Genomic DNA, 130,756 nt, shown 5'->3' with positions numbered 1-130,756 from the left:
CCCTGCCAGCATGCATAGGATTGCATTAGATAACGCAACCCTAGGCAGACGGCCGTGATTTGTACGCGGAAAACAAACGGCGGCATGTTCTATTTCTCTGCAGGTCTCAGAGAAATTTCAGTGGTGACGAGCCGGCTCCTCTCTGCGCATGTGCCGGCTGGCCGGCAGCTGGCGAATATCAGAGAATAAAGACGACGGGAGCGGGTAAGCCGCAGGCCTCTGCGGGCACAGGACTGCATCCCGCTGCGAGAATTCTCGAAGCAAGATCTGACCCGGCCGTCTGCAGGCGGCCTTAGGGCTCCTTCAGACTGGCAAGAAAATCGCACGATGTGAGAGTGAGTAAAAACGCAGAAATATGGAACCAAAAATTTTCTATTAAAATTTTTTAAAATAAAAAGAATTAACTTTTGGCTTTCAATTTTCCTAGCCTGGGTTGAGCTGGTTTTTTCTACAATTTACATAACTTTCATGCTTTGTCTCAGCAAGGACGTGGTCTACATTTGAATGCCTGTAATTGGTTGGTGAGCTGAATATTTCTTTATATACTGATCATTCTTGATACACGGTCACTGGCGTACCACCAGGGGTCACAATTGTGACCCGGCCCCTTAGCAAACGGGGGCTGATGGGCCCCTGTCAGATACTAACTCACCGCTGACAGTCTGACAGATTGGCTCACCGCGAAGAATCGCGGCTAATTGCAGCATGCTGCGATTTAAAACTTATGAGCGGAGAATCGCCATGATTCTCGACTCGTGGACAGCAGGGCTGCGCTTTCCATAGTAGTCTATGGAAAGCGTTCACTGCATTTCCCGCGGCAGGATTACCACCAAGGGAAATGCAGCAAAGAATTTCCCATGGACAAGCAGCCTTACGCTGTTGGCGGGGAGCGGCTCCTCTGTCTCTGAGTCTGGGGTCCAGCCGGTGGAGGTAAGCATGCTGGACCAAATACTGGCCCCCAAAGAGGCTAGGGATGAGGGACTGTCAGGATCCCTGACTCTTACCTCCTCAGTTCGCTCAGGGGACAGCATTCTTTCTTGGCGGTAACCCAGAAATTGTTGCATAATAGTTCGTCGGGAAATCGTTCAACGTCCTTTCCCTCCTTCAGCAACATAGGCGGTCCCATCAATGGAGGACACAATTTTCTCCACGGGTGGAGCCGTTTACGGGAGTGGAAGTAGACTTTCACCCCAGGATCCTCAAAGTTACTGAGTTTCTAAGCTCTTGCTCCCACCCCTTCCCATTGCTGGCAGCCGACAAGGGAAGAAGAGGGGGTGGGAGCTTAGCACACTAGCTTCCACCCCGTCCCGCCACCTTCCCTTGCTGAGAGCCGGCGAGGGAGCGGAAATGGGGAAAGCAGTTTAGCAGAGCTGAACTGTCTTCCTCCGCCCTATGGTGTATATATGCTGGACCCAGGCCGTCTGAAATGGGCGCACAAATGCTAGATTTTACGTCACCGGTGGGCGCACATAAAAATGTTATGCTCGTGTGAATAAGCCTTAACCGTGAGTCAAATGGCTTAAACAGCAACAACAAAGGAGAAAACACTTCTTTATTCCAAAAAATGAATAAACTAACAAATGGTAGGTACCGTGTAACACCATGTCTACTCTCAAACGCCTTTCGAAAGGCACGTCTTTCTTGATTACAAGCAGGTATAAGAGCGCAGTATGTGATACTCAAACTGCATTAGGTTCCCAATGGCTCTCCATAGAAAATTGTAGAGCCATCATAGAAGCAATGGAATCGTGGTCACTGTATATTGTTGGTTTTATACTTCATCATTAGTTATTGATTAGGTGATCAAGGCAACTTGTGTTTACAAGATGCAAGTGAACAGATATAAGGGGTATATTTTATAAGTAATTGGTTTATTTTAATCTTTTTTAAAAGCATACTTTTTCCCAACATCGCCCGGCCGATATACGCTTTCTCTCTCTGCGGGGGGATGAGGTGGGCCCTCTCCGCCCTTTCTCCCTCCCCTGTCTTTTGCAGGTGTGAGTATTTTACGCCTCTAAAAAACGGACATGTGAACACTTCATAGCAAACCAATGGTTCTAATAGATGTGTTTTTTTCTTCTTTTTATTGCACACATAGGCTCGCAAAAAAAAAATCTCTTGTCTGACCGAGCCCCCAGTTAGTCTCCATGTCACGCAGATTAATGAACCATTGGCTCTAAACCCAAGAAGAAAAAGCACATGTAAATGTTATAATAGCAAAATAGAATATGTGTTTTGGCAGGGACTTCAATTGGTGATGAATATTCTTATGCTTTATGTCCAGGAGCAGCACTAAAGCAGTAGGTTATAACTTAGTCCTAGGTTATAACCATATGCACTGGCTATTTATGCAGCCTAACCACTGATCTGGATAGTATACTAGTAACACATTTTGAGCAGCAAATGTTTGCAAATTCCAGATTTCTTGTTTCTACACATTGTATCTTATTTAATAGTGCCGGCGACCTTCACTGACAGTTGGATGTGGCTCACAAGGTACAAAATAAATACTGTTTATCTGAATTGTCCCTTAGGTTCTATTTGTGATCACTGTCACTTCTACACCAGATAGTTCAGTCTATATTATATACAGAATAGCTGCGCAGGCAATTCCCTTTTGTTAAAGAATATTGCCCGTTGAGATATAAAGAGATATGGCCTCTCACTCTCCCAGTGAATCAGAATCAGTGCCATCCCATTACAAAAGGGAATTTCTTTATTGGAGAACACCAACCCCTGCCTTTCAGGCACAATGAAAAATTAGTGCTTGTACTGCATATAAGCGAGTTGGATTCTGCATGCAGGATCCCGCAGTTGAATCTGGCTGTGACCCTGACCGGTGACTCTGTGTACCTGTAAAATCTGTAATGCAGTAACCGCAGAGGTTCGCAGACGGTCATGGGCGGCACAGATTTTTTTTTCTTCAATAGTTGTATTTCCCGTGCCATCGCTAGGCGATGACGTACATACCCACAACCCATCTATAATGTTAGTTGCGTATTGGCTGCGGGTCAAACGGCCTCCATTGACTTCAATGGAGGCCGTCTGTGCGGAGCCCGCACAGAGCATGCTGCAATCTTTCCTCCACTCGCAGAATATGCAATTCGTATCTGCAAGTGTGAAGGAAAAGGCAAAAGTACATGCCTTTAGATGTGTGTGCTTTGCTGCAGATTCTCTGCACTGATGCCAATTACGGATTCCACAATAGGAATCCGGTTGTGAGATCCCAGCCTTAGGGCTTATTCTGACATGCGTATATCAGCGGGGTTTTCATGCCCGGCCGATATATGCTGTCCCTCTCTGCAGGGGAGGAGGCGGGCAGGGCTGGGAACAGTGCACTGAGCTCCCGCCCACTCTCCTTCCCTCGCCACTGTTTGCAATGGGAGGGGAGGAGCTAAGTTCCACCCCCTTCAGGATACTCTGAACCTCTCTTCAGAGTCAGACCCCCAGAGATCAGCCCGTTACCCCCTATACTGTGGGTAGGTGATAACTTGTTTTCTTGGGACAACCCCTTTAAATAGCACATTTAAGCTAGGGCTACATGGTTACTTTGCCTATGACACACAACACGTAACCAAAGATCATTGTTTTGCCACGTAGCATCACAGCCTACTGTAAGTGAATACGGTCTCATTATGACTCATCAGTGGCTCTGAGCTGACGATCACAAGAAATCTAGCAAATGTGGCTTCTGCTTCCTAGGGTCCATGCAGCATTTCCAACCAATATCTGCTTCTCCTACTGCTTTAGTGCTGCTCCTCGACATAAAGCAGCATGTGTTTTGTCATTTAGGAATATTCATCACCTATTGAAGTCCCTGCCAAAACACATAAAGATCTGACCTGCACACCTGATTTTTTTTTCATTTTCTATTTAAAAAAAAAAAACTATTTAAACCTAAGTGCCCATTGAAATCAAGTGGAGCATGCTTGTGTGTTTTTTGCATGCACGAATACGCTGGGCATGCGTGCGCAGAAAATACAGTAAGATAAGCACACACGCATGCAGAAACATAACACCCATAGTACAAATGTGCACGTGAAGCCGTCCTTAGGGTACCTTTACACGGGACAACTGTCAGCTCCTGTAAAAGTGCCCTTAATCTCTGGCAGGAGTCCAAGGCAGAGCCTCGGAGTTGTGCTGCAGATCCACATGACAGTCAGTGGGGTAAATCTGGGTGCGCTGGCCTGATCCTGTTTCTGTGCTGAAACTGCGTCAAGAGTTTACAGGTCATTTTTTTGTTTCTGTGATGCGGAATACAAAATCTGTGCTGTTTGAAGTACTGAGCAGATTTCCATAGTATTTAATATAATGGTGCAGATTTTAATACTGATTTGAGTGCACGGTCCACAGTTGGAATCTGCTGCAAAATTACTCCATGTGAATGGAGCCTATGTGTGAATTCACACAAAGCAGATTTTTTTGTGTCGGTTATCTGTCACTGCTTTTTTAATTAATTTCACAAATGTTTCACCAATACATATTTGTAAAAAAAACTACTTTATTTCTCCAAAACGTAAATATTTATAACATTATTCAGGTGGTATAAACACGGCAATGGTATCGAATGGTATGTATTAACCAGAAATTTTTCTTCAAACTCGTTTTATAGAAGAATACTTGTATGCGCTAAAGAATACAATAAAATGTTACAACAAGAACAAAAATCTACTGTCTGCTGTCATTATCTTAAGCAAGTTCGTTAGTGTACATTGTGCATGCATGGATATTACAACAGTACAATACAAAACACCCAAGTCAAAAAATAATCTGATACAATCAGTTCCATTCATCTAAATTGCGCTGCTTTCGAAGCAAGAACATGAATTTCTGCAATCCCCATTCAGATGAATGGGACAATCACAGAAAGTTCTGTAAGAAATCCAGCATGTGTGAACTCGCCCTAATTCATCGCACTGAACATATTATTACTCTAGTGAACAGGAGGATGAGAAAGTGAAGTTTCATATTTTGTAAAGCCTGAAAATGCTGAGTAGCTCTTTTAGCACATAGTTGAATTTCTCTTTCTGCCATAGTAAATCCTGTTAACAGTGTTATGGCTGTCACTAAGAAGCATACTGTTCTGTCGCTCGCCAGCCTTTGGAGTGAGATTATGAAGCCTGCTGTATTATGTTTGGCTCTTGGAAAGTCTGCTGAATGTAGGTTTTGCACTGCCTTAACATAACATTATATTCATGTCATTAAAAAACATATTTCTCTGCGATCAATACTTTGAGAGGATGGAATGCAAATATGACTGTCGTGGATATTTGACAATATCTGTAGGGAAGGTTTGAAGATTTGAAAGAGACAGACGGTGACATCGGCAAGTCATTACTGCAGGACCACTGCAGATGTAGATCAAGATATCTGCCCCAGTCATGATTTTCTATTCAAAGCCATATATGACAAGGATCTTTTCATGTCATTTTTCTGCTTTATTACATGGGTTGCCCTGTGAATAAAGTTAAAGGGAAAGTCTGGGCACTAACATGGATCTTAATTCTAAACTAATAATGCCAAAAACACAGCTTCAAAACAAATTTCTTATTCCTATCAGACAAGTCGGGTATTGTTACTCCTTAAGGAGAGTACCTAGAAGGTGTGAGGGGACTAAAGGCCCATTTAGACACAATGATTATCGCTCAAAATCCACTCAAAAGCCGTCTTTTGAGCAATAATCATTATGTCTAAATGAGCCCATCCTTCACTGTTTGGCCGAACTATGGTTTTCGGTTCTACTTGAAAACCATGGTTCAGCAGAAAAGCTGATAAGCAGGACCGCACCCTGTGCCTGCTGTCCACAGTGCTGGATTCTCCATGGGGAGTCTGTGACTGAACAATAGAGCTAATTACAGAGCTCAGACCTCCTGCTGAGTTCCGTAACAGGTCCCAGATGCTCATTTGCATCCAAATTAAGCAAATAAAGTACTAATAGCAATTAGTGCCTATTAGTTCTTTATGCAAAACGATCACTCATCTTTCAATCGTTTGAAAGATATCTGTGTGTGTAAATGGGCCTTTATAAGACCATCCATGCACCTCTGGGAAATATGTAAATCGGAAGATAGAACAATACCTCTATATCACCATCCATTGGAAGGCAGCATGGCTGACCTTATAAATCTCCTCACACCTTCCAGGTGCCTTTCACTAGCCAAGCCTGAAACCTACTACATAATGATGAGGGGCAATCACCCTGTAACAGCTGTCTGCACATGGTTTTCTTTTTTCTTTCTGGAAAAGATTCTGGCTTTGACTTCTAGTTCTTAGTCATTGTTATAAGGCTTGTTAAAAGGTCTAACTTTGACTTGCAGGAATGCTGCCTTTCAATAGGTGGTGCTGTACGGGTATTGTTCTTTCTTTCTATTTGCATATTAGAGAAGTAATACAGCCTTGGATAGCAGTGCCACGCCACATGACCTGGGGCTGAGAAAACAGCAGCGACTGTCCACTGCTGTCCATTGAAGAAGGTGTACAGGCATATTGGTGCCAGCAATAATTTCTACGTTGTTGTAGCATTGATACATAACTAAGTTATTTGTGCCCCCCAAAAATTCTAAATTCTGTTAGATTGTAATGAATACATTACATTTAAAAAGGGTTATCCAGGTTTTAAATATTAATGGCCTATCTGCATAGGCAATTTAAAGGGTTTGTCCCAAAAAATTAACTTATGCACAATCCACAGGATAGGGAATAAGTATTTGGGTTCAACTCCAGGGGCCCTCAACAATCACAAGAATTTGGGTCCTGAGTGCCCTGAATTAATGGAGCGACGGTCACATGTGTATGTTATTGCACCATTCATTTTAATGGGACCATAAGAGATATCTGGGTACAAGTGCTCAGCTATCAACAGCAGATTCATTGACACGAATGAACTCATAATGTGCATGCATCAGTCCATTTATCTGGGGACACCCCATTCTGGTGATCGCTGGGAGTCCCAAAAGCTGGGCTTCCACCAATTAGATACTTATCCCCTGTCCTGTGGATGGTGGGTAAATTTGTTTCATGGGCCAAAAAACTGGGTTACACAGTAGTATGATGAACTTACTGCAACAAGTTATCTTTAGAAAAGTAATTAAAAAGCTATTAAAAGGGCAAACTGTGGCACCAAACTTTTTCTTAATGTCATGTTAAACTTTGTTACATCTGTAAGAGATTAATATAATATACTGGTGAAACATAACATTAAACTGTAACAGTGGCGAAGAAAATAAGCATAGACAGATTTTGTCCTTCAAGCCATTAGTAGTAGGAAACCATTAAATTAAACCAGGGAATCCTACTGCTTGGAGACTTGATAGAGCTATCTAAAGCCACAGTGTTCATTGTTGATAGGCTTAAAAATTGGCATCACTCTCTCAAACCACAGAACTTGTGAAATCATATGATTCAAATGTAGCCGTGCAAGGGATTTGTGGATGTGTCAAGAGGAAGAAAACCTGAAGAAATATACTCTTAATGAAACCAAATATGAGATTAATGTAACCAAATGTAACTGATTAGTAGTGATCATATACCTTGTGGAGTAGCATGATGGGGATAGGGAATGTGACCTGCTGGATGAAAGTGAGAAGGATGTTGGGGAAAGTGCAACTGGGCAATGACAGTCATTGTGGTGAGAAGGACCCCTGCACCTCTCTGGCTTAGGCCACTCTCACACAATCCATTTTTTACAGTGCTTAGCTTGGCACCTGAAACGCCGCAGTAAAACAGCGCAATTGATTTCAATGGGGCTTCTCAGACGAGTATTCAAGCGCAGCGTTTCTAACGCCATCATTTTTGAACGCTGTCTGCCCTAGGTTAGTGCGTTTTGGTGATTTTTTCTGCACCTCAACACCCATTGCAATGATGGGGTGCATTAATAGATGCTGTCGAACTCATTTCAAAACACAGTTAAATTACGCATTCGGAATCCGACCTGCCAGTGTGCATGCGGCCTTACAGGGTTAACTCCACTGATGTTTAACCTGCCTTGCTCCATTTAACTAAGGCTGAAATATTTTACCTACTAGACTTTAACATTTGCCTACTTCATCTTTGAATACTCTACTTGATACTACTGGACTGCGATTACCTAAGCTGTTAAATACTGCTGAACTCTTGTACCTCAGGTTGCCACTATCTTGTGACATGTCACTAAGTTTTGTTAGTAAGTGTTCTTGCAACATTTTACTGAGGTACGTCATAGGAAAGGAAACTAACAAAAAAGATAGCAGACCCGATAGAAATGGAACTTCGTGGTCTTTTTCTACAATTATACCATATGTTTTCAGCACATACACCCTTAATACGTACAATGGAATATTGTTGGCTGGTCCGTTCTTTCAATGTGGGAAATATGTGGGTACACCGGCAAGAGGCTTTATAAACAAGCTCATTGTGTGTAAGAAGAGCTATAACAATGCTTTTGTATAGGATAGGCTACTATAATGTCTCCACATGTTTTACTGTTGAACGGTTGACAGGTCAGGCATGGGAGTCCAATTCACGAATTGTCCAAAAAAAGCTCTGTAGATAAACCTGATTTGACTCCAGATATTTAACACCCAGTCAGTCCAGGGCTTCCTCCGGGTCATAAGTGAGCATCTAAGGAGTTGAGCTTATAACAATAGAATTCTTTCAGAAGATTCGAGAACATTCTAATGCCTATGACAAGGTCAAAATATTCCAAACCTGACTGATGACACTGAGCGATTTCCAGTAGGATCAGTGATAAATGTACAATAGGACTAAGCAGAACTGACCCAGGTTTTCCTTGAATTCATAATTTGAAATATTTCATATTCACACACAATAGCATGTTACCAAGTATGAGGATGACAGATACAACAGGCGAGAACTACATTCCACCTCTGTTCAGGAATGAAGATGTTGTCCTCTACTGGGTCACAGCTGAAGCCTTAGCTGACCAAGACAATGAAGCAATGCTGAGATGGGAACTGTCACAGGGGATAAAAGCCACTTGATGCTACAGTGTAGAAAATATGTAGTGATGGGCCTCAGTAATCAAAAGTGTCTAATTAAAATTGGCCTTGTTGCCTATAGCAACCAACAATTCATTTCTTAAACTGCTTTAGAAAAAATTAGAAGTGGAGCTCTGACTGGTTGCTATGGGCATTAAGAACAAATCATTAGGCAGTTTTGATAAATGACTCAACTCGTTGGACTGTTTTATATAGCTGAGTCTCCCACCTGCAAGAACTAAGAAGGGAGATACTGCCAGTCCTTGTGGTTTAACCCCTTAGATCCTGTGGTAAATGCTGACCACAGCATCTAAATAGAGGGAGGGGTAGCCCTATGCCACTGCTCTTCCCCACTCCTCGAGATGTAATCATCGGGTACCTAGCAGTTGTCATGGCAGCCAGAGGCCTAGGAAAAGCCTAAATACCTGCTATCCTAGTATGCTTACTATACCCTGCTATACCCTTGTGTTTTTGAAAAAGTTTTTTTTTTTTGTTAAAGGAACTGAATGAGGGCTTGTTTTTTTGTTTTTGGGAGGGGGTGGAATAACAAAAAGCAGCAATTCTAGATTTTTTTTTCTTTTTATGCTGTTTGTTTTGTAGCTTAACTAACACAGTAAATTTCCTTTTTGAGGTGTTAGGATTATGTGGCAATACTACATTTATATAGTTTTTTCTTATATTTTACTACTTTTGCTCAATAAAAACACTTTTTAAAACCTAATTTGTTTTTGCATTTATTCCATTAACAGAATTGTATGAGGATGTGTTTTCTGTGTGACAAGTTGTGTTTCATAGTTTTTTTGGTAGGGGGGGGGGGGGGGGGAATGAGCATTTGATCACTAGTTATTACATTTTTTGTGAGGTGGATGAACAGAAAACCTACAATTCTGAATTGCTTTTTTACTTTTCGATAGTGTACACAGTGCGTTTAAAATAACTTGATGACTTTATAGTTCAAGTTGTTAGGGATATGACAACACCAACAATGTGCAGTTTTTCTTCCTTAAGAAAAAAATGTTTTTTGTTTTTTTTGGGGGGGGGGGGGGGGGTAAGAGGAGGGGTGTTTATTTGTCTTTTTCTTATTCTCTTCTTTTATGGAGAGTCACATGTATGATTACCTGTTTGAATTAAGTGAACCTCATCAGTATCTAAAATGCTCATTATTTATATTGAGTCTCACATCAAAAGGTCTTTGAATATTTCAGGTACAATTAAAGGGGTTGTCTCACGCCGAAACGGGTTTTTTTTTTATTCAATAGGCCCCCCGTTCGGCGCGAGACAAACCCAAAGGATGGGTTAAAAAAAAAAAAAGTTTATTACTTACCCGAATCCCCGCGCTGCGGCGACTTCTTTCTTCCTTTACCAAGATGGCCGCCGGGATCTTCACCTACGATGCACCGCGGGTCTTCTCCCATGGTGCACCGTGGGCTCTGTGCGGTCCATTGCCGATTCCAGCCTCCTGATTGGCTGGAATCGGCACACGTGACGGGGCGGAGCTACGAGGACCAGCTCTCCGGCACGAGCGGCCCCATTCACCAAGGAGAAGACCGGACTGCGCAAGCGCGTCTAAAAACGCCGGAAGACAGCGAATTTAGACGGATCCATGGCGCGGGGACGCTAGCAACGGAGCAGGTAAGTGAATAACTTCTGTATGGCTCATAATTAATGCACGATGTATATTACAAAGTGCATTAATATGGCCATACAGAAGTGCTGAACCCCACTTGATTTCACGAGACAACCCCTTTAAGTAGGAGTGTGAACAACTGCTAACTGCCCTGCAAATGTAATATGTAAATAACATCATGTTTACTTGAGGTTGCTATACAAAATGCTAAAACTGCCTAATAAGGTGGTGACACCGTCATTATCATCCTTTGCATGTTACAAGGGGGCGAAGCCCAATCTGATGATCAAAAGTTTCTCTGATCAGGAAAGGGAGGAAGAGTGTCTCCAAACAGAGACAGAACAGACAGATGTACATCACTGGCCAAATTAATAGTATAAGTGCATTCTTGCAATATTTTTTTTAAACTATCCAGAAGAAATGATTTTAAAAAATAGTTTAGCAAAATATTGTATGCAAACAACTTTAAACTGCAGAGTTTAATACTTTGTGTGCCCCTCTTGGGATTTAATAGTGGTTTCACCCCATCCAGCATTTCTCAAATGAATTATGTGATCATGTCCTTTATTTTGGGATTGTGGAACCAGTCTTTCAATAGACTCTCAAATAGTTTAACTCTGTTGGTTACAGGCATATCTGCATTATTTTGTTTTTAAGGCTGCACCAAACTTTCGTTATTGGGTTCTAGTCCAGGCTATTGCCTGGCCATCGGAGCACCTCAAATACTGGAACTGATCTATCATACCTTTCAGTGTATACACATGATCTGGACCCTTTACCAAGAAGACACCCAGACCATTAATTTGTTCTGATGTTTAGTGATGAAGTGTTTACCTGTTAGTTCTATTCAGGAACATTGGTTGTAAATTGTATGGGTATATGCTTAATATCTGGATAACCACACTTAATCTTTCTTCACTCTTGAATTCCCTCTATTGTCATCTTTACAAATGGTCATTGACTTTGAACTTCTGATTGAGGTCCACTTAAGCACATTAGTCAGAGCAGACATTCTCATTGTGGTGTATTGCTGTGTGAAAATAAATGAAGTCCCTCCAATATCTTATCTTAATGGGAAAAGGCAATACAGCTAAAGAATTTCCTTCCATTGTGTACTCCAATCTCTCCATTGTCTCCTTTTCCAGATTTCAAGTTAATGTAGGCAATTCATCTTATGTTTCTTGAGAATCACTGTAATGATTTGGAGAGTTTTTCCCCAACACACTACATGTTTTTTGGGGTTAAGTTTCATCCTTAACAAATATGTTTTGTGAATTCTTTAATTGAGGTGAATCTGTCATTCGGTTTATGTTGCAATATCTAACAGCACCCTAAGCCGTCCCAAACACTAGTCTAAATATGGAAAAGCGGAGTAACCACCCCAAAAAGGCAGGTAACAATAGGTGCTGTTTATAAAACAAGGGAATTTGCTAACTGTTGCACAAAAGGAGTAATTTATGTGTGCATGTCCTTGCCCCTTACATATACATTCATGATATAAGTTTGTATCCTTGGAAGTGCTATGTGATGACATTCTCATGTTCTTTCTGTATGTTTGAATTCCATACTTGTTTTTGACATAATTAATCTACTGTTAACTGGGACATCTAAAATACTGCATGGTATAGCCTGTAGGAGTATACTTCGTTTACATATCTGCTTGCCATCACAATATGGAACATTTTTGTTACTTAGGGTACTACGGTAACAGATTATAAAAATTTACATTAGTGGTGAAGCAGGTATGATATCTAAAAATTGGAGCCCTTAGCATTTGAGATTTGATCCATATTTGGGAATAGAGAGGATTTGATAATCATGGACAGCAATAATATTCATAAAACTCAACAGTGACACAAGTTGTTGATTTTGTGGTCTCTGATGAGCCCCTTTAATCTAGGGATGAAATGCGTAGGTGAAGAAGTAAATTTATCAGTCCTATAAGTTGGTGTTATGGGTATCACTTTCAAAAGTTCTATCTTTGAATGATATTTTAGTCATTAAATGGACAAGTTGCATAACAACTGAATTTAATATAATTTTTGTTTAGGTCTATTACCTATTACTTGGATCAGATCTCGTTTTTCCTGACCCTTAATGTTGGACACCTCCCCTCATTTTATTAAGGGAACGGTAGTGGAGGTAGGGTGAGGTCTTGGGTGAGGTTGCCCTTTCCAGAGCAGTTACTCTGCTTTTCCATCTTTCGACTAGTTTTGGACAACTAGGCAATTAGGCGTTTTTTATCCTCTGCTTTATCATTTACTTTCACTGTATTCACCTCCTGCATAAGGTAACGCATCATTGTAAATAACTGTCCATAGGCACATTCTCACAGAGGGCTGGCCCTGTAACACAATGGGCCTCATTTATCAGAGCTGCCTAAGGCTAGTGTCACACGAGAGTATTGGGGACACATTTATGTGCCAGCATACAGACAAGTGTCCCAGCCCAACCATGGGTCTGCCAAGTCAAACTCTGTATTATAGATTCCTATGATGCTCTGGAGCTCAGGTGGGTAGAACGCAGGTCAAGCCAGAACATTCATCTTCATTATGGGCACATAAATGTACCTTTAATGTGCTTGTATGAAATGGTCATCCATCAGACCTCAGCTTTCATTTAATTTCCTATTTTCTACATGGAACATGGTATGAGGCACTAAAAGTACACCCTGCTTACAATAAAGCATGGCAGTGGTTCAGTGATGTTCTGAGGCTGCTTTGCATCCTCTGAAACTGGAAACCTGCAGTGTGTGGAGGACAAGATGAATTCAATAAAGTATTAAGAAATCCTCGGAGATTGTCATGCCATTTGTGAAAAAGCTGAAGCTTAGGCATCATTTGATCTTCCAACAGAGCAATGTTCAGAAGCATTCCTCAAAGTCCACCAACACTTGGTTTCAAAGTCCTGAAAGATACTGGAGTGGCCCTCACAGTCCCTTCACTTGAATCACATAGAAAATCCTTGCTGGGATTTGAAGAAGATGGTTGGAGATCCAGTGAGTATGTAGAGTTTACGCCCGTGGAAATAACCCATTGAAATCAATGGGAGCCAAGTCTGCAGTTACAAGTGCTGGCCACTTCACAGAGGTCGGAGCAGAGACTTCCGCTTCTTCCACTCCGACCTCTGTGTATTTGCCGCGCTGTCAGTGGGCGCACAATCAGCTGATCAAGCGGGGTCCGAAGGGACAGCCCCGAGCCAATCAACTATTAATGACATATCCTAAGGATAGGTCATCAATAATGTTCTCTGTGGAAACCCCATACAGTCTGGATTGCCGTTGACCAAGCCAAGCTTACTGCATAGATACATAACAGAACTGAGCTTACTCCATAAATATGTTACCAGAACCAAGCTTCCTACACCAAAACTGAATTTTCTATGTAAGTATAAAATATACACATATATACACACACATGCATGCATAAATACATATATACATACACACGTATATAAGCATACCAGAACAAAGATTACTATACAGATAAAATACTGGAACCAGGTTTACTACACAGATGCGGTACCTAAACCAGGCTTATGTTTGCCTCTGTCAGAAAAGAAATACAATAAGTAATAATCAACTACCAGTGTAAAAAAAATAACCAAAAGGAAAATAAAACCACAAATCCATCAAAAACAGCATATAGTTAACATACAGTTGAGATCCTTTTTTTTTTGTAGTATACCTTGAAAATTCGATCTGCCCATGTCAATAAGAACTGATTGACAACAAGCATGCTGGTCATTGTTAATAATATTTACACAGGCAGATAATCTGCAGGAAGGAGACATCATTAGTCGTCTGGACATCTCCCTGTTTACATGGCGAGATGTGCAGCAAGCAGTGCGCATTTAAAGGAGTATTCCCATTTTGCTAAGTAGTAAAGATGCCTGTACTGAAGGGGTTGGATAATTCTGAGACTGCAGCTGTCATTAAAAGGTTGCATTTTGCATGAAATTTGGAGAAACCTGTTATATTTGTAGTATTGAACAATTTAGGCCCAATGTCCATGTGTGTCTCCCACGCGGGAGATCTGCAGCTTCAGAAGCCCATAGGGATGCATTAGCGTCCGCAGGGCAAATGCATGCGGATGTGATTTTTTTTTCCTGATGTGTGGGTTGCATGAGTGGGAAGAAATCCCAGCATGCTCCATTTTCCCTGCAAATCTCCCGCATGGACGGCTCCCATTGAAGTCAATGGAAGCCTTCCGGACCCGTGGCAGCTGTTTTTGTGCTGTGCCACGGATGCGCGGGAGAGTAGGAGGTGGAGAAAAATAAATTGGGCACAGCCCTTGCGCCCGGCACACTGCCGGCGTGCTGAGCACATCTGCCGTGCTGAAGAAAGAATATCTGGCCGTGATGTAGGGAAGACCCGCAGCGTCCGGAAAGGTGAGTATGCTGTTATTTTTGGCCTCACGGCTTCGGGACAGTTTGAAACCGCTGCAGGATTCCATCATGCATGCCCGTGGACACGAGGCCTTAAAGTGTCCTTGTTTGATTCGTTTTCCTCTGTTTTTGGCTTCCAGTTACAAGAGCTTATATGATTCTGCCAAGACCCTTCAATTTTTGCTAACGGCATTACTGCAAACACTTAATATCTGAATTTAAAATTGTTGTTCTATTTACTAACCACAGAATAATGTGGGGTTCTTGGTGCAGCTGCCACGGCAGCCTCATGTAGAAGTGACCCTACAATGACAAACTCGCTTCTCTTTAGGCCTAAGACTTTAAATGTATTTAAGGAAAGTTAGATCCATATGTATAATATAGTTAAAGGCCTTTGCACAGATGCATAGACAGGGTGCATGACCGTTATGGAGGCAGCCAAAGAATGTATCTAAAACACATCATAAATATGGTGCAAAGCAGGTAAGATAGTTTGTGCCAGAAAAAAGGCGATTTTTTTTAACAGTAAGGGCTAATGCCCACGCCTGGACTTCCACCACGTTTAACGCAGCGGAAATCTGCGGTGTTGCCCGCAGCTATTAGGTTGAACCTATTGAACCTAATAGCTCAATGTTCACGCTGCGGAATTCTGTTCTAAATGCCACGGGAATACGCATAGTCAATGGAAGCCGGCCGTCACGCTATACTTCCGCTGTAGTACAGCAGAAGTATCACGTGAAAACACGGCCCCACCTACTGCCAGCCGTCTCATCTGACACTGCCGGCGCATCATGGGTTGTACTGCGCATGCGCGCTGGCCCTCAATGCGGGACGTGTACTGCGAATCTGGAGTGGTAAGTATGGGGGTTTTGGGGGGCGACGTGGCGGACTCCGCTCCGATATTCTGCTGGAGTCTGTCACGGCCGTGGGCATGAGCCCTAAATCTGCTACTGTGTTCTGACAAACATGATAGGTATTCGATAACATATAATCTTGCAGATTGTATATGTTGCATGTTAGAATGCAATGTGGGCAGGCGGGGATTGGGAACCCAAAGTGGCCTTAGAAAAAAATTACAAAGTGGCCTCTTGTTGTAGGTGGGCCAAAAGGGGCAGTAAGTGAAGCAAACACAAGTAGGCAGGGGTCCAAAAACTGTCAGCCGCAGGAAGGGAGAATGCTATGCGATGTGCATAGCTCACTGTAGCAAGTTTTCTACGAAGCACAGAAAAAACTGGAGGTATTGTCATACATTAGGGTGCCGTCTTGTTTTCAGCATGTTAAGCCTCCATGATGTAAATGACCATCATACACTGGCTTATCTTAAGCCTCTATGATGGATATTTATATCATGGGTCCCGCGCCCATATGATCACAGCAAGAGCTCTGTGCTGATTAACAGCTGGGCAGAGAAAACTAAAATCCCCGGTTATTATAAGGTGTATTCTGGTTATAGGACGTGTATTCACAATCCACTGAATGGTGGATTGTATCCTCAGGATAGGTCATCAATACTTGATTGGCTGGGGTTTGCCGCTAGGACCCCTGCTGATCAGCTGATCGGACACCCACTGACAGCACCACAAATACACAGAGGTCAGAGCAGAAGCCACTGCTCTGACCCCTGTGTCGTGGTTGGTGCTTATGGTTGCAGGCTGGGGTCTCACTGAAATCAGAGCTGTGCTTTCAGTTACAAGCACCGGACACCATACGGGGGTTGGAGCAGCGGCTTCCGCTCTGATCACTCTGTACTTGTGACACCGCTCACAATTGTCCAATCAGCTGATCGGAGCCAATCAACTATTGCTGACCTATCCTGAGGACATGTCATCAATAGTATTTTCCCTGGAAAAGCCTTTAAGTAAAAATGCCCTTCATACCCTAAATTAAATAATAATCCCCCTTGTATTCTAAATTAAATTATAAATGCCCCTTGTGCAACTACACTTGCCACTACGGAGTATAGTTGCACACGATCCGAGTTTTTTTTTCTGGACCATTCAAACTCCACTCTAGTGCGTGCGAGAATATAGGACTTGCCCTATCTTTCTTGCATGTAGTTAAGGGGGGACCTATCTGTTCTCGAGTGAAGCAATAACGCCTGAGAACACCACTAGTGAAAACTAAACCATTGACATCAATGGTTTCGTTTCGTCCCATTATGCGGCTGTGACTGGAGAGATGCCTTGGAGGCACGCCAACTGCAGCAATGATGTTTATGGGGCTCCTCCCCTTCCTCAGCAACTAATTTTCTCATCGATTGTAAGCTCTTTCGACCAGGGTCCTTATGCCCATTGTTCAAATTTGATCAGTTTACTGTTTACTGTTCCTAATTTTTATTTTGTCTACCCATGTTCCATCCGATTTGTAACGTGCTGTGGAATATGTCGTCGTTACACAAAAATTATTATTCCTAATTGGAAAACTTTGGGCAAAGTTTCAAAGTGTAAAACTGAAATAAATAAAGCTTAGGGCTAATGCCCACTGACGGATTATTGCTGCATAATTCATGGCCAGACGCCGGACGCAAATTCCTCAGCAATGTCCGTCCATAGACATGCTGTGGCAAAAGATTCTCCCCTACCCACGAGCGGAAATCAACTGCGATTTGTTGCTTACGGTGAGAATTGCAGCATGTTCTAATTTATGCAGAAGTATCGCAGGAAATCATCGACCAGCACGGGCGTGTCATGCGCTGCACTGCGCATGCGCTCTGGCTTACTGGCCGAGACGCTTGCAGCGGATCCGGAGAGGTGAGTATAGGGTCTCTGGGGGGCGCCGGGTCTGATTCTGGTGCGATATTTCGCAATCGGAATCCGACCCGGCCATGGGCATGAGGCCTTACTCATCTTGAACATGCGTGGGCTATCTTGTATTACACAGCTATGCTATAGGATTATCTGCCTCACCTTTTATACATGACCCCAATGTGTCACTGAAAAGCTGTTCAGCTGTTTAACAGCTAGTCTAGTCACAGTGTCATATTGTACAGTTCCATTCATAACTCAACAGATTATCATTCGGGACACTCATTGTTCAAGCTAAATTTTAGACTGAGGCTGCAAATCTCTACACTAATTCCAGTAATGTGACTCCACTCGCTGTGCTATTTCCAGACCTCAGCTGATCAGTAAAAGCAAAGACTACTGAAAGTTACTTTCCGGGATTTTTTGAAATAAAAGTAACAGGAAATGCGTGTCATTACATCTGCTGAGACCCAGATTACCAAATGACAAATCTTTCTGGTTATATAACGTCACATGACCCATATCTACTTTTCTACACGTCACACAGCTGGATGACTTCAGAATATATTACGCTTACAAGTATTTGTTCTTGGATACTATTAATGCTTATATAGGATAGTTATGAGTGAAAGAATATTTGTAAAATGGTTGCTACAAACATTTTGGACCAATCACTGTAGAATCCCTAAAACTTAACCTTTAATATTAAATTTAAAAGACAAGCTGATATGTCAAATTAGCAAATGTTACTAATGTATACAACTTCCCCTTCAAAATATCCCAGAGCTTCGAATCAATTGTTCTTGGGCCATTTGAAAGTAATCAAATGTATACTAAGGCTGGGTTCCCACGGGAAATTCCACACAGAATTTCTGTGGCAAATCCATCCCGTGTGAAGCAAGCCCTATACGGGTAATATGTCAGGGACCATGGTAGAATTGGTTCCAATGTAACACAACTACACCTCAGATATATCCCCTCATTCAGAAGATCAGATAAAACTCTTCCTACTATAAGGGTATGTTCCTGATCCAATCCGGTTTATTGGAGTAAGTACATGTATCATATTGGTAGGAAGATATATATCACTAATAAATCATTAAATTTCACCACCAGTTAAGGCCCTTTTACACAGGCCAACAGTGGACGACTGCATGAGCGTTGGTGTCACCGCTAAGGTCGTCAGCGGTCGTGCAGAACATTCAAACAGAAAGACTTGCCGACTGCTCGCTGGCTTCTCGTATCCTTCTCGCTCATAGGATGTGAAGCGCTGAGCGGGGAGCATTTACATAGAATGACAAGCCAGCGAGCTAATAAGGTTTTTAATCTGACTGAAAGGTCAGTTTAAACAACAGCGAACAACAAGTCCCAGACAATAAAGCCCAGAAATACGTCCAGAGAAGTTCCCATTTCGTAAGTACAGCAACAGGTAGGGAATATGCTAAATAGGGGTTTTATTAAATTACATTTTGGGAATGACAATTATCTGACCACATGTAGCATGTAGATTGCGTAATGAACATACAGCCTTATCTGTACATATAAGAGATTTTCATAATACTGATCCTACCTTGTTGCGTTTTCAGGGAACTGAACTCATTACATCTAAGGGCTTAATAAACCGGATGTCCCTTTGGATGAGCAGGCTGTTATATATCCACCACCAGCAGGGCTGGGGCGGTTTGTTCTTTTGTCTTTATTTTGTGAATAGTCCAGACGGCTCTTGATAATTCTTGATTAGCCACCAACTAGGGCTATTGAAATTGATATTGCCTGTTGAGATTGATAAGGAGACAGACAGTGATTTGAGAGTGATACAGATCTAATGAGATTATCAGGGAGAGCTTTACATGGAGACAGTCAGCAATGTTGTTATAGGGCTTTTTTGCATATCAGTGCCTTGTAAAGCCCTATTTTGTGGGTAATCTGTAGAAGCCATCTTTGTATATCCCTTCATCGATGGCTCCAGTTTGGGAGATTAATCGTATATGCCTCTTGGAACTATTAATGATCCTATATATCTAACTGGTGGTGAGATTTAATGATTTATCACTGATATATATCCTCCAACCAATGTGATAATTGTACTTTATTCAATATATTGGGTTGGATGAGGCACATAGAATATTACCATTATAGTAGGAAGAGTTTTATCTGATCTTCTAAATAAGGGGATATAACTGGGCATAGGTGTTGTACATTGCAACCAATTCTACCAAGGTCCCTGCTGTATTAGTGGAACACTGTGCCCCTTATCTATCCCTCCTGTATATATATTTGTTTGCCCTTAGATTGCCCAGGAACCATTGGTTTAGGGGTCTGGGATACATTAGTAACATTTACTAGTTTCATATCCCCTCGTCTTTTAAATTTAATATTAAAGTTTAAGTTTTAGGGATTCTACAATGATTTGTCTGGAATGCAGGTGATCCCCGCTGCTACACAATGATTTTTATAAACATTTTGCAATTGAATAAAACAAAATTACTACAAATACCTTTGTCCATAAGAAACATAACCAATAGAGATGAGCAAAAGTACTCGTCCAAGCTTGATACTCGTTCGAGTATTAGCGTGTTCGAGATGCTCGTTACTAGAGGCGAGTACCACGCGATGTTCGAGTTACTTTCACTTTAATCTCTGAGATGTTAGCGCGCTTTTCTGGCCAATAGAAAGACAGGGAAGGCATTACAACTTCCCCCTGCGACGTTCAAGCCCTATACCACCCCCCTGCAGTGAGTGGCTGGCGAGATCAGGTGTCACCCGAGTATATAAATCGGCCCCTCCCGCGGCTCGCCACAGATGCATTCTGACAGAGATCAGGGAAAGTGCTGTTGGTGCCGGAGCTGCTATAGGGAGAGCGTTAGGAGTTATTTTAGGCTTCAAGAACCCCAACGGTCCTTCTTAGGGCCACATCTGACCGTGTGCAGTACTGTTGAGGTTGCTTTTAGCAGTGTTGCACAATTTTTTTTTTTTGTATATCGGCCATGCAGAGCATTGCGTCCGCAGTCTGCAGTCATTGTACAGAGTATAGGGCCAGTACTGGTGAGGCAGGGAAAGAGATATTCAGGCTATATAGGCAGTGGGCTTTTTCCAAAAAATTGGGGAAAAATACTATATTTGGGCTGCCTGTGACCGTCTTCAGTTTACTGCGTGTCTGCTGGGGGTACTAGTCCTAATTAATACGCAGCTAAGCGTTACAGCAGGCTTGCGCAAAATTCTTTCCTGGATCTGCTGTCTCTGTTACATCAGCGCTGTCATCCCGCCAGAGGGAAACAGTATACATAATATTATACGCTGCCTACAGTATCTATCTGCTGGGGGTAGTAGTCCTAATTAATACGCAGCTAAGCGTTACAGCAGGCTTGCGCAAAATTGTTTCCTGGATCTGCTGTCTCTGTTACATGATCGCCGTCATCCCGCCAGAGGGAAAGAGTATACATAATATTATACGCTGCCTACAGTATCAATCTGCTGGGGGTAGTAGTCCTAATTAATACGCAGCTAAGCGTTACAGCAGGCTTGCGCAAAATTGTTTCCTGGATCTGCTGTCTCTGTTACATGATCGCCGTCATCCCGCCAGAGGGAAACAGTATACATAATATTATATGCTGCCTACAGTATCTATCTGCTGGGGGTAGTAGTCGTAATTAATACGCAGCTAAGCGTTACAGCAGGCTTGCGCAAAATTGTTTCCTGGATCTGCTGTCTCTGTTACATGATCGCCGTCATCCCGCCAGAGGGAAACAGTATACATAATATTATACGCTGCCTACAGTATCTATCTGCTGGGGGTAGTAGTCCTAATTAATACGCAGCTAAGCGTTACAGCAGGCTTGCGCAAAATTGTTTTCTGGATCTGCTGTCTCTGTTACATGATCGCCGTCATCCTGCCAGAGGGAAAGAGTATACATAATATTATACGCTGCCTACAGTATCAATCTGCTGGGGGTAGTAGTCCTAATTAATACGCAGCTAAGCGTTACAGCAGGCTTGCGCAAAATTGTTTCCTGGATCTGCTGTCTCTGTTACATCAGCGCTGTCATCCCGCCAGAGGGAAACAGTATACATAATATTATACGCTGTCTACAGTATCTGTCTGCTGTATCAGCTCAGCATTTTAAAAAAATAGAAGCAAAATACTTAAGGCCTACTACTGGCCTTTGGCCATTTGACTGCTTCTGCGCTGTGAATTCCACTAGCTCAGTCATACGCACCTACGTCTCACTACAGGTGTGCGCAAAATTGTTTCCTGGCTCTGCTGTGCGTTCCGTAAGGGAAGTCAGCCTCCAACCACAAGCCAATAAGCGGCACATTTAATAACAGCGTTCTGTTTCTGCACTACTGGTAATACACCATGCTGAGGGGTAGGGGTAGGCCTAGAGGACATGGACGCGGGCGAGAACGCGGAGGCCCAAGTCAGGGTGTGGGCACAGGCCGAGCTCCTGATCCAGGTGTATCGCAGCCGACTGCTGCGGGATTAGGAGAGAGGCATGTTTCTGACGTCCCCACATTCATCTCACAATTAATGGGTCCACGCGGTAGACCTTTATTAGAAAATGAGCAGTGTGAGCAGGTCCTGTCGTGGATGGCAGAAAGTGCATCCAGCAATCTATCGACCACCCAGAATTCTGTGCCGTCCACTGCTGCAACTCTGAATCCTCTGGCTGCTGCTCCTCCTTCCTCCCAGCCTCCTCACTCCATTACAATGACACATTCTGAGGAGCAGGCAGACTCCCAGGAACTGTTCTCGGGCCCCTGCCCAGAATGGGCAGCAATGGTTCCGAATCCTCTCCCACTGGAGGAGTTTGTCGCGACCGATGCCCAACCTTTGGAAAGTTCCCGGGGTCCGGGTGATGAGGCTGGGGACTTCTGGCAACTGTCTCAAAAGCTTTCAGTGGGTGAGGAGGACGATGACGATGAGGCACAGTTGTCTATCACTCAGGTAGTAGTAATTGGAGTAAGTATGAGGGAGGAGCGCACAGAGGATTCGGAGGAAGAGCAGCAGGAAATGAGGTGACTGACCCCACCTGGTTTGCTACGCCTACTGAGGACAGGTCTTCAGAGGGGGAGGCAAGTGCAGCAGCAGGGCAGGTTGGAAGAGGCAGTGCGGTGGCCAAGGGTAGAGGCAGGGCCAGACCGAATAATCCACCAACTGTTTCCCAAAGCGCCCCCTCGCGCCATGCCACCCTGCAGAGGCCGAGGTGCTCAAAGGTCTGGCAGTTTTTCACTGAGAGTGCAGACGACAGACGAACAGTGGTGTGCAACCTTTGTCGCGCCAAGATCAGCCGGGGAGCCACCACCACCAGCCTCACCACCACCAGCATGCGCAGACATATGATGGCCAAGCACCCCACAAGGTGGGACGAAGGCCGTTCACCGCCTCCGGTTTGCACCGCTGCCTCTCCCCCTGTGCCCCAACCTGCCACTGAGATCCAACCCCCCTCTCAGGACACAGGCACTACCGTCTCCTGGCCTGCACCCACACCCTCACCTCCGCTGTGCTCGGCCCCATCCACCAATGTCTCTCAGCGCACCGTCCAGCCGTCGCTAGCGCAAGTGTTGGAGCGCAAGTGCAAGTACGCCGCCATGCACCCGCACGCTCAAGCGTTAAACGTGCACATAGCCAAATTTATCAGCCTGGAGATGCTACCGTATAGGGTTGTGGAAACGGAGGCTTTCAAAGGTATGATGGCGGCGGCGGCCCCGCGCTACTCAGTTCCCAGTCGCCACTACTTTTCCCGATGTGCCGTCCCAGCCCTGCACGACCACGTCTCCCGCAACATTGTACGTGCCCTCACCAACGCGGTTACTGCCAAGGTCCACTTAACAACGGACACGTGGACAAGCACAGGCGGGCAGGGCCACTATATCTCCCTGACGGCCCATTGGGTGAATTTAGTGGAGGCTGGGACAGAGTCAGAGCCTGGGACCGCTCACATCCTACCCACCCCCAGAATTGCGGGCCCCAGCTCGGTGGTGGTATCTGCGGCGGTGTATGCTCCCTCCACTCAACCACCCTCCTCCTCCTATGCAACCTCTGTCTCGCAATCAAGATGTGTCAGCAGCAGCACGTCGCCAGCAGTCGGTGTCGTGCGTCGTGGCAGCACAGCGGTGGGCAAGCGTCAGCAGGCTGTGCTGAAACTACTCAGCTTAGGAGAGAAGAGGCACACGGCCCACGAACTGCTGCAGTGTCTGACAGAGCAGACCGACCGCTGGCTTGCGCCGCTGAGCCTCCAACCGGGCATGGTCGTGTGTGACAACGGCCGTAACCTGGTGGCGGCTCTGGAGCTCGGCAGCCTCACGCACGTGCCATGCCTGGCCCACGTCTTTAATTTGGTGGTTCAGCGCTTTCTGAAAAGCTACCCACGCTTGTCAGACCTGCTCGGAAAGGTACGCCGGCTCTGCGCACATTTTCGCAAGTCCCACACGGACGCTGCCACCCTGCGCACCCTGCAACATCGGTTTCATCTGCCAGTGCACCGACTGCTGTGCGACGTGCCCACATGGTGGAACTCTAGGCTCCACATGTTGGCCAGGCTCTATGAGCAGCGTAGAGCTACAGTGGAATACCAACTCCAACATGGGCGGCACAGTGGGAGTCAGCCTCCTCAATTCTTTACAGAAGAGTGGGCCTGGTTGGCAGACATCTGCCAGGTCCTTGGAAACTTTGAGGAGTCTACCCAGATGGTGAGCGGCGATGCTGCAATCATTAGCGTCACCATTCCTCTGCTATGCCTCTTGAGAAGTTCCCTGCAAAGCATAAAGGCAGACGCTTTGCGCTCGGAAACAGAGGCGGGGGAAGACAGTATGTCGTTGGATAGTCAGAGCACCCTCCTGTCTATATCTCAGCGCGTTGAGGAGGAGGAGGAGCATGAGGAGGATGAGGAGGAGGGGGAAGAGACAGCTTGAGGAGGATGAGGAGGAGGAGGATCCTGAAAGTGATCTTCCTAGTGAGGACAGCCATGTGTTGCGTACAGGTACCCTGGCACACATGGCTGACTTCATGTTAGGATGCCTTTCTCCTGACCTTCGCGTTACACGCATTCTGGCCACTACGGATTACTGGGTGTACACACTGCTCGACCCACGGTATAAGGAGAACCTTTCCACTCTCATACCCGAAGAGGAAAGGGGTTCAAGAGTGATGCTATACCACAGGACCCTGGCGGACAAACTGATGGTAAAATTCCCATCCGACAGCGCTAGTGGCCGAAGGCGCAGTTCCGAGGGCCAGGTAGCAGGGGAGGCACAGAGATCAGGCAGCATGTACAGCACAGGCAGGGGAACACTCTCTAAGGCCTTTGACAGCTTTCTGGCTCCCCAGCAAGACTGTGTCACCGCTCCCCAGTCAAGGCTGAGTCGGCGGGAGCACTGTAAAAGGATGGTGAGGGAGTACGTAGCCGATCGCACGACCGTCCTCGGTGACGCCTCTGCCCCCTACAACTACTGGGTGTCGAAGCTTGACACGTGGCCTGAACTCGCGCTGTATGCCCTGGAGGTGCTTGCTTGTCCTGCGGCTAGCGTCTTGTCAGAGAGGGTGTTTAGTGCGGCTGGGGGAATCATCACAGATAAGCGTACTCGCCTGTCAACCGACAGTGCCGACAGGCTTACACTCATCAAGATGAACAAAGCCTGGATTTCCCCAGACTTCTCTTCTCCACCAGCAGACAGCAGCGATACCTAAACAATACGTAGGCTGCACCCGCGGATGGAAGCATTGTTCTCTATCACCATCAAAAACGTGGCCCTTTTAGCTTCATCAATCTGTGTATAATATTCATCCTCCTCCTCCTGCTCCTCCTCCTGAAACCTGACGTAATCACGCCGAACGGGCAATTTTTCTTAGGCCCACAAGGCTTAGTCATATAATTTTTGTAAACTATTTTTATACGTTTCAATGCTCATTAAAGCGTTGAAACTTTCACCTGAACCAATTTTTATTTTAACTGGGCCGCCTCCAGGCCTACTTACAAATTAAGCCACATTAACCAAAGCGATTAATGGGTTTCACCTGCCCTCTTGGTTGGGCATGGGCAATTTTTCTGACGTACATTAGTACTGTTGGTACACCAATTTTTTGGGGCCCTCGCCTACAGTGTAATCCAATTAATTTTTTGCCCACCTGCATTACAGCTGACGTTACATCAGCTGTGCTGGGCACTGCAATGGGATATATTTATGTACCGCCGGTGGGTTCCAGGGAGCCACCCATGCTGTGGGTCCACAGGGAGTTGTAACTGCATGTGTCCACTTCTAAAGAACCCCAGTCTGACTGGGGCATGCAGTGTGGGCCGAAGCCCACCTGCATTAAACATGACATTACCTCAGCTGTGATGGGCAATGCAATGGGATATATTTATGTACCGCCGGTGGCTTCCTGGCACCCACCCATGCTGTGGGTCCACACGGACTTCACAATAGGGAGTTGTACCTGCCTGTGTCTATGAATTAAAAACCCCGGTCAGGTTGGGGCATGCTGTGTGGGCCGAAGCCCACCTGCATTTAATCGGACGTTACCTCAGCTGTGATGGGCACTGCAATGGGATACATTAATGTACAGCCGGTGGGTTCCAGGGAGCCACCCATGCTGTGGGTGTACACGGAATTCCCATTGCGGAGTTGTACCTGCCTGTGACTATTTATAAAAAACCACGGTCTGACTGGGGCATGCAGACACCTTGACAGAATGAATAGTGTGTGGCACATAGGTTCCCCATTGCTATGCCCACGTGTGCAGCTCCTGATGGCGGTGGCACAGGATTATATTTCTCATTGCTTCTGTACAGCATTATGGGCTATCGCCCCACCCCTTTTAAAGAGGGTCGCTGCCTAGCCGTGCCAACCCTCTGCAGTGTGTGCCTGCAGTTCCTCCTCATGGCAGACGCACTTATAAATAGACATGAGGGTGGTGTGGCATGAGGGCAGCTGAAGGCTGCGCAGGGACACTTTGGTGTGCGCTGTGGACACTGCGTCGTGCGGGGGGTGGGGGGGCAGCATGTAACCCAGGAGAAGTGGCAGCGGAGTGTCATGCAGGCAGTGATTGTGCTTTGTTGGAGGTAGTGTGGTGCTTAGCTAAGGTATGCATTGCTAATGAGGGCTTTTCAGAAGTAAAAGTTGTTGGGAGGGGGGGGGCCCACTCTTGCCGCTATTGTGGCTTAATAGTGGGACCTGGGAACTTGAGATGCAGCCCAACATGTAGCCCCTCGCCTGCCCTATCCGTTGCTGTGTCGTTCCCATCACTTTCTTGAATTGCCCAGATTTTCACAAATGGAAACCTTAGCGAGCATCGGCGATATACAAAAATGCTCGAGTCGCCCATTGACTTCAATGGGGTTCGTTACTCGAAACGAACCCTCGAGCATCGCGATAATTTCGTCCCGAGTAACGAGCACCCGAGCATTTTGGTGCTCGCTCATCACTAATAACCAATCAAACCTACAGAATTCTATAGCTTATGTATCTGAAAAGCATTTGTCTACTAGTTACAGTTAATAACAATGTACAATAGGGTTAGCAACAGAATGCATGAGCACAATGGCCTCAGCATAAGAGCACCATCATTTATCAAACTGGCCATCTATGGCATTGAGCCATAATAGAATACAATCATTACTTGTCACTACAGATGTCTGTAAGAAATAGAGTAAAGTAGGCAGAAAGTATGATAGTGAAGCAAATGGCCTTGGATGCATGTTGGTAAATAATTTGCCACTTTTACGAGCTGCATTTGAGAAGATGGACATGAGCCAGCTGATAAAGAATGTGGTAGATCATTGGCAGAGAGGTTCTTGGTAAGCATGTTATAAACAGGCCAGTAATATAGCAGTGATCAGCGCATACTTTGATGAAAACATTCTTAGGTCAGGTTGTACAGAGGTCACCAAAATCCTTGGGATTGGCTAAGAACAGATACCTAAAATACTCTATTCCCTGAAGGCATTGGGTCACTAATGGCCCATTTAGACACAATGAGAATCACTCAAAAATCGCTCAAAGCTGTCTTTTGAGCAATTCTTGTTCTGTCTAAATACAGGGACGTCATGCAGTTTTCGTGCACAAGTCGTTAATCGCTGAATTCTAGTTTGCTAAAATTGAGCAATCAGCTGTTCTCTCTGCTAGTTTCTCTTTGTAAATTCACAGTGGGGACACTGGCAGTTAGAGCGGAGAAGAATACAGCTATCTGCTTATGCAAAACAGCTGTAATGTTCTATTAGCGGCCGCAACGGTGTTCCGCTGCACTTGCATATTCAATAGTAGCTACTTAGCAACTATAGAGTATGGAAAGATGATCACTCAAAACTGTCACTCAAACTATTGTTGGAGCGAGTTTTGAGCTATTATCTTTCTTTACTTGTAAATGGGGTCTAACAGGAGAGAGTACAAGTAAGCCCGGGTTCTTCATTTTCTGCTAAAGAACTTTCTTTTAAGCAGAATAAAATATAAAATTATATTTGTACTACTACTCCATAGTTATGCTTATCTGATATTTTCTTTTATGATGTCTGCTCCATTAGTGAATGCTATATGACTGTAACACTTCTTTTTTGCAGTCTAAAGGTGGATATAGATAGGACAAATGTCGGGCAAACAATGCTTAACACTCGTCCCTGTGTGTCCTTGCTCCCGTGCTTTTGCACGGGAGCTAGTATCGCTGGCTCGCTCACAAAGCGGTCATCAGGGGGGCGGGGAAGCTGAAGGAGATTTCACTCCTCGCTCTCCCCTGCCCCTCTCCATTGACTTAACATAACGGCCGTTCAGTACTGAACAGCTGCTATTTACATTAAACGATGATCATTAAAGGGGTGGTCTCGCGAAACCAAGTGGGGGTATACACTTCCGTATGGCCATATTAATGCACTTTGTAATATACATCGTGCATTAAATATGAGCCATACAGAAGTTATTCACTTACCTGCTCCGTTGCTGGCGTCCTCGTCTCCATGGTTCCGTCTAAATTCGCTGGCAGCTTGCTTTTTTAGACGCGCTTGCGCAGTCCGGTCTTCTCCTTTCAGCACGAGCCGCTTCAGTGTGCTCCCCGCTACAGCTCTTCTGCGCATGCGCAGACGAGCTGTCACTGCTCGGGAGCGCGCTGGAGCGGCCATTCTGTACCTTCCTCTGTTAGAGGAAGGTGCAGAAACTGGAGCTGCCGTCCGGAGAAGCCGCCCAGCTGTCCTGCCGTCCAGCTGTCCTGCCGTCCAGGTAAGTGATGGGCCGGGGGGGGGGGGCTGTCGTCGCTGTGATGCGCCGGGGGGGGGGGCTGCCGCTGCGATGGGGGGGCTGTCGCTGCGATGGGGGGTCTGTTGCTAGGCCGGGAGGGCTGTCGCTGCGATGGGGGGTCTGTCGCTAGGCCGGGGGGGGGGGCTGTCGCTGCGATGGGGGGGCTGTCGCTAGGCCGGGGGGGCTGTCGCTGCGATGGGGGGGCTGTCGCTAGGCCGGGGGGAAACTAGCGCTGGGCCAGGGGGGTAAGTGATGGGTCGGGGGTGATGTTCACTGACAGGTGAAGGCCCCGGAGCCCAGCGCTGGGCTCCGGGGCCTTCACCTGGGCTGAGGGTCTAGCGCTGGGGAGCCGGGAGCGTAGCGCTGGGGAGCCGGGGGCTAGTGCCGGTTACCTGCTGCCTGGCGGTGGGTGACTGGTCGGCGGCTGCGGGGCGTCTGGTCGGCGGCTGCGCGGCGTCTGGTCGGCGGCTGCAGGGCTTCCGGTTGCCATGGAGACACAGCTGGCAGCGTCTCGGGAGCGCGCACGTCGGGCTGCAGCGAGCGACGGGGAAAGAGCCGGCGGCCATCTTGGGGAAACTTTTATAAGTTGCTGAAACGCTGGAACGGTAAGTACAAACCAGCTAGAAAAGTCATTTACAGGGGTAATTAGTAATGTATGTTTAATTAGGGGGATTGGGCAAAAAAAAAAAATCACTGCTTCCTCGAGACATCTCCTTTAAGCTCATCATCCATGCAGCATAAATGATGGACGATGAACTGATCGCTCAGTGTAAATAGCAGCCGCTATGTTAGGTCAATGAAGAGGGCCTGGAGAGTGTGGGGAGAGAAAACTCCTGCAGCCTCCATGCTGTGAGCCAGCGATACTAGCTTCTATGCAGCAGCACGAGAGCGCGTATGTGCGGGGATGAGTGTCAGGCATCGTTTGCCTGACATTCATCCCATCTAAATGGGCCTTAAGTCATGAAGGAAGCTTGAGGTATTGGTGAGCGTAGTTGTGTCTACGGCCATCTGCAAGCACCCTAAAAAGTTTTCACACTAGTTGCTACAGATGATGGGTATTAGTGTATGTTGACGCCACCAGGAAGTCCTGGTGGAGTCAAGAGTGATAGCTGGGTGAAGCCCCCTGTACCTGATTGGCTTTGCAGATTGTTCCCCCTGCAGGTCCTGCCAGGCCACTTTCATTCACATGTTGGCCCTCTACTCCCAGCTCCCAGCCCTGAATCAAAGTCCTCACTCCTGCCGTCACTCCCAGATGTGCAATTCCCGATCCCTGCTCCCATGCTCATCAGCCTCCCTTCTGCTGCTGCTGGAGCTTATTTCTCCGCCGGCTGTGCCATCCCACCTCCGCTCCTTGAATGTGACCCGCTGTCGGTGGTGGGGTTCCTCAAGCGAGGCAGCACAGACAGCCGGCGTTCAGCACATCTATGCGCTGCTAGCATTCCAGCGGCTCCTGAAACACAGTGAGAGAAGCGTGATGGTGAGCGGAGCTGGCCTGCATGGTGGAGGACATAGGAAGCAGTGGTGGGCTGCATTGTGGGGAGAACATGGTCAGCAGTGGTGGCCTGCATTGGGGGATGACATGGTGGGCAGAGCTGGGGTGGCTGAAGCTGTGCTGTCGAAGGCACCGGCGGTCCATTGGAGCGATGCTCACTGGCACTGGGGAGAGCCATTCCAGCCGCCACACGCAGAGTTGGAGTAGGAGAACAACAGCAGGGAGCCCTTACAGCGCAAGGGGAGACAGTCACTCGTGGCCTCAGGGAGGCCACAGAGGCAGGAGACAGTCAGTGACAGCCAACGGCAGCGGCGGTGGTTGACAATGCATCCTAGGACCTTCCAGCTCTGTTGCACTTGTTTACCCTACTAAAAAAGTTACCTCAATAACTTATGTTGCTGGTCATTGTCAAATGACCTCTAGTTCTAGTTTCCTACACCTGCACGCTGGATGGGGCGAAAATCGCAAGGAAATCTCAGCGGGACCACACAGAAATTCTGCAAGATTCCTGCGGGTTTTGGAAGCGGTTTATTCCTCTGCGGCCATCTCTCCCCAGAGGAGAGAAGAGAGCCCACAGAGGAAACAGCGATACAATTGACATGCCTGGGCTTTGAATTCTGCGTGGCATGTCAGTTTCAGTGCAACTTGGCCGCAATGGACTGTCCACAGCGTGTGGATGAGATTTTTGAAAAGCTCGTCTATTTTTATGCTTAGTCTCAGGCTTAGGGTGACTACCCACCACAGTTCTTTTTCACTGCAAAATTTGCAGCGTTTTTTTCCTCTAGGGGTCGATGGGACTTGTTAATGTTAAAATTGCAATTGCACAAAATCGCAATTTACTGCGATTTTAACATTAACAAGTCCCATAGACCCCTGGAGAAAAAAACGCTGCAAATTTCGCAGTGAAAAAGAACTATAGTGGGTAGTCACCTTTATGATTGCCAGCGGAATTTCTGTGCAGAAAGTCCGCATGGAAATTCCCCGGCAATTCCGCCCAATGTGAACCCAGCCTAGCACTTCCTATTTACTGATATTTTAGCACAGTTTGCAAAGTAATAGTAAATTTTAAAAAGTGTGTGTGGGAGAGGAAGACAACATGACTATATAATGGTGTATAAAAATGTAGTTATTAAAAGTCCAGTTTTGACTTTAAAACATCAACATTAAAATACAAAGGTCATGGAAAAATTATTGGCAACAACCCGCTATATCTGCAGTATAATAAAGTCAAAGAAAATGTGTTATATAATATAAAAATATTATTCACATGCAGCGCAGCTTTTAACCCTTTCCAATCCAAATTGCATCCTGGTTTTCCTAGGGGGCTTACTCTTTTTCTGCTGTTATACAACGCCGCTATCTGCTGGCTAAAGTCAGTACTGCATGAGGTGACACGTTGGATAGGCTCCGACAGCAGAAAGGCTGGCAATATACAGCAAGAGAACCCCGATGGATGTCTTCCAAAAACAGACCTGTACAGCCTTAAATCATAATGTCTTCCGACGTCAGACAGTGGATTGGAAAGGGTTAACCGCCAGGGAAGCCCAGGGTGGCAGTACCAATGTGGTTCACGTTTTGAAGTGCAGGGCAGCCCGCCGAACTATTATTGCATCATTAATAGGTTGCTTGTCTGCATGGTGTACCACATGTATCAGGATGGTCTTACACTTTGTATCTACTCTGTGTGGGAGTATACACCAAGCAGCCACCCCATCTATATAGGAGGTTGTGTGAGTGGCTGTCTCATTGGCTTCCTCATTTGGCATTTGGCTGTCTGCATGCTGAGGTTGTGCACACAATTGCCCTCCTGTATCAGTAAGTATATGGTGTAATGCTTTTAACTGCCATCAGAGTATCTGTCATGTTGTAGTCAGCAGTGCCGCTTGCTTGCACAGCTCTGTAGCCACAGCCGACAGACTTAATTGATAGTTAGTTGGTGGGATCGCCTACTGGACAGATCCACACCAAATACACTAAATGTAAATGCATCCCAACTATGAGGCATGAAAGTCCATTTAGTCTCTCACCGAATGACTAGATGACAAAAGGCAGAAAATCAAAACAGACGCTGTGATGGGGAGAGGGAGTGAGAAGCTGCCTGCACATACAGCTCTTTCTCTCAAGCAAGAGTTTTTAGGAAAAAAGATGCAGCCTGCAGAATGGGAAACTGCATCATACTAGTCAGAAATCCTGTCCTTATTCAAATACAAACTTAGACTTAGGCCGCCTGCACACGGACGGATTGGAATTGCGGAATCCAGAGCGGGCGACTGTCCCCAGATTCTGCTGAAAATACTGCCCATAGCATGCAATGCAAAAGTGATTCCGCACGGACGGCTTTCATTGAAGTTGATGGAAGCTGTCCGACCCGCAGCCAGTCAATTGCGGATTCCACAGGAAATGCAGGAGTTTAAAGAAAAACGTCTGTACTGCGCATGTCTGACAGCAAGCCGTGCGGACCATCTGCAGTACAGAAAAGACGAAGAAAATACAGGTATGCGTGGATGCCGGCTGGGCACAGGGTCGGATTCCGCTGAGGGCTTCCGCATGCAGAATCCGATTCGCCCATGTGCCTCCTGATCAAGGGTGTATATTTGCTGCAGAATCCGCAGCGGATGTCCGCACCACAAATTCGCAGCAAATAACGCCCATAGCATGCTATGGTAAATTGATTCTTCTTATACACTTGCAGAAACCATTTGCAGTTTCCGCAAGCGGAGGAAACATTGCAGCATGCTCCATTTTTGAAAGGATTCCACGTGAACGGCTTCCATTGAAGTCAATAGAAGCTGTCCGATTCACAGCCCTTCCGCAATTGAATTGCGGAAAGGACATGGATTTCACATCATCTCTTTTTGAATGTACAAAACATCGAGCCAAAATTCACATTTTGACAACTTCTGATAATTCTCCTGCTGTAGGCACCAGCTAACAAGGCACATTGAGGCACCGCAGCTGCTGCTGATGAATAGCATTAGGTACTATGTAATGCTGTCCAAAATGGGCCACAAAAAGCAAGTTTTTCTTAATTAGGTTACCCACTTCCCAACAAGTTGTGTTCTGTGTAGTAAGTCTACACAATTATTGTACAGGTGAATGATTGACTGAGGGAATGGGGTCAAAACATCTCTTTCTGATCCAAAGTCAACAATTTTTTTTCACTGCTGTTCTGTTTTCCTTGGGTCTGTTGGATTGTTATTCTTCTATCTGCTAGTGGTCTTAAGACTTTTAAAGGGTGGACAGATAGAGGAAGGGGATTGTTAATGACTGATATTGATGGCTTTCAAAACAGAGCTGTCATTTGGTTGGATACTTGGAGAATGACAGTCCTTATTCCAATTCTCATCTAAATCTTGAAAATCCCACTAAAATAAAGAAGTAAAACTAAAATAATAAATGGAATGGATGGACTACAATATCCAGAGAGGTTATCAAAATTGGGATTATTTAGTTTAGAAAAAAAGATGTCTGAAGGGCGACCTAATAACTATGTATGGATATATGAGGGGACATTACAGAGATCTCTCCCATCATCTATTTATACCCAGAACTGTGACTGTAACAAGGGGGGACCCTCTATGTCTAGAGGAAAGAAGGTTTCTACACCAACATAGAAGGAGGTTCTTTACTGTAAGAGCAGTGAGACTGTGGAACTCTCTGCCTGAGGATGTGATGATGACAAATTCCATAAAAGAGTTCAGAAAAGCCTGGACGTCTTTCTTAAGTGATACAATATTATATGTTATAATCATTAATTACTTCAGAAGGGTTGGTGATCCAGGGATTATTCTGATTGTCAGATTGGAATCAGGAAGGAATTTTGTTCCGCTAAATGAGGATAATTGGTTTCTACCTCATTGGGTTGTATTTATTTGCCTTCCTTTGGATCAACATTTGGGGGGTAACAGGCTGAAATCCTCTGGATCAACATTTGGGGGGTAACAGGCTGAAATAGGTGGACATGTCTTTTTTCATCTTTACATACTATGTTACACTTGAGATTTTAGTAACAAGGACATATCTCATATTGTCCTCGATCTACCTTATCAAATGTTCAAACATTTCTATTAGCAATGCAACTACAATGTGGACATAGTTTCTTCTAAAACTTCGCAATTGGTAGAGGCTTGTTCAAATAGAATTTGAAAAAAAAAAAGCAAAAACAAACACAAAAAAACACCCAGAATTCTTAGTCCCCCATGTGAGTACGTCCATTGTTGTATCGCATAGAAGACAAAGTACATTGCAAATATACTTGCTGTTCACTAATTGGTGACTTTACCATCACATACGACCAGGGGCGTAACTATAGAGGGTGCAGGGGATGCGGTTGCACCCGGGCCCAGGAGCCTTAGGGGGCCCATAAGGTCTTTCTTCTCCATATAGGGAGCCCAGTACTATGAATAAAGCATTATAGTTGGGGGCCCTGTTGCAAGTTTTGCATTGGGGCCCAGAAGCTTCAAGTTATGTCTCTTTGCAGCATGGTTTAGGTATGGGTACGGGTACAGAAACAGATAGAGGGGGGCCCCAGCTCACATTTTGCATCAGGGCCCCTGAGCCTTTAGTTACGCCCCTGCATACGACTACTTCTGCTGGTCTTTTTTGTCACAGCAACCTGGGGAAGGTGTAACATTATGATGTCAAGTCACGTGATTGTGGTGGTCATCCACAGCTAAACGCCATGACTGGCTGCGCAGTTACACGATGCGTCACAGTACAGTATTGAAAACACCAGTGCATCTTCCTTTTACATGAACATATTTTTCTAAAACTGAGAATAGAGAAATCTTTGATTTGTTATTTTCCTCTCTCTTTAGTAGGCAATTCTAACTATGTCTAAAGAAAATAAACTCTTAAAAACTGCCCCGCAACCTGCAAGAACCCTTGTCCAATGAGAGAGCTGGCATCTTCCCATACAACTTGAAGATACACATGATGCTAAAATATACTTAAAAATAATCTTGTTTCTGTTGATGGGGCATGTGCTTGGGAGCAGTTAATGTTGTCCTTTGATGACATATCACAAGATTTTTCATAAGGACATCAAAATGTTTTGATATATTTATTTTTATACAATTAACCCTGTATGTGCCATTGTGCCAGTTTCATTCAAGTGGCAGAAAAAGTCTTGGTAACAACTTCACAGATACTCCAAACTAAGAAATAATTTCAGCAAGAGCCACAGCTTTCTATTTAAAGGGCCAGCATAAAAACATTTCTCTAAGGCTGCCTGTCCACGGGTGAGGTGTCATTGCGAGACAAATCGCCCACGGAGCTCGCATGACATGCTAGGAGAACTATGGAGAGGGCAGCCCGATGTCTGCGAGCGGAGAATCATAGAGATTGTCCGCTTGCGTGATTCAAATCGCGTTTGCTGCGATTCTCCGCAGTGAGCCTATCATTTAGATAGGCTCATCGCAGAGACCTTCAAGTGCTCCGACCTCGCTAGCGATATTCTGTCCCGGATGTGGGCAGGCAGTGTAAGAAAATACAACACCCCACCATAGATACTCTGACGACCGAGACCACTGCAATGGTGTGTAGAGTGTACCAAGAATGATGTAATCAAGTAAAACCATCGATGAAAGGAGATCATGTGGCTTTAGATAACCTGTGGACAAAAGGGATCAGAGGAGGATGTAAAGAATCTTTCTGACAAACAGGCAGTTTACAGTTACACAAACTGCTTCCAAATACAATGCTAGTGTTCCAACTACCACGTCTGAACACACAACTCATCGTTCCTGAGCAGAGATGAGCTATAAAAGCAAAATGACCAGATGAACGTCATTACTGCACAAAAACTGGAGCATTGGGCAGTGAAAAAACATCACCTGCTTGGGCTAATACAAATTTTGCACAAGCAGCATGAATCAATGAACCCTTCCTGTTAGATGTAAAAAAAAAGTTCAGGTTGGTGGATTACTGATGAAGTGCTGCGGTTCTGAAGGCCAAAGGACGTTCAACATGCTACTACACAAGTGTGTAATAAAGTGGCCATTCGGTGTATATGTGTTTTACTGTATGTAGGCATGATAAATTATATTTTTATTTTTTTACATTGCTACATTCAATCCTGTGCACTCAGTCTTTCCCACCAATATTCATATATTCACCTCAAGGCAAGGTCTACAAGTTCAAAGTTGCAAACGGTACCTGTTCATGTAGTTCTCTGCATGCAATCAGCTATTTTGTGACTGCTTGCAAAAATAATATTACACATGCATAGATCAGTTGAATTCATTAGTTCTTGGAAATGTAAAAAATATATTTTAAAAATTTGTTGGTGAGATTAGGGAGACCATAACACGAAAACCTCAGAGACACAGGGAAATGTTACCAGAAAGTCTACTATGGACAATATCAAATACAGTGTTGATGTAAAATACAGGAATGCTTAGATATACTTACTGAAGCTACAAATACATAGTAACTTCCTTTCCCCTAACCTATGAGACGTTCTAGAAACAAGAAAAAAAGGATACAGTGACCTCTAGTGTGTGTACTGCAGTAATTGTGAAGAAGAAATCTATCTATTCAGCTCATGCTACCATTTCGACTCTCTCAATTGACTCTCTATGAAGCAAAACCAGTACCAGTTAAAAGGACCATTACTTTGATTTTTTTCTAATTCCTATTTCTGATGTTTCCCCACATTGCTATTTTCCAATGTGGCTGCCGCATCCCTGCTGACATGCAGCTTAAAACTACATTTACCATAATCCTCTGATCTGTATGTCTTTCTTTTGCACATATCCACTAAGCACTGCCCTGCAATGGATCAGCATTCTGGTCCAGAGAGCTGAAGAGAAAAAAAAGCCATCACTGATCATTCCTACTGAGCATGCCCGACCTGCAGTGCTGGAATACCTACAGGTCGTATCCAGAATAACCTGTGAACAAACCCTTCTGAAGTGCCATGAGAGAGTGATGGGTTATAGAGCCACATACACAAAACCCAAAGCAGAACCACAGTGCAAACTTTAAGAACTTTTGATTACCCTTCATTTGCCAGCAACTTTGTGTAAACTGAATACCCCATTAGACTTGACCACCCTGGAGAAGTATTACAAAGTCAATAGAGTACCATGGAGGTACAAGAACCCATTTATGGCCAAATTGTTCACAATACTGAATTGTGTGCAAAAATACTCCACACATATTATGCTACTGAATATGGACTTCTTGCAAAGGAAACTGAAGGACTTGAAATCTACACTGGGTGTTATAAACAACTCCTCAAAAACTGTTGTAATATATCAAAAAAGCTTGACTATATATTTAAATAAGTTTAAGTTAAACACTGGCAAATTATACGTGATTCCTTTCTTTTATTGAAATTAAAAACCAACCTTTTAAGCCTTCTAGAGAACAGAGGAATTTCCGGGATCACCACAAGAAAGCTGTGCAAGGTTATTTAGCCCCCTCAACACAGGTAGCCATAACCTGCCTTAGTTCTGCAGATTGTAGGTGTATTCTAAAAGATAGAATGTTTCATCACGCAAGAAAGTGCAAGGAATATGTGATTGAATATTTTCCTACATATACTTCAGATCTTATAGTTTATATGGTACAATGTCCATAGAAGTTGACTTATGTTGTTGAAACTTCCCCAGACTGCAAGACTCCTATTAAAAATCATAGTTACACCACCCGTAGTAAGTCAAAACACTTCATAGAAGGTCATGCCGAAAACCAACTATGCTTTTATTACAGCAAATAATCCTTTCACTGCTCTGTCCAGGATCCGTTGGCTGAGGAGGAAGAGAAGAGGAACTACAGGCAGCAGCAGAAAGCACAGTAAAAAATAGTTTTGTCTCAGATGGGGCCCTGTCTCACATAGTAACCTGTTTCTCCCCCCCCCCTTCCTCCTTGTTGATCCAGAGGAAGACGAAACCCCCCCAACGAGACAGATGCCAATTTGGCTCATTTGGAGGAAAAAAAATTCCTTCCCGACTCCATAATGGCAATCAGAATAATCCCTGGATCAAAGTTTGAGTTGGTACCTGACTCCAAGACCCGGAGCAACAACCCCGCTGGTTATTTAATGTCTATATCCTATAATATCGTAGCACTCTTAAAATTCTCTATTAATTTTGCCATCACCACGTCCTCAGGCAGAGAGTTCCACAGTCTCAATGCTCTTACAGTAAAGAACCCCCTTCTGTGTTGGTGATGGAACCTGCTTTTTTCTAGACGTAGAGGATGCCCTCTAGTTATCATCGCAGTCCTGCGTATAAAGAGATCATGGGAGAGATCCTTGTATTGTGCCCTAATGGATTTATACATAGTTATTTGGTCACCCCTTAATCATCTTTTTTCCAGGGTGAATAATCCCAATTTTGATAGCCTCTCCGGGTATTCTAGTCCTCTCATTCCTTTTATTAGTTTAGTTGCCCTTCTTTTGACCCCCTCAAGCGCTGCAACATCCTTCCTGAGCACCGGTGACCAGAACTGTACGCAGTATTCAATGTGAGGCCTGACAAGTGCCTTATATAGTGCAAGGATAATGTTAATGCTTAATGCTCCAATTAAATCTACAATCCACTAGTACCCCCAGGTCTTTTTCCATCTCACTTTTCCCTAGCTGTACTCCATTTAGTCTACATTGGTGACATCCATTTCTCCTGCCCATGTGCATAACCTTACATTTGTCAATGTTGAACTTCATTTGCCATTTTGCAACTCAAGCCCCCAGCTTATCTAGGTCCATTTGTAGTCTCATATTGTCCCCCTTTGTATGAATTATCTTGTACAATTTTGTATTGTCTGAAAACAGGGGCGTAACTATAGAGGATGCAGGGGATACAGTTGCACCTGGGCCCAAGAGCCTTAGGGGGCCCATTAAGCCTCTGCTCTCTATAGGGAGCCCAGTACTATGGATAAAGCATTATAGGCCCTGTTACAGACTTTGCATTGGGGCCCAGAGGGTCTAAGTTACGCCTCTGTCTGTAAATATTGATATTTTACTGTGTAGTGCTTCTATCAGGTCATTAATAAATATATTGAACAAAATGGGGCCTAGTACTGAACCCTGTAGCACCCCAATAGCAATGGTGGTCCAATCAGAGTACGAACCATTTATTACCACCCTCTGCTTTCTATCTCTGAGCCAGTTCTTTACCCAGATACACACGTTTTCACCCAGTCCAAGCCGTCTCATTTTATATATCAGCCTATTATGTGGCATGGTGTGAAATGCTTTAGAAAAATCCAGATATGCAAGATCAATAGACTCTCCCAGGTCAAGCCTAGGACTTACCTCATTGTAGAAACTGATCAAATTGGTCTGGCATGATCGATCTTTCATGAACCCATGCTGATGAGGAGTTATACTGTTGTTTTACTTGAGGTATTCTAGGATGGCATCTTTCAGAAACCCCTCGAATATTTTTCCAATTATTGAAGTGAGACTTACCTGCCTGTAGTTACCAGGCTCCCTTTAAGACCCCTTTATGTATATTGGGACCCCGATCTCAATGGTGTCCCTAAATATAAGATATAATGGTCTATATATCACTTTACTTAGCTCCCTTAAAACCCTTGGGTAAATTCCTTCTGGGCCCGGCAATTTATTAATTTTAATCCCTCTTAACCGGCTCTGCACTTCCTCCTGTGTTAGGCATGCAATACTTAGTGGGAGGTTTGTTTTATTCTCCTGCATCTCGTGTGACATTTCTTTTACATTCGTGAGTACACTTGAGAAAAATCTATTCAATAGATTTGCCTTCTCCCCCATCATCTTCTATGGTTTCTCCTGCATTATTTGTTAAGGGGCCAGTGCTCTCAGTGCAAATCTTTTTACTGTTTATATAATTGAAGAATAGTTTAGGGTTATTTTTGCTCTCTTTGGCAATCAGTCTCTCTGCCTCCTCCTTGGCAGTTTTGATCTTTTCCTTACATAATTAGTTTTTTTTCCCTGTATGATTTTAGCCCTTCTTCGTTGCCTTCTTGTTTTAGTAGTTTAATTGCTTTCTTTTTCCGCTTATTGCCCCCCTTACAGTCTTGTCGAGCCACATTGGTTTCCTTCTACTTGTAGTTCTTTTATTTTTAAAGGGTATGAACTGCTCACATGAGGTAATTAGGATGTTTTTAAATGTCTCCCGTTTGTCGCTTGTGCTTTTATTTTTAGGATGTTGTCCCAATTAATGTTCTTAAGAGTAATTCTGGGCTGATTAAATTTTGCTTTACTGAAGTTTAGTGTTTTTATTGCTCCCTGATAAGGCTTCCTATTGAAAGACAACTGGAAATTAATTATATTGTGGTCACTGTTCCCCAAGTGTCCCTATACCTGCACCCCCATTATTCAGTCCGGTTTTGTTAGTTAATACTAAGTCCAGAGAGGCCCTCCCTCTAGTTGGCTTCTGCACAAGTTGGGTAAGGTAGTTATCTTTAATTGTTCTCAAGAACTTATCACCCTTGTGAGATTTGCAGGTTTCGTTTTCCCATGTTATATCCGGATAATTAAAGTCCCCCATAATAATTACTTTATTGTGGTTTGACTCCTCTTCTATTTGTCTTAATAATAAGTTTTCAGTTTCTTCTGTTGCTTTTGGTGGTCTATAGAAAACCCCTATCAGGATTTAGTTATTCTTTGCTCCCTGTATTTCTACCCACAGAGATTCCATGTGTTCATCTCCTACACCTATATCTTCTCGTAGCTTCAGCATTAAAGGGGTTGTCCCGCGCCGAAACGGTTTTTTTTTTTTTCAACCCCCCCCCCCGTTCGGCGCGAGACAACCCCGATGCAGGGACGTACAGAAAGCTCACCGGAGCGCTTACCTTAATCCCCGCGCTCCGGTGACTTCTATACTTACCTGTGAAGATGGCCGCCGGGATCCTCTGCCTCCGTGGACCGCAGCTCTTCTGTGCGGTCCACTGCCGATTCCAGCCTCCTGATTGGCTGGAATCGGCACGTGACGGGGCGGAGCTACACGGAGCTACACGGAGCCCCATAGAGAACAGGAGAAGACCTGGACTGCGCAAGCGCGGCTAATTTGGCCATCGGAGGGCGAAAATTAGTCGGCACCATGGAGACGAGGACGCCAGCAACGGAGCAGGTAAGTATAAAACTTTTTATAACTTCTGTATGGCTCATAATTAATGCACAATGTATATTACAAAGTGCATTAATATGGCCATACAGAAGTGTATAGACCCACTTGCTGCCGCGGGACAACCCCTTTAAGTACGATTTAATGTACAGACACATGCCTACCCCTTACTGGTAGCCACGGTCTCTTCTGAAGAGATTGTAAATTCACCGCCCAATCGCACTTCTCATCAAGCCATGTTTCCATTATTCCCACTATATCATAATTTTCTTCAGACATTCTCGCTTTGCGCTCACCCACTTTAACGATCAGAATATTTGCATTGGTTGCCATACAATTTATATGGTGGTTGTTATTCTTTATTTTCATTATTCTACCTCTGGACCTATTAGCTGTTCTGCCACTTCTAACTGTACTAACCCCACACCCTGCTTGATCCCCACTCCCATTACTTGTTCCAAGATAGGGGCGTCTAATACTATCTACCCCCCTTGGGGAAGGGGGGGGGGTCTAAACTATCTAATAGGGGGGTCTATACTATCTACCCCCCTATTCTCTTGGTGCCCTCCCCCCCAGTCCCTAGTTTAAACACTCCTCCAGCCTTCTAGCCATCTTCTCCCCAAGCACAGCTGCACCCTCCCCATTGAGATGCGGCCCATTCCTACAATACAGCCTGTAGCCAACAGCAAAGTCACATCACTCACAAGAGCCAAGTTCTAGCAGCCAGAACTTGTAATCAAAAGCAGCTCAGAGTACTGTCCATCGGCAGCCAGTCTTTCCTGCCTCCAACTATTCAACTTCAAGAACTGACTGATTATATATTTTCTCACTTTAAAAGGAGTTATCCGGAACTTAAGTATTGATGACTTATCCTCCACTAAAAATATAATGAACAGAGAAAAGTGACCACATACCTCCAGGTCAGTAGTATAAGACAATGCATCAGGAGATGTGGAAGAGGCATTTGTGGAGTGTGTGATACAAGGGGCAGCATACACAGGCAGGCCAAGGTAACCCAGTGGTTCCTTATGGTTCATTTGCCCAGGGTTAGCCTGTCCATCACCAGGTAGTCTTAGTAATATTCTGAATTTAGAAGAAAATGTGTTTTTCAGAATTAGATCAGGTAACATTAATTCACACTACAGGCAAATTTACCCTATAAACAGAACAGCCAATAGCAAATGGTTATCTTCCTCAATGAACACCAACTTAGGTTGCCTGTCCATGGGTGTTTTTGAATTGCGTTCCCCGCGGCGATAACGGCCCGGGAAACACAATGCACGCTTTCCATAGTGCTGCTATGAAAAGCGCAGGCCCCCTGTCCATGAGCGGAGAATCATAGTGATTCTCCACTAGCAGGTGGCAAATCGCTGCTGTGGCGAATTGCTGCGATTCTCCAAGGTCAGCCTATCTGTCAGATAGGCTGACCGCGGAGATCTGTCTGCAGGCTCCTGCTCTCGGGTGGCGGAGATCCGCCGCGGGATATTGCAATGCCCATGGACAGGCAGCCTAAGTCTTCCAAATTGCCCTCTGGAAGCCTTTGCCCATGCAGTAATAATGTGGTTGTGCTGTGCGGCAATGCACTTCCTATCTTTAAATTAAATGGTCATTAACTTTTCAAGCAACATATCCTTATTTGATAGCTAGTGAAGTAACTAGCAAAAGTGCAATGTATGTACCTAAAATTATGTATGTTCTTGTGATGAAAAATCACTCTACACTGTTGGCCACTAGGGCACTCCCTTGCTTCTAAAAGTCCATTTACACAGGACGAATGTTGGGCAAACGATGCCCGACACTCATCGCCGCCTATACTCGCTCCCGTGCTGCTGCACAGGACCGAGTATCGCTGGCTCACTCAGCAGGGGGGGCAGGACAGCTAGAGAAGATTTCACTCCTCGCTCTCCCTCGCCCCTCTCCATTTACTTAACACAGCGGCCGTTCAGTACTGAACGGCTGCTGTTTACACTGAACGATCATCGCTCAACTCATCTTTCATCATTTAGGCTGCATAAAATCTTGAATGATGATCGTTCAATGTAAACAGTAGCCGTTCAGTACTAAACAGTCGCTGTCTTAAGTGAATGGAGAGGGGCGGGGGAGAGCAAGGAGGGAAATCTTGTTTGTCTGACATTTGTCCCGTGTATATGGGCCTTAACTTGCAGTCCACTGCCTGTTGTGAAGTGATGTTATGTCTTTTACTTGAGTTGGCATGCAGGTAGAACTGGAAGTATAGGAAGATGATAAGTCATCCGGGTCATATTAGTCTATGAAAGCAGATGGGAGAGGGTAGGTGGAGAAAAGTAAAGCCTTATCAAATATGCTGTTACAGCTAATGGGGAGTTATTTAGTGCTATTCACATCTACACAGGTCGGTAGTGCTGTCAACAGTCCTACATGATGCTATGTCTCTGGGTGTGTAACAGGCAGAACAAAATCTACAGTTTTCTCTGTACACAGTGTATAGAAGACATAACAGGAGACTCTGCTCACTAGTTCAGAAATAACTTAAAGGGGTTGTCCCGCGATAGCAAGTGGGGTTATACACTTCTGTATGGCCATATTAATGCACTTTGTAATATACATCGTGCATTAAATATGAGCCATACAGAAGTTATACACTTACCCCTCCGGTGCTGGCGTCCCCGTCTCCATGGCGCCGACCAAAGCCGCCTTCTCCCTGGATTAGACGCGCTTGTGCTGAAGGGGCCGCTCCGGCGTGCTCGCACCGCACAGGTCTTCTGTGCATGCGCAGAAGACCTCTGCAGCGCGAGCACGCCGGAGCCGGACAGAAGAGGGCAGACAGCGCAAGCGCGTCTAATCGGGGGAGAAGAAGAATTCGGTCGGCGCCATGGAGACGGGGACGCCAGCACCGGAGGGGGTAAGTGTATAACTTCTGTATGGCCAATATTTAATGCACGATGTATATTACAAAGTGCATTAATATGGCCATACAGAAGTGCTTAACCCCACTTGCTATCGCGGGACAACCCCTTTAAGATCAGAGATACAGCTTATAGAGGGGAACATGCTGATAAATGTAGGATACAAGTCCCACAATGGCTACATAGTGTTATTTAACATGTACACACACAACAGCTTATTCTGAAGTTATCTGAAAAGTCAGATATGCTCTAATTATTATTACTGTTATTTCCCATTGATACGTTTCTCAAATAAATAGTTCGGAAAAAATAAATATGTAACTTAGTAATTATAGATGAGCGAGCATACTCGCTAAGGCACATTACTCGAGCGAGTAGTGCCTTATTCGAGTACCTGCCCGCTCGTCTCTAAAGATTCGGCTGCCGGCGCGGGTGACAGGTGAGTTGTGGCAGTGAGCAGGGGGGAGAGAGGGAGATAGAGATCTCCCCTCTCCCCCGCCGCTCCCCGTCCCCCGCCGGCAGCCGAAACTTTAGAGACGAGTGGTACTCAAATAAGGCACTACTCGCTCGAGTAGTTTGCCTTAGCGAGTATGCTCGCTCATCTATAATTACTAAGTTACATATTTATTTTTTCCGAACTATTTATTTGAGAAACGTATCAATGGGAAATAACAGTAATAATAATTAGAGCATATCTGACTTTTCAGATAACTTCAGAATAAGCTGTTGTGTGTGTACATGTTAAATAACACTATGTAGCCATTGTGGGACTTGTTTGCCTTAGTGAGTATGCTCGCTCATCTCTATTAGTAATCTTACGAAGAAAACAAAAAGGGTTACTTCTTGCACTTGTTCAACACTGAGCCTCACATAACGTCTAAGTGATACCTTGCTGCTGAAACACCTATTAGGAACCATATTCAGAAATTTTTTTTATGGAATTGACCCTTAGGTCACCTGCAGACGGCCGGGTCGGATCCGGCTGCGAAAATTCTCGCAGCGCGACATGACCCGAGCCCCTGCAGAGAGCAACGTGTACTCACCTGCTCCCGCGGCCCTGGCTGTTTGATGTGCCGGCTGCCGGGCAGCCGGCGCATGCACAGACCGGAGTCGGCGACCGAGGAGTGAGAAATAGAGCATGCCGCGATTTGTTTGCCGCGCGAGATTTTGCGCGGACAAATCGTGGCCGTCTGCCTAGGATTGCGTTTTTTAACGCAATCCTATGGCAGCTTCCACGGGCAGAAATTCGCATATGGAATTTCCGCCCGTCTGCAGGCGGCCTTAATGTATACAGTGGATATAAAAAGTATATACACATCTCTGCTAAAATCCCATGTTTTCCTTATGTTAAAAATCAGACAAAGATAAATCTTTTCAGATTTATTTCCACCTTAAGGCTAGGTTCACATGGGGCGGATTTGCCGCGGTTTTTCTGTTGCGGATCAAAGGTTCTTTTTGGCTTGCGGATTTTCTTGCGTGTTTTGGACGCTTTTTTGGCTTGGAAAATCCACAAGCGTTTTTTTCCACAGCGCTTTTTTACTTTTGCAGCGCATTTAAGTGCAGATTTTGCTGTGTCCATGGAGGCTATGGGCGAAAAAGCGCTGTGAAAAATCTAAAAGAATTGACATGCTGCATATTCTATAACCGTGCCGCAGCTGCATTTCCGCACTGCGGCATTCCAGAAAAATTCTGCCCTGTGAGAACAGCTTTTTGGCCAAACACATTTGCACTGCATTACACTGCACATGCAGCGGGTTTGCTGCAGTGTGGATATGCAACGGCAAACCGCAGCAAATCGGCACCATGTGAACCTAGCCTTAATGTGACCCGTTATCAGTACAATTCCATTGAAAAACAAACTGAAATCTTAGGATGGAAAAATAACAAAACTGAAATAATGTGAACACCCTCTTATATTTGGGGATGTAGTTGTGTTCAGAATCAGCCAATCACATTTACACCCATGTTAATAGTAGTCAGCACTCCGTGCCATTATTTACAGTGACTCTGATTTACCCCATATAGGGTTCAGCTTCACTAGTAGGATTTTCCTGACATTAGCCATTAGGATCTTACAGCACATCTAAGGGATCTGATTGTTGGAAGGTATCAGACGGAGAAGGGGGCCAAAACTTTCCAAGGCATTACATATACCATGGAATACAGTGAAGACGGACATTGAGAAGTGTAGGACATTTGGTACAACGGTGACATTACCAAGAACTGGATGGTCCTCAAAAATTGATGAAAAGACAAGAAAGGTCTTGTAGGCTGTCAAGAGGCCTACAGCAACATTAAAGGAGCTGCAGGAACTTCTGGCAAGCATTGGCTGAGTAGTGCATGTGACAACCATCTCCTGTATTCTTCATATGTCTGGGTTGTGTGGTAAGGTACAATACAGAAGCTTCTTATAAAAAAAAGAAAAACATCCAAGCCCGGCTATGTTTTGCAATAACCTACATCATATCTGCCAAAAGTAATGACGTCAAATGAGAGACGACGCTCTGCCTATTTAACCTCAGCTCTGAGGAGGATTACCGAAGCTAACATTTCATATATGTGCCGTTATAAGCAGTCTGGTTGCTAACTCACCGTAATAGACATGTGGTTAGTCAGGGACTCTATTAAAAGGATTAGGAAGCTGTGAGGGACTTTACAAGCAGTGGTAGGAAGAGATTTGTAGGAGACAGAGGGGAGATTAGAAAGGTGAATACAATGAAACTATCTGGAAGGCTATATGTATCTAACAGAGTCTGATAAGTAACAATAGTGAGGGGAGTTTGTAGTCCGGCAGGATGTCAGCATTGTTCTATTAATTACAATTGTTTTTAATCAATCTTGTTATATTAATTTGAATATGCATGCTGTTATGCAGTGTATCAGTATGTCATTGTTTCAATTTAGTGTTAATTTTGTGGCTCCTATCGTCCCATCCCACTTCTTAATAACAACATTAAAATCCTGGCAAAAATACTGGCGACACGCATAAACTCAGTTCTTAAAGAGATTATACATGCTGACCAGTCTGGCTTTATGCCTGGCAAAAGATGGCTTTTCAACCATATGACATATGAACACTAACTATGGGAAGCGCACCTTGGAATTTATAGACTAGGCAAAGGCCTTCGACTCAGTAGAGTGGAAGTACTTGTGGGCAGTGAGCAACGATTTGGATTTGGGCTAACCTTTATTAAGTGTGTAAAGATCCTAGATGACTCTCCAGTAGCCAGTATTAAAACCAAATGTCCATGTTTCTGGCCAGTTCCCACTGAGTAGGGGCACACGACAAGGCTACCTCGCATCCCCTGCCCTATTTGCTCTCGCTATAGAGCCCCTTGTGATCCAGGTCTGGACCTCAACAGTAATAAAGGGATTTAAACTGCACAATTATGAGGAGCGCATAGCACTATATGGTGATGACACTGCACTCGCCATTTTTGACACATTTGGCCTACATTCTGGCATTAGGGTGCGGGCAGACGAGCGCATAAACGGCGCGCTTTTGCGACCAAACGTATATACGTGACCATCTGAGGCAATGGTTTCGAATGTATTCGTTCACATGGGCGATTTTACGGCGCGTAAAAACGGCAATTCGAAAAAAAACGGAACATATGCGACCGAAATACGCGCCAACGAATATTCGATCGCCGAAAAGACCGTTTGCAAAGTAGGAACAAACGAAAATACGCTTTCTAGCTCTGGTCGTGATCGGTGAAAAACGATCGCTCGGGCGATTATACGTTGCGCTCGTGCGAACGTAAATACGCCTACGCTCGTCTGCCCGCACCCTTAGGGTCAACTAGGACCAAACGTACCTAATCCTGATAAACTCAGTTGTGGCTGAGCTCCATTTGCCCGCCCCACTGAGCTGGACAGCTCAGACAACTTACATAAAAGACAACTGGGTATAAGGGTGTCAGTGAAGGTCTCTACCTTCTACAACCTTAATTTAGCCCCCCTCCTGAACTGGGCTGAGGAAATGGCGACGCGCTGGGCCTCTCTCCTACTCTGTTTGGCAGAATCAATTTGTTAAAAATGAAACTGCTACCAAAATTTCTGTACATCCTGCATAATTCTCCTGTCCTGCTTCCAAGCAGATTCTTTACCACGCTTCGTGGGATTGTTTTACATATCCTATGGAGAGGCTCCCCCTCTCAGGATTAAATTGGGGACCCTGTGCCTCCCAGTGAGTTGGGGAGGCTTAGCCTTACCTCACTTTTACTATTATCATCTGGACAGCCAGTTGATGTATGCTGGGTGGTGGCTGTCCTCGTCAGATTACAACCCCGTGGTGGGCTTGGAGCGCAGGGTGGCGGAGCCCCGCCCAAAGCTGAGGGATCTGCTGATGCGTGGCCCCTCCTCTTCTACTGCCCCCTTACCTGCTCCAATGCTGGTAGCACCCAAGATATAGCACAGGGCCTCGCAGGTGACCCCTGCAGAGAAGATCACATGGTCTCCGCATACTTCCTTATGAAATAATCCACACTCGACAAACCTATGGCGCTTTACAGAGTCTGCTTTCTGGAGAACCTATTGTGTTAACGTCCTCTCTGACATAGTCAGTGAGGGCATCTTCTGCACTTTCCTACAGCTGCAGATAATCCATGACCTGCCTGAGCATTTGTATTTTAGATATTACCAACTATGACATGTGATCAGGGCTCAGTTTAAGGGTTTGTCCATATCGCTATCCCTGACTTGGTTGGAAGGCTTGGCACAGATGTGTAACCTGGTAAAGCCACTGTCCAATTTCTATGCCCACTTTGTGCAATGTCTTGCCCCACTGGGAAAGAGGGCTGGACAGAAGTGGGTCACTGATATTCCTGATCTGTTAATGAGCAAAAATGGAGACATACTAGCGAGCTCCATCTTTGATAAGTGGTAGGGACAGGCTTATCCAAGTCAAGTTCCTGCACTGTATATACAGTACACTATCCCATCCTGCCCACAATACTCAATTGCTGATGGGCCCATATGTTCTGGGACTGCGGGGTCCTGCGAGACTATTGGAGGAAAGTCTTCATATTTATAGAATCTCACCTGGGGGCCCCAAGGATCATGCACCCTAGGGCGTGCCTCTTTGGGCTTGTTGGAGACTTACCAGTGGCTGCGGCAACCCACACCTTAGGTGAGTTACTGTTTTTCTATGCCAAACAAGTAATGTTGTTGAATTGGAAACACCCTGGCAAGCGGACCAGAAGTGCATGGATCCAGGTGGCGATTTCTACACTTCCAACTGCTTGTATGGCCAGGGGATGCCCGAAGAAATTTCACACAATTTGGGGAGGTTGGGTAAACTGTCCTGCAATGGAGATACCCGTCTAGGTACTACGAAGGGATATGTAAAGGGATATCTGCTTGAACTGATCTACCATTTAGGCTAATCTTTCTTTTCTGTTTAATAGTCGCGTTGGATTGTTTTTTTGGGGGGGGGGGGGGGGGAGATTGGGGGTCTGGTGTTTTGTCTTTTTTCTTCCTGCTGTTCCTGGACTCCAAGACTAGGAGCCCTCTTGGGTTTGCTCTATTATGGGCAATTGATAAAGCAAAAAAAAAAAACGAACAGCCATATATTATGTTTTATGAGAAATGTACTCAAGCATGCAAAAAATGTATGTTTTTCTCTTTTGTTTTTATTTTCTGTTCGGTTCTCATGTACTATGATGTACTAGCAAATCTGCTGTTTTTGTTCATTTGTCTATTTTGGCTAAAAAAACTTTCCTTTAAAATTTTTTTTTTATGGCTGCTAACTTGTGCGTATGCACTCTAGCCCTGACAAGCGTGATCCCCAGCTTCATTTTGTGGACTGCGCATATGAAGGGCATACTTCCAGACAATGTGCGAGATGTCACATGAAGGTTGTGGGGCGACACAGACATCTTGCCGGAATGCAGAGCACATGTGCCATTAATGAGTAAGCGCCATCTTTGTTATGGCAGTTCTATTACTATGAGGGCATGTGTAACGCAATAGAAGTGGGAAACAGACTGGCAGCAAGTATTCCCTGAGAAAGATACGCGAAAAGCACATTGGGGGTGATACAGCACTTAGCCTTATGGGTAAGTTTAGGGATTTATGTTAATTTCATATCATTTTGTGCATTGTAGTTCTTTGAGTATTATATTGTTACTATGGTTATTTAAATCCCTCTCCTATTTGGCTCATGCATATGTAATCTCTATTATCCTCCTTATTTGGCTGCCAACCAATCACAGCCATTCAGTGATGTCATCCACTGAATGGCTGTAAATAACGGAGCACGGCATCTGATTGGCTGGAGCTCGATCCAATCAGATCGCTTACCTACACAGCGCTGACGGCGGGGGAATTCAAAGCTGAGCAGGGAGATGACAGCACCGCCGGGGACACAGACGCAGGCTGGGAGGTGAGTATTGCGGGGTTTTTTGTTGTTGTTTTTTTTTTTTAGCTCACTCGAGTATAAGCCGAGGGGGGCTTTTTCAGCATAAAAAAAGGTGCTGAAAAACTAGGCTTATACTTGGGTATATACGGTAATTAATACTCTTAATAAATAGATATTTATTGCTTCTGTAATTTAGTACAACATAAGAGACATCAATCTATTGTGCCACTCTTAATACAGATGAAATAGATCCATACATTGTCAGTCCGCTCAGATTATTATTTTTATTATACAAGTGGTGCCAGTAGCTCACAGCTTTTTTCATCCAGTAGAAGCCCCATATGTTGTACCAGTTTATGTTTCAGTATACAAGATAGAAACATTAACTGCAAATATTGCAATGTCAAGGTTTCCCCAAGATTTCACACTGCAGTGAGATTTCATCAACAGGAAGAGACAGTGAATGTTCTCATTTTCAGTTCCCAGACATCTACCCTGTCAGTTAAAGCTTTCACGGGACTCCTAAGGTATCTGGGATGTTGTTACTTCTAAAGGCTGGTGAGTAGAGATGAGCGAGCACGCTCGGATAAAGCAGTTACTCGAGCATCGCTCTTCTCGAGTAACTGCTTACTGGTCCGAGCAGGCTCATGCCTGCTCGGACCAGTAAGCAGTTACTCGAGAAGAACGATGCTCGCTCGAGTAACTGCTTTATCCGAGCGTGCTCGCTCATCTCTACTGGTGAGCATCAACCTTTTAATGCCCGGGTAAGAGTTAAATAAGAAAATCCTGACTACCTACAGTCACCACTAGAGGGAGTATAAGCGTTTACTGCATACTGTTATATAATTCAGTCAAAAAGGCTTCAGCCCTTTTTCACATGCAGATTGGACAGCACACTAATGGGAGTCTGTGTTGTCTGATGCTATTTGTGCCCGAGATTTTCAGGCACAACCTCACAATACGAAAAAGTGAATAACGGCCTGAAGGTGGTTTCACACGGGCGAGAAAAATCACGCAATTTTGCCTGATGCTATAGTCAGTAAAAAAGCAGATTAGGTAACCAATGATTTTCAATAGTTTCCTTCCCATTAGCAATGTTTTCACTGATGCGATGTTGAAGGAACAAAAAAAATCTTTCTGCGATGAGCGATTTTTTTTTATCTCCCATGTTTCGCTATAAAGCTTTCTTTCTATCGCATCGCAGCACACAAAACATGCATTGCGATGTGATTTTAACATCAGAAAGTCTTATTGACTTTTTCGATAAAAACATCACGCGATGCGAGATTGTTCCCCAGAAAATGCATCACTGATGCTCAAAAAGCGCGGGAACAAAGAAAATCTCGATCGCCCATGTAAAACTAGCATAATAAATATATTTGCGTGGGGTTTTTCAGGTACAAAATTTGCGCACACAATCCACAGTGAGTAGAGTCCATTAATTTCAATTGGTTGGTTCACATGAACAGATTTCGTGTGTATTTTGGTTGCGCAAAATAAAACACAGCTTACTCTATTTTACTGTGCATTTGTGCAGGCAAAGAGCGCATATTGATCTAATTGCCCATTTCAAGGAATCAGAGCACGGTTGTGTATTTTTTGCTTGTGCAAAAAATACAGTAAAATATGCAAACACGTGCGCAAATATGCAAATACTCAGCACAATCACAGATTGGCTATGGATATTAAAGCAGATCTGCAGCCGGTATCAGCCCTTCAATTCGAATTCAATTGAAAGGGTGAAATCTGCTGCAGATCTGCATAAAAACCAAAGCAAATCAGCAACGTGTGAATGTACACTTACAGAGTTTTTACGGATCTTTACTATTCCCGGCTCGTCCTTCACATAAGCCATCAATATCTGATAAGTGGGAATCTAAAGGCGCTTTTAGATGAAACAATTATAGTTAAAAATACAAAAACGTCCAAAGAGCAAAAGTGAATGATAATTATCATTCAGTCTAATCATAAGGCAATGATGAATGATAGCAGGCACAAAAATAATTTTGACTTGTTCACCTATTGTTCGGTTTAAACAGCGCTCGTTCAGTCCTTCTCATTCACTTATACAGCCAATATGAAAGACTGAACGATTCAGAATGATTTCTTGTTTGAAGGAGCCAATGATGTATCGTCCTGTCTAAACAGGCTGCACGAGAGCCAATGAGCTGGTCTAACAGCCACGGGGCACGAGCGATATTCCGCCGCGGGGACGAGGGGGGAGCGCAGACAGTCTCACCGCAGAGAACTGCGGCCAATCGTGGCATGCCGTGATTTAGATCCTGCTTGTGGAGAATCGCTATGATTCTCTGCTTGTGGATGCCGAAGCTGCACTTTCCATAACGCTATGAAAAAAAAAAGCTTCACACAGTGATATAAGGAACCAAGGGATTGCTTTGACAAAATATTCTGGCTGGCGATGATGAGATATGATGGAAGCTGCGTACGTCATACGGGCCAAGGCAGAAAGCAGCCCATACTTGTATGACTGGGAACACCAGCCCCTCGCACTGCAAGCACAATGTGCTTTAAATGAAAATACAGAATTTGTCTTCTTCGCTATGATAAAAAGTGGTTGACATTATATTTGTAAACCCCGGTATAATGCACTTTACAACGCCTTGGGGTAAAATAAAAGGTGCGGCTCAAAGTTTGACTTTTTTTTAAAGGCAAAAATGAACATAGGAGTCCTTCACCTCTCATCCACGTTAGGTTCTGATTGCCTTAGCGAGTACGCTCACTCATCTCTAAACTCGAGCGAGTACTGCCTTATGCGAGTACCTGCCCGCTTGTCTCAAAAGATTCGGGTGCCGGCGGGGGAGAGTGGGGAGGACGCTCGCTCATCTCTAGTTCTGATACTTTCAGCACAGCGAGAACCAGACTTATTATCTAAACACTTATGATTTATGGCTTTTGGCAACGGATTCACAAGCAGTGGGTAGACACACAGTAATATCCATGCACAGCCTACGGCAGAAGGGGTTTACATACTGGAGCCTTTATCTTGCAACATCAGCTAAACCTACCGTAAAAGAAGCAAGGAGGGGATGTGGTGTCTGCGTTATGCACACAGCATGTGATGGTGAATACACAAGTACCTGTTGTCTGGGATTCGATACAGTGATAAATATAGCATAGAATCGGGTCCAGCCGCCTGCTCAGTGCAGGATCACTAAATCATCCCAGACAGATGTCTGTCCAGCCTCTGTATGAACACTTCCATTGAAGTAGAACTCACCACCTCCCGTGGTAACCTGTTCCACTCATTGATCTATATGCGATAGTTCTCCATTATCGCATATCTACGTGCAGCCCATACTCAACAACATTGTGTATGAACTGCGGGTATACGAGTCATCACTAAGTGACTTTGTGGGATAAACCACACACACACAAAAAAAAAAAAAAAAAACTGTACAAATTCGCCACCATGCGCTGCCGTACGGAGGGTCATGGCCAGGTTCACAGTGGTAAAAATGCTGTAAAACACAGCAGGAGCCCTGCAGGATTTTACTCCTATGGCCGTACGACCTGTATTGTCACAGCCATGGGTAATGGTGCTTTACAGGGGATGACCTGTCAACAGGGCGTCCCCGTGATGAGTCGCACTCCGGTGCTTGTACACAAAATCGAGCATCACTGGTGAATGGAGGTGGAGCAGCAGGGGATCGTTCCAACCGCCCTCCTTCATGCGCAGTAAACAGGCAGTCATTCATAGATGAACATCTGCCTGTTTCCATGGCCCGATCCATCAGTCAGTTTTTAGAAGGAGCGATAACTGATAACGGTTCAGCTTATTGTAGGAATCTGAAGGGTTTCGCAGCCCGTGTAAAAGGGACCTTACATGAAGCGGTACATTGGAAGGGCTTCGTTTTTTGTTGAATTTCTGGAGCAAAGACTGCTTCCACTCCATCCCCTCCATCTGTCCCAAGCCTTTCATCCCTTTGACTACCCGACATTTTTTTTTCTTTCCCTGCATTCCAAAAATTATACATTTTTTATTTTCCCATCAATATAGCTGTCTGAAGGCTTGTGTTTTGTGACGAGAGATGTAATTTGTTTTCTAATGACACCATTTAATGTATTGGAAAACTTTGGGGTGAAATAGCAAATGTGCCATTTTAAGGGAGGGGTTGGGGTTGCTTTTGCAGCGTACATGGTGCATAAAAAGGCCGTTACCGTCATTCTATGGGTCAGTAGCAATAAATTGGTACCAGGTTTATAGGTTTTATTCCAATCTTTTGCTAATTAAAAAAAAAAAAATGCTTTTTCATCATATTCAGAGCCCCATAACACTAATTTTCCCTAAATGGCAGCATGCGAGGGCTCATGTTTTTTTGGGTTTTTTGGCAGGGCAGGTTTTTTTTTGCTACCATTGGTGATAACACACAACGTTTTGATCATTTTTAGGTCAATTTTTATTGGAAGATAAGGAGACCAAACAACTCCCACAATTCTGGCATTATATATATATATTATTTTCCTAAGGGCACATTCCCAAACACACATTTTCACCACGTCATACGCGGTGAATAGCGTAAATCAAAGCATATTGATCCAATCACTTTTGTGCATATACATTGCATATAATACGCATGTGAAAAAGAACGAAGAATGTTCTATTTTACCATGAATTACGGGCATACAGCCCTATTCTTTAAGGATTGCGTATTAAACATGGTCAATCTGCAATACACTGCGTATGCGCGGCATCGCATACGCATAATACATGCAGTGTTTTATACATACGGCCGTGGTAAGCCTTTACAGCGTTCACCATGTGAGATTAAGGCGATTTTCAGGCTTTTTCGGACACAGCGACACCAGTCATGTTTATTTTGTAATTGCTTAGATTTAAATAACATTTTTAAGCATAAAAAATATTAAACATTTAAACTGTACATTTTTTGCACTGGTGATTCATTGCTCCTAGAATATAGTGCAGTACTTCAGTAATGCAGTATATTGTAATTTTAATGATCGCTTATTAATCCACAGGCGGGGTGTAATATGAGCCTTCACTAGACTCAGGGCTACCATGGCAACCATTGAGATGCCACAATCACATCACGGAGGAGCCAATAAGATTGATTCAGAGGATGGGGAAAACCACCTCTCTGGCTGACAGTTTACATGCCACGATAAGGATTGACCATGCATGTAAGATGTCCAACAGCTGCAAGCACAGATAATTCCAGTTACACCCATGTGAATGTAGTCGGTTCGGCTTCAGAGCCCCCTTTATACTCATTCTGCACCTTTGTGAGGAGCATGTATGCCACAGAGGGAGGGCTCTTTCACACGGGCGTATGCGTTTTTATGATCGCCCGCCGCGACGTAAACACACATGAACGGGCACACAAATCTAACATTTGTGCGCTTATTTAGAAGGCATGGGCCCAATGCATATTAGCTGTCTGCTAAGCTGTCTCCCTTTTCCCTGCCTGGCTCTCAGCAAGGGGAGGAGGCAGGATGGGGCGAGAGCTAGTGTGCTAAGCTCTCGCTCCCTCTCTGCAGTCAGCAATGCGAGGAGCCAGAGCTTACCAACTAACTCTGCCCCCTCCCATTGCAAACAGCCAGCAAGGGGCGGAGAGCAGGAGAGAAGAGGGAGGGAGTTTAGCACTCATGCTGCTAAACTTCCTCTATTCTCCGGCCGCTGTCATTGGCTCCCATAGGAGTGTATGGCAGCGACTGTATTCCATCCGGGAAAGGTAATTCCAGGACTATATCTTTCCTGCCTGGCACTATTTTGGCCGGGTGCTTTTATGCCACGGGAATATACCTGTGTGATCTGATGCATTGGAATCCAATGAATCAGGTGGTAGCGTATATCGGCCGGCCGTGAAAACCCTCATGTGAAAGAGCCCAGAGGGTCTGTTAATAAGACCATATAGCCTGGTATCCTACATTCCCCAATGGAAGACCCAGTGAGGGGGCTTTACTTAACTTTCATTAAAGGGGTTGTCCAAGTTAAGAACAGTTATGCTTTTTTCTTATATTATAAAACTTACCTGTTAATTCAACCTCTGGGTCTTTGTTTTCCAGCACTGCAGCAATGAACTGACCGGCCACATGACCGCTGAAGCCAACGACTGGCCGCAGTAATCACGTGTTACAGTAATCAAGCCGGTTACATCATTGCTGCAGCTAGACCGCCACTCCTGTGTAGTCATATCCAGTTACCCATGTGACCTTAATAGGCCAATGATTAGTGGACAGTCTTATTACCCCGCTGCAGTGCCAGAAACAAACACCGATGGGAAGCACCGGAGCTGGAACAGCAGCAGAACAAATTGGTGAGCTATGCTTCTTTTCATATTTTAGCATGATCTCTGGCTTTCACTAAATTTCTGGCAGCCTTAGAAAGCCCTTTTAAAGGAAGTGACGCGATTAGCAGGTATAGGCGACACAGTCACGTTTTATTAAAACAGTTATTATAATGCGGCTCACTGCGCCGTCTCAAGTTTTCTGCTTCCTAGATGTTAGGTTTGCAGGAAAACGTGAGCCCATTAGTTTTGCTGAACAGCAAAGAGTTCTCAAAAAAATGTGGCAAGCCATTTAGCACCCGGTTTATGGGCAGATTTAGTCCCTGGAATGATGGCGTTCACTGCACACAGCAATTATTGGCACAACAGGATTGGATATCTGCAATTACGCAGAGAATCCCCCTTGTGTTACTACAACAACATGTACAGCACTGTTCTAGGCCTCGGCAGTCCTCCAGTTCACATTCATGCATCCAAGTGCTTGTTAAGTCTGCGGATTTTCTCTTTCTTATTTTTGTTTCCGTGCTTTTTCCAAGGCTTACTGGAAAGCGTCTCTGTGCTGGTTGTAGTTACTGGTATAGGGCCACTGCCCGGCTTGTATCCCATCACAGACTGCACACCTTTGGTCAGAGCTCGGACATTTTCCTGCAAAAATGAAGTTATGGAAATATAAAATTAAAGTATTTAACGTGCGTTTCTGCAGATCTGAAAATATTAACCTTAATTCGCTCAAGTGCTGCAAGTTTCAAGTTTTTCCTCCCCCCCTTATTAAAAAAAAAAAATCGTGACTCCTTTATCCATTGACGTCGCTGTATGAGGTCTTGTTTTTTTGCGGGATGAGTTGTAGTTTTCAATGGTGCTATTTAATGTACTATATAATGTACTGAAAAACGTAAAAAAAATTTAAGTGGAGTGTAACGGAAAAAAAAATAAATTCCACCATCTTTGAGTGCGCCTTGTTTCTATGGCGTGCTGACTGCTACAAAAGGACATAACTTTATTCTATGGGTCATTACAATTAGTACAATATCAAATTTATGCAGTTGTTTTTTTTGCTGTACTACTTTTATTTTTTTTTCAAAGAGATTTTATTTTTTTAATCACTTTATTACATTTTTTCTTGGAGACAAAGTGACCAAAAAAGCGCAACTCTGACGAAGTTCACCATGCGGGGTAAATAATGCATTACTTTGATAGATCGGACTTTATTATAAATATGGCAAAAAGTTTTGTTTTTTTTAATAAACTTTTATTACTTTTTAATTTTTTGAATAATTAGTAAAACTTAAAATTTTTTTTTTTTACTATTTCTTTTAGTCCTAATAGGAGACAAGAACTTGCGACGATATGATCGTTCCTGCAGTATGATGTAACGCCACAGCATTACATTACACCACGGTCTGACAGGCAATCTATCAAGCCACCCCACAGGCATGGCTTGATAGGCAATTTGCAATGACAGTCCTGGGGCCCTTCAGAAGGCCCCCGGCTGCCATGACAAGATGCGATCTAAGAATTGGTGATGGCATTTAAAGAGTTAACAGTGCAGATGAGTGGCGTCGCTTACCGGAGCTGTTGTGTGGCAGGTGCCGGCTGTAAGTAACAGCCAGCACCCACATTGTGTGGAGTAAGATAGCCCTGCGATTTCCCTTCATACATACCCCGTACCTGCAGGATGTAACAGTATGTCCTGTAATATTAAGAGGTTAAACCATCTCCAGCTTGTATATTAACCTGATCTTTTCTTGTACTTCATCATTACATTTCTAAAAGAACTGCTCTTTCTGTACTCCTAGATTTAAGGGGGTTGCCCTGCCCTAGAAAAGCAGGGCAGCTTTCTTCCAGAGATGCTGCTATATCTGTCCACGGGTTGTGTGCACTGCTGCAGATCAGCCCCATTGAAATAAAGAGGGGTTAGAGCACACATACCACCCACGGACAGGTGTAGTGCTCTAACAAAGCAGCTGGGTTCCTCTAATCCTGGACAAACCCTATAATACATTTGACCTTCATTCCTCTTAGTACACCAAAACGAATTGCAGAACTTCAAAGACAAATTGCTACAAATAACACATACATAATCAAGCATCCAAGTTTATGGCTCAGTCTAGACATCACACATTGTGATCTGCAGACCCACAGCAATTTACAGTAAAGTATAGGCAGATGGGGTTTCACCTCACATGGTAGCACCTGGATTGTAAATGAGATTTCCTAATTTAACTAAATGCAGGGTAATACTGCAACAAAAGTTATAAGTTTATCACCTGTCCAAAATAAGACACACGAGAGGCTAAACACTACGGCTTAGTATCCAATGGAGATTCAAAGCTGTACCTGATGAAAAAAGGTTTTGTCCACCACATTCTCAATATGTCTGACTTTCTTCCTGCCGTGACCTTTTGCTTCTTCCATGTCATTTAATACATTCTTTTCCCCTAACAGAGAATGTTGAGGCTGGAATTCTGAAGAATCCGTACCAGGAGGCGGATGACAATATAGTAGTTTACCCTAAAATATAAAGATCATTTTACTGCATATTCTGCTAAATCCAAAATCATGTTTGGAAACAAATATGCAATAAAAATAAAAAAACAGGCAGAAAACCAATCCCTGTGACTCACATTGACAAAGTCCTTCAATATGTACCGCGCAGACCTTGGCTGATCGGGCTGCCCATGTGCGGTCATGAAACCTCGCATATCTGCAAGCACAAAAACAGTGTTGTACAAGACAGCTATGACAAGTTAATGACTTAATGGCAACGTGAACATAACTTACACCCGTATGCAGATAACAGTTCTTCTGAAGTGGGTGCGCGATCCTGATCCTCATCTTCCCGTGGTCGAATAATGTTTATACCATAAATGGTTTCAAGGACATATCGTGGAATTCGCTGTGCGATGTGAGTACATTAAGGAAATATACAAGCACTAAATACATCACTGAATTACTTATTTGAGGACCCACCAGCTCTCCTGTAAAGGGGACATATCCGCTTTAGTGTATATGTGTGTGTGTGTGTATATATATATATATATATATATATATATATATATATATATATATGATAAGAATTCTCAAGCATCTTTTCTTAGAAATCTGTATTGGCTTGTGGCTCTATAACTCTTCCTGGGAACGTACCAATAAATTGTCAATCAACCCTTGTTAATAGAAGGAGTCCAGTAGGTGCATGAGCTGTAGGGGCGCAATCATTTACAAGGGGAGTTGTTATATCCAGTTGTTTCAGGAAATGCATGAATCGACTGACAACTGGATTACCAGTTCCAACACATGCTGGCATTGATTAGACAGACTCTACTCACAAGTGTTAATTTATTAACATATTTCCAGGAGGAACAGAGGAACCGCACAATGGACAGTTTAAGAAAAACTGCTACAACATTGTTATATAAGAAATACAGCCATTTCTTTAATAAACGCACCAGGAGAGCTGGACCCAAAGTAATTATCCTTTGTGACAGATTTCGAACTATTGACAGCTTTCCCTGGAAGGATATGAGAGAGATTGGTGGGATGTGGTCTCTCATCTGATCAATTGGTAGGATGCCGCAGCATATCATCTCTGCCTTGGTGGAAATAAATGAAGGCATTACGAGGCCAGGGCAATCACAAAGGCACAGTCCGGTCTCCACGTACAGTGTCTGCAGGGTTGGAGAGAATATGCTGTTGAGGTTATACAAAGTACTATGCCTACTATGGGATTTCTTAGTAGAACACAACAGACATTTGCATCAAAACATGTAGAGATATGGAAGGATGGAAGCCCTAGTCTACCTTGAACTGGCTACCTAAACCATGCAGGGATTGAACCTGGAACCTTCAGGTCGTGAGTGAGAGCTTAACACTCTGCACAAGAGTCAAACCTTACAGACTTGTGTGACCAATTGTTGCCACATTATAAAAAAGGTATGTGTCATGAATGAGACATTTGTAACAATAGTGTTATATACTAACCACAGTTAGCTTGGAAAGGGTTACTATGCATGTAATAAACTGCTGTGATCCCCTACCTTTAGGTTGCTTAATTAAAATGGAGGATCTGGAAGAAGTAACTCCTTCCAGATCTTCCTGTGGTTACAATCTATTGGAGGGCTAGAAAAGAGTTGAAGACCAGCAATTGATACAAAGCTGAAACCGATTAGCTTGGTGCCAGTAGGACGGGTATAGCTGGTAGTGTCCACATCCTAATAGCAGTAGCTATACCCAGTCTTCAGCTGTTTCCCCAATGATACGGATGAGAAATGAAGATTGCAAAAATAAAACAAAAACACAACAAAATTTAGGCCTCATGTCCACTAGCAAAATTGAATAGTGGATTCCGCTGCAGAATCTGCATTCAATTTTGCCCATAGGGAATCATTGGCCATCCGCGGTCAATTAAATTGAATTTTGCACCCGCGGATGGCATTTTAATAGATTTGCATTTTTCACGTGCGGGAGAAAATACGCGGCATGCTCCATTTTACCGTGGATTCTGCACGGATCGGCAACATTGCTAGCAATAGGTGCGGATATCCGCATTAAAAAAAATACCATTTAAAGCAAATCCGCGCGGAATCTGCTGCGGAAATCTGCAGCAGATTCTGTGTGGATTGTATTTTTCTAGTGGACATGAGGCCTTATAATATAAAAAAGGTCCAGGTACTATATAACCAAACCAAAATACAAGTGTGAAACTGAACCTTAACTTTAAATTACCTGAAAATGCTTTGTGTGACCTGGAGTAGCTGAAACAGAAACTTTCTTGTTTCCCAGAATAGTGTTGATTGTTGAACTCTTACCAACATTGGGATAACCAACCTGATGCAGACAGAAGACAAATAAAAACAAGGCGCTACAACTGAAACAATTTATTGAACAGAAAATTCTTCATGAATGAACATGACTGGTTTATAACCCTCTGGATAGAGGGCTATAAAGGGTTAAAATACAAAAACTGCTTCTAAAAAAATTAATAAATAAAAAAATAGGACTCATATATACAGCTGCCATACAGACTTGTGTGGAAAACATATTAAAGGAAAAAGATAGTATGTTAAGCAGAAAAAAAAAGACATGCCCCCCCCCCCCCAAATAGAAAAATTCCTCCCTCACTCCCCTCTGCCAATTAGAATAGTCCCTGAATCACCGAATCCTTCTGAATTAGTGATTACAACATGTAATATTGTATCGCTCAAGAAAGAGGTCCAGGCCTCTCAAACTCTTTAATTGAATTTGCCATTACCACGTCCTCAGGCAGAGTGTTCCACAGTATCATTGCTCTTACAGTAAAGAACCCCCTTCTATGTTGGTGTAGAAACCTTCTTTCCTCTAGATGTAGAGGATGCCCCCTTGTTACACTCACAGTCCTGAGTATAGATGATGGGAGAGATCTCTGTAGTTTACCCTGATATATTATACATAGTTATTAGGTCGCCCCTTAGCTGTCTTTTCCTAAAAAAAACCCGATTTTGATAACCTCTCTGGGTATTGCAGTCTGCCCATTCCATTTATTACTGTAGTTGCCCGCCTTTGTACCCGCTCAAGCTCTGATTTGTCCTTCTTGAGTACCGGTGCCCAAAACTGTCCACAATATTCCATGTATGGTCTGACCAGTGATTTGTAAAGAGGAAGAACAATAGTCTCGTCATGTGCCCCTAGACCTCTTTTGATGCACCCCAAAATCCTATTTGCCTTGGCAGCAGCTGCCTGACACTGGTTGCTCCAGTTAAACTTACAGTTAACTAAAACCCCCAAGTCCTTTTTCATGTTAGTGTTCCCAGTGGTTTCCCATTTAGTGTGTGATGGTGACATGCATTTCCTCTACTCATGTGCATAACCTTACATCTGTCAGTGTTAAACCTCATTTGCCAACTTATTCAGATCCATTTGCAACCACGTTGTGTCCTTTCTTGTGTTAATTTCTTTACATAGTTTTGTATCTTCTATAAATATTGATATTTAACTGTACAATCCTTTTACCAGGTCATTAATATATTGAGGATAGGGTCCAATACTGAGCATTAATAACCACCCTCTGCTTTCTATCACTGACCAGTTACTTACCCACTTACACACATTCTCACCCAGACCAAGCATTCTCATTTTATATATCAACCATTTATGTGACTCAGTATCAAAGGCTTTGGAAAAGTCCAGATACACCAGATCTAATGACTCTCCCCAGTCCAGTCTAGATCTTACCTCCTGGTAGAAGCTAATCAGATTGGTTTGACAGGAGCGATCTCTCATAAACCCATGCTAATATGGAGTTATACAGCTATTGTCCTTGAGGTATCCCAGGATAGCATCTCTTAGAAACCCTTCAAACATTTTACCCACAATAGTAGTAAAGACTTACAGGCCTGTAGTTTCCGGGTTCAGTTTTAGAGCAGCGGCACCACATTGGCTATGCAGCAAGTTTCATGTTACAGAAAGAGTGAAGCTTGCTGTAGTACATAGTTTACGTAACTCCTAACATGATCATGTGTAGCACAGCTCAGCTATTTCCGTCCTTCTGACTCCCCCTCACCCATATTCAGGGTGGCTGGGGGCCCTAACTCAAGCATGTCCCAGAGGTGGAAACTACACTTACCAGACTTTTATGGCACAGTCTGTGGATGGTCTAATAAAATACAAAGGTAAAGACTGCAGATGATGGGAGATTTGGATTAGCGGTATTGGAGGTTTGAATTTGTTTTTATTGTTTTAGAAATGTGATGTGGCCGCTAGTAAAGCTGTGGTAAAGTGCACACCTACATGCCATAGATGAAGCAATTGGGCAAAACCCTGGATTGGGGTAGCATCGACATAGAACCATGTCTGTATGTCCAGTGGACGTCTATATACAGCAGTAGATTTGAGAAAATATAAAGCAAGAAGGTACCAACTCACCAGCCCTACGGTGATTTGTTCCTCTTTAACCCTCTTCCCTGTATGCATCGATTTGAAAATTTCCAGGAGTTCATCTCTTTGCACTAAGTGGCTTTCATTATGGACAACTTTTCGCTCAGTCCTTTCAGAATCCTGCTGTGGTATAACTCTTTCCTCCTCAGGCTCGGCCTCTTCAGAACACGTCTGCCAGCCTTCATCATCCTCACAATCTTCATACTCATCACTTGTATCGCTGGCCTCACGGTCCCTGGCAGGAGCAGAGTCTGTCTCACTTAGATCTCCATCATCCTCGCTGTCTTCTTCTTCTGAAGTCATACTTTCAATCGGATCAGCAGCCTCCCCATCATCGCTTTGCTATTCAAACAAACAGAAAAAAGGATACCAGGTCATTGAGTCTCCAAATACAAAAGTCAGAGATGAGAAGGCATATTAAAATAAATAAGATACAAATTATGACTAAATCAGTCTTCTATAGGATGCAGCCTGTTGCTGTGATCACAGGACATACTAGCTAGCAGCCTGTTCCCATTCCAATACCAATTTCTAACCCTCATTACCACCACCGCAGGGTGGTAATGTTTCCGCTTGTGGGGAATCCTTAGACAGGTTGTACCAGGATCATAAGTTACCCCATATACAGAGGATAAGACAAGACCCTCACTAGCGAATTGGTAAGGGTCTCACCACAGAGAACTCCAATGATCCCAATGACAGGGGTGCCCACCATCCTTCTCACTGCATGCTTACTGCACCCCCTGAAGTGAGGAGGAGACTGAACGGAGCACTGGTTGTGCAAGCGCACTGACATTTCATTCCCTTTCTGTGGGACTGTGGAAAGCCGAGAAGCAAGCACTTGGGTATTTCTGACAGCCCCATTAAAATGGAGTGCAAACCACACATGCTTAGCCAGCAGTCCATTCATTCTGATGTTACTGCAGGGGAAGAAAAGACACCGTAGTGACATGCAGAAGGGAGTATGGTAACCCCATTTTTGGGCGAGGGTCTCAAAAGGAGAAACTACCACAGATCAGCAAGTTATAGGGGATAACTTGTGATTGTGGTACAACCCCCTTTAATGTCATTTCTGCCTCAAAGAAATTAGGAACAAGTAAAGCCTTCTACATTTTTGTCCAGTGCTAGAATTTGACTCATTTACCAACTTCTTACAATATCTTCCAGCAGGCTGAAATCACTTTACCTTCCCTAGTGTAAAAAGAGACAGGTCTTGTTTTTGCCTTGTTATGCCGAACCATTGATTAGGGCTGGAAGCCTTGATTGGGAAACACGGCTTTATAGACATACTTGCAACTTTTAATTCCCTGTTTAGGAAAGATTTTGAAGCTATATAAAGCTGCATTTAAGGCTGGGCAATTTTGCCAAAAATTAAAATCTTGATTTTTTTTCAAACTTATGGACAATTCTTGATTTTAAAATCAGCATTTTTTTTGCCATATGAATTTATAAAATAGCCATTTGAGGCCTATATTTTGCAGGACCAATTGTCCTTTGTAATGGTGCCATCTTGGAATACAGATAATAAATTGTATAACTTTTGAAATTTGCTTTCAAGGAGAAGAAACTACTTTTCCAGAACAAAAACAATGCTTAAAAAGAATTGCATTTGCATTGCTACATTCCACAACCCATAGGATTTCTGCCACAGAGATACACAAGATTTAGCAAGTGATTAGCTTAGATCCCTGCATGAACTGCTAGTAGGTATAGGGCTCCTATACCCCTGATGACGCCAGCGTTCTGGTAAAACATGTTGGAAGAGCTGATCTTTTAGCACAGAGTCTCATGTAGTCCATCCTGTTGGTACTGTTGTATCTTGTCTCCATCACAAGAATGGGTGGAGACAAGATGTACACCCCCAACCAACGCCAACAACTTTTTGGCTGGGGCGGAGATTGAGTGGCCATTATATCCCCTGCCACCTGGTGTCCGCCGCTCTCGCTTGTTCCCTTACCGCCTTCTGCACTGTCATTTTCCTTGCTCGCTTCACTTATTACAAGCATATTATGCGAGGCCGGCAATGAGAATGGCAGTGGGTGACCGACTGCGCCGCAGCAGGGACGGGAGAAGGCAGAGTGGTACTGTTGTGTCTTGCATAATCAGCAGGGCAGGATAATATCCCAGGATGTTTTAATACAATATTCATGATCTAACACGTAAAGGTTTCTACAGAGAGAAAAAGGATCAGCTCCCCCGTAAACGTGATGTCCTCCTACTGGCTAGATCAGGTAATGCATCTTAAATGCTGAACGGTTATCTTTCAGTTTATTGCCTAATTTTGTGGAACTGAACGATAACCATTCAGTGTAAACACTGCCAGCAACAACGAACAATAATTTGTTCACCCATCGTTCAGTTTATGCAAGTATACAAATCAAACGACGATCAGGCCGAGTAAGCAGGCAGTCATTCATCTAGGAAGTACTGCTAGTTTACGGTCAATGGAGACGGATGGCCAGAGAAGGTATTCAGCGCACTCCACCTCCATTTAGTGAATGATTATCACTCCTGTGCTTTCACAAAGGAGCAATAATAATCGTCAGGACAACTGTTGGGCGCCGCTTAAATACCCGGCACTCACCCTGTATAAAAGGACGACTGTCGGCATAACAATTGCATGTGCAGGAGACGTCACCGCTAGTTGCTACTAAACAATTGCATGAGTGGGAGAAATCACCGCTAAAGTATCGCTCACTTCTCACTCAGCACTTCACTTTCTATATGAAACGGTAAGTGGAAAGAGTTTAGACACAGCAAGAAGCCAGCGATAATTTTTATGCTGGTTGAAAGTGAGCAACGAACAAAAAGTAAATGGATAACTAACGATGGCTTTGCATTTAGGTGTAATGATTATCGCACATTTTTTGTTCATTTGAACAAATTTTGCATGATAATGTTGCACACGTTAAAAACGAAAAAAAATATATGTTTATCAAATTGGGGGGGGGGGGGGGGATATCCAAATAGGAATACAATGCGGTCTGCAGAAACTGTAGGGCAAGGGTCACAAAAGCTAAAGCTAATAATGAATTGAGGCTTGCAACAGAGGCCAAAAGCAATTAAAAAAGGATTTTGGGGGTATGCCAAAAGCAAAAGAAAAGTCAAAGATGCTATTGGATGCTTACAAGATGGAAATGGTGAATTGGTTAAGAATCATGTTGAGAAGGCCGAACTTTTAAATTCCTATTTTGTATCTGTTTTCTCTCAGAAAGTAGATGGAACATCAACTGATCTTCCCTGTGCTATTGGGGGAATAAAAGAATGCAGGCTATTTATAAAAACAAAGATGGTGAAAGAACACATAGCTAACAAATGAATTCAAGTCTTAAGGCCCAGATGAATTACATCCTAGGATACTAAAGGAAGCAGCGGAGGTAATTGCTGAACCACTTGCCATAATCTTTGAAATATCCTGGAAAACAATAGAAGTCCCAGAAGATTGGAAAAGGGCAAATGTTGTCCCCATCTTCAAAAAAGGGAAGAAGGTGAATCCAGATGCTAGGAGGAATAGCTAACACTAAGGAAGTGAGAGAGTATTCAAAATGATCTAGAAAAGCTTGAACAGTGGGCGGCGACTAATAGAATGGTATTTAACAAGGAGAAATGCAAAGTTCTATATCTGGGCAAGAAAAATAAAAAAAGCACATACAGAATGGGAGGAATTGGGCTAAGCAGCAGCACATGTGAAAAAGACTTGGGTATACTAATAGACCATAAACTGAACACGAGTGCACAATGTGATGCAGCAGCCAAAAAGGCAAACACAATTCTGGGATGTATTAAGAGAAGCATAGAGTCTAGATCACGTGAGAGCATTATCCCCCCTCTACTCCTCCTTGGTCAGACCTCATCTGGAATACTGTGTCCAGTTCTGGACACCCCACTTTAAAAAAGACATAGACAAACTGGAGCAAGTTCAGAGAAGAGTTACTAAGATGGTAAGCGGTCTACAAATCATGTCCTATGAGGAATGGCTAAAGGATCTGGGAATGTTTAGCTTGCAAAACAGAAGGCTGAGAGGAGACTTAATAGCTGTCTACAAATATCTGAAGGGCTGTCACAGTGCAGAGGGATCAGCCCTATTCTTATTTGTACAAGGAAAGACTAGAAGCAATTGGATGAAACTGAAAGGGAAGAGACAAATTAGATATTAGAAAAAAAAAAAATTCTGACGGTGAGGGTGATCAATGAGTGGAACAGGTTACCACGGTAGGTGGCGAGTTCTCCTTCAATGGAAGTGTTCAAACAAAGGCTGGAAAAATATCTGTCTGGGATGATTTAGTGAATCCTGCACTAAACAGGGGGTTGGACGCGATGATCCTGGAGGTCCTTTCCAACACTACCATTCTATGATACTATGATAATTGTCCTGTGTAAATGGCCCTTTACTGTATGCAACTATTGTTAATCAAATCAATTTGAGGCAAAAAAAATAATAAATAAATATAAAAAAAATATCACACTTCTCTTTTATACCACACCAAATGCATCATTAAACCTCAAAGTTTCACTAAAAAAAAAAACACAGAAAGTGCTGCTTTAGAAAAGATAATTAAGAGAAACATACCCTGGCATCTTCAGAAAGTCTCTGTGCCTCAGTCAGAGCTGACCAGAACACAACTTTAATATCTCCTTTCTCAAAGTAGGCTGCCCAGGCCTGCCGCTGGCCTTCAGTCAGCAAGTCCGCCTTGTTTATTAGGATTATATTTTCTTTTTGTGGATTTACTTCTTTGACATATCGTTCCTTTGGGGAAAAAACAAAACAAAACATGAAATAAATAAATATAGGAGAAAAAAAAACCTACTACTAATAATTTTGGTCATTAGCCAATTTACTTTCATGAATGTATTTTGTATGTTACATTAAAGGGCTAATTTTCACAGCCGTGTATAAAACGCTGCATGCATCACGGGGCGTTTTACCGCCGTGTGTGACAGCTATCACTTCGTATGGCAGCGGCTGTGCACTGCGCATGACATCATATCTCACCCACTCTGTCTCATAGCAGCAATGCGTATTAAATGTGGCACATATGCGATGTATTCTGTACGTACAGCGTTTAATGCACAATCCATAGAGAACAATAGGGCTGTATGCGCGCAATACGCCTTAAAACAGAATATGCGTTCTTTTTTTTTTGTGTCCGCATTACACGCAATGAGTATACACAAATGTGAATGGATAAATGAAAATTAATGTACTTTGACCAACTCCATTTACCGCACAATACACCGTTAAAAATACATTTGCGGGAACGAGACCCAAATCGGATAAATCATAGAAAAAGTGCAACAGCATGAATCTTGGTGATAAAGCAGTAAGTTTAAATGGCAGCAGTGGAGCTACAATGTAAAAGAGCCCTGTATTGGGCCCATTTAAAATATATTGCTAACTATAATTAACCCCTTCCTGCTGCAGCCCCTTTTTTGTTTTAAAAAAATCATAGCCCTTTTATTTTTCCAACGACATAGCTACAGTAGGGCTTCCTTTTTGTCCTTCACTCCCATGGTACTATTCTTGAGATTGGCGGGGGTCTCACCGATCAGCAAGTTATCTCCTATTCATAGAATAGGGATTAACTGGTTATTCTAGTAAAACCCCTTTAAGGTGTTAAGGATGTCTTCTGAAGATCCAGTCGCAGGCTTGACAACCGTTTGACAGACACTTCTCGGGTGTATGGCCACCTTATTCTCGAGATCCGTTTAGCTTTTGCATGCAGGATTTTTGTTATAAAAATGCAAGCGCTATATCCTGTATCACAGGAAGAATTATGCTGCTTAAACCTATAATAAGTACTTATTCAACGGTTCAGCAAATACAATATAAACTCCAGATCTAAACATTGTCTGCTTTGTAAATGTTAATAGCAAAACACAAACTGTGAATCTCTGAGAAATCATTCTTCAGGTCTTTAAACTTTAGTAACGAAATGGAAACTTACCAAATCCTGACATCTGAACAAGAGTGGATTTCTGGCATCCACAATCTGCACCACTATATCACTGTGAAGAAATAAGAAGAATGCATATGTACAAGCCACCAACAGGAGATTGTATAGAACCTAATACTTAAAGGGGTTGTCCATGATAGAAAATAAGTGTATACTTACATTTCCTGGCTCTCCGCATCTCTAATGACGACAGCCTCGGGTCTCTCCTGTTATGTAATTTTAAGCAGGCTGCAGCAGACTGTATACAGGATGCCATTGGCTGCAGCAGCCTGTCACATCTTGAATGCAAACTGACTAAATACAGACCCGGTGCTGAGGATGGAGCTGCAGCACAGGAGATGAAGAGAGTATACACTTGATTATTTTTTAATTATGTTTGTCAATCCCCTTAAGTGACAACTGTTTGTTGTTTATGTATAAAAAAAGAAAAGGTATCTGATTATCATCTAGTTATTTGGTCAACATTATAAGGTGGCCAAAGCGGAAAAAAAAGACAAAGTAAGTAGCATAACTCAGGTTCCTAAACAAATGTCCTGGGAGTGAAAGGTGATTTTGAAAGTGCCATTTAATACTTACCTCCTTTCTATGACTCTCCAGAGCTGACGCCAGAAATCTAGATTACGTTCAAATGGTGTAAGAATCAGTTTCTTTTCTTCTTCAAGTCTGGTAAAACGAAAAATAGATTCTTATTATCCAAAATCCATTACACCATTGCCCAAAAATGTCATTGCATTATGTAAGAGCTTACTTCGCGAGCTGGCGCCTCCACTCTAAAAAGTTGTCTCTCTCAGACTGCTTGAGAACTTCAGCGCTGGTACTTTTATCCCAGTGCGGTCTACAGGCAAAGAGCAAACTCAAATTACATGGATAGTGTCCAAGACAGAAAAGATCATGAGGAAGCATTCTACATAAGAAAATATAGTAACAAAAAATGGAATTAAATAATCAGCTTGTTCTTACCTTCTTGGGATACACAAAAACTGCTCATTTTCTTCATGAAGTTTATGAATTCTTCTGGATTCCTCTGATGTTAGCAATCCTGTCCTGGCTTCAGCTGGGACAAACTTAATATTCAGTTTCTCTACCAAAAAAAATAATCAAGACAGAAAGCTTATATAAATAGTTGAAAATGAACGATTTCCTTTCACAGTTATCAGACATAATCCCAGAAAGTGATCTAAAAACTTGGTTTGAATGGCCCGCAAGTCTTCTTTCTCTAGGGTATCTTTCTTGATGTCAGAAGAAAAACAATAAGGCTGGAATAACACGGGGCGGAACAGAAATTCCGCATGCATTCTAAATCCTGAGACCAAGCAGCAAAGTGGACGAGACTTGTAAAAATCTTGCCCACACGCTGCGGACAAGACACGCGAAAAACTGACATGCCGCACAGAATTCAAATCTGCGACATGTCAACTGTATCGCTGTTTAAGCTGCGGACTCTCTTCTCTCTATGGGGAGAGATTCCTGCAGCAGAATACAGGTGGAAAAGCTGCTTCAAACCCCCGCCGAGCGGGACTGCCGAGATGCCCGAGCGGCACTAGCTCAAGTATTTCTGTAAGCCCAATTGAAATTAATGGAGCGCGGATTGCGCATGTGTGGCCAGCATTCTATTCACCGTGTCATCACTGCAGGGGCAGAAGCGAGGCCACAGTGACAAGAAAGTGGGGCATGGAATTCCTGTTCTCGAGAACGTCGGGGGTCTTAGTGGTGAGATCCCCACCGATCAACAGGTTATCCCCTATCCTGTAGATAGGACAGAACAGGAAATTCTAGAAGAACCCTTTTAATGGTGCTTTTAAACAAGTTAGGCCCCCTGTCCATGGCCATGACGGAATATTGCTAGTGATATTCCACCACAGGATAGCAGGGGGGAGAACTGACAGGTCTCAGCGATGAGTCCATCTGGCAGGCTCATAGCGGAGAACTGTGACAAAACGTGCATGCCATGATTTGAATCCTGCGACTGGAGAACAGCAGCGATTCTCCGCTCGTGGACGTCGCTTTCCATAGTTAATTCTATGGGAAGCGTTCACTGCGTTACCCGCAGCGGGATTATCACTGCGGATAACGCAGTGACATATCGCCCGTGGACAGGAGGCCTAATCGTAATACTATGCTGAGTTCTCGATTTTATCAGGTTTGCAATATTAGGATCCAACCCAGTCTAAAGCAACTATACTACTATGATAGTCGTCATGCGGGTGCATGACATACTGTACTTATCAGAACTCTGCTTATATATACAGCATATATTCACCGAGATGCAATAATTATCTCGTTACCTGCAACAAACTCCGTTCCCGCCAACTCTGCTGTGGCAAGAAAGTCATCAATGGAGCTCTGCTCCGTCACGGACTGGAGGTTCAGCCGGCCCCAGTCATAGCCATCGTTTAGTTCGCTTGTGTGGAGCTGTATGGGACAGAAATTAAAAGGTTAGAACTACTAGTATTTCCTGGGGATGGCAAGGTAAGCCAGACTGCCACGGCCGGGGGCCACTACTTACTACTAAATGCTTTATGCTCTCTAAAACCTATTCAATCTAAAGCAAAAAGCTTCTGACAAAACCAATTAGTATGTGTGGGATGAAAGGAGTCTGATGGAGCTACAAGTAATATGCGGAGTGCAGGAAGAAGCTTTTAATTAGTTTTTTTTTTAATAAAACCAGTTACCTCACAACAAAAGGGGCATATAATCAGGCAAAGCCGCCAAACCTGAGGCATGATTGCTTCATGTGAATTGCAGCACGAGCATTAAGCAGAATGTGTAAGCTAATGCGGTATATTATAATACACTACAATACTTGTGTATTGCAGTATGTTTGTCAAAGCATGGCAGTCCTAAGCCACCCGTCAGCCACCTGCGATAACATTGTGGGGTGATGATGAGGTGATAGAGGGTGTCCCTTCTTTCAGTCTAGCCACTTGGATGACAGAATTGCTATTGACTATGGGTTAAAGGGCTGTATAATTACTTGTGCTGCACATGTGCTTTATTTTACAGGAACTGCATGGATCCCGTAAATGTACAGCATGGAGTGGGAAGGGGTATAAACAACAGGTTAAATGGATAAGAGCTTCTGCCTAGTGTGCGGCTGGAGGGGCGCTGCGTGATGCGTCCTCTTCCTTTAACTGTAAGGTGGGATTGGAATTTATATAGGTGCCAATCAGCGAGGTGACGAAGTCTCATTTTTGAACTTGGTATAAAATAAACAAGTTGGCACTGCCAGCATGTATCGAAGGGCCATGTAATGAATCCCTATAATAACGCTTCTTATATTTGGCATGTACGTGGCGATCTCAGGCACTACAGGTGGGAAAGACGACTTTACTTACATTTGCCTAAACCTGTGCCGGCAGTCTATGGTGTATGACACCTGAAACATGCTAGTCTCCTATGCTCCAATCCCTTCTGTCCCTGGGGCGAGTTGTAACAGCGTTGTCTGCCCGTCATTTATCTCACTCCCCATGTAATATGATGCGCTTATCGGCCACAGTGATACCTGCTGGCGAAGTGATAAGTGGAGGAATATGCATTATGTACCTGACACAATACAGATGTACGGGGGTATTCACACTGGTGGTTTTCCCACATGACTTCTGTGTGTTGCAAGACACATGTTAACAGAATCCATTATTTTAAGTGTGTAAACGGCTGAAAGTGGCATTAAAAAAAAAGACGTGGGCACAAAAATGGGCATTAATGCAGACACAGAAAACTGTGATTCAAAGGTCAAATAGGTGTGGGCCACCAACACAGCCAACACACAGAGGATAATGCCCCACATCAAATATAGTTGAGTCCAGCCTGGCCCAAAGTGGTTCTGGGCACAAAAGCTGGCATCAAAGTGGGCTACCTTTTAACTATTTGAATAAGTAATTGGAGGGTTAAAAGGGTTTGAGGCACTGATCTAACACTACCAGCATACAAAGGGTGAAGCTGCGCATCAAATACAATTCAGTCTAGCCTGGCATTAAATAGTTCTGGGCATGAAAAAGTGTGAACCCAGGCATGAGATGGCAAGAGATGGAAATAGTTAAATGAGACTGTGCCACTGACCTAGCACTATCTGTGTGATGTATGATGATGCCCCTCATCAAATCAAAGTCAGCATGGCCCAAAGTGGTTCTGGGCATGAAAGCTGGCATCAAAACGGGCAGACACTTTTTACTGATCTGAATAACTAATGTTTTCAAAGGGTGTGAGCCATTATTCTAGGACTGCCAACACACAGGGGGTGATGCCACATATCAAATACATTTGAGTCCACCCTGGCCCAAAGTAGTTCTGGGTATGAAAACTGGCAAAGTGGGCAGAGCCACTTTGATGCCAGCTTTCATACCGAGAACCACTTTGGTCCAAGGTGGACTCAACTATATTAGATGCAGGGCATTATTCTCTGTGTGCTGACCGTGCTAGTTCAGTGGTCCAGAGTCATTTCACAGTGGTCCTACATCCGTGTCGGGGTCTCTGGTCGTAGGTTCCATCACAGACGCGGCCGAAGAAGCGCTGCACGCTATCTAAGGGGTTAAAGGCTGTATAATCACCAGCACAAAGATGCAAGGCTATTTCTTCTGTCCAAGCGTTGGCCAGCTGGGCAGAAGGCAGACGGACCCTGTTATAGTCAATGGGGTCCGCCCGGCGCTTTTCTGCTCCGTCCACAGGCAGAGGCGTTTGGCCGCAGGGATTCCCCGTACAGAGCAGGAAAGCGGAATCCCCAACGCAGATGTCATACCACCCTGCCCCTATCAGCCACAATTTTCTGTGCCCACGTTAATGCCCATTTTTATGCCCCGTTCAGCCGTGCCCCCTCCGCTATATATTACATTCTCCTCATTAATAGACACAGGGAAAGAATAATTGTGAATAAGAAACTGCTCTGTAAGAACCGACGCCAGCATCCTGCAGGGGGCGCCTGTGGGCACAAGTGACATTCACTACAACGTCACCTGTTACCCCCGTGGGGGCAGCAGCCCTGTGTCGTCAATGACGTCCTTCTGGGAACAAGGGGTTAATGTGCCCACCAGTGCCAGGCCTCGCTCACCCAGGAGTCCCTGACACGCAGCCCCCGCTGGCTCTGGGCTCGCTCCTTCACCAGCGCTCTCCCCAGCCCGCTGCTCGCCTTCTTCTTCCCCATTACTTCCACATGCGACCTCCGCAGGAAGTTACGGCAGCAAACAGGAAGCACATGTGGTGCCTCACCAAAACACCTCCCCTACTGCTGTACGAAGGTTCCGCGCAGCGCTTGGCGGCGCTCTCACCGCCGCGAGGTGGAGCCGAGAGGCTTGCTGGCTGCTATAATCAGCGGCCTCCATGCTGATAGATGTCTGTACCCGCCCCATACAAGCGGCAATCACAGCCGTCCTCCTCCATGACATGCGGATCCGGTCCTCTGCACACACTAGTATCAGGGCTGCTCACAGCTAGTGTCCGTGAGGAGGAGAGGGACATGGCAGGGCAGCACGAAGGGACTAGTACTGAGGGTGCCCTGTGTATTAGGACAAGTACTGAGCGTGCCCTGTGTAGCCATGTCTGGTCCCCTATATATTAGGACAAGTACTGAGCGTGCCCTGTGTAGCCATGTCTGGGTCTCCTGTATATTAGGACAAGTACTGAGCATGCCCTGTGTAGCCATATCTGGTCCCCTATGTATTAGGACAAGTACTGAGGGTGCCCTGTGTAGCCATGTCTGGTCCCCTATATATTAGGACAAGTACTGAGCGTGCCCTGTGTAGCCATGTCCGGTCCCCTATGTATTAGGACAGGTACTGAGCGTGCCCTGTGTAGCCATATCTGGTCCCCTGTGTATTAGGACAAGTACTGAGCGTGCCCTGTGTAGCCATGTCTGGTCCCCTATGTATTAGGACAAGTACTAAGCGTGCCCTGTGTAGCCATGTCCGGTCCCCTATGTATTAGGACAAGTACTGAGCGTGCCCTGTGTAGCCATGTCTGGTCCCCTGTGTATTAGGACAAGTACTGAGCGTGCCCTGTGTAGCCATGTCTGGTCCCCTATGTATTAGGACAAGTACTGAGCGTGCCCTGTGTAGCCATGTCCGGTCCCCTATGTATTAGGACAAGTACTGAGCGTGCCCTGTGTAGCCATGTCTGGTCCCCTATGTATTAGGACAAGTACTGAGCGTGCCCTGTGTATTAGGACAAGTACTGAGCGTGCCCTGTGTAGCCATGTCTGATCCCCTATGTATTAGGACAAGTACTGAGCGTGCCCTGTGTAGCCATGTCTGGTCCCCTATGTATAAGGACAAGTACTGAGCGTGCCCTGTGTAGCCATGTGTGGTCCCCTTTGTATTAGGACAAGTACTGAGCGTGCCCTGTGTAGCCATATCTGGTCCCCTGTGTATTAGGACAAGTACTGAGCGTGCCCTGTGTAGCCATGTCTGGGTCTCCTGTATATTAGGACAAGTACTGAGCGTGCCCTGTGTAGCCATGTCTGGTCCTCTATGTATTAGGACAAGTACTGAGCGTGCCCTGTGTAGCCATGTCTGGTCCTCTGTGTTTTAGGACAAGTACTGAGCGTGCCCTGTGTAGCCATGTCTGGTCCCCTATGTATTAGGACAAGTACTGAGCGTGCCCTGTGTAGCCATGTCTGGTCCCCTATATATTAGGACAAGTACTGAGCGTGCCCTGTGTAGCCATGTCTGGTCCCCTATATATTAGGACAAGTACTGAGCGTGCCCTGTGTAGCCATGTCTGGTCCCCTATATATTAGGACAAGTACTGAGCGTGCCCTGTGTAGCCATGTCTGGTCCTCTGTGTTTTAGGACAAGTACTGAGCGTGCCCTGTGTAGCCAAGTCTGGTCCCCTATATATTAGGACAAGTACTGAGCGTGCCCTGTGTAGACATATCTGGTCCCCTATATATTAGGACAAGTACTGAGCGTGCCCTGTGTAGCCATGTCTGGTCCTCTATGTGTTAGGACAAGTACTGAGCGTGCCCTGTGTAGCCAAGTCTGGTCCCCTATATATTAGGACAAGTACTGAGCGTGCCCTGTGTAGCCATGTCTGGTCCCCTATGTATTAGGACAAGTACTGAGCGTGCCCTGTGTAGCCAAGTCTGGGCCCCTATATATTAGGACAAGTACTGAGCGTGCCCTGTGTAGCCATGCCTGGTCCCCTATATATTAGGACAAGTACTGAGGGTGCCCTGTGTAGACATATCTGGTCCCCTATATATTAGGACAAGTACTAAGGGTGCACTGTGTAGCCATGTCTGGTCCCCTATATATTAGGACAAGTACTGAGCGTGCCCTGTGTAGCCATGTCTGGTCCCCTATGTATAAGGACAAGTACTGAGCGTGCCCTGTGTAACCATGTCTGGTCCCCTATGTATAAGGACAAGTACTGAGCGTGCCCTGTGTAGCCATGTCTGGTCCCCTATATATTAGGACAAGTACTTAGCGTGCCCTGTGAAGCCATATCTGGTCCCCTATGTATTAGGACAAGTACTGAGCGTGCCCTGTGTAGCCATGTCTGGTCCCCTATGTATAAGGACAAGTACTGAGCGTGCCCTGTGTAGCCATGTCTGGTCCCCTATATATTAGGACAAGTACTTAGCGTGCCCTGTGCAGCCATGTCTGGTCCCCTATATATTAGGACAAGTACTTAGCGTGCCCTGTGAAGCCATATCTGGTCCCCTATGTATTAGGACAAGTACTGAGCGTGCCCTGTGTAGCCAAGTCTGGGCCCCTATATATTAGGACAAGTACTGAGCGTGCCCTGTGTAGCCATGCCTGGTCCCCTATATATTAGGACAAGTACTGAGGGTGCCCTGTGTAGACATATCTGGTCCCCTATATATTAGGACAAGTACTGAGCGTGCCCTGTGTAGCCATGTCCGGTCCCCTATGTATAAGGACAAGTACTGAGCGTGCCCTGTGTAGCCAAGTCTGAGCCCCTATATATTAGGACAAGTACTGAGCGTGCCCTCTGTAGCCATGTCTGGTCCTCTATGTGTTAGGACAAGTACTGAGCGTGCCCTGTGTAGCCAAGTCTGGTCCCCTATATATTAGGACAAGTACTGAGCGTGCCCTGTGTAGCCATGTCTGGTCCCCTATGTATTAGGACAAGTACTGAGCGTGCCCTGTGTAGCCAAGTCTGGGCCCCTATATATTAGGACAAGTACTGAGCGTGCCCTGTGTAGCCATGTCTGGTCCCCTATGTATAAGGACAAGTACTGAGCGTGCCCTGTGTAGCCATGTCTGGTCCCCTATATATTAGGACAAGTACTTAGCGTGCCCTGTGTAGCCATGTCTGGTCCCCTATATATTAGGACAAGTACTTAGCGTGCCCTGTGAAGCCATATCTGGTCCCCTATGTATTAGGACAAGTACTGAGCGTGCCCTGTGTAGCCAAGTCTGGGCCCCTATATATTAGGACAAGTACTGAGCGTGCCCTGTGTTGCCATGCCTGGTCCCCTATATATTAGGACAAGTACTGAGGGTGCCCTGTGTAGACATATCTGGTCCCCTATATATTAGGACAAGTACTGAGCGTGCCCTGTGTAGCCATGTCCGGTCCCCTATGTATAAGGACAAGTACTGAGCGTGCCCTGTGTAGCCAAGTCTGAGCCCCTATATATTAGGACAAGTACTGAGCGTGCCCTGTGTAGCCATGTCTGGTCCCCTATATATTAGGACAAGTACTGAGCGTGCCCTGTGTAGCCATGTCTGAGCCCCTATATATTAGGACAAGTACTAAGGGTGCACTGTGTAGCCATGTCTGGTCCCCTATATATTAGGACAAGTACTGAGCGTGCCCTGTGTAGCCATGTCTGGTCCCCTATATATTAGGACAAGTACTTAGCGTGCCCTGTGAAGCCATATCTGGTCCCCTATGTATTAGGACAAGTACTGAGCGTGCCCTGTGTAGCCATGTCTGGTCCCCTATGTATAAGGACAAGTACTGAGAGTGCCCTGTGTAGCCATGTCTGGTCCCCTATATATTAGGACAAGTACTGAGCGTGCCCTGTGTAGCCATGTCCGGTCCCCTATGTATAAGGACAAGTACTGAGCGTGCCCTGTGTAGCCAAGTCTGAGCCCCTATATATTAGGACAAGTACTGAGCGTGCCCTCTGTAGCCATGTCTGGTCCTCTATGTGTTAGGACAAGTACTGAGCGTGCCCTGTGTAGCCAAGTCTGGTCCCCTATATATTAGGACAAGTACTGAGCGTGCCCTGTGTAGCCATGTCTGGTCCCCTATGTATTAGGACAAGTACTGAGCGTGCCCTGTGTAGCCAAGTCTGGGCCCCTATATATTAGGACAAGTACTGAGCGTGCCCTGTGTAGCCATGTCTGGTCCCCTATGTATAAGGACAAGTACTGAGCGTGCCCTGTGTAGCCATGTCTGGTCCCCTATATATTAGGACAAGTACTTAGCGTGCCCTGTGTAGCCATGTCTGGTCCCCTATATATTAGGACAAGTACTTAGCGTGCCCTGTGAAGCCATATCTGGTCCCCTATGTATTAGGACAAGTACTGAGCGTGCCCTGTGTAGCCAAGTCTGGGCCCCTATATTAGGACAAGTACTGAGCGTGCCCTGTGTAGCCATGCCTGGTCCCCTATATATTAGGACAAGTACTGAGGGTGCCCTGTGTAGACATATCTGGTCCCCTATATATTAGGACAAGTACTGAGCGTGCCCTGTGTAGCCATGTCCGGTCCCCTATGTATAAGGACAAGTACTGAGCGTGCCCTGTGTAGCCAAGTCTGAGCCCCTATATATTAGGACAAGTACTGAGCGTGCCCTGTGTAGCCATGTCTGGTCCCCTATATATTAGGACAAGTACTGAGCGTGCCCTGTGTAGCCATGTCTGAGCCCCTATATATTAGGACAAGTACTAAGGGTGCACTGTGTAGCCATGTCTGGTCCCCTATATATTAGGACAAGTACTGAGCGTGCCCTGTGTAGCCATGTCTGGTCCCCTATATATTAGGACAAGTACTTAGCGTGCCCTGTGAAGCCATATCTGGTCCCCTATGTATTAGGACAAGTACTGAGCGTGCCCTGTGTAGCCATGTCTGGTCCCCTATGTATAAGGACAAGTACTGAGAGTGCCCTGTGTAGCCATGTCTGGTCCCCTATATATTAGGACAAGTACTTAGCGTGCCCTGTGTAGCCATGTCTGGTCCCCTATATATTAGGACAAGTACTTAGCGTGCCCTGTGAAGCCATATCTGGTCCCCTATGTATTAGGACAAGTACTGAGCGTGCCCTGTGTAGCCATGCCTGGTCCCCTATATATTAGGATAAGTACTGAGGGTGCCCTGTGTAGACATATCTGGTCCCCTATATATTAGGACAAGTACTGAGCATGCCCTGTGTAGCCATGTCCGGTCCCCTATGTATAAGGACAAGTACTGAGCGTGCCCTGTGTAGCCAAGTCTGAGCCCCTATATATTAGGACAAGTACTGAGCGTGCCCTGTGTAGCCATGTCTGGGTCCCTTATATATTAGGACAAGTACTGAGTGTGCCCTGTGTAGCCATGTCTGGTCCCCTATATATTAGGATAAGTACTGAGCGTGCCCTGTGTAGTCATGTCTGGTCCCCTATGTATTAGGACAAGTACTGAGCGTGCCCTGTGTAACCATGTCTGGTCCCCTATGAATAAGGACAAGTACTGAGCGTGCCCTGTGTAGCCATGTCTGGTCCACTATATATTAGGACAAGTACTGAGCGTGCACTGTGTAGCCATGTCTGGTCCCCTATATATTAGGACAAGTACTGAGCGTGCCCTGTGTAGCCATGTCTGGTCCCCTATATATTAGGACAAGTACTCAGCGTGCCCTGTGTAGCCATATCTGGTCCCCTATGTATTAGGACAAGTACTGAGCGTGCCCTGTGTAGCCATGTCTGGTCCCCTATGTATTAGGGCCCATTTAGACACAATGATTATTGCTCAAAATTTGCTCAAGAGACATCTTATGAGCGATAATCATTGTGTGCATTTAGATGGCAAGGTGATCGCTCAAACGGCAGTTTGAGTGACAGTTTTGAGCGTTCGCTTTGCATAAGGCTGCCTGTCCATGGGCGTTGCGATATACCACGGCGCCGTGGGAGCCGCCCGGGAGCTGGAGCCTGCAGACAGAGTAGGAGCCTGCAGAGCAGAATCACGGTAATTCGCAGCATACTGCGATTTGCAGCCGCGGTTATACCCTGCGCCGAGCAGGGTATACATAACACAGCTGGAGCGCTGTCTTCTGCATACTCCTGCAGTGTCCACGGAGCACTTAGCTGGTATACAACTGAGCGCTTCGAGCAGGGTATACAGAACACAGCTGGAGCGCTGTCTTCTGCATACTCCTGCTGTGTCCACAGAGTGCTCAGCTGGTATACAGCTGAGCGCTCCGAGTGGGGTATACAGAAGACAGATGGAACACTGTGTTCTTCATACTCCTGCTGTGTTCTCCGAGCGGGATACCAGCTAAAACAATAGTATCAGCAGTATCCCACTGAGAACTCAGTAAGCAATCCTGATAAGGCTCATAGTTGTCTTTCAGCTTTCAGTGACCCCCCCCCCCCCCCCAGAGTGGCCTCAGAAATAAAAAAGTGTTCCCCCACAGTGGCCCCAGTAGTATTAGTGTTCCCCCACAGTGGCCTCAGTAGTAATAGTGCCCCCCCATAGTAGCTCTATTAGTAATAGTGACCCTCACGGTGGTCTCAGAAGTAATAGTGACCCCCACAGTGGTCTCAGAAGTAATAGTGACCCCCCACAGTGGCTCCAATAGTAATAGCGCCCCCCACAGAGCCCCGAGTAGTAATAATGACCCCCCACAGTGGCCTCAGTAGTAATAATGATCCCCCACAGTGTCCTCAGTAGTAATAGTGACCCTCACAGTGGCCTCAGTAGTAATAGTGCCCCCCCCCACAGTAGCTCTATTAGTATTAGTGACCCCTACAGTGGTCTCAGAAGTAATAGGGACCCCCCACAGTGGCTGCAGTAGTAATAGTGACCCCCACAGTGGCCTCAGTAGTAGAGATGAGCGAGTATACTCGCTAAAGGCAATTGCCCTTAGCGAGTACCTGCCTGCTCGAGACGAAAGGTTTGGGTGCCGGCGCGGGGGAGCAGTGAGTAGTGGCAGTCAGCAGGAGGGAGCGGGGGGGGGGGGGGGGAGGGAGAGAGAGATCTCCCCTCCGTTCCGCCCCGCTCTCCCCCGCAGCTCCCTGCCCGCCGCCAGCACCCAAACCTTTTGTCTCGAGCGGGCAGGTACTCGCTAAGGGCAATGCTCACTCGAGCAATTGCCTTATAGCGAGTATACTTGCTCATCTCTACTCAGTAGTAATAGTAAGCCCAAAGTGGCCTCATTAGTAATAGTGACCCCCACAGTGGCTTTAGTAGTAATGCTGACCCCCACAGAGGCACCAGTAGTAATGCTGATCCCCACAGTGGCCTCAGTAGTAATAGTAATCCCCACAGTGGCCTCAGTGCTAATACTATTACTACTGGGGTGATATAGGGGACACAACTCATATACCTACCCTCCTTCTGGTCTTCAGAGCGCCACTGTGCCTCTTGTCAGCTCTGCTGCGGGCGGAAGTCTGTGGACCTGCAGCAGCGCCCCATCCCGTCCTCTTCTCCTGCAGAACTAAGGAGGAGAGGTCAGTGTGTGAATCCGGCTGCAGCGCCTTAAAGTGATACCAGCTAGGGGGCTACGGCACCCCGGCTGGTGAGCAGATGTCCCGAAAGTGGGACTAATGGCTATCTTGCAGGGGTCCTGGCAGAAAGTGGGACACAGGGTCCCAAAGCGGGACTGTCCCGCCTAAATCGGGACATCTGGTCACCTTAGAATAAAGTCTCTTGACCCATTTGGCACTCCAGAAATAATTAGTTGGAGATCACGAGCGTATGTGCCCCGCATATTGCACGGTGCTAAAAGCCCATTGATTTCTGTGCATGTGAAAATAATGTACTCTTACTTCGTGAAACAGCGTGTAGTCTTTTGGTGTGTAATACACATCAGTATAGGCTGTGGTGATTTAACATACGCACGTATATCTATATCTGCAATGTACTGCATATTTTACATGTGTGAAAAATAGGCACGTAAGGGTTCATATGCACAAGAGTTTTTCACCACGTATTTCGCGTGCATTGCACAGCTGGGTGATACGCGATGAATGGAGTCAATGAAAGTCAATGCACACCGCTGTGTAGATCCGCACAAGAAATAAATCGCAGCACGCTCTAATTCTCCGTGTACCCACGCAGCGTGAGCCCTATACATTTGCATAGGCAGTGTATGCAACGCTGTCCATAAGCAATACATTGCGTTTGGGCTGCGTTTTCATCCGCAACCCGCTATTAAACAGCGGGGAAGTGAGAAAAAAAAAGTCACAGTGTGCATGTGCGTGTGAAACGCGGGCATGCGCAGTACACTCGCTGCCATACGCAGGTTTTTCAGGCATTCTGCCGGCAGATCCGGTATTTACAAGTAGTGGTAAAACACTGCGGGTAGACCTGGTGCGAAGTTTGAACGGCTGACAAAGGGGAAGAAATTTCCGTTGTTCAGGCGCAACTATGTTCTGCTTACGCCCGCGTATTGTACCTGTGTGTTTTTGCGTGCACAAAAATACTGCGGATTTATGAATGCAAAAAATAACACAGATGCAATGCCCGCATGTAAGGTCCCTGCTGCGTGAAAAGATGGGAGCTGACTAGGGATGAGCGAGTATACTCGCTAAGGCACTACTCGCTCGAGTAATGTGCCTTAGCCGAGTATCTCCCTGCTCGTCCCTAAAGATTCGGGTGCCGCCGCGGGGCGGGGAGCTGCAGGGGAGAGCAGGGAGGAACGGAGGGGAGATCTCTCTCTCCCTCTCTCCCGCCCGCTCTTCCCTGCTCCCCACCGCAACTCACCTGTCAGCTGCGGCGGCCCCCGAATCTTTAGGGACGAGCAGGGAGATACTCGGCTAAGGCACATTACTCGAGCGAGTAGTGCCTTAGCGAGTATACTCGCTCATCCCTAGACGTGACCTATCTTTGTGGCATGACGCCCCAAATTTAATAACAACGTGCTCCTTTTTCTGGTGCAAAATCCTGATATAACGTACATCAGCTATAGGTGGCATAAATAAGAGAAAAGTTTATAAAATGCCTATCGAGTTGTAGAAAGTTTAGAATCTCAGATCTGATTAATTCCGAGCAGTGCGCCATTGTTGTATATTAATAAACTCAGGCACCTTTTAACACTTTGGAAAAATCGTCCCCATTAACTCATTCCAAGGATCAGTTCGTACTTTTGTTAGAGCTCATGCCCACAGGCGTATGTGTAAGACGCCGCAGGTCACCCGCAGCGTTTTACACATTACAGCCCATACGCTCTGCCAGCAAAGAGTGGGCAGAGCCTGCGTATAGGCTGAGTATAGCACTGTGCTCGCCCGGGAATCTAACGTCACAGACATGCTCAGTATGATTTTTTTTCTTTAATTTCCTGTTTTGTTCAGAGCGGGGATGTGTATGAAAATACTCAATGTATTACATGTGGACAGCGTGTCATCCACAGCCCATAGAAGGCCTGCGAATCATACTCAGAGGCCACCTGCAGACCCGACCCAAGCGCCTGCAGAGAGCGGCGTGTACTCACCCGCGCCCCGCGGCCCCCGCTCTTTCATGTGCCGCATGCACAGACCGGAGCCGGCGGCAGGTGAGTGACGTTTCTGCGAGCCCCGCACATAAATAGAGCATGCCGCGGTTTGTTTGCTGCGAGAGATTTCGTGCAGCCGTCTGCATAGGATTGCGTTTGTTAACGCAATCCTATGCAGGCTTCCAGCGCGCGGAAATCCCGCCGCGGAATTTCCGCCCATCTGCAGGTGGCCAGAGAAATAGAGAATACTGCAATTTATTTCTCTTGTGTATGGATACAGTGTCATTGCCTCCATTCACCTCCTTAGGCCTCATGTCCACCCAAAAAATACAATCCGTGCAGAATCTGCCGCGGATTTGCTTTAAGGCCTCATGTCCACTGAAGTTGGATTCCGCGTGTAGTCATGCTGCCACATGCATTTTTGCGCTTACGGTCATTTGAAGCCATCTTTAGGGTCCATTTATACCAAACTATTTATCATTTGAACAAGTGAACAATGACTTCACTCTGGCCACCTGTTTGTACAGCAGATACATCGTTGGCAAAAGTTGCATCTATTAGAACCAATAGTTTCATAGAAAAACGTTCAGATGAAGGAATTTTAGATGCACCTTAAAAGATAGGCATGCGTGACTGCAATGCAAGCATCTAAGCTCCGTGCTGCGTGAAAAGATGGGACCTGACCTATCTTGTGGCGTGATGTGCAGGAGGCTTCATAGAAGCTATGGGAGCTGGAGTTTAGCAGTGTCCGATGCTCGGAAAAGAATATTACAGGTCATTAGGAGGATTTCTGCCGACCGAGGGAATTCCAAACAGCAGCGGCGCCACTACACCCAGAAGCACATTTTAAATGTTACACTGTAAACCCCTATTAGTCCCCGCAGGGATTATGTGAAACCCTGAGGGTTTCCGTTCATGTCCCCAGGGGTTCCCTTAATCCCCGCGGAGACTAACAGGTGTTTACAGCTGGACATTTAAAATGGGCTTCTGGGCTGAAGGTTTTAACCTTTTCCAATCCACTGTCTGATGTCTAAAGACATTCTGATTGAAGGCTGTACAGCTCTGATGTCGGAAGACGTCCGGCAGGGTATGCTTACTGTAGATTACTGGCCGCTCTGTTGTCGGGGACCTCTCCAGCATGTCCCATACCGCAGTACTGGCTCTAGCCAGCAGATGGTGCCATTGTATAATGGCAGAAAGAGAAATTCCCCTAGGAAACTCTGAATCCAAAATTGGATTGCAAAGGGTTAAATGTCCCGCTGGGCAATTCCCCTGCAGTGTGGGGGGAGGGGGGGCAGTAGGGGACTCCCTCTACCTCTCTCCCAAGCTTCAGGTCCCTATACTAAGGAAAGAGAGGGGGTGGATTAGAGGGCTTCCCATAGAGGGGAGGCAGGGCTAAAGGGATCCAGCCTGTAGTCCCACCCACTCTCAACTTGCAATGGGGGAAATCCAGGGAGGAGACCTCTAGCCCTGCCCTCTCTCTGCACTATGGGGATATCCCAAAACCCTCTGGGGCTTCATCTCTTTTTCCTTCTGGAGCAGATGCGCTTTTTTACAGCAGCATGCTGCTCCAGTTGATTTTCACACACATGAAGCTCAAGTCTTTTGTGCATGAAAAATTACCCGTTCAGGCAATTTTTAGTGCAGCTTAGCCCCAATTTTTTCTTGTGGCTGTAGTGCACTAAGACCACGCCCATGTGCATAAGCCCTAAGCGAGAGGGACTGAACAATCGGTATTTAAACCAATTGATTCATAAACAAGCCAACAATGATTTTTATGCCTATTTAAAATGAGGAAAAACCAAATGCTTTATCATTCGGCGCTCAGTCGTTCGCTGCATTTACACTTAACGATTATCATTCACTTTCACTTGTTTAAGCGAATTTTTGGAACGAAAAACATTCTGTATTAAAGGGCCTTCACTCCTTTCATCCATGGCTGACCTTACACAAGCTTATATTAAAATGCGTGTGTAGCTGCATTTCATCATAATTGTGATCGCGTATGCCTGCGCATGACAGAGTTTCTCACACACAATGTCCTGCGCTGGCTTCCTGGTTTCTTCTTTTTTTTAACTTTCCTTATATTGTTTCCTAGCAACATGCATATAAAATGACGCAGATATCCAATGTGCCATGTTTTCATACGCACCCATAGAGAATGATAGGGCTCTATCGCACGTAATACGCAATAAAAAATGCTGCATTATTTTTTACTAGCGTGAGAAAACATATGTCTTGCCATATCTTTCAGTTTTTGCTTTTTTTTTTTTAATGCATGCAAAAGAGCGAGATTTAAATGGTAAAAAAAGAACTTTTTACTGGTTCATGCACAAATATGCATGCAAGTGCATTTGCGCAAACGTCAATGTGAAGATGCCCTCGGCTTAACCCCTTAGTCAAGGCCCTATAGTGTTTTTATGTCCTGCTGTTGAAGGATGTGTATGGAGGGAGATAGCGCTGCTATCTCCCTCCATACAGTGCGGGCGTCAGCTGTTTATTACAGCTATTAGCCCTTTAAATGCCCCGAACACAGTTTGGGGGTCCCGTTCGCTCCCCCGCCGTGAAATTGGGGGAGCCGTGCATGTGTCATGGCAGCCGGGGGACCTTCTGAAAGGCCCCAGGGCTGCCTTAGCAGACTGCCTATCAAGCCATCCCTGTGGGGTGGCTTGATAGACTGCCTGTCAAAAAGCAGTATGACGTAATGCTATAGCATTACGTCATACTGCGGAGGCGATCAAAGCATCTCTGGTTGTAATCCTCTAGGAGGACTAAAGGAAAGTATAAAAATAAGAACAAAAAAGTTTTACTAATTATTAAGAAAAAAAAAAGTAATAAAAGTTCAACCCCCCCCCTTGCCTTATTAGCATTAAAAAAAAGTCAAAATAATAAACCAAAAATATGTGTTTGGTATCGCTGCGTCCGTAAAAGTCAGATCTATCAGAATAATGCATTATTAACCCCGCATGGTGAACATGGTCTGAAAAAAAAAAAGAACGCCAGAAAAGCACTTTTTTGGTCACCCTATCTCCGAGAAAAAAATTGTAAATAAAAGCGGTCAAAAAGTCAATAGTACGCAACAATGGTACCAACGGAAACAACAGGAGGTACCGCACAAAATGAGCCCTCACATAAGTATGTCAACGGAAAATAAAAAAGTTATTGTGCCCAGAAAATGGACACAGAAAATAATTTAAAAAAATTAAATATCTTTAAAAAAAATTCAAGTAGTACAGCAAAAAAAAAAATATACAAGTTTGGTATTGTAGTAATCGTACTGACCCATAGAATAAAGTTTTTGGGTCATTTTTGTTGCAGTTTTTGCGCCGTAGAAACAAGACGCACTGAAAGATGGCGGAATGTCGGGTTTTTTTCTATTTCTCTCTACTTAGAATTTTTTTTAAAGTTTTTCAGTACATTATATGGTACAATAAATAGCACCATTGAAAAATACAAATCATCCTGCAAAAAACAAGCCCTCATACAGCGTCTTCGATGGATAAATAAAGGAACTACGATATTTTAAAAGGGAAGAGGAAAAAACGAAAATAGAAAAAAGCAAAAATGCTCCGTCACTAAGGGGTTAAACACATGGATGTGTACATGGATGTGTTTGCATCCTGTTCTTCAGCCATGAAAATCATAGTCACCAAATTGGACAGAATGAAATAATTGATTTCAATGGTTTCGTTTTCACTATTGGGATTCTTTTGCATTAATACTACACCTGAGAAAACATAGGACTTGCCCTATCGTTCTCCAACGTAGGTAACACTACTAGTAATTAGGAAATTATACTACCAGTGTTTCTGGTAGCACAGTGCGCCAGTACTGATGTAATATGGTGAAAGGGATTGGAGTTGTAAGCACACGGCTGCTGTTTTCGAATCTGCTGGTTTAGGACCTGCGATGATGTCACCGTCATTGCTCACATGACATGTCACACACACAGCTTTGCTTCATGCGCATTACACACACACAGCTCTGCTACATGCACATCAGACACACAGCTCTACAACATGTGCATCGCACACTCCACTCACAGTTCTGTTGCATGCACGTGTCACACATACCACACACAGCTCTGCTACATGCGCGTCACACACACAGCTCTACTACATGGACGTGTGATACACAACTCTCCTACATGCACGTGTCACACACAGCTCTGCTGCATGCGCATGTCACACACAGCTCTGCCACATGCGCATGTCACACACAGCTGTGCAAAATGCACATGTATCACACAGCTCTGCTACATGCACATATATCTCACAGCTCTGCTGCATGTGCGTGTATCACACAGTTCTGCTACATGCACATTTCACACACAACTTTATTACATGCGCGTGTCACACACAGTTCTGCTACATGCGCATGTATCACAAGCTCTACTACATGCGCGTGTCACACACAGCTTTACTACATGCCTGTGTCACACACAGCTCTGTTACATGCGCGTGTCACAAACAGCTTTGCAACGTGCGCGTGTATCATACAGCTCTGCTACATGCGCATGTATCACACAGCCCAGAACTATACATATTATATAGCTTCCCATACTTTATTTTAGCATAAATATACTAGTTTTAAAAAAAGCAACTATAGATTTTTAAAAAATCTTTTTTTTTTAGATTTTTACCCCAAATAAAACTAAAGAATGGAAAAAAATAGCAGTGAAAAAAAGATGTAAAAAAATAGCCCTATATGTCACGGGGAAAAACGCAGCAAAGATAATTTAGTTAGATGAAGGAAAATAAATAGGGCAGTAAAACCACCAAATGGGTAACATCCCTAAAAAGCATCTGGTCCTTTAGGTACAAAACAGCCTGGTCCTTAAGGGGTTACTTAGAGCTCATTTTAGGACAATTGTTTACCTGTTGTCTAGGGAACAAAAGCATTTTTAATTTATTTCACTGCCAACAGTTATGACATGGGTGTGGTTGTTAATTAAATACATCTTGTTCTTCCTGCCAATATAATCTAACCTGTACATGTCTAGCTTTGTTGTTGTTCCACATAAGTGCCAACAGGTGGCAGCCTTCCATAATATATTGTATATTGCTGATACTGCCATTCCTGGAAACCGTGAAAACAAAAAGTTTAGCACACGTGATAAAAACAATAATCTTAGGGTAGGTGCTACATTTTACATGTTACGTGCTACAAGTAACATCCAAGATAGTCAAGTGCAGCTTGCATCAGTGTGCTGTCCAATACACACAGCACATTCACATACATTGGCATGGCCTATTTCTTGTCAGTGAAACGGACAGAAACAGGAAATGTCATGAGTTTTTTCACGCAGACCATGGGTATGTGTATAGCTTCACAGCTTATAATGGGCCATGTACTGTCACAACATGAGGAGGGAAGGAAGTCTGGCAGCAATGAATAAAAGTTTCTTTTTATTGAAGTATATAGGATAAAATTAGTTTAAAGCATAGTCTGTAAAAATGGAGGATAAATTTGTGTTTCGAACCTCCCTGGTTCTTGATCACGGTCTATGACTTAGGGCTCTTTCACACGAGCGTAGTGATATTCGGTCGGCTGTTTCAAGGCCACAGTGTGACTGAAAATCGTGTGAGCGGGTGCACAAATCTGTCGATTGTGCGCCAGTGCAGATGACTCAAGTCCGGCGCATTTACGCAGATCTGCTAAATTGCCTCCCCCTTTCCTGCTCCAGACCCCTTTCATTGCTGGTAGCTGACAAGGGGGTAAGAGCTAAGCACACTAGTTCCCGCCCCATCCCATTGCAAACAGCTGGCAAGGGGCAGAGGGAAGGGGGTGGGAGTTTAGCAGACACGCTGCTAAACTCCTTCCCACCTCCCTTCTCCAGCAGCTCCCATAGGCTCCCATAGGAGTCTATGTGATCCGCCACCATTTTCTGGCCAGGAAGATAGTTCCTGAACTATCTTTCCTGGCTGATGTAAAAGCGCCCGGCTGAAATGCGTTCCTTTTACGCCGTGGGAATACGCCCATCTGAACTGATGTACACCAATGCATCGGATGGGCAGCGTATATCGACTGGCCATGAAAATAGGGCCAATATACGCCTGTGTGAATGAAGCCTAAAACTGATTTTAGCCTTTGTACTTCAATAAAATAAAAAATTTCCCAGTACTGTCAGACTTCCTTTTCTCCTTATGTTATAATTACGTCTGTTCAGCTCCATTGTAAGAGTCAAAAAATGAACATCTCATAAGCGCTGGATCCGAATGCCACCCGTCAGACTTCATGGACTATAATTGGGTCCTTCTCGCATGCCACCTCAATTTTTCCTGGACGAAATAGTGCAGCATATTTTGGGCTGAATGTGCATTGGAGTCTCCCAGTAGAGCCTCTGCTGCATAATGAACAGGCATTACTTGGACAGCGCCAACATATTCCTCAGCACTTTACAGTCCAGAAGGTGTAAGTGCAAATAAAATCTGACATTAAAGTGTGACAAGTAAATGACAATAAAACAAGAATTTACCATCTAAAACAAAATACGGATGACACAAGAGAGTTTCATGAGCCAATCATCTGTAGCAGCCACAGACATGATGTACATTAACGTGCATAGCGTGTGAGAGATAGCCTATTGGTGAATCAAGGGAGTGAATGTTGGAAATTAATATCATTGTTTTATAACACATTCCAGAGACCAGGTGCAGCACAAGGAAATTCTGGAGACCGGAATGTCGGCTTGAATTATGGAGAGTGTTAATCTATGGGTTCAGTTATATGGCCATATTATGACTCTGTTTTGTATGGCACCATAATAAGTCATCTACAGTATCACTAAATGACTCCACTATACACTCATTGTCATAAAAAATTAAGCACCTTGCTTCAAAACTTAACAGGCAGATATGCAAATGATAGGACTTGTGGTGTGATTAGATGAAGGGTCTTGCCACCTGACGCCCTAAAAGTGGTTCCACCCTTGGCCTATAAAAAAGCTCTCAGAGGCTACTTGTGTGTAGTGTCCTCTTTTTCCACTTGCGTAGAGCTTGTTGACCACTAGTCGTCTCAACGACGCAATCAAAGAGATTTTACCCAGTTAGGGCTCATGTCCACGGGGAAAAGAATTAAAATCCGCAGCGGATTTTAACTCTTCTCCCGCGCACGGATCCGCACCCCATAGGGATGCATTGACCACCGCGGGTAGATAAATACCCGCGGATCGTCAATAAAAGTGATTTAAAAAAAAATGGAGCATGAAAAAATCTGGACCATGCTCCATTTTCATGCGGGTCTCCCGCGGGGACGGCTCCCGCGGGCTTCTATTGAAGCCTATGGAAGCCGTCCGGATCCGCGGGACACAAAAATCACATTTTACTTACCCGCTCCGGTTCTTCTCTTCGGCGCCGCGCCATCCTCTCTCAGCCGCGGCCGGATCATTTTGCTTCGGCCCGGCGCATGCGCGGGGCACGTCACCGACGTCATCGTGCACATCCGCCGAGCCGAAGAATGAAGATCCGGCCGCGACGAGAGAAGATGACGCCGCCGCGAAGAGAAGAAACGGAGCGGATGGGAGGTGAGTTTATTGTCATTTATTCTCCTTTTCAGCACTCATGTCCGCGGGGCAGGAGGGACCCGCTGCAGATTCTACATGTAGAATCCGTAGCGGGCCCGATTTTCCCCGTGGACATGAGGCCTTAACAAGAGTTTTAGAGGGGCGCATTATTGGAATGTCAGAAACTAGATGGTCGTATTGGATTGCCATCACCTGGGCCGTCCTGACCAAACTGTTAGGAGGTGTTGGGACCAGTGGATGCGTGAGAGCACGCATGCAAGGCGACCAGGCTCTGGACGCCATCAACAGACCCCCATAGAGAGGCTCGTCTGATTGTCCGACAAGGACAAGCAGCTACAACTGTTTTGTTGTCCCCTATTCAGATACAAGGGGCACCATTGTTACAGGTCCATGCTTGTCTGAACAATTTCTATGTGCTTGGCTGAAGGACAAATGGTCTCACGGTGCCTATTACATGTACTGCTTTTGACACTCACCCACCCACCAACGCATCTGTTTGCAGTTCTGTTAAGAACAACCAAACTGGACTGCTATGGAGTGGAACCGGGTTATCTCTAGTGAGAAATTCAAGTTTAGTTTGGGCACTGATAACAGCCTCAGTCTCATGTCTGAAGACCTTGGAGTGAGCGCCTCAATCCTGCCTTTGCTATGGAGCGGCACACTGCCCCCACTGCTAGTGTGACGGTCTGGGTGGCCAGCGCATATGACAGTGAGTCACCCCCAGTAGTGGTACGGGGGACAATGACAGCTCAGCGATATGTTCAGGACATCCTGCAGCCACATGTGTTCCTCTCATGGAGGCTTCCAAGAGGCATTTTCCAGCAGGATAACGCTCGGCCGCACACACCAAGTGCATCATTGGAATGTCTCCAAAACAATGCAACACTTCTGTGGCTGCCCGGTTGCCAAATTTATCACCAATAGAACATGTATGGGGCCATCTGGGACACCAACTTCAACAGCCTATGAGTTTGCACAATCTAGAGGCTTAGTTACAACAAATGTGGACCGATATGCCGCAGGATACCATACAGAACCTGTATGCCTCCATGTCCCCCGTATCACATCTTACATTCAAGCTAGAGGCAGCCCAATAGGATACTAGAGTCTTCCTTCAAGTTTTCCGCAATGAATGACCCTTTTGCTCTGATATTGTAATCACTTAATTATATCATTACAGTCACACATAAAAAGTTGAATTCAATTCCGACAACTTCTTCTAGATGCTTGATTTTTTTTTCCGACAATGAGTGTAATAATTCATGTTATTATGTACATGCTGTCGTATTCTCCCATCAGAGCTTTTATACTTCAAGAGGAGAATAGCACGATACATATAGATTCTGATGAAGCCTGCATGACTATGCCATGTGTATGAGTGTTAAGATCATGGGCAGAACATAGAGCAGGGTTAGGGTGGTAGACAGAAATGAGCAAAGACATACAGGGACGTGCAGCACTGTGGAGAGTTTTGTGGGCATAAGTTACAGTTTTCAATTGAATTCTGAATTGAATGGACACCCGGTGAAGTGACTGGTGCAGGGCAGAAGTAGGTAGTATAGTAGGTGGACAGAAAAATAAGCCTGGCTACTTTAAAAGGGGTGTTCTCATATGAACTGCCACAACACATATCCACCCCCTCACCACACAAGGTATCCTTGGACTGTGGTACATCAGTGGAGCTAGCTGGTGACCAGTGTTATGCTTTGTAATGCCCTGATATACCGTGTTGATGTATTTGCTGTTTAACATGTACTTTATTGTAAGTTCTCTTCCTTTAAGTTATGTTGCCTTTTAAGCCATGAGCATGTATGTTAACAGGGTCACTGGTTACATATGCAAACACTGTACAATGCACTGCACCAACTTTGTGCTAGGTGGGGGCAGATTATATAAACTCTGAGTGCCTCGTGGTCAGTTGGCGAGACGGGCAATGCATATATTGGGTAGAGTGCTGCAGACTCATTGCGCACCAGTCCTCAGCTAGCGAGCAATAAGGAGGATCCATGGTTGGAGTTGGGCCTGCTGAGAGGAATAATGACACTGAGATCTGATGAGGGGGTTACAGACTGCTGACTACGCTGTAAACCTCACTTTAGACTGCTGTATCTGATTAGCCCTGCCCGAGTGCGCACTTCATGAGCAGACCTAGACACTGCAAGTAGTTGCACATCACTTCTTGTCTATAGACTGCGCCATATGCATGCACAAGCCAGTTGCCCTGGGCTAAGTGACTGACTTGAGAATTTTAACCCAGCCTGCCTGCTAAGCCTTTGTAAGCAGCCACTGTGAATTCTACTGTGTATAATGACCCCGTAAAAGTCTACTGTGAGTCACACTGTGACCGATGCCAAGATACTGTAGCTGGTACTAATGGTAATCGCCTGTTGGGGTTACATTGATAGCTGTAATTAGAGTCTGTTCTTTTACACCTGTAAACCCCCAGGCTGTGTGCATCAGTTGGGTTTGTAACCACCAAGATTGTGGCCTCTGTGAGAGACTGTAACCATTATGCTAGATGTCTCAATCTGTGTAAGCTTCCATGTAAGTCAGTGAACCATCCTAAAACGGGGTACTGTAGGTCAGCATGCAAATGATGACCCCCCTACATACTACATTCAGAAATATATTGAAAAGTGGAGAGTTTGATGAGAGGAAGACAGTTAGTAACAAGTTACAGAAATCAAGATGAGAAAATAGCAGTACAGTATAGAAACAGTTTCATACAGCATTATGCAGAAAAAACATGAAAAACACGTACAAAATGACACTAACTAAAAATGGCACTAACATTTCAATAAAAACACATTTCGCATTTAAAAAAGTTGATGATTTAGAATACTTTTTCCAATACATTTTAAAATGACAGACAATAACACCGTGTGAAGGAGCCCTAAGGATATGTTGCCAATTGTGATACAGATTTTGGTGCTGATTTTATCTCCTCATATACTGAAATACTGAGGTATTGCAATTGAAGTCCCCTATGGGAACTAAAAAAAAATCAATTGTTTTTTTTTAATTATTACAAAAAATAATAAATATTATAAGTTTAAAAACCCTTTTCAGATTTTTAACATAAAAAAGTAAAAATTAAAAAAATAAACATTTTTGTTATCGCCACATCTTTAAAAGTCCGATCTATTAGAATAATATATTCTTTATCCCGCACAGTGAACACCATAGAGAAAAATACACGGTGTCAGACTTTTTTTGTCACATTGTCACCAAGAAAAAAATGTATAAAAAGGAGGGAAACATAAGTTAAATCTTGTTCGGTAGCCCTCTCTGGCTGCGACAAACTTTTGAGCTTTAAGGCTGGGTTCACACAGGGCGGATTTGCCGCGGTTTTTCCGTTGCAGTTTTGCCGCAGAAGAAATGCTTCTGCCGCAAATCCGCTTCAAAGGTTCATTTTAGCTTGCGGATTTTCCTGTAGATTTTCTTGCGGAAAAATCTGCAAGCGTTTTTTTCCGCAGCGGTTTTTACTTTTTGCCGCGTATTTTGGTGTGGATTTTGCTGCGTCCATAGAGGTCTATGGACAAAAAACGCTGCGGAAGAGACAGCAGAATGGATATGCTGCATCTTTGAAAACCGCACCGCAGTTGCATTTCCGCACTGCGGCTGTGCGGAAAAAATCCGCCCTGTGAGAACAGCTTTTTTGCGAAACTCATTTGTGCTGCGTTGCACTACAAACGCAGCGGTTTTGCCACAGTACAGATATGCAACGGCAATCCGCAGCAAAGCCGCAGCAAATCCGCCCTGTGTGAACCCAGGATAAATATTGTTGTATTAAAAACATTCCAATACAATTTAGTGTGAAATGTTTTGTAAATCATATTGTTTGTAATCTCCATGTAAGAGAAGGAAAATGCAGGATTTTGTTTGTAAATTTATGAGTAAAAATTGAAATAAAAAGTGATTTACTAAAAATAAAAAAGTTGTTTGTACTTACCAATAGAAACTGCAGAAAAACAAACCAACCTTCACACAGTCCCATTGATTGAAAAATAAAAAAGTTATGAGGCTCAGAAGATGGGGACAGAAAGCGACTTTTAAAAAAAGATATTTACATTTTTTAAAAGGAGTACAATACAGAAAAAAACTATACATTTGGCATCGCCATAATCATGCTGACCCTTAGGCCTCCTTCACATGGGCGACAGCGGTTTCTGTGCGATAAGCTGTGTTTTCTTGCTGCAATATCGCGATTTAGTTGTGCTACGAAGTCATGCAAATTTGTAGCTCTCTTTTGCTGGGATTTTCGGGGGAGGTGGGGCTTGAAATATAAGATACATTAACCCTGGTCCACCTAAGGTGAGTTTCTTGGACTCGTGCCATAATGTTTTTGAGAATTTGCCTTACTTCCTTTTATCCTTTGTATAATATCTCCTTCACTTTTCCTCCGTCATGCTATCCGATGCAGTCTGCACTTTCTTTCTACATTATGTATGAGGTGGATAAATGCTATTACTTAATTTTACTATATAGACAACATGAGTCTCATGGACACACAAGCTATTGAAACCCTCCATCTCCCCTGCAGGGGAACCCCTCCACCTGCGCTACTGGAGAATCCCTTAATCTCCCCTTCAGGGGAACTGCTCCATCTGCGCTGCTGTGGAATCCCTTCATCTCTCTTCCAGCCAGCTCGCATAGTCTCCTATAGGAGTTTATGGAGGGTTCTGTGCTTTGCGCACCAAACATAGGGCAGGGCCCATATTTTTGCGCAGCAGGGAATTTCAGCTGCAGATTTGCTATCTTTTCAGGTGCAATTTTTTTTGCGTGGCTAAAACTCCTTTCAGCTGAATGCTTCCATGGGAAACCATTGGTTTTAATAGATTTTTTGCGCATGTAAGTTAGTTGCGCAAATTCCCTTGTGTGAATGGGCCCTTTGTGTCCTATGTGCACAAAGCAGGGAAGAGTGTTGTGCTTCTCTCCACGATGCACCGCAGCTCTGAGGTTATTGCAGAAGACTCTTGCAAACCAGAAATAATTCTTCGCTACAATGACACAAAATGAGGTATCAATACACTTGTAAAAGAGAAGCAAGAAGATGGCCAATCGCGGTATTCACGAACTGTGTTGACGTAACCGGAGTTGCATTGTACCTTTTGCTTCAGGAACATATTAGAAGGAGGTTAAAAGAGGGTCAGAAGAAAAACATCACTTAGAAAACTACAAAAAACGATCTTTTTCCTCATGCCAGTGGAAGCTCACCTGTTTTTACATCCTATACACCGAAGAAAAGAAGGTGCCACTTCTGTGATCTCAAGAAAGAACGTATGCAAGAAACTATACGATAATTGTACGAATAATGTGTGCAGTGGACACTCTTCAGTTACAAGGAAATGCCAAGAATCTTTAAAGTAAACGAACAGTGCGGTATTATTTGGTAACACTAGTGTCAATATCTTGTGTAAGAAAATAAATTACTAAACAGTTTGAAGGATATCTTATAGTGTGTGTTAGGGGGGTTTCACATCTGCACTCGGGGTGTCCACTTTCCTATTCCTTCAGGGAGCAGGAATAGTAGAACCCGCAGCAGGATCCGACCCTTGCCCGGCCGGTGACCCCGCTTACACTGTCTGGGTTCTTCTTTCTCTGTACTGCGGGAGAGTCAGCAGTCGCGCATGCGCAGTACAGAGGAAGCCGCGCCCTCACTAGGCGATAACGTGGATCCCGTGATCCTTCTGCAGAAGAAAAAAAAGCACAGAATGGAGCATGCTGCGCTTTTCCTGCCACGAGCGGAAATTTCCACTCGTGTGCAGGAAAAAGCAGTTCTACATAGAAGGCCATTAGCGGTATTTGCTGTGGAATCTGGGGTCAGCCGCCGGCCCCAGATTCCACAAATCAAATCCAACCGTGTGCAGGAGCCCTTAACTGAGAGTCTAACCGACTCACATTAGGAGTCCAAAACTTTAGGCCGGTGTTCCTCAACTCCAGTCCTCAGGGACCCCTAATAGGTCATGTTTTCAGGATGTCCTCAGTATTACAGAGGTGATGTAATTATTGTCGGTGCCTCAGACATTGCCACAGGTGTTCTTACTATAGGATACCCTGAAAACATGACCTGTTGGTGGTCCCTGAGGACTGGAGTTGAGAAACACTCATTTAGGAGTTCCGGGGTTAGGACGCTTTCACACTACAGTTTTTATGTTCAGTTTTTTTGTGAGCTAAGACCAGGATTGGAGAGAAAGTATAATTGAAAGTTCTTTATAGTTCTTCCGTATTTTGGACCCACTGCTGGTTTTGGCTCACAAAAAACTGAACTTAAAAACTGTCGTGTGAAAGCGCCCTAAGGCGCCTGCAGACGGCCGGGTCGGATCCCCTGCGAGGATTCTCACAGCGGGACCCGACCCGTGCCCCAGCAGGGACTAGTGCGGGTCTCACCTGCTCCTGCGGCTCCGGCTCTGTGATGTGCAGGCTGCCGGCCAGCTGGCGCATCCGCAGAGTGGAGCCGGGCCCGGCACTACTGACATTTCTGTGCGGGCCTCTGCGAGACCCGCACAGAAATAGAGCATGCCACGATTTGTTTTACGCATGTGATTTCACGCGGACAAATCGCGTCAGTCTGCCTAGGATTGCGTTTTCTAATGCAATTCTATGGTAGCGGCCATGGGCGAAAATTCTGCGGGAAATCCCGCAGTGGAATTTCCGCCCGTGTGCAGAGGGCCTAAGGCTGCCTGTCCATGGGCAAAGATCCACAGGCGATTTATTGCCCGCGGATCAAGCTCTGTAAAGCTTTCCATAGGGTTGCTATGGAAAACGCAGCACGAGCATCCATGAGCAGAGAATCATAGCGATTCTCCGCTCGCAGGATTGAAATCGTGGCATACTGCTATTCTCTATCTAATAGATAGGCTCATCTTGGAGACCTGTCAGGGCTACCCCCTCCTCCCCCGCGACGATATTCTGTCCCGGCCGTGGTAGGGGGCCTAAAGCAGTAACACTGAAAGACAAAAAATAAGTGGTCTATGTTGATTAAAAAAATAAAAAATTACAACCTTTTTGAAAGCAAGAAGGGAAAAATTAAATTTGGCCCAGACGTGAAAAGGTTAAACAATTATCTACTATACAGCTAGTATATACAGAGTTGCTCATTATATAGCTGATGCTCCTCTGTAGCTGCTAGTAACTAGATAGACTACCAGCGAGTTTAGGTGCGGAATGAGTTAAAGGGGGCGGGTCTATCTTCGCTGCCCCCCCCGCTCTGTGAGAGCGGATGGTTCATTCCGAGATATATGTAGCAGCGCTGTGCGCTGGAGGGCTGCAATGGGAAGGCAGAGATCTGAAGGGACGTGCCCGTGCCATGAGAGGAGCCTCCCCGCCACCTCCTCCAGTGCCCGGCACTGCACACTGACGGCGGGTCCCCGGCCACACTGCGAGATGCTGCCCTGGAAGAAGAACAAGTTCGATCTGATCGAGGAGGACAGCAAGCAGACCAAGCAGAAGGGCTATGCAGTGAGCCTCAATTACAGCGCCCTCACCTCCTTTGCCAAGTCCTGCCCGGAGGGGGCACTCACCAGGGTGGGCAGCATGTTCAAGTCCAAGAGGAAGAAGATCAAGATCACCGGGGAGGACCCCACCTACACCGTGCTGTACCTGGGCAATGCCACCACCCTGCAGTCCAAGGGGGAAGGCTGCACCGACCTGGCTGTCTGCAAGATCTGGAGCAAGAGCGAGATGGGCAAGCATGGCACCAAGATGAAGCTGACGGTGAGCTCGCAGGGCATCCGCATGGTGCATGTGGAGGACAAAGCCAAGCGGCCCGGCCACCTGTACCTGCTGCACCGAGTCACCTACTGCGTGGCCGACCCGCGGCTGCCCAAGATCTTCGCCTGGATCTACCGGCATGAAATGAAGCACAAGGCGGTGATGCTGCGCTGCCACGCCGTGCTGGTGTCTAAGCCGGAGAAGGCGAAGGCCATGGCACTGCTGCTGTACCAGACCTCTGCCAACGCCCTGGCAGAGTTCAAGAGACTGAAGCGGAGGGAGGACGCCCGGCACCAGCAGCAGCAGCTCATCGGGGAGCAGAGCATCCCGCTAGTCCCGCTGCGCAAGCTGCTCAACGGCCAGTGCTGCTACAAGCCGCCGGTGGAGCGCAGCCGCAGCGCCCCCAAGCTGGGCTCCATCACCGAGGACCAGCAGGGCGAGGAGGAGGAGGAGCGGGCCATGAGCTTCGAGTGTGAGGACGTGCTGGATACCGGGGGTGGGGGGGACGGCAAGCGGGAGCTGTCCCAGCTCATCAGTGACCTGGGGGAGATGAGCCTGGGCAACGACCTGCACACCTTGCGGGCGGACCTCAGGGTGACCCGGCTGCTGTCCGGGGAGAGCACGGGCAGCGAGTCCTCCATAGAGAGCAACCAGGACAGCGGACCCATCACTAATGGCTTCGAGGAGTGCCGGGAGCCAGAGACAGTGTGAGAGGGAGGGGGCTGCAATAATAAACTGCTGCAGAACATCTTTGCATTAAAGGGAAGAAGAGACCCATCCAAAATGCGATCTGTGATGTGACACCCCCACCCCCTTTTATTCTCATGGCAGCAGTGGGGTTAATGTGTGCTGCCATAGAATGCCATGGCTGAATCTGGAGGGTTACGGCATTGAGGGGGTTAATGATATACCATTGTGTGGTACTGGGATGCCGGTGAGTGGCCTCCTATATGGAAGATTGCACCTGCGCTCAGGCTTTCCGTTTTTGGAGCAGAGATGGAATTAAATGGTGGTTTTTTTTCCATTGACTACAATGGGCTTTTTAATAAAAAAAAAAGCAAACCACTTTAATTTGGCTTCTGTTCTGTAAGGTCTCCTGTCTTTTTAGAATGGAACTGGTGCCGTCTGCAGCGCAGTCTGTTCCGTTAAAAAAAAGCGGAAACCTAACCGAATAGAAACGTAAACTTTTTAAAGCTTTCAATTTCTTAAAAAGCCCATTGAAGTCAATAGGGAGTCGGGATGGAAACCTTTAATTCCATCTCTGCTCCAAAAACGAGATGGAAAGCCTGTTGTGAATGAGCCCTTACTCCAGTGTGACAAACCCCACCGACACCTGCTGATGCCCGGGGGCACTTACTTTCTTCACGTCTTGTGCTCTGGCTATGGATGAGCTAGCTTGGTTTGCTTTGAAGTCAGTTACCTTGGTGCTAGAGGGAAATCTCTGCATATTGAAGAGTTGGCTTGTAAATGGTTAATACATGCATTGGTCAGACCCCCAAATATGACCCTTTGCTGTGTGTGTCAGTTCCTACAGCACTGGGTGAGGTGGAATGTGCAGCAACCACCTAGTGGCTTGCAGGAAGGTGGCAGACTGCCATGGTGTTGGCACCTTACGTCCAGATCAGTATTACCTGGAGGGTCTCCTGGGGAGGAGCTGAACAGTCTTACTCTTGTCTGGTTTAGGGACCTTCCATACAGGCTAGAATTTGGCTGCAACACGCAGCTGACTGCACTAAAATCTCCATGTCTAAATGCGGATTTTGTTGCAGAATTGAAGTGTTCCATCACAGCTTTTCATGGCCCTCTGATCCAATCCCTTGTCAGAAACACCCGAGTGCGTCAGCCCTCTTCTGTACCAGGCTGTCCCTGTAGCTCCCATTCACTTCAGTGAGGGCTATGGAAGCCATGCTGGGCTGAAGCTCTCGGCTGTGGCTGGTAACTAGCTATGACAAGCTGAGATGGGAATACGTGGATTTGGTGCAGAATCTTCTGCATGTTGCTACTGAATTTCACGCATGTGGAAGATCCCTTAAGATCACTGGCTCTTACTTGCCTGGAGTCCTGCCATCTATGGGTCTATAACTTTCACACTGTAATACCTGGTCCCTTGTATGGGCAAACACTCCAACAGCCCCTGCAATATGAAGCTGATGGAGTATTTGGTCATACAGATGACATTTGTTAGGCCACTTTCACATGGCCGAGAGCGAGCTGCACCCGATATTCTCAGGCACAACTTGTATCTCTCAGCACTCGGACTCTGCAATGTGTGAGATCCCTGCACATTACATGTCCTATTCTAATGCATGAATATGGAACATGCAGTGATTTTTCAAATTCGGGCCATTGGCTCGAGTGGAAAATTGCTTATGTGAATGAACCCATTCAAATAAATGGTGTCATCTACTGTGGACGAAACTTGTGAGATTATCGGCCGTGTGAATACGACCTGAAAGTGCTGATAATGATGTAGGAAGAACTCCAGATGTTGCTGTATCCCTGGGTCCAGTAAAGACTTGGGAAATCCTCACTAAGGAGAAACTATATATTTTTTTTTTCCAAATTTCACCTAAATGAAGCCATGATGGTGGTGGTGGTCGCATTCTAGTCTGCAGTTGACTATCTAGCCATGATTCAGGGTTTGTATCCACTGCTGAGATCGCCTACTAGGTGTCTGTAGTACTATTGTAAGAGTCCGTATTTCTCCATTCAGACTGATAGATGACCCTAAACTAGACGATGAGAAAGCCATAACTCCGTGTCCCTCCTAGTATCCTGTCCAGGTCCAATGATGCAGATTCCAGCACTCTCCAGCCTCTGCAGCTGTTCCCTCAGGATGGGGTTACTTGGCCCGTGAATGTGCAGTGCCTGGAAGTCTGGTGGTCCTGCACGTAATATGGCTGTACTATGAGTTTCCACTTCCTGTTGGATCCTGTCCTTGGCTTGGGCAATGTTTGCACATGTAATTACAATGGGGTGAGGCGCAGACAGGTGAAATGTTCTCAGTCCGCTCTAATACCAGGTACACTAATGCACTGCAGCTGAAGGGCACATTGCACAGTCTTCATTATGGCATCGCCCGTCTGTACCGCTGCATGCACTCGTCACTTAGGCCAACAGTATATGGATTGTTTTCTGAAGATGAGACCTTTACATACAGGGGTTGTAATATTGGCATCAGATAAGTCTTAAATTTGCCAGTTTGCTGTTGGTGTCACGCAGGCCAGTTTCCTAGAATGCCAGAAGCTTGCCAGCCTTGTATTAAGGTTTGTGCAGGAGTACAAAAACATGGTGCAGCACTGTACCTGTCCATGGGTTGTGTGCGGTATTGCAGCTCAGCCACACTGAAGCAGATGGGGCTCGGCTGCAATGCTACAAGTAACTCGTGGATTGTTCTTGTTTTTTGTTAGCAGCCATGTTTTTCTAACTCTTGACAACCTCTTTTGTGCTTTCCTAAACACATTAGTGTTAGGTTAGTTAACAAATAAAGAGCCATTTAGCAATTATAAAATGTCTTGACTATACCAAAAATCTGCATTTCTAATGCTGTGTAGGAATGCATTGGCAGCCTTCTAATAGCTGGAGCGGAGCTAAAATTGTGTAACGCATTGGACTGCAGTATTTAAAGCGACCTGCCAGTTCCCTAACATAGATGCACGCTGTGCACTGACTAGTATGCATAGTAGTCTAAGGGCCCTCCTACACAGGATGATTGGCATTCAGATTCTTGCAGTAATCTGACATGTTCTGTGTAAATGCTGCCAGCGACTGAACAAGGAATAAGTCTTTCGTTTATCGTTCAGCCTTTAGGCAGGCATGAAAGCCAAAGGACTAGCGGCCCATGTGAACAGGCAGTTCATATGTGAACTGCCTGTTTACCGTGAATGGCCCCTCTGCCTTCATTCACTGAGCAATTCTCGCTTCTGTGTGAAAGCACAGGAGTGACTATTCCCAGTGGGATGACCATTGAGCTCTTTAGTAGTCTTGTGTAAAAGGACCCTAAGACGCTACGTGTTTCTCTGAACGGGCAGCACTGGCCAATCAAAGCGGTGCATAGTGCCTTAGCCTAATGCTGTATACTAGTGCATCAGGTAGTTGAGGAAGCAGTGCAGCCACTTTCACTTGTCCAGTCTCTAATGATCTCAGTGCTAACTTTAACCTTTAGCACAAGTCTATGGAAAACTGCAGCTAATGCACCCAAAGTACAAATGGCAATTTTGCTCTGCTCCATCTGTGTGATGTCTGCCTCCTTTCTCCACATGTGTAGTTACATCACAACTCTTGATGCATCTTTGCATTGAGCTATAGAATAGCAGGAAGATGCAGCATAACTGGGCATGAATGTTTTAGTGCCAGGCACTTATCAAGGTGTTCCATGTGGCACTGCAAGTCTCTTGTCACAGCTTTGCCCATTTTCCCCTTAACATCCTGGTTCACACTTTTCACTCGCCTGTCAAATAAAGGTATTTTAGTTTTTCCTCATACCTCAGACACCCCACCTGCCAAGTCTCCACAATGAGTTGGAGACTTGGTACACTTGTATGTTTACACGCTTGTTTTATTAAACAGTCCACTGGGATACTTCCTCTTATGTCATTACATTCCATGATGGTTTTTGTAATACTTGCACTGTTGTGAAGTACTTTTCCAGTGTTTCATAGATGTAAATACGTATATATTTTGTACATAATGGTCACCTACTTCTAAATGTTATCTTTGCTGTGCAAAAGACAAATGTTGTTGTTCACTTGTACATATTTTGTGTATATAGTTATTTTTCTTTGTTTTTTTTTTTCAAGGACATCACTGTTACGATGTTTGTTTGCACACCTGAAGAAGTAATAAAAACATTAATTTAAGACACTTGGAAGATGTTTTGTTTCATTGCTTACTTGTCAATCTGTAATTGTTAGCGTTTACTAATAGTAGGAAATCTGCCATCTGAATGCCCCACAAGGTCCGTGTGCCACTTCTTCCAATCTTGCACCAAGTCTCCCAGTCTGACTGTGGCTATCCTGACCTGCAGTCAGGCCAGGACACTCAGCCATATTACGGGCACAAATGTGGTCTGAATGCTGTCGTATGTTTACACATAGCAGAAAATTCACAGCAAAGACTGTCACACCATTAGGCAAGCTTCACATGGGCGAATGTGATATGCGCTGTGAATCCCACCCATGTATCGCGCTACCCACCATGTGAAAGCCCAGAGGCTGCAAGGCGTTATGTGGCAACAGCCTCGCGTCACTTTGGGGATGCAGGGATCCTCCCGCATGGCTGTCACAACCATGGCAGAGGATCACTGAGTTCTCATTGCTTTCAATGGTGGTGGCGTTGCTGCTGCTGACCCAATTTGAAAACCAGTGGTGCTGCAATGCAAGATCACGCAGCCAGAACATGCCGCAATGTGTTTCCCGCATACCATTGCAGTGCTATGCGGGGGAAAAAAATAGCTTGTGTGACTCTTCAAATGAATGGGGTTCATATTTGTGTGTCTCAAAAAGAACAATTCTCATGCTATCTTTGTGGGCCGTGTGAAGGCGGTGTGAAATTTACAGCGGCTATTCAGCAGGCTTTCTCCCACCTTCAATCAAAAGGGTATAATCTGCTGCAGATCCACAGCAAAAACCATCAATCTGTAACAAATGGTACAGAACCACAGTGCACATTTTTGCGGTGGACTTGGGTGCAGTTCCACCTTACAATAGAAGCACATCCTTAAGCTCTATTCACACGGGGCAGTTTGGTTGCAATAAAAACTGCATTAAAAAGTGCATTAGTAAAACTGCTTTTTTTTTTTTTTTTTTGCCACATTTTACTACATAGTAAAAAAAAACAAAAAAAAACAAAACACATGATTTCACCAATGCACTGCTTGGTGTGGGTTTTTATTGCAACTGAACTGCCCTGTGTGAACCCACTGGCGTTTTTTAAAAAAAAAGTTTTATTTATTTTTTTTCCTGCGATGTTTTGCGTTTTTTTTTTTTTTTCTCAAGAGCAATTAGTATAGAATGTGTTCTTGTCCATCTGGGTTTTTCCCGTTTTCGTAGGTTTTTTTCACATAGAAACTGTCAGTTGCATATGTGTCATTATTTTTCTCTTAATGCACCCATGATTGTCAATGGAGGGCTGCAAAAAACGCCACGGAACACGCCGCGTTTTTCACGCACGAAAATCGGCAACGCAAGTGGGAAGGCGCCCTAAGGCTGGGCTCACATGGACTGGATTTTGCATTCTGGAGGCCTGCAACAGCTGAAAACGCAGCCAAGAATGCTGAAAAGAAAAAAAAAAAAATACACACCGCCGGCAAGCTCTGATTGGCTGAGACAGTCAATGAAGGGTTGTGATTGGGCATAGAGCAAGCACCGACAACCAATCACAGCACTCTATTGCCGGAGGCGGGGTTCTCAAACCTTGCCTCCGGCAATAGACTTGAGGGTGCCGAGGAAGCCCGGATCAGCGGCAGAGACCAGCAGGCGCGACCCAGACTGCAGCGGCTAGGTGAGGTTTTTTTTTTCCAGCATTCTTGGCTGCGGTTTCAGCCGAGCTGAAAACGCAGCCAAAACGCTGGCATAAAGTATGCCAGCACTGCTGAAACGGGGCAGAATCTGCACTAACGCAGTGTTGCAAACACCTTGTGTGAGGGAAGCCTTAGCGAGTACCTGCCTGCTCGGAAGAAAAGGTTCGGTTGCCGGCGCGGGTGAGAGGTGAGTGAGGGAGAGAGAGATCTCCCCTCCGTTCCTGCCCGCACTCCCCCGCTGCTCCCTGGCAGCTGAACCTTTTCTTCCGAGCGGGCAGGTACTCGCTAAGGGCAATGCTTGATCAAGTAATTGCACTTAGCGAGTATGCTCGCTCATCTCTAGTATGAACCCTTTCAAAAGAGTGGGTTTCAGATTTGTGCGTCTTGCAGTGCACAAATCTCGTGTGTGGGTTTTTTTTTTTGTTATTTTTTTTTCACACCAGTGTGGAGGCAGCTTAACAGATAACAAGAATTGTCAGACTGTTACGACTCATGTCACCTGTAAAATTCTATGTGGAGGAAGAGAAATGCTACAGCAAAAAAGTCTTTATAGTCTGACAGCTACTGTAACTGCATGTACACTGCTCAGTAGTGCTGTATAGTGTTCTGCATGATGCTTTTTTTTTTAATCAAGTGGGTGCTCTACAGAGCAATACAGAAGAAGATATACTGCCCTTATCTGTGCATGGTGCCTGACGATGACATAGCAGCTAGTCTCCTGCCAGCTCAGAGAAAACTAACCATTAGATATAGAGAATCCACAGGGGAAAAACTGGTAAGAAAAATACAATATATAAGTCATAATGGTTGGATATAGTGTGTTACATGAGGAAAGACATTAGTGGCAACTTATTCTGAAAAGTTAGTATTCTTTCCAAAAAAAAAGGAAAGGCCTAAAAAAAAAATTGTTTGTCATGTTTATCATACAGTTTTTAAATTTATTTTATTATTTTTCCATCTGGAATTAAAGTCATACCTAGAGCGTGATCGGATTGCAGTGAGATTCATGACTCTCTAATGACCTGCAGCTAGTCAGGTTATGTAAGAAACCACTTTAAGGGAATGTTCACACATAGCAAAAATGTTAAAGATTGCCCACAGTAGAAAATTTAGCACTGCTCTTCAATGCATGGCTGTGATCAGTGCATCAAGCACTGGCTCTGATTGGCTGAGCCAGCGCTTGAGAACCAATCAGAGCAGTCTGTTGCTGGAGGCGAGGTTTTTAATCACCGTTAGCAGCAAGAGATGCTCTGTTGGCACTGAAGACTGCACGGAAGCCTTCCAGAGAGCAGCAGGAGGGACCCAGGTGGCGCCTGCTAGTTGAGTATTGCCTTTTTTTTCCAGCTTCCTTGGCTGAGTCGCAGCCAAAACGCTGGCAAAATGCATGCCGACACTGCTGAAACCGCAGTAAATGCAGCATTGAAAAACGCTGCGTTTTTGCAAATGCCTGTGTGAGAAAAGCCTAATAAGGAGCTAATGAAAAATCTATGACTCTGTTTATATAGGTGTATAAAATACGCAACATATTACGGAGATTGAAGTCTGGAGAGTTCTTAAGATACTTATGTTTACGTATTTGCACTCAACGGTATTATTTTATCTTGAGCATTAAAATGAATGACCAATGAAATCATCCTCACGTTTATTTATATAGCACATGCTATATAAATAAGGGTGAGGATGAAATCATACGCTTGGTATTGGGCTAGCGATGCTGTGGCCGACACCGGCTTTTAGCAGTCCGCATCATTGATGAGTCAAAAAATAGAACCGACTCCACTCGGAAATTGCGCCGCTTTCCATCGAGTGCCTTTCTGAGAGGCTCCATAAAAAAAAAATGGGAGCGTTATACCGCTGAAACCGCTGCGGTAATTGCAGAAAAAAGCGCTTGTGTGAGGTAATGCTCCAGAAGGGAGTTCACTTTAAATTAATATTTGCACTATGCTTTACTTTTTTTTTATCCAAGTCGGGATAATTTGAAATTGACCAGAGCCACATAGAAAGTGCTAAACGTCCCCTGGTTCTGGCATAAGGTGTGAGCTCTGCTATTCTGTGCACCGTGGTCTTTAATTAGATCCCAGTGATATTTACAGGAGTTCTCTTCCTGTGGCTGGAAGAGCTGCTCCTTCACAATAGCCCTGGACTAGATGTGCTTTGTAATGGGCTATATTTAGACGCTTGTTCCTACACTAACCTCAGGGTTGCAGTTCGGTGTAGAAGAATGATATGACTTCTGCAGACTGTAGTCATTTTTTTTCTATTCTGGTAGGATGTAAAGAGTTAAATGTTCTATGTTATTTATATGTAAAAAGAAACTGTAACATACCAACAACACAAGGATGCGGATAATCAGATCCTTTACCTATTAACTGCTAATAAACACAAAAGATCAGCTCAGTCATGACGTTTTAGAAACACTCGGCAGAATTTATAATCTGCGGAATTTGATGCCAATTTTCTGGCATGCCTTTCCCCCCTTCCAGCTCAATATGTGTCAAACTCTTTATATTGTTTTATTCCCAGCAAGAGAAACCAAGTAATCATCATATTGTTTTGTAATGCTGATATAATAGTAACATCTTTAAATATGTCTAGAGATGCGACTACACCATCCATCTACTGCAGGGAGATTGCTCAAAAATTTTCAAACTTTTTAAATCCCTCAGTTGATAAAGCTGTCTAAAAGCCTTACTCTACTTGAAACACTTTCTGACAGTGAGGGTGATCAATGAGTGGAAGAGGTTGCCACAGGAGGTGGTGAGTTCTCCTTCAATGGAAGTGTTCAAACAAAGGCTGGCCAAATATCTGTCTGGGATGATTTAGTGATCCTGCACTGAGCAGGAGGTTAGATCCGATGACTCTGGAGGTTCCTTCCAACTCTACGATTCCATGAACCTTGCCCCTTTTCTGGCCACTTTTGAAAAGTTTCTCGTGAGGCTTAAAGGATTATTCTCATTTTATTATTAAACATTCAATATGTCTAATAAGTGAAATGTAGCAGCCCACCAATTTGCTTACTGTGTCCAAATTGCAATGCTGCAGAGATATCTTTCTTTTTCTAATCTCAGAGTGTACAGCTCGCTGCCAAAGAGACCGGCCACCACCCTCTACAAATCATCTCAATCATCTGGGCATGCTCTGAAGCTGTTCTATGGAGATCAATAGATCCCAGTTTACAGAGCTTATCAGGGCTATTAGTGTGCTGGCACTAATGCCTCTTTTACGCAGGCCAAGATTCTCACAATTCTCGTTTGCCCAAGCGAATGAGCTGATGATGTCATCACCAGCTTGTCTACGCTCATGACGAACGCTGTCGTTCAGTTGTTGGTTCGCATTTAAACTGAATGTATTGTTCCTGCAGCATCGTCGCCTCCTCTGCATTTCTGAGTAGCAGGTGAAGGCAAACTGGAACAGGTGGGGGAAAGGAGGTACTGAGCGGCAGGAAGGACTGAAGAAGGGGTATGGAGGGAGTGAACAAGTCAACAACTATCATAGTTGGATGAAGTGTGCAGGGAGGTTTTTATGATGACCATGCTATGATTGTAGCTTGCACAAGTGCAACAGGAGTGTGCACATTCAAGCTGGCAGGTAGAAGGTGAGGTCCCACTCAGGGGAACTAGGAAATAGCCAAACACAGAAGCTGCACAGGAGGTAAAACACAAAGATGGGAACACCCCTTTAACTGCTGTTTATTTGACACAAATCTATAGTAAATATAGATTTACACCAAAAAGGTGCAATTTATGTCAGAATTCCACCAATTGAAAATGTGCCCCAATATACTGGAAATAATCAGTTGATATCCTGTGGATAAAAGTTATTTTAAAAAGTATTTTGTTGGATAGAAAAGTCAGTAATCTAGTCAATGGGATTCATGTAATTGGAAAAGTAAAACTTGCCATTGCTCTGTTAAAGAAGAGTTATCAGGGCCTAAAAAAGCAGCTCAGTATGTCGCATAAGCATATAAGAAGTCCTAGTCCCCTCACCTCTATTCCAGTTCTGCCAGTGCCCAGTCCACCACCAGTCTGAACTTCTGGCTGCAACAGCGATGACATCCTGACAAAGAGATATGTGACTGCCACTGATCGGCAGCATTGCAGTCAGTGGCATCATCACTGGCTTGCTGCAGTAGGAAGCAGAGGGACAGCAAGGACCAGACATTGTCGTAACGGGAACAGCAAGGAATCAGGTGAGGGGATTTATTTCATGTTTGTGCAGCACTCAGAGCTGTTTAATTTTTTTTTCTCTCCGGATAACCCCTAAGGCTAGTTTCACACAAGCGATCGCGATTTAGTCACTGCAGAATCCCATCTTTGTTACTGCAATTTTTGAGTGTTAGTGATACTTTTTCTGGAGAAAAATCTTGCATTGCATCACTGTCACCCGTGATTAGATCACGCAATTTTTAATGCAAAAATTAATAAGACTTTCTAATGTTAGATGCATCACATGAAAATTGCAAGTTTACTCAATAAAAAGGAGGCTCCATTGGGAAACATGGGAGATTAAACAAAAAAAGAAAAATCGCATATCGCAGAAAGATAGGGCATGCTGCGATTTTTTTCTCTCGCAACATTACAACAGTGAAAACATTGCTAGTGCAAGGGAAACCATTAAAAATTATTGGTTTCATGATTCTGCTTTTTTGCTCACGTTGCACGATTTTATTGCCTGTGAAGGCGGCCTTAGGACTTATTTACAGGAGCGTATATTGACCGCCGTTTTAACGGCCGGCCGATATATATGCTGCCATCTGAGCTGTCTTCCCTTTTCCGTCCCCCTCATCGGCTCTCTGCCTCTCTCCTTCCCTCCGCCCCTTATCCGCAGCCAGCAATGGAAGTGGTGGGGGAGGGGCTTAGTGCCACCCCTCCCCCTCCCATTGCAAAAGGCTGAAGGGGAAGAGAGGGGCAGGGAGTTGGGGAGGGGGAGGGAAGGGGGGAGACAGCTCAGATGGTAGCATATATGGGCTGGCCATGAAAACAGCGGTCAATATACACTCCTGTGAATAAGCCCTTAATGACAGAAGCCGTAATACTAATGTGAACAGATGCAACACTGTATACACATTCATTTATATAACGGAAATGTTTGTTAAATACTTTGGAAATCATTTTCAGGTGCTTTTAAAATGGGTCGTCTCATGAAGACAGCAACTATCTATATGCCCTATTAGCATATATGGACATTATAGAGGCGTCCCCCTTTACATCCCCCGTCTATGCAACCAACCCACAATGCGATAAGACATTTCCAACTGCAGAAACATCTGATCAGACAAGGCTTCTACTAGATAACAGCTGATCATGGAGGATTAAAGAAGTCAGATCCACAGCAATCAGCTCATCTATGCCCTGCTTCCCTTTAATTAAGACAATTACTTTAGTGATTCTATTGCTAATAAGTAATTAGCTGTAATTTTACAATTGCAGAAATGCATGTTCCTGTTTATCACATGGTAGGGACAACCCTGATGTGTTTATGTAAATATGATTCTGTGGTTTAACATTTTAGGAAAGATGCAGCATTTTTTACTGTATGGTACCCTGGATGGTACGCCACGGCCGGATGTTAGCTGTAGGGCAGTAGGGTGTTGTGAAACAGACTACAAGCAGTGTGGGCTTGTGTTTTTTTTTTCCGTGCCATTTTTCTACAGTTTTGATGTATTTTTTGAGTGTTCCACAATGTTTCATTTTTGTTTTTCAAAATGCAGCATTCTCTAGATACGGCTTTTTCCCATAGGCTTCTGTATAGATTAAAAATGCCTGAAAAATGTGTGCTCAAAATGCGAAAAAATGCATGAAATTCACACCGTTTAAAAAAAAAAAAATTCCAACAAAGTCAAAGTATGTATGAAAGAATATTAATGGGACAAGGTGTGGTGCATAATCTAATTCCTGACCTCACTTGTACCAATGTTAAACTTGTGCTGTCGTCCTCGAAGTCTATTATGAATATGAAGTACATCTGTTACTAGACTGGATTGGCTTTTCTCATTATTAACAGATTAATGTAAATCCAGAGCCAATGCAAATAGTCTCTGACAACCTAACATCTGCCGAGTATGATGTAGCTGTTTTCCAGCTTGGAGCACTTACCTTCCAGTCATATATGCTACCACTCAAACGATCTTAGTAAATAGGTAGTTGTGACTACTAAGGTGTTGATAGCTATAACAGTTCAATGCTTTTAGTCCTCAATATATGAAAGCACTGTCCACACAGACAGGGTTCTGGATATTTACTCACGTCCGTCTAGCTTAGCCAGGAGCTTTAGAGGCTTATCAGCACCCGCTGGCAGCATACATGGGATTTCCTTCAATTATATAACAAATTGTGACACCAACTGCAAATTACTGTAATCCTTTAACTCAAAAGTTGCCAGACAGATTACTAGAGTATTATATAGGCCAGCAGAGCATGAACACAGCCACCTGACTAGTTGTGGCTTTGTAAAATAATTCTACCATTCTAGTGCTTGTCAGCATATGATATGTCATCTGGTAGACTGATAAAGGGCTTTGATGTAGTCACACGTTTTAATCATGTATGTCTAGTGTGAAACAACACTGGCATGATATTTACATGTGACTCAAAAGATGGATATTTGACTAGAAATACGTAACGTGGGAGTTTATACTCTAGAATAGGGGGAATGGAAACTATGAGCACCATGATGTGACATGTTTTCATTTGAGGTATCTACCTAGTTTTCAAATCGAACATGAATTCATATAGATCCTATGTTTGATATGTCTATACAGATGTCAATGGGAACATGTACCTATATTGTTTTTGTTTGTTTTTTCATTTATATAGCACATACATATTCTTCAGCACTGTATATCATTTGATTTTTGGGTTCTGCCCTCATTAGGGCTTACTGCCTGAGTTTCACCTGTTTGTATGTTTCTTGGAGTGTGGGAAGAAATCTACACAAAGATTGTGTCAGGTCCGTGTGGCATAAGAGTACCACGCCAGAACAGACGCAGGGTGGCGTTCACACAAATGCAAGAAGCACACATGATACAATGCTAACACAGACTACAGCACTCCAGGCAAAGATAGATGGAGAAACTGGTCTCTTACAACTCAGGCGAATGGAGGACCCCTGCCTAAATGCGGGGTAAGCGTTCTGGTAAGGACGGCCCCACTGTCTTCACCTAGGACCTGATGATCCCTAATAAGGTACCTGGAAAAATGCACAAAACACTACAAAGAAACTGTGTTAAGAGTAATAAAAAGAAAAAGGAAAGAAAACCAGCACTTAACTGACAGTGGAAAGCTGTCACCCAGGATAGAGGCTCCAACCTCCTCTAACTACACCTCTAACTGAACTGAATCAACAGCAAGGGAGAAAGGGAGGAGTGGGAATATAAAGGTCTCCACACCTGTTGATAGGTAGCAGAGAAGGAACCATACCCCAAACCCTTTCTCACAGGTATGACTCTCAGATAGCATAGCAGTATGCAGCATCCAGGTAAATAGCAGCCAGCAGACCCAGCACAATGTGTGTTAACCTGTGTCCTTCATAGTGGCAGGGTGACTTGTCTGTTCATGCACTGTGGCCACCAGGCTACGATGGTGTCGCAACCGACAAGCTGCGACAGTACCTTCCCTCTGAGGAGGAGCCTCTGGACCCTTAGGACCTGGTCTACTAGGATTCCATTAACTGAAGTTTCTAACTAATAGGTCTGCTTTGAGCTTAGCAGCTAGAACCCATGTCCTCTCTTTGGGACCATACACTCTCCAATGCACCAGATATTGTAACAAGTTCCTTACTCAACGAGAATCAATGATGTGGTTGATCTCGAATTGAAGATTCCCACCCATCAGCAGCAGCGAAGGAGGGGACAACTCAAGTACCAGATTCACAAACCTCTTAAATAGAGACTTGTGGAACACATCAGTGATTTTTAGTGAGCTAGGAATTTCCCATGTAATAGACACTGGATTAATGCTCTCTGTGATCTTAAAAGGACCAATAAAATGCGGACGCAGCTTAACCCCTTCCTGCCCCATGACGTAAAGGTACGTCATGGGAGGCGGGTACTTCCCGCAAAATGACGTACCCTTACGTCATGGGGATAGCGCGAGATCATAGCAGATCTCGTGCTATCCCGCAGCGGGAGCCGGCTGTCACTAGTAGCTGGCGTCCCGCTGCAACAGCGGGGGCATCGGAGATGCGCCCTCCGCAGTTAAAGGGGTTGTCCCGCGCCGAAACTGTTTTTTTTTTTTTTGCATAGGCCCCTTGTTCAGCGCAGGACAAACCCAAGGGATGTGTTGAAATTAAGAAAAAAATTTTACTTACCCGAATCCCCTCTCTGCAACTTCTTCTTTCTTTTCCTCCAAGATGGCCGCTGGGATCTTCACCCACGATGCACCGCGGGTCTTCTCCCATGCTGCACCGTGGGCTCTGTGCGGTCCATTGCCGATTCCAGCCTCCTGATTGGCTGGAATCGGCACACGTGCATGCACGATGTATATTACAAAGTGCATTAATATGGCCATACAGAAGTGTATAACCCCACTTGCTTTCACGGGACAACCCCTTTAATCCCTTCCCTGCCACGATCTAAGTAGATCGCGGCAGGGAAAGGGTTCACAGAGGGAATGCTCCCTGTGTGACTCCAGCCGGGCTCTCGCGATAACAGCGTGTACCTGTTATCACAAAACACCAGAACCCAGATACAAACTGAACACCCCAGTCAGACACAATATTAGATGGTGCCCCGTGTAACCTAACAACATGAGCTATAAACAGCTTAGCCAATTTTATAGCATTAGGCAGACTGGGCAGTGCAACAAAATTCTTACTGAATCGATAAACCACCACAAAGATGGTAGTGTTTCCCTCTGAGGACGGCAAGACTGATGAAATCCATGGACCGATGAGTCCAGAGTCTCTCAGTTACTGGTAGGGGCAACAACTTTCCCGGCTGGGAGATTCCAAGGCGATTTGGCTTTAGCACAGACTTCGCATGTGGAAACAAAACAAAAAAACATCACCTCTTAAAGACCGACAGTATTTCCACTCTGTTTGAAGGACCCTAAAAGTTTTCCTTTTTTTTTTAACTGAATGTGTTATAATAAAAAATATTTTGCTTTTTCAGTGGTTGGCATGTTGTGTAAATCAAATGTTACAAAGCCCCACAAAAATCCATTTTAATTCCAGGTTGTAATGTAACAAAACAGGAAATATAGCATTGTGGGTGAATATTTTCACAAGTTACTGTAGCCGTACAAAAGCCTCTATAGGGCAGAAATCACAGTATTTCTAAAACTTGCACTTGCATGCTTTCATAGTTTTGACTTGGATCCAAACCATAAGCTGTAAGTGAAAGAACTTGTTTTGAAGGTCAAAAGGTCTATACTTATTTCCATTCATATGCTATGTAGTATGGGCTGCCTAAGGCAGATGCACTGATGTGATGGAGTACATGACGAAAGTATATTAAAAATGAAACAGTATGTGGAGTACAGTATGTGATGAATAGAGATGAGCAAGCATACTCGTCCGAGCTTGATACTCGTTCGAGTATTAGGGTGTTCGAGATGCTCGTTACTCGTAATGAGCACCATGCGGTGTTCGGGTTACTTTCATTTTCTTCCCTGAGAAATTTGCGCGCTTTTCTGGCCAATAGAAAGACAGGGAAGGCATTACAACTTCCCCCTGCAACGTTCAAACCCTATACCACCCCCCTGCAGTGAGTGGCTGGCGAGATTAGGTGTCACCCGAGTATTAAAATCTGCCCCTCCCGCGGCTCGCTACGGATGCATTCTGACATTAGTTCAGGGAAAGTGGTATCTTGGTGGAGCTGCTATAGGGAGAGTGTTAGGAGTATTTTAGGTTTCAAGAACCCCAACGGTCCTTCTTAGGCCATAGAAATCGCAGATTGCACCTATGTGCGATCTGCGATTTCTGTTCTCTTCTCTATATGCGCTCAATGGGGCCGGCGGCAGCAGCACCGACCCCATTGAGAACATATAGAAGACAAATCATTCTTCTCTGCCACAGCTGTAACAGCTGTGGCAGAGAAGAACGATGTTTGCCCATTGAATTCAATGGAGCCAGCAATACAGCAGGTTCCACTGAAAGCAATGGGCTGCCGGCGATCGCAGGAGGAATTGTCGGGAAGGGCTTAAATATATAAGCCCTTCCCTGCAATTCATCCAGAAATGTGTTACAATAAAAATATATACCGGCGTATAAGGCGACGGGGCGTATAAGACGACCCCCCAACTGTCACCTTATACGCCAGGAATACAGCGGAGCAAAGAATAAAAATCATTACTCACTTCTTCTGGTGTTCTGCGCCACTGCTGCAGGCTGTCGCTCCCTCCTGGATCCCGGCAGAGCATTGCTTTCTCTACGAAGGGCTTTAAATCCCCGCCTCCAGAAACACACGTGCCTTCAGCCAATCACAGCCAATGACAATGATGTCATTGAATGGCTTTGATTGGCTGTGTTTCTGGAGGCAGGGATTTCAAGCCCTGCGTCCAGAAAGCAATGCTCTGTCGGGAACCAGGAGGGAGCGACAGCCTGCAGGAGTGCCGCAGAACGTCAGAAGAAGTGAGTAATGTTTTTTATTCTTTGCTCCGCTGTATTCCCGGTGTATAAGGTGACAGTTGGGGGGTCGTCTTATACGCCCCGTCGCCTTATACGCTGGTATATATTTTTTATTGTAACACATTTCTGGATGAATTGCAGGGAAGGGCTTATATATTTAAGCCCTTCCCGACAATTCATCCTGCGATCGCCGGCAGCCCATTGCTTTCAGTGGAACCTGCTGTATTGCTGGCTCCATTGAATTCAATGGGCTAACATCGTTCTTCTCTGCTACAGCTGTTACAGCTATGGCAGAGGAGAACGATCTTTACGCTGACAGTGCGGGGGGGGGGGGGCCCCACTCTTGCCGCTATTGTGGCTTAATAGTGGGACCTGGGAACTTGAGATGCAGCCCAACATGTAGCCCCTCGCCTGCCCTATCCGTTGCTGTGTCGTTCCCATCACTTTCTTGAATTGCCCAGATTTTCACAAACGAAAACCTTAGCGAGCATCGGCGATATACAAAAATGCTCGGGTCGCCCATTGACTTCAATGGGGTTCGTTACTCGAAACGAACCCTCGAGCATTGCGAAAATTTCGTCCCGAGTAACGAGCACCCGAGCATTTTGGTGCTCGCTCATCTCTAGTGATGAACACCTATTACTTCTGAGCAAGTAAACATATATATTATGTACTGTGAATCTGCAGATTTTTCAAGTTGATAAATGGACTTAAACATTTACACCTTCAGCACATGTACTAATTTTTGTGGCTTTCAGAAATGTATTTAAAGCCAATTGGAGCTCCAGGAAGCTAATTTACATATTCCTTGTGCATTCTGGGAAGCATTCTGTGGATTCTGTGAGCAGGGAGATTGCTGGGTTTAGCCAGGTCTAGCTGCTCGGAAGACATTGCTAGACGGTGCGCCGTTAGGTTGCGCAACCAAAGATTGCTTTGTAGCTCTGTGACCTTGCACTCTCACAGAAATCACAAAAAAAAATCTGTGGGTCATGACAACCTGTATATGGTTGGTCCTGATTGGACAGCTTTACTCACATAAGCAGTACTGGCCAATTAGAGCAGTGTAATCAGAGAATCGGTGTGGTCATCTTGTATTTTCTGGACTGGAGGATTGCTTTCAGTTTACTTATCTATATATGAGATTTACCTATCATACATACCCTGTGATCAGAGACAGGTGACTGTAACATAAATATGCATTGTTAATAACTGTATTACTGGACAGGTACATTATTTTGCCTGGATCCTAGCAAGGACCTCTATACCCATCCGCACAGCGTAAATAGTGGCTTTAAAAATGTCCTTTCAAAATCAGCACTGAAATAATAGTATAATCTAATCATCAAATTAGAACACACAAAACACCTCCTGAACATGTGTAATCCATGTTTTAGGATGAATGCATTACATAGTTATTGGGACAACCCTTTTAGGATAGATTAATGTTATACAAGGGGTCTTCCACTTGCTCTGGTGAACTCAGTAGAATCATGTATTATTATTGATATGAATGGGCGCCATGTAATACTCCATTTCCCCTGTAGTGGTTGCACAAGCTTCCACTGATCATCGGAGCTTAGGGTCCTTTTAAACGGGACAACTGTTGGGCACCCGACTGTCATCCCAGAGATAATTGCTCCTGTATTTTTACACTGGACCAATGATTGCCCAGTGAATGGAGGCAGAGCGGGTCGGAGATAGCTCCAGCTGCCCAGCTTTATAGATGAACAACTGCCTGTTTACGCAGGCCAATCGTCATTTGAGTTTTATGCCTGCATGAGCCAAACGATGAGCAAATGATCGCTTGTCATTCAGATTCCCATGATCCAGCGAGAATCTGATTAGTAATCGTTCAGTGTAAAAGGGCCCGTAGAGAACAAGCTTTATTGGAACAACCCATAGGAGACTGGAGGATGTTGCTTAGTAAGGTCTCGCAATATTCGCTAGAATGAAAAACTAGCAATATAATAGAAGTAAAATACAAGTACTTACGTGCTCCTAGTTAAATCCATGGTCTTGTAATGCAGCATGACAACGGCTCTTTTAAATATGACAGTGTCGCTAAAACAGCTTCTAAACATAGCCAGCTATTTCAAGCAACATGGATACTGGATTTGGCCTAAGACAATCTGATTCCTAAAGAATGAACCACAAGAGTATTTGAATATGGTTATGGAATCTAAAAGACCACTTCTCAAAGGAATAAGGAGCAGCGCGTCTCTCTTTTTTTAACTTGCCCCAGAGTTAATTAATCCTAAGAGGGTTTTCAGCTGCTGTGATTTTGCCTTTGCAAAAGATAAGCTTTGAGGCATATACAGTGTGCGAACGTCCCGTAAAACATACTGGGTATAGATTTATTTCTGCAGGAACTCAACTATATATATATTTTTTGGAGAGGCGAGCTACTACAGTTGTACCCTTCAAGATAGTGCAGAAAATATTAAAAGCTAAGGCATCATTTGTACTAATTACAGGAAAGAAAAGCTTCTAGAATTCCACTGTAATCTGCATAACACCAAAATAAAAATTTTGAAAACATTTCTCTATGTGGATCATATTCAATCTAAGGATTTCTGAGGAATCCAAAAGGCCTTGCTTGATGTTAGTTTCTTAAACCAGGGTCAAGAGGGGTGTTGTTTCTCCTTAAGGAGAGCACCCAAAAAGTGTATGGAGACACCTAGGGAGTGAGTGTGTCGGGGAATAGTATCGTGTCAATGGAAAGCACTCAGAAGGGGTGTGAGAAGACACCTGAAAAGTGAGTGAGGAGACTTATAAGGCCATGCATGCTCCTCTGGGTAATGTATGCAAATAGGAAGATGGAACAATACCTGCCATCTAATAGCTGGCACTGCAGAGGTATTGTTCCATCTTCCTTATTTGCATTTCTTAAACCAGTCTCTGCCTCCAGATGTACATGTAACCCTTTCACAAGCGGTAACTTTTAAAAAAGAAATGTCAGACTGGGGGATATCTAAAAAATGACGGGTGATGGGGTGCTTCATGCCCTTTTTTAGATATACACATGACCTGACATTTCTTCTTTAAAAGTTGCTGCTATTAAAAGGGTTTCATGTCCATCCAGAGGCGGAGAGCGCTTTAGAAACTAACATCACCAGAGGCCTCTTGGATTCTACAGCTTTCTACACGTTCCTCTTCAGCTCAATCAAAGGATCGATCTTGCGTTTCTTTATTGATTTTTTTGTGTGTTATTTTTGCTTTATTTGATTTTGATATTATATATCCTTGCACCTGCTAATGACTTTTCTTGGAAGGAGGTTCTATTTGGGTGGGTGAAATTTCCTCGCTTCCGCCTATATATGGAGTCTGCGCAGTATACTAACCATATATAAGTATATGTAAGGCTCCTTTGAGCTGAAATGCATAGGTTATTTGAATTAGATTTTTGCTTATTCCATTTATTGTTATGATGGTTATCTAAAAACATTTCTGGACTTTTAATGAGTGTATAATGTTTTTCCCCATGACTAACAGCTGGCCTCCCCCCTGCAACAGTGAGGGTCATTGAGAACACCAATCCCCACTATTAACCCTTTAAATGTCATGATCAATGTTGATTATGGCATGTAGGATGTTAAGAGAAGGAGGGCGCTCCTTCTCGGACATCAATGGCCCTCTACTATAATCGAGGAGTGCCGATTGGTTGCCATAGCCTGCCATAAGCAGAAATAGGGATTTTACACTTTAGTACAGAAGTACTGCAGTGCACTGAGCCATCATACAATTGCAGGTTCAAGCACCATAACAGGACATCAAAAAATGCAAAACAACTAAAGTTTTAAACAAGTACAAAATTGTAAGAAAAAATTTTGTGCAATTTTTTCCTGTACTGTTTAAAAAAATAAAGCCCCATGTTTGATATTGTCACATTCATAATGAGCTGTACAATGAATTGAGCATACTTTTTATCCTGCACAGCAAACACTATTAATTTTTTTTTAAAAGGAGCCAAAATGCTTTATTTGCATTCCACCTTACAAAAAAGTGAGCAAAAAGCCATATATATCCCATCATGCTACCAATAAAAAGAATACATATTATACATATAATTTTGGTATTGTTGTGATTATATGAACTAGCAGGAAAAGGTTATCATGTAACATAGTAACATAGTATGCTAGGCTGAAAAAAGATAAATGTCTATCCAGTTCAGCCTGTTTCCACCCTCCCCTCCTTGTTGATCCAGAGGAAGGAAAAAAAACCCCAATGAGGCAGAAGCCAATTTACCCTCATTCTGGAGGGAAAATTGTTTTTCGACCCCATAATGGCAGTCAGAATAATCCTAGAATCAACATTTGAGATCAACAACCCTTAATTAATGTCATATCCTGTAAAGTTGTAGAGCTCTAAAAAGACATTTAGTCCCCTCTTAAACTCCTTTATGGATTTTGCCATCACCACGTCCTCAGGCAGAGAGTTCTACAGTCTCCCTGCTCTTACAGTAAAGAACCCTTTTCTGTGTTGGTGATAAAACCTGCATTCTTCTAGACGTAGAGGATGCCCTCTTGTTACCGTCACAGTCCTGGGTATAAACAGATCATGGGAGAGATCCTTGTATTGTCCCCTAATGTATGTATTTGGTCGCCCCTTAACCGTCTTTTTTCTAGGGTAAATAATCCCAATTCTGGGTATTCTAGTCCTCTCATTCCGTTTATTAATTTAGTTGCCCTTCTTTGGACCCCCTCAAGCACTGCAACATCTTTCCTGAGCACCGGTGTCCAGAACTGTACTCCATGTGAGGCCTGACAAGTGCCTTATATAGTGGGAGAATAATGTTCTCATCCCTCGCCCCTAAGCCTCTTTTCTGTTTAATCAGTTTTTGTTAAAGTTTCACGAATATTATAAAATAATGTTATAAAATAATGTGGCGGACGCTCATAGGTGTCCAGTACTAAGTGTCTGGGAACAAGTGTCTTATGCAGTCGAATTATGCAGTTATACAGCGCAGTTCGACAGAGCAGGAGATAGGTAAAATCCACAATCACCCATAGTCTGGAGAAAAATACTCTCCTATTTGCACTAACCTCCACCGCTATTCTCCTTTCGAGCCATAACACCTTCTTCCAACGCCCAGCCACAACATACTCCATCCACATCAGCCCCTCCCTCCTCTCCTCACCCATGCACAGCTCCCATGCACTTCTCACCTTCCTCAGATGCCTCCAGCCCCCCATACCGTCAAGAAACACCTCAGCCACCGACACAAATGCCCTAACCACGTGCTTATCCTCGCTATCCTGCTACTATTATTATTAATAATTCCTGGATCCATTCAAGGGTAGTGGGTGTTTGTGGGATCTTCCAATATCTGGGGATAACAGCACGTGCTGCAGGTAAGAAATGGTGTAAGATATCCTGTTTTATTGGTGAGGTGGATGCCCTATACCTCTTTTAATGCACCCCAAAACTTTATTTGCCTTCGCAGTAGCTGACTGGCATTGGTTGCTCCAATTGAGTCTACAGTCAACCAGTACCCCTAGGTCTTTTTCCATCTCACTTTTCCCCATAGCAGTACCCTATTTAGTGTATATTGGTGACTTTCGTTTCTCCTGACCATGTGCATAACCATACATTCATTGCTGTTGAACTTCTTTTGCCATTTTTCTACCCAAGCCCCCAGTTTATGAAGGTCCTTTTGCAGCCGTACATTGTCCTTCGTTGTATTAAGTATCTTGTATAATTTTGTATCATCTGAAAATATTGATATTTTACTGTGCAGTCCCTCTATCAGGTCATTGATAAATATATTAAACAATTAATAAAAGTTATACACTATATCATATGTATCTCAAAATTATACTTATAAATACTACAGCTTTCCATATAAAAATACAAGCTCTCATATGGCTATGTAGACAAAAAAATAAAAAGTTATAGCTTTTAAAAAGTAGAGCTGAACATCCCAAAATAATGGTCCTTAGGTCTAAAATAGGTCCAGCCCTTAGGGTGCTAAAATACTATTAAAGACTTAATAGGGGGAACTTAAGTACTTTGGGGTTCACAACGGGGGCATTATTATTTTGTGGAGGATGCATTGTGGAAACTGTTACTGTGTGTTGAGTACTGAGGGGCATTTGAGGTAGCAAAAAGAATGGGGAAAGTGTGTCGGGATGAGCTGTAGCTGAATTTCATTCCAGCATCCGGAGGGTTACTATGTCTTGCTTCTCCATCCAGCTGGAGGTGATTTGCAATCATCCTCCTATTTACCCTTTCCCAGGGTGCTTGGTGTTATTATGTACTTCCTTTCCTGACTGCATGTTAGCTGTGGCAGTTATTCTGTCTGTTCCTAATGTGTGTTTATGCCGGATGGTATTATGCTCCTGTGTGAATCCAGTTTTCTATGTGTTCTGCCGCTGGTTCCTGCAGCTTGTTTGCTGTTTCTCCCCTGTGTCTTTTACTCCTGTGTAGGTCCAAGTCCTGTTTTTTCCTCATGCTCACTACTCCATATCTACTTGTCTTGGTACACCTGCCTCTGGCTTTCATTCGTCACCAGGTAGGGAAGACTAGGGTTTTTAGGGTAGGAGAGGCGGCCTGGACCTCCCCACCTTCAGGGGTACCTCCAGGTAAGGGACATTTAACCCTTCCCAGTTCAGGGTCAGGTCTGTTCTCGTCCCATGTACCGAGTCCCAGCATTTGCACTGTTTCCGCCTCGGAGTCAGCTATCCATCCTGCTAGGTGGTTTCACTCGGCAGTACGACACAGTGGATCCACAACCACATTGTTACAGAAGTCTTCATGACGGTGCAAGCCTAGATAGAGAAGAAAAGATATTTTACGTATGTATCTAGTATAATCTGTATTGGGGCATATGTAGATTCTAATTTATAATCTGGGGATTCTAATTTATTTCTGGAGTCACAGTATAGATTATATTTATTTCTGGGGCACTATTTTCTTTAGAGGAGCCACAGACGTTTGGACCACAAACTTTGCAGAGGCAAGAATTGGCTGAAAAAACCATGAAGGTCTGGAGCAGAAGAAAAGGAAGGAGTCATTTGATGTTATTGTATGTTCTGTGTCTGCGTCACATCAGTATTATGCTTACATATAAGGTCCGCAATATTGTACTTTGCTATACTATACCTCTCCGTATGTCCTTACCACTGTTAAAGGGATTTTGTCATTGGGTTCATGCTTCCAGAGCTTTGGGCAGCATGAACCTGAGACAAAAAAGGCTGTTGCTCCCGTGAGTGCTGTATTGTCCTTTTTCCGAATGTAATATGCTCACTGCAGTTTATGCACGGTGATTAAAATACAGATATATTCGAATTCTACTGGTATTTGCATCCATATTTACATTCAGTGGTATTATTTTCCATTGGGAAAAAAACACATCCATATTACCTATCTGTATTACAGACACTTCTTCGCTGTTAATTTTTATGCTCACTGTACCGTTGCCTACCGTGGTTATGACCTTTGTTTTCTTGCTGTTGAGGTACAGTCCCATACGTTTGCTTTCCTTTTGCACTCATTGGATAAGGTATTCCAGGTCTGCATATTGAAGGTTGTTGACATTTCTGCCACCGATTTTGGACTCCGATTTCAAAGTTATCCAAATTGCATCGCCTCGTGATCGTTTCTGCGTACAGATTGAAAAGGACTGGTGATAGAATGCAGCCTTGCCGTACACCTTTTTTGATTCCAAGCAAATCCGTGTTTCCATAAGCTGTCCTGACTGTTGCTTCTTGGCTGTTGTAAAGCGACCTTATAAGCTGTTCAATATGTTCTGGGACATCCATTTGCTTCAGACACTTCCAAAGCTTGTCATGTTCGACACAATCAAATGCCTTGCTGTAGTCGATGAAACACATGTACACGTCCTTATGATACTTTCTGGTCTTCTCCACGATCCAGCGCAGGTTCGCAATTTGCTCTCTGGTGCCACATCCTTTGTGGAAGCCAACTTGAACGTCCAGCAGTTCCTGTTCAACAATTGTCACAATGCGTTTTTGTATGATCTTTAAAAGAATTTTGCTTGCATGAGATATGAGGGCAATGGTGGGGTGATTGGAACACTCTTGAGCATCACCTTTTTTTTTGAAGTGTGACACAGACAAATTGTTACTGTATCCTACCCGATGATACGCCAGCCCGGGTTGCCTTAGAACTTACCCGCAACCCCTGTCCCTGCCTACTTGCCTCCACACCTGGCTAACCCCAGGCGGGCAACTGGGCGGCGGTCCCTACACTCGCTAGGGACCGAGGAGGGACACTGGCGTACCAAGATGGAACAGGGTAGAATACCGACAGGAAGGGCAGATGAATAAACCAACAGAAAATATAAACAGACCGAGGCAGATGGGATGACCTGGCAGATATAGCAAAAGCTGAGAACAGGAGACTGTCAGAGGCAGGAAGCTAGCACACTGACGGAAACCAATAACTGGCAGTGAATGGACCTCACTGCCAGCCTTCTAAACAGGAGCCTCCGCCCAGGGGCAGAGAGAGGGAGGCGCCACCCCCCAGCAAAATCCCATAACAGGGACTCATGCATAGAGCTGCACTCACAGACGCCAGCGCACATGCCGCCGCCCGGACCCACGAGAGCACGCACCGTGCCGACCAACCACCCGCGGCCCCGGCAGCCTCCGCGTGGTAACACAGACCTTGTCCAATCTTTGGGCCACGATTTGGAGCTCCAGATCTTTTCACATAGGTCGGTTAGGTTCTTGATTGACATTGGTTTGAGCAGTTCTGCTGGTATGGGATCAATGCCCGGAGCTCTCCTGTTTAGTAGTTTTTTTTCAGGGCCCATGTGACTTCTTCCTCCAGAATGCTTGGTTCTTGTTCTACTTGATGTATGTGATCTGAAAGGTTGTCTTTTTAATTTCATCTTCCTTGGATCCAAAATTGATTGCAATGGGCAATCCGGACCTGAGATCAAGAGATGCATTACACTTGGTAGGATTGGAATGCAAGGAATGGAAAAGATCTGGAAAAGCAAGGACATTGGCATTGCAACAAAAAACAGACTGGTCAATGCAATTCACACTCAGAAAAACAGACAGAAGGACAATTGATGCGTTTGAACTCTGGTGCTGGAGGAGAATGCTACAGATACCTTGGACTGCCATGACACGAACAAGGTGGTGTTAGATCGCGGCAAACTGAAAATATCACTAGAGGGCGAAATCATCAAATGGCGGCTCTCTATCTTTGGCCACATGATGCCTGCAAACTCACTGGAAACAGTACTGATGCTTGGCAAGGTCAGTGGAAAGAGAAGATCAGGATGACAAAGAACAAGATGGCTAGATACAATCAAGGCAACTACCAAGATGTCAATCGCCGAACTGAAAGAAGCAGTGAAAGACAGGAATGCATGGAGAACATTGATCCATAGAGTGACCGAGGGTCGGATGTGACTGAACAGATAATCATCATCATTACAGACACTTGCAAATACATTCATGTGAAAGGGGCTTTATGGACTAAAAAATACAGATGGAATACTAATGAAAAATACGCTTGTGTGAAAGCAGTCTAAGGGCGCCCACCCACTGGCGTTTGCGTTGTTAGTGCGTGAAAAACGCAGCGATTTCGCATCTACGCGTTTGCGTTTTTCGCTGCGTTTTTTTTACGCAAAACGCGGAGAATGTCTCATCCTAAAACGTTGCATAGCGTTTCTATACCAACACACCCTACAGCACCTGTGAAGAATGCCCGCCCTTCCACAGTCTTCAGTAATGTTGTCTGCAAAAACGCCACGCGGCGCGTGCGAATTGCGTTGCGTTGCGTTTTTTCCGGGAGCATTGAAAACCATGGGAGAAGTTAGATTAAAAAAAGGAGCCAGAGTGTAAGGACAGCTGCGATGCGATTTTGCGGGGCGGGGCGATTTTAAAAACGCCAGTGGACATGAGCACACTTTATCTCTATGCCTGTGCAGGAAAAACGCAAAACGCAAAACGCAGGTAAAAAAACGCCAGTGGGTGGGCGCCCTTAGGCTTCAGTTTGGCATATGTGCAAATATGCTTGTCTCAGTGCAACATTTTTGCGCAGTGAACAAGGTTGATTTGCCCGTGTTTTGGTGCATAACCCTGTACTTTTTTGCACATGCAGGGCAAATATGTCCATCTGAAGCCTCCCTAAGGAAAGGAGGTTTTAATCCTGACTACAGACAAGGAGTAATATTAGAAAATACATTCAGTGTACAAAGGTGCAAAACAATCCAGGTATGTAAATAACCCAAAAGCAAATGGATGATTCACGTCACTCAACTGATTCTTCAAGTAATTTTGCCTACAACATTTTTCATTTTCAGTTGAAAAATGCAATTTATTGTGCATATGTTGCATGGGCTGTGCAGAAACGTGTAAAACTATCTAAAAATGATATAATAATGGGTTTTTACAACTTTGTAGTGACAGAAACCACTTTATACATTCTAAAACCTAATCCTAGGAATCTGTATTCTGTTATCAGGAAAGAAGCAAGAAAATCATAAGAGAGCATTTAAGTGATCTCTATGAGATTCAGGTTTCCTTCTTTTGGACAGTTGCTATGACAACCGGACCTGCACTGAGCAGTAATGTATCCCAGAAAGTGATTGTAGATGGGAACAAATAATAAAGGACAACTGGACATCGGAAGCAGCAATAGATGACGGTGAGGACAAATAGATATATTAAAGGAAATGCCACGAGAAAGAGGTGACTTTATGAAACGCTATCGTAAGACTTGGAAAAGTAACAGAGGCTCAATGTGACTAGAACTACGACAATGCTGCATTCACACGCTATAGCTGTAATCTCACCTGGTGTATATTTATTTGCACTATGTTTTTATTATGAGAAAATTAATGCTGAATCGGTGAAGAGATTCCAGTCATTTCTACGGGACCCGAAAAAAAATCAATGGACATGATTCATTATGATGCTTTTTTTTCCGTAAAGTGACCCTCCAGTCTTGTACCAACAAAGATAGCCGCACCGTTCTTGGACTACCTGAGGTACAGTCTAAGACACTACAAGCTACTTTGATTGGCCAGTGCCCATGTGAGCAACACGAGCCAGTCAGAGCAGCCAATGCATGCTATGCACAGTGTATATCAGGTACTCGGAGAAGTGGTGCTGTCATCTTTGTTTGTCCAGGACCAGAGGGTCACTTTAAAGGGGTTGTCCTAGAATGGAATATCAGTAAATAATATTATCCACTTACATACTATTTTTTGCTCCTTCTATGTCTTCCAGTTTCTCCATCGTTTTTGTGCCATTCATAAGAGAAAGTGGGCAGTCTACTGCTACTAATTTTACTATAATGTCAATTTTGGGCGTAAAGTATTCCAAAAAAGTTAGAAATAATGGCTTGCAACAAATTTGCACCAACAATTGCAACTTCTTTTATGGCCTCGTTCACACAAGCGTTGTTTTAGTGCAATATGGGTGCGTGAAAAAAATTGCACTTATACTGCGCTAAAAATTGCATGAGCAGGCAGCTGTTTTTTTTAAGGCGGAGAGAAAGAAAAAACTCTGCAGTGCTTCGGGATTTCCCCATAGCAGGGAGAGAGAGAGCGGGACTATGGGGGATTAACCCATAGCCCCGATCTGTCTTTCCCTGCTATGGGTTAATCCCCCATAGCCCTGCTCTCTTTCCCTGCTATGGGGGATTAACCCATAGCCCCATTGTCTCTCTCTGCTATAGGTTAATCCCCCATAGCCTCGCTCTTTCTCTCTCTGCTCTAAGGATCCCTGAGGGATATCATCATAGCGCAGAGAGTGGGTGGAGCTAGAGATAGGCAGCAGGGCTATATGGATTCTCACAGAGATTCCCCACAGCAAATATAGCTCCGCTCCCTTCTCCCACACTTTCGGGGAAGCCCTGTAACCTCGCCCCCTTACTCTGTGCGCTGTAGTGAAGTCCCTTGGGGAGAGATGTAGAGGGAGTCCCCTACATACCCCCACCCCTCCCCCCCTCCCACTGTTAGGGAATTGCCCAACAGCAGGGCTGGGGGAATACCCCACTGCTTACAGCAGGACATTTAAAACGTGCTACCCAGAAGCACATTTTAAATGTACCACTGTAAATTCCTGTAAGTCCCCACGGGGATTAAGGGAACCCTTGGGAAGCCCCCTTATCCCCTGGGGACTGACAGAAGTGTACAGCAGGACATTTAAAATGTGCTTCTGGGCAGCATGTTTTAAATGTCCTACTGTGAGCAGTGGGGTATTCCCTCGGTTGGCAAAAATCTTCTTTTCCTGCACATGAGTTTCCATAGATTCCTGCTCCCATAGAAGTCTATGGAAACGCCTGTTCAGCTCGCACCAAACATAGGTCCCAGATGCAGGCATTGTAGCCAAGCATGTCCTTTATCTGAAAATCCTTTAGGACAATGGACAATTCTATATTTGGTGAGACTGTGTAAATGGGAATAATGATATTTATATATACAATATATACTAAAACAGTATGACACTAAGGCTGGTTTCACATGGGCAATCGCGATTTTGCTGCAAGAAAGTTGCGGCAAAATCGCGTCTTTATTCACTGCGATTTGTGAGCTTCAGTGATTCTTTTTGGTGAATAATCTCGCATCGCTGCCATCCGCGATAAAATTGTGTGATCTTTTTATCACAAAAGCCAATGAGACTTGTAATGTGAAGCCTCCATAGGAATACATGGGAGATGAAAAATCGCACATTGCAGAAAGATCGAGCATGCCGCGATTTTTTTAATCCCCTCAACATCGCATTAGTGAAAACATCACAGATGGGAATGAAACCATTGTAAATAGAGATGAGCAAGTATACTTGCTAAGGCACATTACTCGAGCGAGTAGTGCCTTAGCTGAGTATCTCCCCGCTCGTCTCTAAAGATTTGGGGGCCGGTGCGGGTGACAGGTGAGTTGCGGCGGGGAGCGGGGGGGGGGGGGGGAGAGGGAGAGAGAGATCTCCCCTCCGTTCCTCCCCGCTCTCCCCCGACGCTCCCCGCCCCCCCGACGGCCCCCGAATCTTTAGAGACGAGCAGGGAGATACTCGCTCGAGTAATGTGCCTTAGTGAGTATACTCGCTCATCTCTAATTGTAAATCATTGGTTTCATATTCTGCTTTTTTAACTGACTATCACAGCAGGTGAGAATCGCACAATTTTCTCGCCCGTGTGGATCCAGCCTAAGAATAGCATGTTTTAATATTTTACAATAATTACAGTTAGATGCTAAACTATTCACAACTACATGGTGACTGAAACATATTGTTAGGGTAGAAATGCTTCCATTAAAGGATAAAGTCCATTCTTTTGTCAGCAGTGTACCATCTGTGACGCTCCCATGTATTTATTAAGGGAAACTAGTTGTTAAAATTCAGTGTGAATTAACAGATTTTATTTAGAAACCAGAACTTTTATTTCTTCCCTACTCCCAATCTTTAGTCCACCGCAGTATGTCACTCTCAGCCTTGTACACGGTATGTTATTATTAATTTACCAAGATACCCTCTCAGTACAGCAGCGATTTATAAAGCATTCCATGTAATCTACATTTATTATTCAGTCGGTGTCTGATTTTCGTTTTAGAAATTACATCTGTAAAAAAGTCACAAAATATTTGCAAACATTTGTGGCATTTGTCTTCTAATTCCAAAAAAAAAAAAACGGGCAAGAGGAGCTGACATGCTCAACCTGCAAATGTACTTTTACACTTTTTTATTACGAAAGGCAAAGATTCAAAAAGGTGTAAATTCGTGATTGAAATGCAGAGATGCTTAGAAGAAATGTATGCAATCACACATTCCTAAATGCACAAGAACTATTAAGAGGTGGGAGACTTCCGCAATCCTCACCAGCTACACAGTTTTTACACTTTTATTAGGTCTATCAACCATGTTGGAACTGAACAAACAGCAGTGCATGAGTAAAATAATATAACAAAAAAAAAGGTTGGCTCTCCATTATTAGCATTAGCTGACTTTGGGTCATAATTAGAGATGAGCGAACACCAAAATGTTCGG

At 44.5% G+C, this 130,756-nt stretch overlaps 3 protein-coding genes across 3 annotated transcripts; 1 reads left to right on the top strand and 2 right to left on the bottom strand.

The window, feature by feature from the left end:
• Positions 1-33,647: 33,647 nt before the first annotated feature.
• Positions 33,648-54,684, bottom strand: TMEM44 (transmembrane protein 44). Its single transcript, XM_066605449.1, is given in 10 exon segments — positions 33,648-33,809; positions 42,413-42,581; positions 43,631-43,722; positions 45,224-45,312; positions 48,766-48,819; positions 49,085-49,214; positions 51,038-51,130; positions 53,089-53,218; positions 53,220-53,254; positions 54,589-54,684. Coding segments are annotated over 10 exon segments (1,050 nt in total).
• Positions 54,685-57,144: 2,460 nt separating this feature from the next.
• LSG1 (large 60S subunit nuclear export GTPase 1) lies at positions 57,145-75,038 on the bottom strand. The gene is made up of 14 exons (XM_066601721.1): positions 74,918-75,038; positions 72,159-72,285; positions 70,834-70,954; positions 70,622-70,708; positions 70,450-70,536; positions 69,865-69,925; positions 68,490-68,666; positions 63,908-64,261; positions 61,733-61,834; positions 60,532-60,675; positions 59,792-59,915; positions 59,635-59,714; positions 59,348-59,521; positions 57,145-57,655 (listed from the first exon to the last, which is right to left on the bottom strand). The coding sequence occupies exons 1-14, from the start codon at positions 75,008-75,010 to the stop codon at positions 57,476-57,478; spliced, it is 1,911 nt and encodes a 636-aa protein (XP_066457818.1). The 5' UTR covers positions 75,011-75,038; the 3' UTR covers positions 57,145-57,475.
• Positions 75,039-99,275: 24,237 nt separating this feature from the next.
• On the top strand, positions 99,276-104,576 carry FAM43A (family with sequence similarity 43 member A). Its single transcript, XM_066601715.1, has one exon. The coding sequence runs from the start codon at positions 99,380-99,382 to the stop codon at positions 100,415-100,417; it is 1,038 nt and encodes a 345-aa protein (XP_066457812.1). The 5' UTR covers positions 99,276-99,379; the 3' UTR covers positions 100,418-104,576.
• The last annotated feature ends 26,180 nt before the right edge of the window (positions 104,577-130,756 follow it).

This window comes from Eleutherodactylus coqui, chromosome 1 (genome assembly GCF_035609145.1).
Source record: "Eleutherodactylus coqui strain aEleCoq1 chromosome 1, aEleCoq1.hap1, whole genome shotgun sequence".
Classification (NCBI taxonomy): domain Eukaryota; kingdom Metazoa; phylum Chordata; class Amphibia; order Anura; family Eleutherodactylidae; genus Eleutherodactylus; species Eleutherodactylus coqui.
This window is presented reverse-complemented; position numbering and strand designations above follow the sequence as displayed.

What these genes read in the sequence shown, in the direction of transcription:
- LSG1 (XM_066601721.1), bottom strand. Translation starts at nt 75,010, where the DNA reads ATGGGGAAGAAGAAGGCGAGCAGCGGGCTGGGGAGAGCGCTGGTGAAG. An exon ending in TTTTTGTGTATCCCAAGAAG is followed by an intron (nt 70,709 to 70,833) that starts GTAAGAACAAGC and finishes CTTTGCCTGTAG; the next exon opens with ACCGCACTGGGATAAAAGTA. An exon ending in TGTTCAGATGTCAGGATTTG is followed by an intron (nt 68,667 to 69,864) that starts GTAAGTTTCCAT and finishes TTTTCCCCAAAG; the next exon opens with GAACGATATGTCAAAGAAGT.
- FAM43A (XM_066601715.1), top strand. Translation starts at nt 99,380, where the DNA reads ATGCTGCCCTGGAAGAAGAACAAGTTCGATCTGATCGAGGAGGACAGC.